We start from the raw sequence: 134,659 nt of genomic DNA on the forward strand, positions 1-134,659 counted from the left end.
ACAAAATTTATGTGAATTAAATTAAACTTTAACATGAAATTCATGTGACATTTTCTCATGTGAAGTGAGTTTTGTATGAAAATCACATAAATTTCATGTTAAATTCATATGAAGCTTGATTCATCCAATCACATGAAATTTATGTGAACTATTTTTGCCTGTATTTGAGGGTTGGAACACAGGCTGTAGTAACCAAGACAGAAAAAAAAAACCAGGCATGTTTCATGTCTAATTATCCAGATGCTATAAGATTACATGTATATTTATTTTTACTTTCTTTTACTGTGGCTGCACTTATTTTCGCGGTTTGGTTTGTTTTTATTCACAAATTTCGTGATAGTTATTATTCGTTTAAGTAAAAAGATGCCAATATGCACTTAAAGCATTTAGCATTCTATAACTTTCAACATAACCAGAAATTAAGTACATGTTTGAGAACCATCAATGGCAAAAATAAGTACAATTACAGTACCATGTATTCAACTATTCAAGTATTATTTATGTTGCATGTTTTTATAATTAACCATATGAAGCAGTAATTATATTGTTTAGTTCATGAAATTATTTATATATTAATCTTTTTTATGTTTTAAATATATTTAAGAAAAGAGAATCAGGGCCTGGTTTCATAAAAAAATCTCATCATTTTCATCAAATTTTGGCCAATAATTGAATCGCTTAAAATTGATTATTTGAGTAAAAACTAAAGATTTGAGGAAAATCTGAGTTTTAGATTTTATTATGAAACCAATCCCCAGTTTACTGATTTACACAGATGACAGGGTGTTTTATATGATAGAACGTGATCAGATATTGATACACAGATGTGTAAAAATGTATCCTAAGCTTTATTTGGCTTATTTTTAAAAGCTTTAAAGTGTATAAGTAAACTGAAAGGAAATATTCGCAGGGCTTCATAGATCAACTGTCAACTTGTACAATTTTTCCTTCTTAGCATGACAATATATGTTTTGAAAGATTGTCTTGTGCAATATAGAAGAAAGCTGTAGGATAACTCTGTAGAGGCATAAGCTTTTAACGTTAAAGTTGTAATTGTTACTGATACAAATAAATTCATACAATCACCTAATACTTTATATTTAATATACCCTACGTAACAAAGTGTAATGTTTTACGCGTCGATCTGTTAGTCCCCTTTTGTCATCGCAATTCTTCTCAAACTGTTAAACGGAATTTCACAAAACTGTGTATACAGTAAGGACACAAAATGAATTTAGTAGTAGTTAAGCCCCTTTGTACTTAGTATGTATGAAGTACTTGTCGTTAACAGTGGTGAAAAAACTCAAACTATACAGTCAAAAGGCTATAAACGCATTCTGGAAAGAACCTTTCTTCGTTAACATTACAGAAAAAAAACAAGCTGCAGTATGATGTAAAATAAGTTGATTGATTGATTGTTGGGGTTTAACGCCCGAGCAGCAATATTTCAGCTATATTCAGGCGATGAACGTGAAAGGGATGATAAAATGAACATGAAATGATGATAAAATGAAAAAAAAGGATGGGACACAAGGATAATATGGTCGACAAATTTTGATTGCCACTAGAAAAAGGGGGGATGGGTAGGGTCGGACAATTTAGCCTCCTGTGGCGGAGCGCAAAGATTCTAGCATTAAGTTTTCGAGCGAACAGGTAGATGCTTTATTTTCAGTTTCAAGCAGGTTCGCATTCAGTTGTCTGTATATCAGACTCAAAAGGGGATATGACTTACTATCTAGACTGGAAGCATATTTTTTTTTTACACTGCATTGACTACAAAAAGAATCGGCACCATGTCGGTTACGGAAAATAAATAGAACCTTCGAATTCACTCTTTGCGTTCCAATTTATGAAATGGAATGTCTAATTCATGACTGTACCATCCAAAGGGGCGATTGCCTCATTTAAAATTTGTGACCAAATATTTTTGGGAAGAAACCTTAAGCGCCAATTTCATATTTTTAGAGGTATCATTTGCTAAATCGTTATTTACGCCATATGCGCTAGTGTACCAGACACTTATTTCAGTTAATATATACTAAACAGGGACGGATCTAGGATTTCAGTTCGCAAAATGTGGTAATAGTCTTAAATGCCGACCGAAGCGGTGCAAAAGCAAGTTTTAGGGGCGTACATATGTACGCTTGCCCTTAAATTTTTGGATAAGAATTTGTGAAAAATCCAGATTTCATGATAAGTACGCCTCCCCTAATTTCATTTTTTTCATTTTTAATTTTAAAGATTTCACATGTTTCAATGTATTGTGTTTACATTTTTTGGGTGTTGCTATATATTGCCTACCAATCTAATTGAAACTAGATCTAGTAATTTGTCCACTACATTCAATGCGGGAACGTAGTGGACAAATTACAGGTCTAGTTTAAATTAGATTGATTGCCTACTTAATTTAGATAATACAACTGGACCGTTTTGCTTGTATTTGTATTTGTTTGTTTGTAATAAGGTGTCAGATTTTAATGAACGCAATAAATTCCTTGCAGAAAAGCTTTAGCCCCAGGGGTAATCACAAACTTCTAAATGCATTGACTAAGTTTTTTCGTCGTTATAAAACTTTGATAGAAAAAATATAATAGCACTTTCAGGTTCTTAGTCAAAAACTGTATTGCCTACCATTTTTTTTACGGAAATACAGTCTTTTAAGCAGATCCTTTCAAACGAAATCCGATGGGTTTATCTAACTGTCCTTAATAGATTTATTGGTTAAGGATACGACTTTCAAATTATTGTCTATTTTCACATATTATATAGATATTCAACCCCTGATTGTTTCCCTACGTAAAAATTAAGTCATTTTTGAGTATTGCATTTCATCAAATCTTGCCCATTTAGTACCTGACGTTATTACTCCAAATATGTAGTGACTGGTTATATTTCTAATGCTGGTAGTTTTGATGGTATTGTCATTATTTAATATGTTCTGAAAGATTAATCAAGAGAACCAAGGTTATAGCAATAATCAAAAGAATGTAATCCAGGGACAAATACCAGACATGGAAAACAGACATACGCAACAAAGAACATAAAGTAACTAAAATTATACATAAAAAATGACGAAAGCAAATGAGCTAGCTTTCGATAACTGGGAGCGTTCTTTAAGTGGATATCTCATTTGTCTATGTGGTTAACGTTGAGGTAGTCAATGAATTTTATGGTGTGTCTGTTGTTTCAATTCATTTTTACCTTACATTATAAGGGTTGGTTAAGGCCTTATAAAACTAATTTAATCCCACCACAGATTTCATGTGCCGTCCAGAGTCAGAAGATGTAGGTCATTAATGTTGTCTTTGTACGTGTCGTTATACTACTTTTTAGTTTGATTTTGAAGAGTTACCTTGCATTTTATCACTTTGTTGTCGGGAGTCAAACAGAGCTTCTCAAATGTATGTTTACACTTATTGAAGACCCTTTGTTCGTCTCTGAAAGTATCTTGGTTATAGTCTGGTGCATTTGTTACGTTTCACCATATCCGTTCTTTCATCTTTTGTAAAATATACAAAAGTATCATTTTTCGTTTGAAATTCGAACAGGACATTAAATTGGCGGGTATGGTCAGAACTCCGGTTCCGTGCATGCCCGGAAGAAGGAAGAGGGAACTCGTATCAATCCATTGTCTTCCATTTTGTTTCAAAGCTCACCATATTTCATTTGATCTTATTTCAATTCATTAGTTTTATTTAATTGTTCCAATCGATTACTTAATTTATGTCACAAAATTGTCACAAATATATATCTCCCATGTTTTAACGAACTTAAGGTTTTGATTGTAGCCCTTAATTACCTTTAGGAATCAAGGGGGAAAGGGGGTCACATGTAAGCACTTTTATTCAATTTAATTGTGTATAAATTGCTTACTTCTTATGTCTAACTACAAACAAGGATTTTTTTAGTAGTCTACCATAAAATTTAAAGTTTTTTACTATTTTCATTCTGGTCACAAATTAAGAGCTGTAAAAAAAATAGAATGCTTGTCAATAATATGCAATGTGGCTGGTAAGAAAAGAAATGAAAACTTGAGATGGAGAAATAAAACAGTTGACATTGTTTTGGAAGTAATGACACGTATCATGATGAAAACTGACAGCTTAACAGACAAGGAATTTTTTAGGCGGAAGAAACAACACTTCTATCTCGTAAAAGAAAAGAGCGGGAATGAGCTATAAAAACAAAAACAAAAATTAAATATTTAAGTTCTCATGCTTGAATAAAACAAAGGGTTGGAGAAGGGAGGAGAAGCGTGTCCACTGTCCTTACAAATGCTTTGCGTTATCAATCGGAACACCTTAGACTTTTAGTCACATTATACAGCTAAAGAAAAACGTTATTTTTTAGTGTTGCGGAAATGGCCGAGTAGTTCCGATTGATTGCTTTATGAGCATACATAAACATAAACAAACTAGAGTTATCTCGCTTTTATCTTGCTTAAATTTTGTTTTATATGTGTTGGTGGTAACTTCTTCGGCTTTTTCGGGCGCGCTAAGTTGTTGTTTGAATTGCCACGACGTTTCATTTGAAAGAGTAACCAATATTCTAGAGAAAATCAAAATAATGTAATCGAGGGACAAAGACCAGACGGGTATACAGAAATGCATAACAAAGAACATACGATAACCAAAAGAACACGTACAAAGCAACAAAAACAGATGAACAACTCGGACTCCACCAAAAAGTTGGAGCATGGACCAGGTGCACCGATAGGGTAAGCGTCCTCTGCTTTTCTAGAACCACCCACCGAGTTGGGCTTGAAAAGTTGAAGTCCAGGGTAGGCGAACGAAGGAAGGAAAACTATGACAATTTGAATAAGTTGGTTCTGGTGGTGCAGATGGATACACCGTAATGACCCATTTAACTTCTGTAGTGATGACTTCAATCTTGTAGCAACATAATTCTGCACCAGAGGCCTAATTGTAAGAAGTCTAGCGCGGTAAAAAAAAGTCTGCGTAGTTATAGCAAGCTTAGGCATAACGTATGAAAAAGAGTCCAGTGAATGATTTTAGGTTCTTACACGAGTTATATTGAAGATCTGAGATTTCTTCCAGGAGGTGAAGTCGGTCTTTTGACGAGTGGAGCTCAGCGGAACGAGTGCAAAGACGAAGAATTTCCCATCCGAGTGAAAGAAACCCCAGATCTTCAATAGTTGACGATCATAAGAACTTGAATTTCTTTCGTTTTACGGCCAGAAGCGGTGGATCAAGGTCAATGAGTAATTTACATTAAATATGCGTCGTATTACTGGCCGCCGATTAACCATGTGCGATTAACAGGAATCACCCCAAAATTCCGTTATACAATAATTAATTCTTTAGTACAGCTCTGCCTAAAAACCAGGCGAAGGCTTATAATGGGTGATTCATGCATTCCTTAATCCCAGATAATTTGTATTGCAAATCCTCCGTTCGCACCATAGAAACCATATTAGGAAATATACATGTTAGTACAATTAAGAGTAGTCCACTTGAGATATTAAAACTTAAAATTTAGTTATGTCCTACTTCAGAAAAAGTACGGGAAAATTACCCACAAGAATTTTTACACTATAACCAGGCAAATATATTACAAGATATATACAAGATCCCAAATATTTTTTTGATTGGATATCCTTCAGTAGGCCAATAAAAATTATTCGAAAATAAAAGTACAAATTAAGTTGCCCGCTGGAAATATTAATACTTAGATTTTGTTTATGTTCTTCTACAGAAAAAGTACATACGGAAAAATTTCCCGCCAAAATGTTTACACTATAAGCAGTCAAAAATATTTCACGATAAGTAGCAGATCCAAGGACACAAACACATGGAGATTTGTTTTAGGGCCTAACAAATGTATTTATACAGCTTGAGTGATTATTTTAACTAATTAAGATATGGTGAATTACTCCTGCCTGGATTTTAGGCAGAACCATTCTTAAGTTTTTTTTATGTTTGTTTGTTTGTTTTTGTTTTTGTTTTTGTTCGTTTTGATTTGTTTTGTTTTGTTTTGATTTTTTTGTGGATAATTTGAATATTTTAACATACATGGTCGTTCAAAGATGTAAAGCTGGATTAATTTATTCAATTGACCATCTGAACTTTACTGGACCTAAGCGTGTTGTGATTGGCTATTTACCCATGACAAACACTGTCGCGTGCATCTATCTATCATAAAAAACAGCGATAATGTTTGTTGTTTTTATATCACAGACAGCGCATGACAGACAGATGCACGTGACCGTGTCTGTCATGGGTAAAATCGCATTTTTACAGAAAAAAATGTAAATTTTACAGAAACAAGTGTAAATCTTACAGAAAAAAAGTATAAAATTTATAGGAAAAAAGTACAAAATTTACAGATAAAAGTATAAATTTTACAGAGAAAGTGTAAAATTTACAGAAAATATAATTTTCACAGAAAAAAGTGTAAATTTATTAGAAAAAAAAAGTATATAAATTTACAGAAAACAGTATAAAATTCAACAGAAAATGGTGTGGAAAATTAAAAAAAAATAAGGTAAAATGTTTATATGGCTATAATACGCTGCCGTATTAATCAGATTACTACTAATTATCATGAATGATATAATATTGTTTGATCTATCTTATCATGAGCAGACCCCTGAAGAGAAAGATAACATTACGAATCAACAAGAATCACTCCCAATAACTCCATATGACAGCCTTGAAAATGACTAGCTGGACACAATATTACAATTCATATTTTAGTTGTATTTTCGGCCTGCAAATAAAATGGGTTTTCTTCACGATTTTAGCCAGAAACGGCAAAAACGCAATTTGTGGCCTTCAAAGGCCAATTACTCTTATTCTCGTATAACGATCAATGTACGTAGAGCTAAGCTGAAAAAGGTAAGCTAGTTTTAGACATAATCTACGAACTTAGGAACTATATTCCAATGTTGACGGTGACCATAAATCGACTTCGACTATTGACAGTTTCATAAAAAAAATGTATAATTTTATATAAAAGCTAACAGACGAAGTCTTTCGCATAAGGTAACTGGGATCTTTTGCTTACTTGAGCTGATAAAATCACATAACAAAAACGAGACATTACTTATATTTATGTTTTATTCGACAAAATATGGCACTAAATACAAAGGTACCAACCTCAATGATTAAATCGATAATGAATGTATAGCATTTCAGCAATGTTTCTACAGAAGATTGCTGTAAATTATACTGAATAAAATATGATATATCATCATAATAAATGGTTACATATAGCTGACTTATTTCAGTGAATAGATAGCAAGACGTTGGCATGGTTACTGTGAACCTGATGTTACTCTTCTTGTCTCTGCAAGAAGGAAAATTCCTGCAAGAAGCTCAAAACCCAGGGCTATTACAGATAAAACGAATCCATACTCCAGGGAATAGTTATTAGTGGGCGTGTCTTTATAATACTTGTCCCACTGTGTCCCAAATACTATACATCCTATTAGATAAAGTATACCTGCAATAAATAGATAAAAGAATAATCATGGGAACCAAGGTTATAGCGGGAATCAAAAGAATGTAATCCAGGGACTAAGACCAGACGTGGAAAACAGGCATACACAACAAAGAACATAAAGTAACTAAAATCATACATACAAAGTAACAAAAGCAAATGAGCAACTCGGACTCCACTAAAAACTGGGAGCATGAACCAATAGTTTCCCTTTACCATCGATATGTAAGTGTAGGTCAAGATATGAGACATTCCTGACATTTCATCTATACATATAGACCCTATAGTCAATCACCTTGCGTTTTATATACTTCCACAAAGTAGGGCTAGGGTAGAACAAAATCATTTTCTTCGTGGAATGCTCATCGACAGTCCCGCAAAAAAAATGAGGAAAACATTCTGCTAATTGTTAAAATTTTACATGTAAAGCTATTCTCACCACAAACATTGTGATAAAACAATACAGATATTTTAGTAGGTTGGCTGAGATTGCCCTCGTGTAGCCCCTCTTTTCAACCAAAATATGATTTTCGGGTATCCTTATATCTCCAATTTACGAATAAGTTTGTCAACAAAAAATAAATTGAATCATTTTTGTATTATTTTTTGGTCAATTTTTATACTTCGTCGTGGCAAAAATCTAGCTTTTTATTCTTCTAACTTCTACTTTCTTCAAAACGAAGTAAATTAATATAAATAGGTATCATCAGACAGGAGCGTAGCTGTCTATACGCAAATACGCAGTTGCGTACTTTCGGAAAAAGTAACAAAAATAAAAACAAACATTTTAAAGATAAAATAAAGGTTATTTCTTTAAAAATCGTAGTTCAAACAAGCTTTTGTATGATGCAGTACATTTATTTAGTATCTTAACTTTCAAATGAGCCCATGTGGTAAATATTTGATTTTTTCATGGCTTTTTGTGTCCGTGGTTTACAAATATCTGCGTGTACTGAAAAAGAATCCGAGAATATTCTTGGTGACAAATTAATTTGGTAATTTCAGGTATAAAGGTACATCGAAATCATCGTGAAATTGATGAGTAGGGGTACACGGTGGACCCTCCCAGCCCATAAACTATTTCCTTCGTAAATGAAAATCAAGTGAAATAAAATAATAAAAGTAAACATTTCCGTTTCTTAAGTTGTTCTGAATAAGAAAAAAAAGTCCAAAGGTATCACTAAATCAAGTTTCTTTCAATCTCCTGTACAGAGAGTACAGCTTTTACACCACTGCCATAAGACTTAGTATTAAACCCCACCTCTTTATTCAAATAAGTTTAGTACATCGGAACCCATTTTGTAAGTAGCATTTTTTAACATTCTGTATAGCAGAGCACATAATCTATCGAAGTGATGGGTAGTAAACCAGGAAGCGGTTATAGGTCTGCGGAGGAGATTGAGTTTACTAGAACATACCAGTAATTATACAAATGATTCCTGCGCCAAGTCCTAATTCGCCGTTAATTTTGAAGTAATTCACGAACATAAACAGAGTTACCAACAAAAACGATACAACCGTGCCAAAGAATCCGAACACAACCAATGCCTGTACAGCTGCATACCAATCTACAAAATTAACGATATCTTCTATCATAGATAATTAATTTTGTGAGGACAACTTGTAATTGTTTTTTTTTTTTTTGCATGGTCATTCTGGCGTGATAAAGATTTTTTTCAAGGCTTGCATGAAAGCATAAAGACAAAACAAAGAAATGCTAAAAGTAGTCTTTTAATGCTCTCTTTGTTATGTTATGTTTTTGCTTTTTGTTTTTGTTTTATTTTCTGCTATGCAATGTAGCAAATTGGAAAAAAACATACATTGAAAGTATGAAAACACATTTTATAACGGCTGAATAGCTGAACTTACTTTTCAAATAGACATATTCTGATATGACATGCGTAGGCACAGATAACCACACTGTGTTTACCTGTGAAAGAGACTTACCCGTTGCCGTACCATCCACAGAGGAGCAAGGTTGTACCAGGTTAGTACCATCACAGATCCTCCACAACCCGTAGTGGGTCGTCCCTCCAGCTGTTTCGTCACTCGCCCACCCAGTTGTTGTGAATGAAATAGCTGACAAAACAGAAGCTAGGAACAAAAATATGAAAGAAAGTTTCATCCACTTTGAAGCAGATTTAAAATCGGAATGTACAGACATGTTTTAGCAAGACACAATAGCTGTATTCCACTTCGTTCGATCTTAAATCTAAAATTTGTATTGAGTACATTTTTATAGTTGTACCATAAAATCCCATTTAGCAAACATTTAGTGGGATGCAATGATAAAGTCAAATAGCATGATCGCTTAAGTATAGATTTTAGTGTTTATTTGTATATGTAAAGGTAGATCTAAGTAAACAAATATGCATTTATTGACCCTTAAATAACAACAAATATCTGGGTCTTAACGGCTAGATTTTATCAGCAGGCACTGATCGAAATTTGACTTTTAATAGTTCAAACTTTGAAATTTTATGATTTTTAAAGTTAAAAGTTTGACCGTTAGAAAACTTGAATGTCCTCACATTTTGCTCATTAAAATCGTTAATCCAAAGACCCAAGTATACAAAAAATCGGAGTTTGATAAGTCAAATTTACCAAACTTTAAAAAAAATGTGAATTCTAGACTAAGTAAAATCACATCCAGAATGGTCAACTATTTTTTCTGAAAAACTGTACCACACGAACTGTCAAAGTTGCCACGTTCGATTCGCGTATGGTTTGTTTCTAAGGAGGTAGACCTAGGGTAAGGAACACAACTCTTACAAATCATTGGAACGTTTGTATTCAGCATTTTACATCAATCTCATGTAAGCATCAAAGTAACTTGGACTGATTTCATGCTGTTTCATGTGAAAGCTTGAAAGACTTTAGTGAAATTGAATGTGATACAAATATACATGTATAACTGATTTCATGTCCCTTACCCTAGGCCGTCTTCCTTCTTAAGCGATCACTTACTACGTGTTTTTCTTAATTTTCTCTAAATGATTTAGCATCACCATAATAAGCATTTACTTATTTTATTAGTTCATATTTGTATGATCGTGTCAAATGAATTAAAAAGTTGTCTGTTTTTTTGACCGAGTTACACTCGTGCTAATAGATTGGTGAATGTCTGTCAGGTGGACGTGCTGTGAAAATATTTTCACAACATTTGTCTAAGCAAATATAAATCACAACCACTAGATATTTGGTACGCAACTTCAGTATGGGGTCCAATATCGTGGGATTTGATTTTAAGTCTGTCACACTTATACCTCCTGCTTACGGCAACCGGGCATTTTCTGTCTAGGACCCATTTTACATGATTACGATTGGGTTTTTCCTTACGACCTTAGTACGACCAGCGAAATTATTTTCAATGAAGATTCATTTTTTTATATCTAGAAATTTATGACTCAATAATATATTTGTATGCCTTTTATACGTTTTGTTTACTTTGAACTATGTGAAAGTTCGGGGTTATAAGAGATACCCGAAATATTACAGTCAATAAATTTAGCATCTTGAATATTTGATTTCATTAAATTTGACGCATAACAGTCACAATCAACTCAATTTGATTTGTATTTACGTGTCGCAGAGTTGCATTATTGCTGCTAGATTATTACCGGATAATACTCAGTTGCAATATGGCGGGACATGCTTACCCTTCCGGAGCATCTAGTGCACTCTTTTTTTTTGGGGGGGGGTTCTTAGCTCTTTTGACGTCTTGTTTTCCTTATCTTCAGTTTTTTGTGTAATCTTTTTTATTCGTTACCTTGTATATTATGTTTCAGTAGATCGTCTCTGTGTCATGTGTTCACGTTTAAGACATGTTTTTTTAATTTTTAATCTGAATCTTCCAACAGCTGACGCTCCGGTATTTTTTTTTACCGAAATCGAAGTTGGTGCTTATAGAAAAATGACAAAATCAAAAGTTTAGAAAATGAACATAAAGAATAGAACTATAAAAAAAACAACAAATGACCAAGGGGCGATCATTTCATTTTGAGAAGGGGCTTTGCAGATTTCTAATTGGCTATTGTGACTGCGCTCACTCCACCCTTTCTTAACCATTAAAATTTCACTTAATATACTCTACTCTAACTATTACTTGTAACTACTCATCCATTTCCGCTATTGTTACACTAAAAATAACCAGAAAGGCCGCGTCCGTTTCCTCTTTCCTTTTGATTTTGTTGTTTTTTCTTCCGTGCTTCCGCCTGCAACGTCTCTTGAAAGTAACGTGGACTAATTTCATTCTGTTTTAAATGAAAGCTTGATAGGCTTGGGTGAAATTGTTACAAACATATCACTCATTTCAAGATTTATGTCCCTTACACTAGGTCTACCACCTTAAGTTAAACAACCCAAAGTAAACATATGGCGGTCTTAAACTTCGGAGGCATTCAAATAAGTAAGGAATCAAGCTCTAGCACCAGGAAGTTAAAAGTTAATGAATCAGTTAAATAACTGTGGTGTTACTTAATAGGAGGGATTGTATCTTGCAAGCTTGGCCGTTCCAATATCTTTAAAAAAAATTACCACATAGCAAGATCTGATCTACAATCTTTCAAATTGACGTGATGTTAGAGTGTTTTTAACAGTTGTTGATAATGACATTAAAATATAAAGGATTTGCCAGGTATTACAATTCTACAAGCAAAATTCGAATGACCTAGTATCTTCAACAGTTCTCTTTTAGTGCAAGATTTATTCAACGAGTCATAGTTTTCCTTTCCTCTTTGTCTACCTCGGACTTGACTTTTTATGAGCAACTCGGCGGGTGTTTCTAGAAAAGTAGAGGACGCTTACCCTACCGGTGCACCTGGTCCATGCTCCCAGTTTTTAGTGGAGTCCGTGTTGCTCATTTGCTTTTGTTACTTTGTATGTATGATTTTAGTTAATTTATGTTCTTTGTTGTGTATGTCTGTTTTCCATGTCTGGTCTTTGCCCCTGGATTACATTCTTTTGATTACTGCTATAACCTTGGATCCTTTGATTACTCTTTGATTACCGCTATAACCTTGATTAATCTTTGATTACCGCTATAGCCTTGGTTCCCTTGATTACTCTTGCTACTTGTAAAAGATTCAATTACTTGTTGAATTCTTACAACTTTGTCTAATGGGAGACGCGATTCCATCTTAACAGTATCTAAATAAATACCTAAGAACTCTAAAACATGACAGGGACTCTCAGTTTTCTTCGCCGAAAGAGGAATGCCAAGACATTTAAATACATTCAAAAAGACATTCGCTTCTTTAGCGTTTGCATGTTCTGGTAATCAAACTAAACATCGTCTAACAAATGTAATACATGTTCTATACCCAAATTATTTGTTGCTATCCAACATGCAATGGTAGATAAAGTATCAAAAATTTTAGGGCTTGATCTACAACTAAAAACTAGTTTTGTGAAAAAATGAAATTTGTTATCCCATTCAATGCCTTGGAAACGACCACAATTTGTGAGCAACAGGTATAATTTTGAAGACATCCGTGATGTCTGTTTTAATTAACCAAGCATGTTTTTCTAGTCTTTTAACAATTTTAAATGTATCATCTACCGACACATATTGCAAGGAAAATTCCTCTTTATCAATAAGATCATGGAGACTTATGTTTTCAAAATTCTCACGAGGTGCTCATAAATCGGCAATTAATCTTTTTTTCTTACTATACTTACTCTCGGCGATTCCAATAGGATAAATTCTATAATTTTGAAATTGAAAAACATCAAAAGGGCAAATCAGAAAACCTTTCTTCAATTCCTTTTGCACTAGGAAAGTGGTAGTTTCCTTTTGCAATACTGCTGATCTTAGATTTTTACAGATAAAAGGTTTGTAACGTAAATGTTTTTTTTACTTGTGTCAAAGCCATGGCGGAAACCACTTAACAAATAATATTTCATACGGACATCATCTAAATATTTCAACTCCAATGCCAATCTGTATACATTAACAGGGGTCTTGATGACATTTGTAAATGGGGTACCTTGTAAGTGCTCATTTATCTTTTCTGACTCAATGGCTCCATCTTTTATGGGGCCGCTGCATCGTTTTTTTGTCAAAAGACACGTCAATTTTGTATGATTTCCTTTGCAAACTATACATGCATGAATGTAGCTGCTGTAGGGACAGATCGATTTAGAGCCTGGTACGCTGTTTCCAAACTGAAGGCAGAAGAGAATTCCGAGGCATTTTGATTAGCGGCTGCTACTATAGAAGTTGTACCAACGTGCTTTTGTTGGCGTTGTTTTTCTTGAAGGAGAGAAGTAACCGTCCTTGTTATATTCACAACATTTGTCTGTAATGTTTAAACTGTCGACGAAAGAATTGACACCAAATTTATAAGTGTTCGGTCTGAACCCGAAATATTTATAGTAGGTGTCAGTAGACTGTGTATCCTCATGGTGATGCGATGTCGTGTCACTTGTCACATTTCTAGTTTTTGTACGTGTATTCTCATAATCCATGAGAAGATTCACTAAAGTCATGCGTCGTGCATTTAAAGGATAGTCAATATTTTTTTTGATGCACTCGTTTTTTAGTTGAACCAAAGTCCATTTCTCGAACTGTTTAGTATAATGTTCTGGTTCTTCTGTTCGACGACAGGTAGAGCCCATTGTGTTGAGTTATTTTCTCACATTAATAAGAATACAAGGTAATAGCGTACCTTACGAAGAAAATACATCCCAAAATATTATTATAATAATAAACTCTGAATTATAATCCTTAAGAAAAGCAAATTTCGTAGCATGTAGAAAACAGCTTGCCATCTGAAACAATTCCAAAACTGTCTTGAATATATTTGACCCACTAAATTTCTTTCTGACTAATCGATACGGGAAACAGAAAACTGCAAGCCTCAGCAGATTGGTGCTAATTTCGAAATTCCCAAACTCTTGGTTTTCCCAGTGAGAAGGGGTTTTATAGAACAAATGTATAACCTCAATTTTATACTCAAATACGAAGGATCTAAGAAGCATGATCATATCACACATGTACTAATAACAATTCAATGGTTACCAATACAATATGGCTGTCAGTACAAAATTTTACTTTATGTATTCAAAGCATTCCATGGAACAGCACCAGCATACCTGGAAGAACTGATTTCTATCTATAGACCCTCTAGATCTTTACGTTCAGATAATGATAACCTTCTGCAAGTCATAAAAGTTCGAACACAAACTTACGGTGAGAGGCGATTCGATAAATCAGCAGCAACCGTCTGGAACAATCTACCTACTGAACTACGCAATGTAAAATCGCAGGATGTTTTTAAGAAGGCCCTTAAAACTCACCGGTTTAAACTCGCTCTTTAGACATTTCCTTTTTTTTATACATATATATTTCACTTGTCGCCCTTTACTAATCTAAATATTTTTATCTATCATATCTAAGTGTTTATTTCATTATTTATATTGTATACATTTTGTACATTAATTGTTGTGTAAGCATTTAATTTATGCCTTTATTTTGTCTTACTTTTTATTGACTAATTCATTTATTATTCAAAATTTCTGGATCTGCTCCTGGACACCACTATGAATATCAAAGAGTATGGCCAAAAATTTTACAACAATTGTTCGCCAATTCATAGGTTAGTATTATAAGTAGAAATGTATTGACGAAGTAAATGGAAAAGACTGATGCAACAGAAGGAAAAGGAAATCGTTTGCCACGGAAAGACACAATTGAACGCAAATTAAGTGCTTCTGGAAAGTTTATATAAAATCTTTCTCTTCCTTGTTTTATCTCATTCTTCAGAAGAAGCCGATGTAGCGATACGGAAAGATATAATCGTACTCATTTTACGTGTTTCTAAAACAGTTTATATAATTTTTTTTCTCTTCGTCGTTTTGTTTTATTCTTCAAATAAACAGGTATGTTACTGTCTTTTCAGTTTTTTCATTGAGTTAATTCTTTAATTATGTATGTTCTTAAGGCACCTTTTACAATGCAAATGTTATAGATTAGTAAATAAGTATACTAATAAGACATAAAATTAAAAAAGTAAATAAAAAACTAATAATATAGACAAAAACAGTGCACTGACTGAGGCTTAGAACTGCGCAAATCCGAGCCAAACTTTCCACGAAATTAACTAACGAATGGGGAGTTTCGAATCCGGACCGCGTGAGTCCGTTACTGTTTAAGAAACTCATTTTTCATAATGATTCGTTCATTTATTGAAATAAAATTTTTAATCTGACAACTTCAACCTTTTCTATAATTACTAAATTTTAATACTAGTAAAACTCATATATTATATTACGAGACGAATTCTGTAGTCGTGGGATTGCCCTCGAGGACGTTTATCATTTCTTTTTTCGATATCCTGTATGGATTTTAGGCAAAATCTTGTAAACAAGTTGGTCTGATTTCCCGATGCTTTAAAAGTAAATACGTTTTTGTTTGTTTGTTTGTTGGGGTTTAACGTCCGAGTAGCAATATTTCAGCTATATTCAGACAATGAACATGAAATGGATGATAAAATGAACATGAAATGATAAAAAAAAAGGATGGGTCACAAGGACAACAGGGTCGACAAATTTTGATTGCCACTAGAAAAAGGGGGGATGGGTAAGGTCGGGCAAATTAGCCTCCTGTGGCGGAGCGCAAAGGTTCCTACTCTTATCGAATACCACAGCAGGGTTCTTTAACGTGCGAGGAACGTGGCATCTTTCCCAACACGGTGCACCACTATGGTTTGCGGTCAGGTTTTCCGTATTATAGCCTGACGACCCCAGCATGTAACATGCCAGGGGTACCCCATTCCACCACCTGGGGCACACATCCCAGTTGCTCTGTGAGCAGAGCGCCTAACCCCCGGCTAGGTTTCTGAGCACTATTTAGTCGCCTTTTACGACAAGCTTAGCGCTGCTGCAGGCCTATTCTTTTAAACACCCGGACCTGTTAAAATGAACATGAAATGAAAAAAAAGGACCTGCACGGGGAAAAAAAGTAAATACGAAACTTTAAACAAACGTAAATGACATATCATTGTTTTTTGATACGTTAGAAAGTCAAAGGGTATAAATTGTTGATAGTTGAACGATTTGATAGTCTCTGTTATCGTCGTCACCAAGACAAAATGAGCAGTCTTGAACGCCCATTTTTTACCCCTTTTAAATATGTCTGGCTGCGACTATTATCATTTGTAATGTAGCAGCTTTACCCACCTTCATCTACCCCGTACTTGACTTTTTATGACTCGGCGGGTGTTTCTAGAAAAGCAGAGGACACTTACTCTACCGGTGTACCTGGTCCGTGCTCCCATTTATAGTGGAGTCCGAGTTACTTATTTACTTTTGCTACTTTTTATGTATTATTTTAGTTATTTTAAAATCTTGGTTCCCTTGATTACTCTTTCATCAGTGTAAATTGTATGATACACGTTAGTGCCAGGTTTTATTGGCATCTATACTTTTCCTGCATATTCAAAAGTAATCAATGGAACCAAGGTTCTAGTGGTAATCACAAATATGTAATCCAGGGGTAAAGACGAGGCACGGAAAACAGACATACACAACAAAGAACATAAAATACTCCAGAATCTCTATCAAGAACTATATATTTTGTATTTAGGTGTACCATCTATTTTGGAAAACGATGTATAATGCTTTTTAAGTCGGGGTTTTAAGTGAGGGAATAGAAGTATACAGTGTTGAATAATCATAGTTTTTAATGCTATTGTATTCTGATAATAGTCTTGAACTGATGGTCTCCAGAAGATCTTTCGAATTTTTCAGGATTCACATTGAATTATCGAGTATTGCTTAGGCACACACCATTTTATTCTCGAGGGGGCTGGGATTTTATGTCGAGTTGTAAATGAGAAAAAAATGCTCAAATTTGAAATTTTATTTTTGTTCAAAAGAACCCCAGCTCCCCCTCCCCCCACACACACTTTTCAGTAAAATAAAATGGTCGGCGCATCACATAACTATATTTGTGAACGCATGCTCCTATCATGAATATATATGTGGAAAATCTTTGTATAGGTAACTGTTTTCCAATCCATTTTATCTTAATACAAATAAAATGGATTCAAACTTCAAACTTAGCTAATATAGAAAAGTATATTGACATATTGTTATCGGTATCATCTTATGTTTGATTTCAGAGCTGAAATAATGACGTTAAAGGATGATTTCGTTTCTTCAAACAAAATAGTCAAGGTGGCTTTCGTGATATATCTCTTAGCAGCATTCTTCTCCAGTATTTCCGTTACTGAAGGAAGTTGGGGTAAACGCCAGGATGAGAAAAGTCCATATGGCTCAACGTATTATCGATTGTGGTCAGTCTGTAGAGATGATGCTGATGAAGATTTGATAAAGGCTTGCTTCTTTAGCCTTATTGGCACCGCAACCGGTGAGAATATCAATGATTATAAACAACGGTTGAAATTCTTCTTACCCTGAAACTCCTATTTTGACTTGCGTCAACAACGGCGAAGACAGATCTAAAGGACGCTCGACTCAGTCCGTTCGTCAGCCACGCTTATTGGAGCATATTTTCTGTTATTTCTTTAAGACACTGAATTGTTTAAATCCCCACATGCAGAGTGAATGAGGAATCTCAGTACGAGTCTATAGACCTAGGCGACTTAATATTGGTATATTGTATAGGGAGAAATCATTTGATTTTTATAGGGGGGTAGAATCAAATTTGAAATAAAAGGCAGGACGATGGTGCATGGTTAAAATGTATCGACCAAGATTGGTTGTAACAAGGTTGTAACATGCGTTACAATGACTGTCCAATCAGTTGTTTGTCGATTTCTTGTAGACTTTGTTTTTGCTTTTATTTGCCTTCAATGTGTTAAAGTTGCAGTTAGAAGGTTTCGCTGCGTACATATCGGCAACCGACCGGTGAACGATTTGAGATTCTGTACTTTATTTCAGCTTGATAGATCCCATTGAGTAAAAGAGTTTCGCTTTTAAGCTGTTACTGTTGTTGTTTTGTTTTTGTTTTGTTTTGGTTTTTTTTTTTCGTATTTGTTTTCTTTTTTGTTTTGTTTTTTGTAAATGGTCATTGCATAAAAGTCGCCAAGCATTAACAGGACCGATTTTAGACTTTAGTCTAGCTGGTTGTACCTTGTGAAAGCCGTTGGCCTCGAAAGCGCATCAATCATTTTTCTGTTTATCATAATGTTTCAACGATAATTTAGACACTGCATCATTGGGGTAGCTTTCAACTTTGTTTTGACCTTTTTTGTATATGTCTGTATTTTGGGTGAGTGGGTCTAACGCTGCTGGGGCTTTAGCGCACCAGCGCGGCGTGCATTCCTACTGTTTCTTTTTTCGGGAAAAATTAGTTGAATTGAAATAAAATCACCGAAGCGTAGACGTGTGCGCCCCCGCATCGGTCAATCAGCGCGCCCTCCACTTCATCAATTCCTGTATCCACCCTGAGTTTACAAGAATTTAGATGATTGAGAGGAACAATATTAAAGAGTAATAAAGGGAACCAATGTTATAGCGGTAATCAAAAGAATGTAATCCAAGGACAAAGACCAGACATGGAAAACAGACATACACAACAAAGAACATAAGTAACTAAAATCATACATACAAAGTAACAAAAACAAATGAGCAACCAGGACTCCACTAAAACATGAAAGAATCTTGTTAATAACACAATAAAAGAGTAAGAATGTTGAAAACACTCCTCTATAAATCGAGTCAAGAGTTTGTTTTGAATATATACACAATGAAATACATCAGGATTGTCTCCCTTTCACCACACAAATTTATTATTTGGATTAAGCCAATCACTGACATTTTAGAGACTGAACCCTTTCTATGCCAAATCCGGAAAGTTTTGTAAACCCAAGGATATAGACTTTCATTCTAATTGCTGATAGCAAATCAGCCCTTATATTAATATAGCACCAAGCTAAGTGATTCGCTTGAGTACTAGCTATTCGCACAATGCAGAGGCTGATAAGTACAAACTTTTTTTTCTAGACTACATTTTAACGTAAGGAACATCTTAAAAATATGCGTCCTTGTCACAGCCGGTAGGACTGTGGGGACACTTATAATTGTTTTAATGAATATATTATTATTTTCAGCATGGATGGCAGCAACTCAAGCCTTGGTTGTTTTGGGTTTTTTCGGAACTTCAATATCATTTGGCATTGTAGTTATGTACATCTGGACCAAAATATGTCGCGAGAACAAAGAGGCCGCCTTCATTGCTGGGGTGATCAGCATAGTTACAGGTATCAATAGACCTTTTCGTGTTACGGTAAACGACGAGCATGCGTGACATATTATTATCCTTCCGGTCGCGTAGTAAGACGAGTTCTTCTCGGAAAGGTCTATTTTTTGTTGATGCAAAGTTAAATTTGCATGGTTTTTCTATCAATATTATTAAAGATATTGCTCTGTGCTTCCATGCATGCATTACTTGCACCTTTACTCATACCCATGACCGGAAGATTTGAGTCCAGTGATATATCCCTGCTACCAAAAGATTATTTTTTCTTTGTTTTGTAGGAATATTGTACCTGATTGGATGTATAGTTTTTGGTGTCAATTGGTTTGATAAGTACCCTAGCGATGAGTACATGCACAGCCGGTTAGACTATGGATTTGGCCTGTCTATAGTTGCATCAATATTTGAAATGATAGGAGGGATAATTATGTTTGTTAGTACGAGAGCAACAGCACCATAGTCTCAAATGGATTCGAGCAACTAAATGAAGTAACTAAACGAAACAAAGTTTAACTCTTTAAGGTTAGAGTTATTTTTGTGGACATTCCAGACATTTGAATATAAATATTTTCCTTGAAATTTCATGATGCCAGGATTTTGCAAACACAATCTAAGCATGACTAAATATTTTGACCCGCAGATCATATAATACACATTTCTTGAGAAAGCTTTTTTTTCATTTTTATGTTTGTATTTTGTTTTTTTGTGTGTATGCTGAATTTTGAAATTTTAATCCACTTCTTATTTGCATTATTTATCCTTGTTACAATTTCGTTTTAAATTGTCACTGATATTATAAGGTATAAGGAGTATTTTGACCTCAGTTGATTAAAAATCAATCTAATTAAGATTAGACCGTTATTTCCATTCAGTCACTGCATGTAGGTTCTATTTAACAACATTCCCATTATATTTTCTATTCAGATGATCTTTTCAGATTCCTCAAGTTTTTCCCTTTGAATAAAGCTTTCAAAATCACGAAAGATGAATTCTGATTGGCTGATTAGGAAGGCCATCTGACCAGAAAGTAGAATGGTGTGTTGTTAGATCCAACATGCAGTGACCGAATGACACAATTGTTATGTCTAACTGTTATTAGATCTATTTAAAATTTACATTGTACTTAATCTTTGCTATTTTGTTAGTAGTTTGTAAAAAGTTCTTTACAGTTTTGTCATATGGTAGATATTTTAGCCATGTTTCGTAAAATATACAACTGCCCGATATACTATTTCGAATAACTCTGAGACTTGAATAAAACTGACTAATAGTAAACACAAGCAAACTAATCGCATGATTTTCATGTGAACCTCAGATTACTTTTACCCAAGTTGAGCAAATAAACCTAGTTATGTGAATCGAGCCTTCTTTTACAACTTAATTTCACACGAATATCACAATTTCATGTTGCGTAAAGTTTGCGTATAATTGCATACGAATCTCGATTTATATTAAGTACCAATCTTCATAAAAATTATACAGGAGGTAACCGATTTCACTTTTGTTTCTTGTTCAGAAAAGTTACTTATCTTTTTTCATTTGGTTGTTGCGGTTTTGAGAAGAAAAAAGATTTTACATGAAATAGGCACTCTGCAAGAGTTATCGTTCTTGATTTGGTTTGATTTGGTTCATCGTATAGAGAGAGATAAATTATAATTTGCTAAAAAAAAAGCCAGAAATACTTAATATCGTTATGTACAAATAAAGCATATTTAGACCCAAAAAAATCCTTGTTTGTTGGGTGGGTTTTTCTACAGCACGAATCACTTGACCACTGGCAGTGTCTGAATTTCATGTAGACTGGCGAACAATATTTGCGTAGTAATACGAAACAAAAATAGATTTATTAAAAACTTTAACCAGAAACATGAAAGAGTAATCAAGGGAACCAAGGTTATAGCGGTAATCAAAAGAATGTAATCCAGGAACAAAGACCAGACATGGAAAACAGACATTCACAACAAAGAACATAAAGTAACTAAAATCATTAATACAAAGTAACAAAAGTAAATGAGCAACTCGGACTCCACTAAAAACTGGGAGCATGGACAAGGTGCATCGGTATGGTAAGCGTCCTCTGCTTTTCTAGAAACACCCACCGAGTTGCTCATAAAAAGTCAAGTCCGGGCTAGTCAAACGAGGAAAGGAAAACTATGACCCGTTGAATACATCAGTTTTCATGGTGCTGATGGATACACCATAACGATCCACGAGTTCATGATGACGACCATAAAACTTCTGTAGTGATGACTTCAATCTTGTAGCAACATAACCCTGTTCCAGAAGCCTATTTGTTAGGGTTCTAGCGCGATACAAAAAGTCTGCGTAGTTTCGGCAAGCTCTGGCATAACGTATGAGTTGTGATATGAACACTCCATACGCAGGAGCCGAAGGGATGTTGCCACAGATGAAAGGAAAGTTAACAATTCTGAATGAAAAGTCATCACGTTTGTCGTAAAGTTTGGTCAATAGTTTTCCTTTACCATCGATTTCTAAGTGTAGGTCAAGATATGAGGCTGACTTCACAGTGTCTGTAGTATCCTTTATCTCAAGTTCTTTTGGGTAGATGCGATGTATCAAATCCCCGAAATTAGGATTGTTTAAAGATAATACGTCATCTATATAGCGGAAACTGAGATTGAAGGATCTAGCCAAACGATATTCTTTCTTTCTGATCAGATCAGCTATAAAGTCAGCCTCATAAGAGTGAAGGAATAGGTCAGCAAGTAAAGGAGCACAATTTGTTCCCATTGGAATGCCGACCGTTTGTTGAAAAACACGTCCACCACACTGGACAAATATGTTGTCGATTAAAAATTCCAGCATTTTGTAAACATCTTCCTTTGTATATTTGGAAGATGATTTGGAATTATTTCTTACAAAGTATGAGGAATCTCTACCAAGAACTATATATTTGTATCTAGGTGTACCATTTTTTTGGAAAAACAACGATGTATAATGTTTTTAAGTCGAAATTTTAACTGAGTATGGAGAATAGAAGTATACAGTGTTGAAAAATCATAGGTTTTAATGCTATTATATTCAGATAATAGTCTTGAACTGATTGTCTCCAAAAGATCTTTCGAATTTTTCAGGATCCACATTGAATTAATACCACTACGGGAGTAACAAATGTTGTGGTAGGACTGTGGACCCTCTTTGACAGTTGTGAGTATAGAAGTTAAAAGTTTTGAAAGAGGTTTGGTGGTACATTTTGCAGATCCAGCTATGAAACTTGTTTGTATGGATTCTTGTGAAGTTTAGGAATCCAGTACATAGACGGTAAATCACAATCATCGTCCTTGGTAGAGAGACCAAAAGACGATAGCACAGATTTATGGTTTTCCACGATCTCTTCTTTGGAGAGAGTGGTAGCAGTGTAGGTCCTATCACTGCTATAATTTTCTACGACAATCAACAAACGAAGAAAACTGTTGCACGCTGATAGACACAAAAGAACTAAAACAAACGAAAAAACACTGTCCTCTGAATAGCGTTTAGTTATGATGATCCATGAGGGATCACTTACTCTAAAATTCGTTTTTTTTTCTCCTTACTATGCGTTGCTAGTAATACGTGTAATGCCCAGTAAACAACTGCTTGAACAGGGCCCATGACTTGTTTATACATTGTAACGATTCGATAACGATACCAGTAAAAACAAACGTTAGTTACAAAATATTTAGTCTAGGTGTAACAAAATAACAGTTTGCATGTAGACCTAAACAAAAATAAAATTTGAAACAAATCACTAGACTGACGTTGCGTACGTTGTTGGTGTCATATTTGACTGAACTGGAGCTGGTTACGAAAACGTAAATGTTGCCATAAGAATGTGGGGTAATCAAAGGCAATATAGATATTAAAATGTTCGAAAATAGTTTTGTTTTAGGATTACAATCATAAATCTTTGAAAGATGCCATTAATGGTGGAGAGAAACCACTATTCGGTCACAAGAACGGCCATTTTCATATGTGGACGGGTAACATTAAGAAATAATTGCTTCCCATTTCACCAATATATCTAAGTTGTTTCTTGGCATATTTTGATAAAACAACTTTTCTGGAAAGAGCAGTTTCTGCTGCAGATGACGTCATATTTTTCATGATGTAATGATAAGATCAAAGCGTACTACAATATCACAAATGTCCCCACTTTGATGTGGACATAGCAAAAATGGAAAGAAACAGATTTGAAGAAAAAAACGTCAGACAATTTTTTAAAAAGTTATGCGAACAGCGTTTTTGAATCGGGACTTATATTAACTAAATAACATTAGGGGTATGTAATAAATGGTCAATTTTATTACATGCCCCCAATGAAATTTTATACAATATATTCGATCAGTCTGTTTATTAAAAGCCTTTTTGTCCGCATTTCAATTATGTCACAAATCTATCTTTTCGACGTTGATCATTGGCTACTCTTGCTAACGGTTGTAAAAATATAACAACTATTAGTATTTTTACCTAAGTATATTCACACCTTAAGGACTGTATAAATATTCAAAATATCACGTTTAATTTAAAAATTGAATTATTTGTCTAATAGTAGATAAATACGCATGTATCCTGTGACGTCACGTTGTCTTTTTCCCGACATTTTGTACCCGTTACGCGCTACCCTGTCTTTAGTTAGAGTTTTTTACGTTAGCTTTGAGTGAACCAATAACTATTAAATTTTGAATTTTACATGTATATATGGAACTGATAGTATATTCTAGAAATAATGGTACTTGGTTGAACATGTATCTAAGCGCAGATTTTACCTGTGTCTAACAAAAATGTCACATCTAAAATTTGCATATTTCATTTATTCACGCGTACACCATGCGAAATTCAAACGAATTGTTCAAAAAGGCAAATGGTGTTGAGGCGATTACTTCATATACTTAAAAATGTATCGATCCTCCTCTTTCATTTTATCGTTTCATTTTTTCTTTGGCTTGACAAATGAATTATACATAATATACTAAAACCGTGTCTAACAAAAATGTCACAAGGCGCATTTTACTTTTCCGAGCAACATTCTGTTTTGCGACGTTAAAACTCTTTTAAGTACCAATTTTAAAAACAATAAAAAATATTGAAAAGTTATCCACGTATCCACGGTATTAGATTAAATTAACAAGACTGTGGATGTAATAAAAAAAATACGATTTGAGCTAATCTGATGAAGAGTAATCATGAAAACCAAGATTCTACCGGAAATCAAAAAAATGTAATCCAGGGACAAAGACTAGACATGGAAAACAGACACACACAACAAAAACATAAAATAATCAAAATAATACATACAAAGTAACAAAAGTAAATGAGAAACTCGGATTCCACTAAAAACTAGGTGCAAGTACCAGGTACACCGGCAGGATCATAAAATGATGAAAGAAATATTGAAAAGAAAATAGGAAAAAGAACGTCTCCTCCCCTCTGTACGCACTCCTGCTGCTGGTTCATATGGCATGATCTCCTGGTTAAATCGGGATCAGCGTGCCTGCATCAAATTAAGTATTTTGAAATGTGTAGACTTGTGCTCGATCATTCGTTAATGAAATATTGTAAAATCAACGTATTTCATTATCGTCCTAATTATCTTTTACAATTATTTTAGCTATAAGCTATTATGAGCTGTACAAATATTGCTAAAATATGTTTATGAAAAAAAAAATTGAAATCGGACCAAAAACAATAAATTTTTTTCGGGTGTGGTCCCTTTGAACCCTTATAACAAAAAAACCGTAAAAGATATCTGAAAACTGATGCAGGCAGGGATCCAAGAATCCAATGAGGAATCCGATGAAATAAAAAATTCGGACTAAAACTTTTTAAAAAGTTAAATCTTTTGGGCGTTCCCCAACTTTGATCTTTGAACTTGAAAACGGTCTAAAACACATCAATTTTGCTGTACAAGTGTTTACCCGAATTAAATAAGGTACACAATAAAATAAGAATAATTAAAATCGACAAAAAACCATTCTACATGGGTTCTAATAAAACACATATTTTTACACTTTTCGGCATCTTTTTCTAAAACGGTAGAGGCCAGAAAGTCTAGATTTAGTAGGAATCTTCCGTTAGTAATTAGTAAAATCATATCAAAATTTCAGAACACTTCGTAAACCACAAATGAAATAATCGCACAGTAGCGAAGTGTCACCAGACGACTGCGCCATAACATTATACGACCGCAAATGTGTTGCAGTCGTGTAATAAAAAACGGGATATTTCGCTTTTAGATTTTCTTACAGAGGGATTTTTGCCAAGGTTTTGTTTTCTCGAAATATTTAATGTTCAGCAACAGAACTTATAAAATTTCGAAACAAGTACATGTATTCTGAAATATCAACATAACTCTACATGAGAGATATGAAATCAAATAGGGAAGAATTAATTAAAATTCACTTTATACGCTGCCATATTTTGATTTCCGGTGGGGCTTCTGAATTTTTCCTTCTACGATCTTAGAACGACCGGCGAAGTTGTTATCAATGAATATTCAAATTTTTATATCAAGAAATTTGTGATTCAATAATATATTTATATGCCTTTTATATGCTTTGTTTACTTTGACCTATATAAAAGCTAGGAGTTATAAGAGATACCCAAAATATCTCAGTCAATAATTTTAGCATCTTGAATATTTGATTTCATAAGATTTGTATTCACAAAATATTTTTTTTAAATTATTCCATGACCTCACACAAGATCAAATGTTCCGCGTCCCATTACGTAAGCTAGTACTAGTACAAAGAGAATGATACAGCCCATAAAAGCATCATTGTTTTATGGTGATTTTTTCTAACCTTAATCTAATTTTGTCAATTTCGATTATGTGTCCTTTATTTCCAAGTTCTCTCCTATACTTGGTTAAAAATGAATGATTACGCCACGTGTCGCATAGTTGCATTATTGCTGCTAGATTATTGCCTGATGATACTCACATCCAATATGGTGGATGCCGCTGGACATGCTTACCCTTCCAAAGCATCTGGTGCAATCTTGTTTTTTATGGGATTTCAAACAGTTACTATTACTTTAGTTTTTTGCGTGACGTCTTGTTTCACGTACTTCAGATTTTTTTTTCATGTGTAATCTTTTTCATGCTGTTCGCTACATTGTGTATGTAGATCGTCTCTGTTTCATGTTTTCCCGTTTATGACATGTTTTTGAATTTTGACGTATCTGGATCTTCCAACTGCTGACGCTTCGTTTTTTTTTTGTTTTTTTTTTTGTTTTTTGTTTTTTGTTTTTTGTTTTTTTTTTTTGGTGCTTACAGAACAATGACAAAAGTCCACAAAATGAACATAAGAAACAAAACTATGATAACAACAACAAAAAACCCAAAGGCGATCATTTTCTTTTGAGGGGGGTGGCTTTGCAAGGTTTGGTTGCAGCAAGAATGAAGTCATCACTACATAAGTTTGTGTTCGTAATCATGAACTCGTGGATCGTTACGGTATATCCATCTGCACCACGAAAACTGATTTGTTCCTATGAAATTTAAATTGCTTTCATGGTTCTAAAACTTATGAAGTTTTTCCTGTTTTAAATTGACTTAGACACACATAGATCAACTATAATTTAATTGTTGCTTTATAAATATTTTCATATAAATTCCACATGGATGAGATTTTTCTCGGATTCACAGATTTCAGCTTTTACTCATCCATAGAACACAATGTGCTTTATGTTCTTAGTTGTGTTTGTCCGTTTTCCCAGTCTGGTCTTTGTCCCTGGATTACATTCTTTTGATTTCCGCTATAACCTTGGTTCCCTTGATTAATCTTTTAAGTGATCGTTGAATGAGTTAAACAACCTAAAGTAAACATATGGTGGTCTTAAACTTCGTGGGCCTTCAAATAAGTTAAAACGTCAATGAATCAGTAAAAATACTGTGGTGCTATTTAATAGGAGGGATTGTATCTGTACATTGGTGCAATAATGTTATTGTATCCCCTATTATTATGTAGGTGTATTTTCTACTAAAAAAATACAAGACAAAATTCTCAATCTGGACATAGTTTCCTTAATTGCTAAAAAGAATAAAGGCGAAAAATAGTTTACCTCATTATACGACACTTATCAAAATTTACATCTTAAAATTAAAACGCCTTTATTTCTTCAAAATATAGCTTTTCGATTGTTCATTATAATGGAATTACCCTTTTGTGAATCCCGCCCGGGCTGCTTTCAGACGAAACAAAAATAAATGTCACAGGAGCTAGATAGAACATTTCCCACTTCCTAATGCAAATATTTTAAATACATTATTCGGATTCAAAGGTGTTTGTCTAAATCTATTTATTTAAAATATTGAAAGAATAAGAAAAAACCAAGAGAGAAAGCAAATTAATCGAGGGAAGAACTTGAAAAAGAGAAGAAGAAGAATTAGATATACTTAGTAAACTGCGGTATATATGGTATAAATGTTGACAATGGAGGAAGAGTGCCGTTGTTTGATAATGTTGACAATGGAGGAAGAGTGCCGTTGTTTGATAATTGTTTTGTACATGTTTAAGTTTATATGTCGGAACCCTCACCAATCTTTGTTGGACATTTCGCTAAACCTGGCAAACAATGAGCAAATAATATACTGGAACCCCCTTAATTTTCGTTTTTTTCTGGATCTGCTCCTATGCACCACTACAAATATCAAAGGGCATGACCAGCGTTTGTTTCCAAACATTATTCGCCGATTAGTTAGTATTATAAGTAGAAATGTATTGACGAAGTAAATGGGAAAGACTGCTACAACAAAAGGAAAAGGAAATCGTTTGCCACGGAAAGACACAATTGAACGCAAATTAAGTGTTTCTGGAAAGTTTATTTAAACCCTTTCTCTTCTTTGTTTTATGAAGCAGGTGTAGCGAGAAGGAAAGACATAATCGAAATCATCTTAAGTGTTACTGAAAAAGTTATCATTTTTTTTTCTCCATGTGGTTTTGTTTTATTCATCAAAAGAAACAGGTATGTTACTGTCTTTTCAGTTTTTTTATTGAGTTTAATTTTTTATTTATGTATGTTTTTAATGGACCTTTTTATAATTTAATTTCTATAGAATTAAGAAAGTAAATAAAAAAATGATCATATATAGACAAAAAAATGCGCTAACGACAAGAAAATAATATACGAATATCAACGGAAAATGTGAGCTATGCTGTGACAAACTTTAAAAAGTTGTACAACAAAAGGAAAAATCCGACTCCGGACCGCATGGGCCCGTCGCTGCATTTTTCATAAATGATGATTCGAACATTTATTTTATTTAAATCTTGAATCTGACAATTACAACCTATTTTACAACTACTAAATTTCAAAACTAGTGAAACATATTTAACACGAGACCAATACTGTAGTTGTGGGATTGGCGCCAAGGACGTTTATTATTTCTTTTTTCGACATCGTGTAGAGGTATAATCAAAACCTTTTAAACAAGTTGGTCTGATTTCCTGATGCTTTAAAAGTAAATACGAAACTTTAAACAAACGTAACTGACATCCCATTGTCTCTTGTTTTTGAATACGTTAGGAAGTCATAGAGATAATAGTATAAACTGTTGATATTTAAGCGATTTGATAGTCTTTATCATTATCGTCACCCAGTGGCGTTGGACCCCCTTTTTGTAAATTTTGTTAATTGTATCTAACATTTGGACAAAAGTGAGCAGATTACAGTCTTGAACACCAATTTTTTACCACTTTTGAATATATCTGGTTCTGCAGCTATTGTCATTTTAATGCAGCAGCTTTACCTACCTTGACCGGACTTGACTTTTTAAGAGCAACTCGAGGGGTGTTTCTAGAAAAGCAGAGGATGCTTACCCTATCGGTGTACCTGGTCCATGTTCCCACTTTTAAGTGGAGCAAGAGTTGCTCATTTACTTTTTTTACTTTGTATGCGTTATTTTAGTTATTTTTATGTTCTTTGTCGTGTTGGTCTGTTTTCCAAATTTGGTCTTTGTCCCTGGATTACATTCTTTTGATTTCCACTAAAATCTTGGTTCCCTTGATTACTCTTTCATGACTGTGAACTGTACGATACACGTCAGTGCCAGATCTTATTGGCATCTATACTTTTCCTGCATGTTAAATTGAGTGTTGCTAAGACACAGACCATTTTCTTCTCGAGGGGGCCTGGGATTTTTTGTTGAGTTATAAATGAGAAAAAAAATCCTCAAATTTGAAGTAATTTTATTTTTGTTCAAAATAATCCCAGCCCCCCTTTTGTTTTAGTAAAACACTGTTCGGTGCCTTAAATAACTATATTTGTTTCATACATGCTTCTATCATGGATATATATGTGGAAAACTTTTGTATAGGTAACTGTTTTCAATCCATTTTGTCTTAATACAAAGAAAATAGATTCAAAGTTAGCCATTATAGAAAAGTACATCGGCATATTTTTTATCTTTATCATCTTATATTTCATTTCAGAATTAAAATAATGACGTTAAAGGATGATTTCGTTTCTTCAAACAAACTAGTCAAGGTGGCTTTTGTGATATATCTCTTAGCAGCATTCTTCTCGAGTATTTCCGTTACAGCAGGAAGTTGGGGTAAACGCCAGGATTGGAAAAGTTTATATGGCTCAACGTTTTATCGATTGTGGTCAATCTGTAGCGATGATGCTGATGACGATTTGATAAAGGCTTGCTCATCTAGCCTTATTGGCACCGCAACTGGTGAGAATATCAATGGCGAAAACAGTTAAAAAGGATGTGATTTTTATGTGGTAGTAGGGGGGTAGATAAAAAGGCAGGACGATGGTGTATGTTTAAATTATTTCTGCAAAGATTGTAACAAGGTTGTAACATGGGTAACAATGACTGTCTAATCAGTTATTCATCGATTTCTTGTTTTTCTTTGCCGTGAATGTGTTGGAGTTGCAACTATATGGTGTCGCTGCATACAGCTCGACAACCGATCAGTGAATGACTTGAGATTTGGTACTTTATTTCAGCTTGATAGATCGCATTGAGTAAAAGATTCTCGCTTATATACTGTTGCTTTTGTTGTTTTTGTTTTGTTTTGTTTTTGTTTTTTGTTTTTTTTTGTTTGTGTGTAGTTGTTTATTTTTTAATTTATTTGTTTTGTTTTGTTTTGTTTTGTTTTTTTTTTTGTATTTGTTTACTTTTTTTGTAATTCGTCCTCGCATAAAAGTCGCCAAGCTTTAACGAGACCGATTTTGGATTTCAGTCTAGCTGGTTGTACCTTGTGTATGCCCTTCGCCTCGATAGCGCATCGATCATTTTTCTGTTTATGTTTCACCTAGAACATATTCAGCAAGTTGTAGATGATTTTCAAAACAAACACTCGGCTGGAGGGTTTTGACGCTGTTGGATTTTCGCGCACCAGCGTGCATTCCTTGCGTATTTTTTCGGGAAAAAAATTGATTGAATTGAAATAAAATCACTGAAGCGTAAACGTGTGCGCCCACTCTTGGGTCAGATGGCGCGGCCTCCCGTTTTTCGATTCCTGTATCTTCCCGAGTTTACTAAAAGTTAGATAATTGAGAGGAACAATATTAAAGAATATTGTTAATGACACAGTAAAAGGGTGATAATGTTTAAAACACTCCTCTATAAAACAAGTCAAGAGTTTGTTTTGAGTGTATACACAATGAAACATACCAGGATGGCCTCCCTTTTATAACACAAATTGATTTCGTATAAGACAATCACTGACTTTTTAGAGTCTGAGCCCCTTCTATGACAAATCCAGAAAGATTTGTAAACCCAATGACATAGACTTTCGTTCTATTTGCTGATAACAAATCAGTCCTCGTACTAGAATACTGGCACCAAGCTATATGATTTGTTTGAGTACTATTCCCGTAATACGGAAGCTGTTAAATATATTTTATTTTAATCCTTTACTGCATTTTAACGTACGAAAGAGCTTTAAAATATGCGTCCTGGTAAGACTGTGTGGACATATATAATTGTTTACAATGAAACATACCAGGATGGCCTCTCTTTTATAACACAAATTGATTTCGTATAAGACAATCACTGACTTTTTAGAGTCGGAGCCCCTTCTATGACAAATCCAGAAAGATTTGTAAACCCAATGACATAGACTTTCGTTCTATTTGCTGATAGCAAATCAGTCCTCGTACTAGAATACTGGCACCAAGCTATATGATTTGTTTGAATACTATTCCGATAATACGGAAGGTGTTAAATATATTTTATTTTATCCTTTACTGCATTTTAACGTACGAAAGAGCTTTGAAATATGCGTCCTGGTTAGACTGTGTGGACATATATAATTGTTTTAATGAATGTATTTTTATTATTATTTCAGCATGGATGGCAGCAACACAAGCCTTGGTTGTTTTGGGTTTTTCCGGGACTTTCATATCATTTGGCATTGTTGTTATGTACATCTGGACCAGAAAATGTCGCGAGAACAAAGAGGCCTCTCTCATTGCTGGGGTGATCAGCATAGTTACAGGTATCAATGGACCCTTTCCTGTTAAGGTGTCATACCACTAATTCTGGTCTTCACTACTTTATATGTTAAATATAGCTTTTTATAAGCCTCAATATTTTTTTACATCAATACAGATGGTGCTGAAGGGGTATCATTATGATGGTCACCCTCTACATTAACTCTCATAAAAATACCAAGATACCATTAAGAAAGTACAGTAGTGAAAGTAGACAGGTGCAGAAATCACTACTTTCGTTTTGAAATTTAGCCATATCAAGAGGCCTAGAGTTTTTGTTCAGAATTGTTTTACCCTACACTGAATAAATAAAATGAAGTTTTTAAGATATTGCTGATTTATTTAGCTTTCAGATGACATACTTGTAAGTTTGTATACATCTACTAAACAAGAAGAATGATAGGATGCAATATTGGGACTACTTCTTGTCATTACGAACTACTTTCTTGTATGTGCAGGCGACTGGTTTCCGAAATAGTGGTATTACACCTTAACTGTAGGGTAATCGACGAGCATGCGTGACATATTATTATCCTTCCGGTCGCGAGGTTAGACGAGTTCCTCTCGGAAGTGTATGTTAAGCATGCTAAAGACGGAAAGGTCTTTTTTTGTTAATATATAGTTAAATTTGCATGATTGTTCGATCATTTTTTTAAATATTGCTAGCAAAAGCATTATTTTATTCTTTGTTTTTGTAGGAATATTGTACTTGATTGGCTGTATAGTTTTTGGTGCCAATTGGTTTGATAAGTACCCTAGCAATGAGTACATTTACAGCCGGTTAGACTATGGATTTGGCCAGTCTATAGTTGCATCAATATTTGAAATGATAGGAGGGATAATTATGCTTGTTAGTACAAGAGCAACAACACCAGAGTCTCAAAAGTCGATTGCCACATTTTCCAAAACAGAAAATAGTCAACAACAAAACGAAAATGTAGTTGTGGATGTGGAATTGAATTAACAACCCCAACAACAATTAAACAAACATTGAAACCATAAGCATAAGAAGATTTGAAGGTACATCCATCGAATTTTTTGATATTAGAATACTTTTTTTTGGATTCGAGCTCTGAAGTAACTAAACAAAACAAAGTTTTATTGTAACTCTTTAAGTTTAGAATATTTTTTTTTTGACATTCCCGCATTTGAATATAAACATTTTCCTTGAAATTTCATGATGCTGTGATTTAGCAAACCTAGTCTAGACATGACTAAATATTTTGGTCGACATATTGTAGATATATTAAGCCATGTATTGTGACTAATACGATATACTATTTCGAATAACTCTCAGACTTGAATAAAACTGGCTAGTAGTAAACACAAGCAAACTAATTCACATGATTTTCATGTGAACATCAGATTACTTCTACCCGAGTCGAGCAAATAAACCTAGTTATGTGAATCGAGCCTTCTTTTACAAGTTAATTTCACACGAATATTACAATTCCATGTTGCATAAAGTTTGAGTATAATTGCATACGAAACTTGATTCATATTAAATTGCAATCTTCATAAAAAATCAGACTGGAAGTAATTCATGCATATCAAAAACCCATCGATTTCACTTTCATTTCTTGTTCAGAAAAAGTTGCTGATCACATAATCAGCCTTCGTTTTTCATTGGTTGTTGCGGTTTTGACAATAAAATTGTATTGAATGTGCATGAAAATGGCTTTCAGCAAGAGTTATCGTAGAGTTGATTTGGTTTGATTTAGTTAATTTTAGTGGGAGATAAATTATGATTTTCTAAAAAGTGCAGATCTGAAAACAGAAATACTTAATATCATTATGTACAAATATAGCATAAATAGACCGAAAAAATCATTGTTTGTTCGGTGGGTTTTCAAAAACATAAATCACTTTACCACTGGCAGTGTATGAATTTCACGTGGACTGGTACTTAATTTCATGTGAACGATATTTGCGTAGTAATACCAAACAAAAATAGATTAATTAAAAACATAAACCAGAGACATAAAAACAAACGAAGAAAAAGGTTGCACGCTGATAGACACAAAAGAACTAAAACAATCAAAAAACACTGTCCTCTGAATATCGTTTAGTCATGATGATCCTTAAGGAATCACTTACTCTAAAATTCGTTTTTTTTTCTCCTAACAACTATGCGCTGCTAGTTATACGTGTTATGCCCAGAAAACTACTGCTTAAACAAGGCTCCTGACTTTGTATCCATCGTAATGATTCGATAACATTAAAGATAAAAAAATCGAGTTACGAAACATTTAGTCTAGGTGTAACAAAATAAAAATTGAATGTAGACCTAAACAAAAATAATAAAAGTTGAAACAAATCACTGTGTAATTGTCAGGCAATTAGCTTAAGCAGGTAGACCTAGGTTAAGGGACACAACTCTTACAAATCGCTGGTACGCTTATGTAAACTATTTTACATAAATCGTATACAGGCACTTATGTAAACATTCTGTTTCAAATAAATGCTTGACAGGCTTTGACGAAATTTAATAAGATACAATAATATCACTGATTTCAAGAGTTATGTTCCTTACTCTAGGTCTACCTCCTAAAACAATGATACTGATACACCTTTCTTATTCAATCGAGTCTGATCACGTGAAATCACTGAAAGGTTTCCAAAAAGGTAACATGAATCTTGTTTGTATTGTCCATCCTTTTATAAAGAGCTACTTCTCTGTTGCATGATGGACAGGTGTGTACCGCATCCTTACAGCCATCAATACACCATGGAGTGCAGCAAACAAAAGGAGCTCTGAAATTGAAATTTGAGTTAACTATGGAGCTGAATATGAACTATATAAGTAGTACAGGTACTTTCTAAAGGCAATTAATGTAAGAAATAAATGCTAAGTATTGACTGCAGTGACGGATTCAGGGGGATCCGGGGGTCGGGATACCATCCCACCACATGTTGTTGGAAAATTTTGTTAATTTCGTAAAAAAAAATTAGAGCAAAGTCGAGCAAATAATAGCCTTGGAACCCCCACCTGGTATCAGAATTTAATCTGCCCATAAAATGTTACATGTTCAAAACGGATGCATCCCCAAATAATGTAAGATTACAGACCGCAAGTTAGGTATAATTGTATGCTTAAAATAGTATGTTAGTGCTCAACTGATCCGAATGCACCTTTTAAACCTTGTTCTTTCAAAAGGCTTAATTAATTTAAATACCTGAATGCGACATTGAATGTACAATTACAAAAATCAATATAACATGTCTAGAAGTGCCGATGCGATGGACGCTCCTAAAGGCATGAACAATCACAAAAAAACTCTCTGGACAATCTGTTGATTGAATCGATACTGTTCTTACCCAGATATGCCAATAATGAAGGCCCACATAAAAACTGCCCCGCCTATTTTGTAGCTAACACGTGTCTGAATGTGTTGCCCTTATTGTGGACACTGTGTAGAAAAGGGGTTGAAATGTTCATTAGTTATTATAACTGGCACAAAGTTAGGATGCCCTGGCCCTGGTTGGTTCTGTGGCTGGACCATGAGGTACAGGTTCTCCTGGTCTGGGTTTACAACCACCAGGTTGTTGAACGATGGCACCCTGTTGAAGACCTGTAAAAGGAATTATTAGAAATAAGACAGTAACGAATCCAGGAGGGTGCAGGGGGTGGGCACCCCCTTTTTATTTTAAAATTTGTCATTTGCATGTGTAAAATGGAAAAGAAAATGACATATAATGTCCTAGAACCCCCCCCTTTTTCTGAGGAACATTGGTTGGCACTCCTCTTTTTCAAAGTGTCTGGATCCGGCCCTGTGAGAGCTTACTACCATTGAACTACGCGACAGTTTCCATCATGGAACAGGGCGGGTTTGAGGTTGCCATACCTATTACTTTCTTATACGTCACTGACTCTTGACCACTGTGTTTTTTTATCTAAACAGGAGAGGAACTCAGGTTATGAAATAAGGGGGGAATGAGATTTACTTACAAGAACAACCCAGTGGCGGATCCAGGGGGTGCAGGGGTCGTCAAGTCCGACATGTGTAAAATTGACAAGAAATGGCAAAAAAAGCCCCCCTTTATCTGGGGAACATCGGCTGGCATCCATCTTTTTCAGTGTCTCGATCCGGCCCTGACCATTTACCTGCTGACAGAGTAAAATCATACTTGAAGAGCATAAAAGAAACTAAATGTTCAGCTTTAAATTTTCGTTCTATACATCCCTGTCTTATCATTGAATGAGAGTTTTCTGAAAAAAACGAATTGCTTCTGTGTGTTCCAATCCAACCAATGCCTTGTAGGTGTGCTTCCTTAGACTGAAAATAATAGACTTGTTTCCTATTACCAGTACGAAAAAATAGGACAGGTAGATATGGAAATTATTCAATTTAAAAAATATATATGGAGTTAATGGGGATACAATCTGGATTACTTATCATTATCATTTTTAATTTTATTATTTGGTTTTGTCATCTTGCAGGTCTGTAAAAAAAATACTGATGTCAGTGACAACGGCTTCTAAATATAGATAATGAAATATCATTTACTTGTGACAAAGTTCATTGTATATATCCTCTATTTATAATTCAATCTATTACACCATAGGTTTAAAACTACTGCTCTATTTACCAGGATCAATGCATAACAGACATTTTTTTCTGATTTAAATGGAAATTGCATCCAACGTAAATATCAACATTGTGAGTGAAACTGAGCACAGTATGGTAATCGAGAATAGAGTTTTTATTTTTTACATTGTTTGTTGTCAATGAAGCCACGCCAGTGAAATTGACCTAGGCATCACATGAAATATTGGTTCGTTGTAAAGCAGATATCAAATTTTACATTAGTAAATGAAAAGGAGTGAAACGTGAAATGGAAAGGAATATAAATAACCATAACATTCCTAGTTTATCAAAACCAGCATCCAAGAGAAATTTCGCATCTTTGTTTTCATTTAGAAATCCGTATTATAAGTTCGCACTATTTGATGACTTGTTTCATCGGACTGTTTGATAATGTGGTGACAGTCGAACGCCAGCTATCCCATATTGCGTATTAATTACTCACGTGACCATAAGAGATTCGGGAAACAGTTTTACTAATTTTAAAAGGTGGTTACTTCACAAAGCATCCCCTAATGTAGACATCACTCCTTCTTCACAGTTGCGAAAAAGGTTTGACTAAGTTTTAAGTCATGTTTTTCTCTGCATCTATGGGCCCAATTAATTAGCACCTTCGCGTCACCCTTCAGATGAGCATCATGTCAAATTTTGATATATTCTTTAATTTGCCTGATTATTTCAAGATGTAGATGTCTAATATTAAAGACAAAGGTTCTTAATGCAGAAACGTAACATTATTTCTGTGAAAATGCGGAAATATGATGGAGCATATATGAACATAACAGATTATGTTTTATGATAAATCTTCTGGGAAAAAATGTGCAATTTCTGTTTTGTTTTTTATCTAATACATTTTGAAGAACGTCAACTTAAAATCATATGCTATAATTAGTAGTACATGTATCATTTCAGTCATTTCATATTTTAAATCAGAATTGTAGACTTCTTTGTACCAAGTTAGCTTATGATAAATAGAAGATAGGAAATTATAATTAGCTCTTTGTCCTGATGCTTTGCCCTTTTTTGCTGTTTTACAATATGATTAAAGTCCTGTTACTTACTTAATAAGATTAAAAAAACAAATCGAAAGTATAGATATTGCATGCCATACATATGTACCAACAAATACTAACAACATGCTGCAAAAAAGCAAAGCTCTTTATTTACACAATGTTACTTGTAAACAGTATTAAAATCATTAGTTTCTATAATTGTATTTTTAGTATTATTTGTCATAATACACAATACATAACAAATAACAACGCCCGTTGAAAACTGGGTAACATATTGGTTCTTGTCAAAGTTTAGATAGTCAAGATTTAATTCATCAAAAGTCTTCAGTTTATCTTAATTTGGAATATTTCACACCATTACATTTAATTAGAACGGAACTTTCTCATTCTCTGATTTGGCCATCGAACAATTAAATGGAGGTACTGAAAGACACAAGTTGTTTGAATACCATTTTGAGTATCTCAGGACTACTCCTTGTCGATATTCTGTTAATAACAATATTTAGTACTTTAGATGTGAAAGAAACCAGCCTTTTGGTAATTGGATAGAACTAGAGTATGCCCTACTACATTTTTGGACTGCTGTGTTGATGCTCTGGCATGATTGTAAGCATGTATATTAGACCCCAAAACATGACCAATTTTGCATGCTTTGATAGGATTCAACAGTGGTTAACGTACAAAAGCCTACAATGCACTTATATGATTTAGGGAGAACCGTTATTTAAAAGCAATATCTCAGCTTTATTCAGACGATGAACATGAAATGGACGATAAATGAACATGAAATGATGAAATGAAAAATGGGATGGGACACAAGGATAATAGGGTCGACAAATTTTGAATACCACTAGAAAAAGGGAGGTATGGGTAAAGTCGGGCAATTTAGTCTCTTGTGGCGGAGCCCTATGGTACCTACTCCGAGAAAATACCACAGCAGGGTTCTTTAACGTGCGAGGAACGTGGCATCTTTCCCAACATGGTGCACCACTGTGGTTTGCGGTCAGGTTTTCCGTATTATGGCCTGACAACCCCAGCATGTAACACGCCAGGGGTACCCCATTCCACCACCTGGGGCACACAACCCAGTTGCTGTGTTGGCAGAAAGTCCTAGCCCCCGGCCATGGTTCTGAACACTATTTAGTCGCCTTTTACGACAAGCTTAGCGCTGCTACAGGCCTATTCTTTTGACACCCGGACCTGCACGAGGCAGGAGACAGGACAGGTTATAAGAAAAACTAAAAGGCAGAATATTTTATTACCCTAATATTTTTTGTTTATTATGTTTTTTAATGTCGGTTCTCTGCACCGAAGAAAAAAAACAGGAAATACATTTTCTCAAAATAAAAAGCAAATATAGAAATTTCGACCCTAACCCCCTAAAAATTAAATGTGGTTGCTACCTAGGGTGAGTAAATACCTCTCTACCTCATTACCGAGACACTTTAAGTCCTAAAGGCTAGAAACCACTAATTCCACTTCCCATAGGCTTCTATGCTAATTTCACAATATTCAATGGCTTCCCTGGACTTTACCTTAACTCTAACCTGCCGAGGACTATATATCAGCATGATTCTACATATGTCAGCTCACAATCCTCAGAATGGCTTGTGGGGTTAGCAGACTTGCAGTGCAGTACTGGTCACCGGAAGTGAAGTGTCTATAAATAGCATGGGAAATCCCAGTGTTTTCACAAGATAGGGGTATATTTAGAAATCATTATGGAGATTAGGCTTCACATCACAAGAAGCAAAATGCACCTATAAAATGTACAGAAATGTTTTTCCTTTCAGAAACTGTTTAAATTTTTTAAATGAGATGAGAACTTTTTTCACAGCACTATGAGAAACAGGGGTAATTTCTGCGTAGGACTATTTTTGCTTGAATTGGTGGTCTGTAACCTAAAGAGCACTGTTCAAACCTGTTCAAGTACGACGCATATAATATGCTATTCTAATGAACGATTAGATTGCAAGACTTCTTCATAACAATGACGAAGTAAAACAGTCCACTAAAATCAAAAGAGTAAACTATAGCTAGTTCATTATCTAAACACGATCGCCTCATATTATTGACACTGCTTTCCTGTTTGTTCAGTATCCAAATATTTGTTTGCAGCAATAATAAAACATGATAGAAAATTCCAATAACTACAAACATGTAACAGTCTTATCGATGTGATCAGAAATAGCAAACTAAATACAAAGAGTCTTCGATTTTAATAATCTCCTCAAACCTAAACCAGTAATCATTGTTGACTATGTGTCACTCCTCTTAGACATGCGCGAAAATGATATATTTTTTTCAGCACTGAGCAGCAGCCGGAAGTATTTGAAAATCTACATTATTAAGCAATGAGAGAAATATTGAATCACTTTTTTTTTCTGTCCACAAGTTTGGAATGAAGGAATATGTTTTTTCTTCAAAATAATCCTTGCGCCACACCCGTCCCACAGTATAAAAATGGTCGATGCTTGAATGCTTTCAACAGAAGAAATTTCGGATCAAAAATAAATTAAGAATGAGAAGTATATTAGCCTGAAATTGAAAGATGGGAAATTAAAAACAAGAAAGGAAAGTATCACAAGGTACACTTTTGAAAAATTATCTTCATTTATTTGCAAAATTATATTTATATGGGTCAAGTAATTACAAAATGCATAACACAATATACAACAAACGGACGATATTAGTAACACTATACATCTAGAAGTAGCGGAAAAACTCTTGGCCGACATGGGCATTACTTACGCATTTCTATAGTTTACTTTATAAAGTCGCTGATTTCATGCAAAAGTTCAATGTTTGGGTTAAGAAGTGTTCTGTCTTAGAAAATAGTTGCTATATTTTATTTGCTTTTAATAGAATTATTAAGTGCACAGTTTTTTTTTTCTTGGGACATTCTTATAACAACCAGTTACTTATCTGCTGAATTTTGTTAAATGCATAAAATTAAAACTTAATTTCCATTAAAAGACAGTCTTTTATTTCAAATTCTGCTTTTAATTTGCTGTAAAGTAATAGTTTAGCACTATCAGTGAGCGATTGAGACAGGGCACACATGCATGACAAATACTTTTGCCGCAGGAAATCATTAAGCCTTTGCATGATGAAACAACATGACTTATACTAAACCTTCTTTATTTGAAAAAAAAAATGTATAGATTTAAAGTGAATAGAACCTTTCGTGTTAAGTTAATGATCGTGCTCAATATACACTTCTGTGAGGTAGGGTTGGGTAGAACAAAAGAGTTTTCCTCGCAGAAGTGTATATGTATCATGCTGCACATATGCCCATCGACTATCACACATTTAGCACAAACGGGTCATATGAAGATTATGATTGTATGTTATACTTCGAAACACTGACGTTGTGAGAATGCACTCAATTGTACCATGAGAATTCTCTTCGTATTAATAAACTAATCCACTCTTCAAATGTAGACTGCAAAAATTAGTAATGGCCAACATAGCCTCGTCTTGTTCTTGGTGTTGTGTGCAAGCGTTTGTAGGAGGCAACTTCTTTGGAGCAGGACGGACACGTGTGAGTCGCATCTTTACATGAGTCCATGAAAAATGGAATGACACAGCATCCGGCGACAAGTCTGAAGAAAAAGATTTCCGATAAAACTCTAGTTTTTTTGTTGTTATTTTTTAAATAGAGACGGATAGTCAGTAATAAGGGTCAGAACATTATGAATGGCTCAAAATTGTTTTGTCGGAAACCGCGGGATAGGGGTTACTTCTTTAAAAAAAAATGCGTATGGATGCGCCGGTCATGGTAATCAAAACGGAATCTGTTTATGACCTTGTAAATTATAAAATGTTATACTTCTATACTGCTATATAATGATGTACGGTTATGCTTTCATCAGTGATTATTTAGTTAATTTAACGATATCAAAACAGAGAATAATATGTATCAGACTCTATGCATGAGTGATTTGTAATTACATTCCACAATGATAAATTTATGAAAACGTAAATAAAGTATTTGTTTAAACTTTTAACGCAGGCGTAGAGTGATAATTCTAAGAAGTCTCAAATATATGTAGAATTTTAATTAAAAAAAATTATTCAATTCCAATTTTGCGCAAGTTCACCTCAGTTCAAAGTATTGCTGATACTTTATTAAGACCACAAGACCTACAGAAATCTCAGTTTATGAAATTGCAATGTTACTGTAAATATGTAAGACATTCAATGCATTACTTACCCAGACCAGCCGAGGACACAACACCAAAGCCATGCTGCACCACCAATCGTGTATGATGTCTGAGTTTTCACCTGTGCTCTACAGTGTGGACACATGGTATCATAAGGAAGGAAATGTTGAGGAGTTATTATCACTGGTGGTGGGATAATAGGCTGTCCTGGTACCGCTTGCATCTGCCCCATCCCCATTCCAAATTGCTGCTGCTGGGGATGCATCATTCCCATTGGTGCAGGTTGGGTGACATAGACACCCCCTTGTTCCGGTGCGCCTGGTTGAGAAGCAGAAACTGAAATGATGTCGATCAATGCTCTAAATAGACATACTATGAAAAATTTAAGAAAAAAGAAAGACACCAATCATTTTTATACTGGACTTGGGATTATTTGAAAACAAAATATCCAAAAATTAGCATTTTTTTCAATATTACTCCCATTTCTTAACAATGTAGATTTTCCCCAAAAAATATAGCTTTGGCTGATGCTAAATAATAAAATATTTCTAAGTCAACATTTAAATTCCAAGCCCACCGTCCCCCACCACTCCCCCCCCCCAAACACACGAGAAGGAAATGGTCTGTGTCCAAAACTCAATCGAGTTTTCTTCTCGAATTTAACAGTTCAGTTACTGATACAGACTTACCATAATTTGTTGTAGTTGAATACTCCATTTTTTTCTTTTGTGTAAGTATATTTCAAGAATCAAAATAGATCGATTGTTTCCATTGGAAGTAGAATCCCCGTGAGTGTACATCGAACATGTCAATAATAAAGACGATCATGTTTTAATTTTTAATTTCAAATTGATTTATTCCATAGTCAAACCAATTGAACATTTAAAATTGCGTTATACCAACTGTTACTTTTTGGTTTAAAAAAATATCCTTTTACATTAAATCAATGCACTCTCTCTTTAGTAGTTTTGCAGGACAATGAAAAAACAATTTTAGAAATCGGCCTAAATGCAAGTAACATATCTTCAATTGGCATGTTGACTTCGCGCCATTCGGGTTTCAGGGAGGAAAGTTCGATTATAGTTTTTGTTAAAAAAATAGTTTTGCTAGCATTTGTAGTTTTTTTTTGGTAGTATTCATAATTTATGTGAATTAAATAATTTGATCCGCATGAAAATCCCAATTGCTCAGTCCCTCCCCACCCAGGCCCAGAAAATCATATTACAACCATCTTCATTATCAATTGGGATGATGATGAAGATTTACGCGAGTAATTTTCATAAGAAAATAGGCACCATTTTGCCTTCATAATGGGACGAGAATCGGACTGGAAGGCAAGATATTCATGGTCAGGTGTTAAAAAAAAATAACTAAATCAACAAGACTGACAACACCTCGACAAACTTGAACGTCAGAATTCAGAATTATATTATGGAATCATTAAAAAGAACAACAAAAAGACAAGACAACAAACTACAACTTCTTGGTAAAGATAACTGCTGTGAAAGTGTCTGTAGGATCACAATTCTCTCTATATACATTTCCAATTTTTTAAGAACATGATGAAACTCCTTAGAATTAACCAGAAATTCATATCAAAAATCGGTAAAACTATAACAAGAGGCTCCCAGGGGCCTGAATCGCTCACCTTGTTAAATTTTTGCCTTTAAATGGAATAAATTTTAACAAAGAGTTGTCGAACAACTTTGACTCAGGAAGACTTTGGTAGTACTTATCATAAGGATCAGTTCAGCATGTGAAAGTTTCTTTCTATGTATCATAGTTTTCGAGATATTGGCTGAAAACTAAAATGAAAACAAAACCAAACAAAAACAAAAACAAACATCATTTTTCACCTTTCAAGGTCAATAAATTTTACAAGGAGTCGTCTGTCAACTTTCATCCCTCCAAGACTTTTGCAGGTCTTATAATAAGGATCATATCAGCAATTGAAAGACTTTGGCTAAACCTAACGGTTTTGGAGATATGTTATACGAAAAACTACTGTCTGACCCCTATGTTCTATTTTGTTAACGGCGGCCATGTTTTTCGACAATCAAAAATCTCCACATCAGTTCTATGGAGGATATTCTAAGTTTGGTATGAAATCGAAAATTGAAACTCGTGACAGATAGATCGCAACATGCTGAACACTAACTACATCAGAATTTGGCTAAACCTATCAATTTGGGGATATACGCGAAAAACAACTGTCTGGTCTCTATGTGCTATTTTTACTAACGGTGGCCATATTTTTCTACGGATCAAAAATCCCCGCGATAGTTCCATGCAAAATACACCAAGAAACATTTATACCAAGTTTGGTTCTAATTGGTCAAGTAGTGTCAGAGGAGAAGATTTTTGAAAGAAATAACATCAAAAATAGCAAAAAAAAACGTCAAAAAGGGCAATAACTCTAACATGGGTTTACAGATTAAAATGAAAATTGGACCTCAGGTAGATCTTTGCATGCTGAACACTTTCATAATTTAGCTAAATCTAACGGTTTTGGAGATGTATGCAAAAACTACTGTCTGACCCCTATGTTCTATTTTTAATAACTGAGGCCATGTTTTCCTACAGATCAAAAATCGTCACATTATCGTTATGCAGGATACCCCAAGAAACATTCATATCGAGTTTGGTTCCAATTGGTCAAGTAGTGTCAGAGAAGAAGAGTTATGAAAAAAAAATGTGAACGACGACGACCGACGCAAAGTTTAAAACGATCGGAACTACTCTGCCGTTGCCGTTACAATAAAAAGAAGGTTTCTTTTGTGTAACAGGAAAGTCTGAGGAGTTCAGATTGGATTTAAAGTGTCGGGCTAACTTGAAAATTGACCGACCATTTCAAAATAAGTCGGTTCATTAAAGTTACTATAAGTAAAAGCAAGTGAATAAAGTTTTTTTTTAAGTTTGTCCCTGTTTCTGGCTTTGTTATTGTTGAAAATTTCAGTTATTTTTACAAAATTATCAATTTGCCAATTTTTGATTTGTTTCGTTGGAAAAAATGTTCTCTTCCGGCATGTCTGTAAAACCTGACCTTGATATACGTTCTATATTTCAAAATGAGTAATTTTAAATATCAAATCGTCATATTCTAATAATTGTACACGTACGCCTTGTATCGATTTTCATTATGTGCAATAAGTAGTTCATTCAAACTAGACTAACAATGGCTTTTCAATCCATTGTTTACAGATCTTTAAAAATGTGTATCTAGAATTTAAACTCTGATATATGATATATTGTGTAGTACGAAAGCCCATTGAGCTCATTTACGTAAAAATTTTTTTCTTCAGTCTACGAAAATGAGCTGAATGAGCTTTCGTAGTATTTTTCTTCATTCGTTGTCATCCCACTAATTGTGGAGCCAACAAAGTTCGGATTTCAATAGTTTGGTGCACCACTGAACACATACCAGGACTCTTTTTATATTGATTGAAAGTATAATTTATACCGAATCTGAGCTTGATATACAAGACTTGTATTTTGGAATTACTCCAGTTTTTGAAAGAACCGATAATACATTTTGATCGCGTTTTATGGAAGAACTTTAACAGCAAATTTTAAATATTTAAGTAAATTAAAGATGAGTTGATTTTTCTATAGAATATATGTGTGACAACGTTTAGCTTCTCAGTCTTGGATATTTTAAGTATTAGTCTTTGTAAGAATCGTGCAATCCTGTAATATGTGATACACCCAAAAAAGGCTGTACACATTTTTATTTTCGTTATTTACTTTGTAGAACGATATGATAAATTGTATAATCATTTATTCCAATCTGGCTCTTAATATATAATTCATATTGGAAATTCAATGGTTTCAACTGTATTTTAGTGTCATTTACAGAGTTATCCCCTTTAATTTTGAATTCTGCAGTGCATATATATATATATATATATATATATATATATATATATATATATATATATATATATATATATATATATATATATTTTTTATCTCTTATGAACAAAAGTTCCATGAAAAGCCACATGTACTTTTCTGTTTAGAATAACATTTTAAACAAAATATCAAAAATAAAAATAAGTAGGCTTTCCAACCATGAATCACACTTCGCATGATTCTTTACTGGAGTGCTACTTAAGAACCGTACTATTAACATCTTTGATAGCTTCGAGACTGACTAAGTCATTATAAAGTACATAGATGATTCTTACTCTACTCAAAAACTGGTTTTAGGACAAATCTTAGAATATTATGGAGAATACAAACCCTGTATAATCATTCACCTTGATTATGTATTCAGTTTGGTTGATTTCAGACAAATGCATCCATATGGTTTTGTACGAAAACACGGTTTTAGAGCATTTTCTCAAATAAATTGGAATCTGAAAATATTTTAATCAATAATCATTACAGAGTTTTATGGTCGTCATCATGAACTCGTGGATCGTTACGGTGTATTCATCTGCACAATAAAAACTGATTGTTCAACAAATCATAGTTTTCCTTTCCTCTTTCGTCTACCCAGGACTTGACTTTCTAGAAAAAGCAGAGGACGCTTACCTTACCAGTGCACCTGGTCCATGCTCCCAGTTTTTAGTGGAGTCCGAGTTGCTCATTTACTTTTGTTACTTTGTATGTATTATCTTGGTTATTTTGTATTCTTTGTAGTGTGTGTCTGTTTTCCATATCTGGTCTTTGTCTCTGGATTATATTCTTTTGATTTCCGCTAGAAACTTGATTCCCAGTTTTCTTATAATTTACTTTTTAATTACACATATTAAAACGAAAAAAAAATGAAACTATTAATGATTCGAGCGCTGATCTTTTTTGTTTTTTGTTTTTGTTTTTTTTTTGTTTTTGTTTTGCGCTCCATAAATAAGCTCTTAAAACTCACGTTGAAATGAGAGTCAAAATAATATTTAAAATTCAATGCAATTTCCGTCCAGTAAATTTGACCATTGAAGCAAAATATAAAAAAAATGTCCTACCACTTTTAGCTCACCTGGCCATAGGTGAGGTATTGTCATCACTTGGCGTCCCTCGTCGTCGTCTTTAACAATTTTTCAAAACTCTTTTTCTCTGAAACTGAGCGACCAATCAAATCCAAATTTGGTTCCTTAGGGTATTCTGCATAGAACTTGGATACGTCGAAAAAAAAACATGGCCGCCGTTGCTAAGTAGAAAATAGGGGTCAGACAGAAGTCTTTTGGATATATCTCCAAAACCGTTATGTTTAGGCAAATTCTGAATTTCTGACATGAGTAAAAGTGTTCAGCATGTTGAAATCTATCTCTGGTTAAATTATCGTTTTAATTTGTTAAGCCACATTGGAGTTATTGCCCTTTTTCGAATTTTTTTTTTAGTTTTAATGTTATTTCTTTAAAAACTTTTCTCCTCTGAAACTACTGCCAAATATGATATGATGTTCCGAAAAACATGGCTGCCGTGTTACTCAAAATACAACATAAGGGTTATACAGAAGTTTATATCTAAAAAAAAATCTGTAAAAAAGTCAACTCCCAATTTTATGGTCTAAGGGGAACTTGGTAGATATCCTTTAGATATCAATGTAAAATGAGTGATTAATTATTGGGGAAAGCTTGTACAGCGGCCAGAAAAAAACACTTCAATCAATATATAGACTTGCATTACAAAAGTACGATATTAATATAGAATGGATAAAACGTGTTAGATCTATTCTAAATGGTTGCGTAATGTCATTTGTATGGAATAGCTAAACGTTTACAAATCTAACTTGGTTGTATAACAATGTAAAACAGTTGATCAGTTTAAACAAGTTGGTATTCAGATATAAACTCGTCACCAAAATCCTTAAATTACCGTCTCTTTAAGGATAGATTGGAATTTGAGAATTACATTAATATTCTTGATGACAAAAACACCGTTACGATGTGCAGACCATCATTTGCCCATAGAAAAGGGAAGATGGAAGAACATTCCACGAGAGCAAAGAAAATGTACTCTCTGTAATTCAGGTGATATCGGCAACGAGTTTCACTTTTTATTTGTTTGTAAAATTTTGAAAAAAACGATAGAAAAAAAGTTTTTAAAAGAAAAGTATATCTGCAGACCTAACTGTTTAAAATTCAAACGAATTGATGAACACAAAAAATATTTAAGTGCTTGTTCAATTATGCAAATTGATGCAAATTATCAATAAAAAGAATCGATCTCCAGGATAAATGATAAATGCTTGTAAAAACCCTGTCTTACTTTAGTACATTATATTTGTGTTATTTACTGTATTTATACTATACCATTGTTTATATTTGATTAATGAGAAAAAAGATATATATATCGAAAACCGTTAGGTTAAGCCGAATTCTATCACTGTCGATATGGTCCTCATTAAGACCTACAAAAATCTGCTTTGGATACAAATTGTCAGATGACTCTTTGTTAGAGTTATGGCTCTTGAAAGATGAAAAATTGAGTTTGTTTTTACGGTTTTCAGCCAGTATCTTGAAAACTATGATAGATAGAAAGAAACTTTCATTTGCTGAAATGATCCTTATGATAAGGCATACAAAAGTCTTATAATGAGTCAAAATAATCGGACAACTCCTTGTTAGAGTTATTGCCCTTGAAAGGCATAAAAATTAAGCAGGTGAGCGATTCAAGCTCCTGGGAGCCTCTTGTTTTTTTTTTGTTTATTTTTTTTTACAATCGACATTGTTGATATTTTCGAAAAGCTCTTCTAGCGATTGATGCACCAATGATTCAGGTAGGTATATTGAAAGTCACTCGCCTATCAATGATTCAGGTAGGTATATTGAAAGTCACTCGCCTATCAGCTTTAAATCAAATCAAATCAAATAAGCTTTATTTTATAATGTATTGGCAAGTTAAGTACATAAAGAAAAAGATTGATTTTACATTAGTCTCCGTCAATTTTACCTCAGTGTTGAACTTCGTAAATTTTACGTTAGTGTCTGTTAATTTTTTACCCCTTTCACCGCCCATGGAATACGCCATGTTTTTGTATTCCTTTATGACGTCGTCGCCGCTGTTAGCAATGTAGAAAGAATTCTGGGAAAATCAGTATGGTAGGAACATGACCATGTCACTAAGTTTTGTGGAAGATGATTTAGAGGTCTAATATGATGAAAAGTGTAGCAATATCACTGTTTCTTCTAGCACAGGTAGCTGTGGTCAACTCGAATGCTTTCAGGTTCGTTTAACAAACTTAAAGCAGCTATAGGGGACTTCTAAACAGTTGTTATATCCAACGACTTCCTTCGTTAAAATATGGTTTGCATAGGCAACAACATATTTTTTTTGCAAGAGAAAAGAAGTTTTTTTCTTGTTTCAAATCAATTCCAAATAACATTTTTTTTTTAGCACAGAAATTAACAGTGCAATATCCTCAAACCGAAATGGAAACAGGATTAATTTTCAGGTGAGTCAGTATCTGTAAATAAAGGACAGTAACTGTCACTCAACCAGTTAAGTGAGTAACTGAAACTAAAGAAGTAAGGTCAGTAACTGTTGCTAAATATCAAGTGAAGTCAGTAACTATAACTGTTCGTTTGCATTTTTTTCAAAATTTTTCAATTTTTCAATGCATTCACTAATGGATTTTACAACTTTGAACATAATAGATTTCATTGATTAATTTTGTGGAGTTATTAGATTTTGTAACATTAAGAATGGGGGGCAATCATTTGATTTTGACGGGCTTGGAAAAATTTGGAAATAAATAGTTTGATTTATACCTTTTTGAAATAGATATTTTGATATTGAAGACGAAGGAAAATATTTCACAAAATCTGATCCGAACTTTTATTATCTTATGCTTTTACATTATATAGAAATAAACATTTTAATTCGGTGTATGGTGAATATTTTGAGTGGAAGAAATCCTCCATGCACCTCCCCACTTTTTGTGTCAAATGGTCGTTCCCTTACTGACATTGCCTTCACTCAGTATTGCGTTTTAACTCAGTTTTTTTTCTGCTTTTAGCTAAATTTCCGTGATATCCTCTTGGTCTTCCTGTTTTTTACTGTCGCCTGTATACATCACAAGAGTCAAACATTGAACACAGCATACCGGAAATGTAAGTTCATTATCAATGAATTTATTTGTTTGCCATTATCCATCGATCGACCAATCAATCAACCCATTAATCGATCGATTAATCAGTCAATCAACAAATACATCGACTAAACATTCGATTAGGTTTAGTTCTTTAATCAAGTTATTCGTTCAATATCTTACTTGTACAAACTAAACAGTTACTGAGAAACTATTCAATACATTGATATTGCAGCTTAATAACATAGAATAAACGAAACTTGTGTTTAAAATCCATAAATGAATAACTTCATTCTGATCTAAAAAAAAAATAGATCTCTTGGAACATATGGCATTGAGAATTCAAAATGGATTTTTTTAGGAAATTGACAATAATAGACAATAGACAATAGACAATACCTTATTTAAACCTCAGACACAAAGGTGTACAAGAGGACATGATATAAACACAAACATCACATTATAGCATACAAAGCAACACATACCGTATAAGTCCATACAAGATATAAATACATTTACACATACATGTATATTTAAGTCAAAATACAGGGAGAATACAACAAAGTATACATATAATAAGTACGATATGTAGGAGTACTAAACCACATAATTTTAAAGCATTTACATAAACAGTATACACTGGATGAGATAATTTATGAAGTATGAATAAGAATTTTTAAATAACTTGCAAGATTTCTGTAAAGTTTAACATGGCAAAACATTAACAGCTTTTTTTAATTTGTGATCCCTTGGATTTACAGTGTAGTATTGAGGAATATATTTTTTTACGGAATTTCTTTAAATCTGGATTATTACAAACAAAAAGATAATGAAACTCATCCCCAAGCCCGTTTTCACAAAGATGACAAATTCGCTCTTCTTTTGGAGTATTTGTCCACCTCCCCGTTTCAATGGGAATCTTTAAATTAGAGCATCTCAGTTTTGCTATATATAACCTATCGCCCTGTTTCAACTTTAGTAAATATTTTTCTAAACCAAACTCGGTTTTGTATTCTGAATAGAACAGACCTCTAGATGAATTGCTCATTTGGGCAAACCACTGTTGGATAAATTGATCATGTAATTGTTGTGTAATTAATTTTTTCAGAGCCAATCTCTGCATTGGAATCTGAAAATTGATGCTGTCTTTTTCGAAGTCTTTAAAGATGGTGTCCATGGAGGAACGAGGCAGCGGGTGACATATATGCCAAATTTTGTTTGAAAAAAAAAACAGATCACAACTTCAAGTTCCTCATATAAATGAATGCTGGTCTGTTATTTTATTTTACTACAATGGTTAGAATGAAATATATTAGACAGAAATCGCAAAAAAACCTTTCAAATAAAGGTAAATAACTCTTTCATCTGTTCATAATTTACTTGATTATTAGAGAACTCTGAACATAAAATTATATTCTATTAAAGGTCTATCTAGGTCTAATGGAAATAAAGATCAAATGCATACGGGAACAAACGGAAATCGGAAAAGTGATCACATATATTGAAGGTACGTACAAATTCATGCTGATTATAATCTTTATGAAACAAAACCATATCAACGATAAGCACAATACATTATACTTTCTGTAGTAAAATAAAACAAACACGTTGCATGAACATATTGACGAAAACTTTAGAAATGCATTTAATTTGCGAGGGCTGAAGAAAATAAAAAAACTCCAAACGCGGAATGGGTTCGAGATGAGTTGGAGTATTTCTGACCGTTATAGTCCGTGGGCTTGGAGAGTCCACCGTGCACCCCCACTCATCAACTTCATGATTATTTTTAGGTACCTTTATACTTCACAGGGGCGGATCTAGACACACTGAAAACGAGGTGGTTCCAGCCGGGGTTCCCCAGAAAAAGGGGTGCTAGGACATTATTTGCCATTTTTTGTCAATTTTACACATAAAATGACAATTTTTTTAATAAAAAAGAAGGGTGCCAACCCCTGCACCCCCTTTCTGGATCCATCACTGCCTCCCATTTAAGAATCAATTTATCCAAAGAATATTCTCGGATTCTTTTCCAGTATAAGTCTATCTTTGTATCCCTCTTGGTCCTTTTCTGCCTCCTTTAAGTCCTCCTCAGACATCAAACTATGATGAACTATATAGATATAAGTATGATCATGTAGCCCAATGTTTCAGCTTTCAAATGATATCACAAAAGCTGCGGTAAAACATATGGTAATACAGTAAAATATGTACCCCTACCCCACCGGAAAATCGCTTAGACATATTTTCCCATGTTAAAACCCTTAGAGTACTTATGCTTCTGTAAAATAAACATACTCCCAAGTCAGTGTTTTGACTCTACCCTCGCTCCAAACCCTAACTTGTAGCGAAAGTCGACTCGAAACCCTAACTTGGGAGAATGCAAATTAAAATAAATGTCTTGTTTCAGGTATTTTCGGCTAAGTACTCTCACAATAAATGCTTCTGAGGTTCTTTTGATGAATTGTGGCAAAATTTGTCAAAAATTGGAAAAAAATGGGATTTTCGATTTTTCAATAACAAGTCCTATGAATTCGATTCTAGAAGTTATTGCACAATGAAAACGTCCCAACTTAGGACCATTCAATAGATTGTTAAATTTTCTACACAATGATACAGTACACCTTTATATAGTGTCTTAGCTTTCAAATGAGCACAAGTTATGATCAACTCCATCTGGGTAAAAAAAAATTGCCTCAATAAACCACGAAAAACTACTTTACCATGTCATTGAACCCAAATACTATTTTTTTTAGCTTTTAAACGATGTAAAATAAAAGTTGGGGAATTATGTTTTAGATATCTATGTATCCAAAATATCGGCTCATTCCGGGTGCTTAATTCTCAGTTTAAAAGTGACAATAATGAATAATGACACTATCATAAAAAGAGGATCTTTTTATTATAAAAAATGAAACCAGATGCACATTTGACATGGAAAAATATGTCAATATAAGCGATTTTTCGGTGGGGTGGGGGTACATATATTGCATATAACTTAATAACTGTAAGTGTTGTTGTAACTTTTGTGGTACCATTAGAAAGCTGAGACATTGGGCTGTCCAATTATACCTATATTTGACGTATATAAATAAGTAAATATACAGAAAGTTGAAAAATAAAAAAAATTCTCTGATTTTTGCCTCGAAAGGTATAAAAAAAAATGCCAAAAAATACTAGAAAGTATTAGTTTATTATTTTGGCGACAAATTGATTTGTAAATTGGAGGTATTAGGGTACCTGAAATCATATTGGCGTTGGGGAGTGGGGGTGCACGGGGTGTTATGAGTGCACGTACTACATCCAAATTGTAGTATTTTTCTTTATATATTATATATTGCAATATACATTCAGGTTGCCGAAGCAGGAACACAAACACCGATATATCCCTAAGGAAAATCAAAACAGGAACTGAGTCCCTGATAAAGGATGTCAAGCTGAAACTAGCTGAGTTAGAGCAAATGCAGAACAATTTTGAAAGTCTGAAAATTTCATTTACCCGAGATCGTCAAAGATATCCTACTTCTGATGTCCTTGTAATGAAACGACTGAAATTGGCCAAAGTCAATGCAGAAATGGCAAAACTGAGAAATTACATCGGTAAGGCAATTTTTAATACCTCAACTGTGCATGAGGTACATAGTGATCATGGTGTCCGTCCACGTTTTCGTTTCAGTTTTCTCTGGAACTACTTATCACAGCCACTTGATGCTTCGAGACTTTTTACATGGTTACTGGGTTAGGTAGCGTGGATATCCTTTCGTCAGCTTTACTCACAGTGTGTAGTTTTTTTTTAGGAAAACAAATGTTATTTATATCTATCAGCTTTAACACAGCAATATTGTATGAAATATTAATTCTTTTTTACCAAAAAAAAAATCATAACTTATCATTGAAATTATGTTTAATTATTGTTTTCAGATGTAGAACTGAACAATGTCCGAGGAGAAATTGATAGAGCCAGGGACATGCGCATCTAAGCCACAAAGTTAAGGTAAATAGTCAATGGAACTCCTTAATAAAGTCGGACTTTATTGTCTGCACATGAAAAGCAAATCTATGTTGAATACGGTGGTTTGATTCCCTGTGGTTTTAAGGACGGATGTGTACATTTTCAAAAAGGTAAAATGGGAATCTATGGAAAACCGTTAATTTATTTTTTCTCTTCAAACGCCCGGTTCGAAGATCCAAGTTCCACCATTATTTTTAAGAATATTTTACCTCAGGGGCGGGTCCTTGAGGTTTTCAGGTTGAGGATCAAGATGAATTTCATACAATCTTCCCAGTTAAAGGGAGGGGCTACGCCGAGTCCGTCCCTGTATGAATCCGCGTAAAGCAGCGCGTGTGGTCTAGAATAAGTACTGCATTATTTAGACTCATACTTATGCTCTAACACTGTATTTTTCTGATGTTTTCTATGATTTTAAAAACTACCTTTTTTTTCTTTTTAGACTGATGAGGAGTGAGGAGGTTCTGTATGGAGAAAGACGAAAATTATATGAAACACAGCGATGCAACTGAAATCATACACTGCGTGCATTTTTCTTTTTTTTGGTGCGAACTTTTGGTGAACAAATTGATTCAGCATTTATGATTTTGTTTTGTTATTCAAAATTTTTTCTGTTTTGGAAGCAAAATGCTATACAATTCTTATTAGATTGATATTAAACTGTCTCAGCCTTCTACTGGACACGGAAATTTACTAACTCTAAGTCTGTAAACCGACATAGACAAGACGTAACAGTATCAGAAAAAAAAAGAAACATTCAAAACACTTAAAAGGACAAACACACTAAAGCATACAATACAAATACAAACAAAATCATTCAAAGAGATCAGGAGATCAACAAAAATGGATTACATTATGAAATGTTATCGCAAAATATCTAGCCGTCCAAGAAGAAGATGAAACAACCAAACCACTATAAGGGTTTTCTAATCGAAGTATGTTAAGTAACAGTCATTTTATGCTGTGCAGAATGGATACTATACCCCTCCCCTATTTTCTTCACACACCCTAAAGTTATTTTGACTTTGATAATGGTCTTTGTTGGATATGCTCACCGTTTTAATTAGAGCCCCGCTACTTTGTGACGGACACTGTATAGTAATCAGTCTGTCCGTCCGTAACAAATCGTGTCCAGTCTTTAACTTTGTTGTCTTTTGGTGTAGATCTTTGCTACTAGGCAAGAGGTTAGATCAGCTCAAAACAATGTATCGCGTACCAAGGTTGATGAACTTTGACCTCAAATTAATGATATTTGCATACTAAGTAACTGTTTTGTGTCTCCCCTGTAATGGTTTTGTTTGTTTGTTGGGGTTTAACGTCCGAGCAGCAATATTTCAGCTATATTCAGACGATGAACATAAAATTGATGATAAAATGAACATGAAATGATGATGAAATGAAAAAGGGATGGGACACAAGGACAATGGGGTCGGCAAATTTTGATTGCCACTGGAAAATCAGACAATGGTTGGCACAACATATTTCTCAGTTTTGGTCTTTTTGCTTCAAATATATTCAAAACATCTAGAAAACAACCAAAACATTGTTGAGATTTATCCAGAAACATCTGTGACGTAGGTATTTTTGTTTTATCTGTTTTATTCCTCAGCTAGCAATTGACGACACTCAGTTTTTCCAAAGCACTTGAATCCTTGGAGCAGAAAATGAACATGCCAAAAATCATCAAAGATGATAAATTTCAGGAGTGGGTCAAGAAACCCTTCAAAGGAGGGTTCAGATAAAGGGGGTCCAGGTAATCGTTTGCTCATTTTAACCTTAAATTTTGCGCTAATTTATAAATTTTATCCAATTCAATGCAAAAAGTGGTTGTAAACCTTGGAAACTGCCACTGTTGACTTGAAATTTACTACAAAAGTGTATAAATATTATTTACATGTGCGAGTAATTAGCCTCTATGCTGTCAGTATGTCAGTATACTTCAAAGTAAAAATGGACGTTTTTAGTATTATTTATTCAAGTTAATTTTGTGAAAAACCTTTACAATCGTCGTACCTTTAATTTTGAAAGCAATGGTATGCAGCTGTCATGGGAGTTCAAAGTGAAACTTTTTTTATCATGTAAAGTAACGATTACGTTAGAATATACGTTTTTCCAAGCATTGCACCTCCAAAATATTGGATAAAAATTGAAAATTATTTATTCATTTTGCCCTACATCACTTGTCATATATGTGACAAAAATCTCCAAAAAAGAAAAAATGTATTGAAATCAAGTGTTTTTCACCAATTAGACAGAATTTACATGTTGTTTTTTTTTTTTTTTTATCTCCATCTTGCACTTATATTTACATGTTATACCTGGACGAAACAAAGCCTTAAGCACATCTTTTACTACATTTTATGCAATACTCATAGTGTTATAACTAAGTTCTTTTTCATTGCCGAAACACTTACTATTTCGTGTATTACCAATATGTGTGATTGATAATGGCATAAAAGTATTGTGAAATGCACCGTTGGACATTGATAAATACTATTTAAAGGGGTACGATAAAAATAAATATTTACTTCGCGACTACTAAAATGGACTATTCAAATTCATCAAATTTCGGTAAGTTTTAATTCAACCGAAACTTATTTTGTGTAATAACTTCCAGAGACTTAAATGTGTATTATATGTTTCTGTTACTTTTTAGACAATTGTTAATTACACCGACTGTGTATATTTAATTTAGATGAAGCCCCTGATTTATGTAAATACAGAATAACGGAGCTTTATTAATCCACAACATTTAAATTATGTAGATATGTACAAACTGTGATACACACATACACATACATACTTTTACGTATATACAATGAAACTTGACGATTCTTGTTCACTCGAAGAAACGTCACAACACTCAGCCACCTCCCTATTTGGTAATAATTTCTGCCAACCGATCATAGCTAACTTTATGTTCTGTTTATTTCCCTTAGCTGTAAATGTTTTTTTTTTTTTTTTTTTTTTTTTGCAAAATAAAGAAGTTGGTTCGGTAAGGGCAAAATTAGTTCCCAAAAACATAGTCTACATGAAGAAAATTTTATGTTGTTTCTCCAGCTCTTTAATGTGTTTTATAGTTTTTATAGTTGACTTGATTGTTTTGTGGAAATCATTTGAACATATACAGTCAATATATGCCCTGCAAACGTAGCTGAAATTGGAAACATCAGTTAAAAAGGCGGGAAAACACTAAAATTTGTGCAGTTTTGTACTCTCTTAACAATGGCCACATGCGTGTTGACTCTCGTGCTTCATATATTTTGTGTATAATTGTCAGTTACAACCCGCGTAAAAATATCTTGAGTCAACAGATGTGTGGCCACTTTCGTTCCACACAAAAACCATCCTAAAAATTGCAGAAATGTTAGAAGTTAAATTTTTTGTAAAATTACATAAATGCATACTGTTATTTCTGAAATAACGTCATAAATCTTGTCAAAGACATCCTATATTTAGTGTTTACCACCATTTTACTATACTACTACCTAGAAATCAGCTTTATTTAAATTTTCAAAAATGCCCAAATTAGGAGGCGAAAAGGGGTCCTAACCCTACTTTCTCCTTTATTCTTTATATGCATGTATAACTATTGCTTCAAGGTCAACATCCGTTACATACGGGCGACTTTGCACTAAATCTTCCATTAGAAGACAAAAAAGGAAAACAGTCCTTCATTACATACAGTGAATGTTGTTTATAATAATACTTGCATGATTCGGTCGGATTTACTTTGACGTCACACGAGCTATGATTATCTGGCCATGGATAATGTGTACTGTCTGGAAGTATATTAACTTTAGTACATGTTATCTGTTTAATTAAAACTTTTTATTGTATGAATGTGAAATACGTTTTAAAGGCAATCGTGAGATTTTGACCTATTTTCTTCCAATTACATGTGAGAGATAAATAATTTTCAAAGAGATTGAATGTATATATTGACAGTCATGTTTATTGTTCCTTCTTTTCTTTGTACAATACATTTAGATTAAATGAATTTGAAGGATTTTTTTTCCATTTAGAAATGAAAGAACGATGTTGCAAATTTAAGGTATATTTCCGCAAACTGTACGTATATACTATTATTTTCCCTAGTTTCTGCCTATCCTCCAACAAGACAACCCCCACAGGCGGGGTATGCTGGTCAACAGACACAGTATGGTATGGGAACAGGTCAGATAGTCCATCAGCCTGCCCCTATATTGTCACAACACCACTTCCAACCCCATCAAACCACGTGTCCTCACTGTAGAGCTCAGATTATAACAGATACGAAGTTAGAGATTGGGGGTGCTGCTTATCTTTGGTGCTGCATCTGTGGAATATCAGGGTAAATAATTGTTATTTAGTGCTATGCAATGTACTGAAAACGTTACTTAAAACAAGTTTGTTGGTATGGACCAGTGTAGTATTTTCCAAGTTCATTTAAAAAGCCTAACATCATCTTTCCAGATACCCTGTACTGCATCAATATCCTTAATTCCTGTTTTATTACAACGCCCACCCCTCCCAAAAAATCTCAATAGCTTGTCATTCTCTTCTGTTTCAATTGATTGTATATATAATAGACCATTTCGTGTTAGTTTAGGGGGTAGCCTATGAGAAACACTTCAGGAGGAAAATCATTTAGTTTACCCTTCCCTCTGACTAGCAACAGTTACACATACTTACCGATTATCCAGTAGTTAACACGAAGGTGTCTATTGCTAGCCCTAGCCCCTCTGGAAAAATTATTCATAAGTAGGGGGAAGTATCTAAAATTCATATATGTTAATAATGTTCTCGGTAAATTTCATTTTAGTTTGTTTTTGTTGTTCTTCTTTTATGCTATTTTTGGATGTTTTTTTTTTTCTTTTTTTTTTCCTTTTTTTTTTGTTCTTTGTACTTTGTTATTGGTTTTGTTTTGTTTTTGTTTTTGTTTTTGTTTTTGTTTTTGTTTTTGTTTCTGTTTGACTGTTTGATCTTTCTGCATGTTAAGTAGCATGTAAATAATATTCAGAACACGAAATATTCTTAAAATAAAAGTTCTGTCTTATTTATGAATAACAATAAAATGATCAGTATAAATAGTTGTGGCAGCAATGTATTTTCTGCTAATAAAGGATTCGTGTTTTTCTGATTTATAATAAAGTAAAATTGTGTAGTGTAATGTAATCGAAGAAAGGTATTAGGGTGGATCCAGTAAAATTCAGTTGAGGGGGTGTCTTTAGGCTATAATTTGCTAATTTTTGCTGAAATTTTGCATGAAATTAATTGTTTGTTTGTTTGTTGGGGTTTAACGTCCGAGCAGCAATATTTCAGCTATATTCAGACAATGAACATGAAATGGATGATAAAATGAACATGAAATGAAAATAAAAAGGATGGGTCACAAGGATAATAGGGTCGACAAAATTTGATTGCCACTGGAAAAAGGGGGATGGGTAAGGTCGGGCAATGTAGCCTCCTGTGGCGGAGCGCAAAGGTTCCTACTCCTATCGAATACCACAGCAGGGTTCTTTAACGTGCGAGGAACGTGGCATCTTTCCCAACACGGTGCACCATTATGGTTTGCGGTCAGGTTTTCCGTATTATAGCCTGACCACCCCAGCATGTAACACTCCAGGGGTACCCCATTCCATCGCCTGGGGCACGCATCCCAGTTGCTCTGTGGGCAGAGCGCCTAGCCCCCGGCTAGGTTTCTGAGCACTATTTAGTCGCCTTTTACGACAAGCTTAGCGCTGCTGCAGGCCTATTCTTTTAACACCCGGACCTGCACGGGGCTGTATGAAATTAATAGTCTTTCATTAAAACCAGGGTTTGTTCACCGGAATTTCCGCTGAATCCACCACTGGGCGCGAAATAATTTGGGTTTCATAAGTTATTGCCTTTTTTTACAGGCTGTTGGCTGGTTGTTGTTTACTTCCGTTTTGTATGGACTCGTGTAAAGATGCTAAACACTACTGTCCACAGTGTCACAAAGAGGTGGCTTACTATAAACGTTTACAGGCTAACAGAGTCCATCACTACTAGGGATGTAGTACCAGTACATATATTATTTCGATGGATTCATGTTGTGTATTTTCATGTGGAAGCCGTTTAAGTCAGTAGGAATAAATTAGGTTTTTTTTAGTTATCAGAACGAGATGAATGAATGATAACCGATTAATACACTCCGAATCGGAGTTCAAAATGATAATTCCGTCCAGGTGAACTAATAAGTATTAAAGCATTGTTATTTTTGTTTTGTTTTTATTTATTTATTTTATTGTTTTGTTTATTTATTTTTTTTTTGCACTTTTTATCGCAGTTGACACAAAACATCTTCTTACTTCTACATTTTTCAGGACGAAGTGAATTAACTTACAAGATATCAAAATGTTGTCCGTTGTGTCAGCTTTCTAATAATTTCTATCACTTCTGCGGTTTTCCATTTGAATGAAAAAAGGGTACCAAATTGATCATCGCTTATATAGATAAATAATTAACAATTGTTTTTCAATAATCCCGTGAATTTGACAGTGTCAGTTTTCTGCCAATAAGCATTTTGTTTCATACTGAGACCTGTTTTATAGGTAGGGCTGATGTTTGTGATTTTCTTGAAAAAATCTGATAAGACAATAAGTGTTACTTTGTTTCCTGGTGTAGAAAATTGAAATATCTATCGAATGATACAAGTCTTAGACATTTTTGACGTGCAATAACTTAAAGATCCAAATTGATGGGACTTTTTATGGAAACGCTTTCAGCAATTCCAAATGAAAAATCGCATCAAGTCTTCATATCAGTTGTGAAGCTACTAAATAGAAAATACCAAATATGTCACTTTTTAGAGAAGCATAAGTACTCTGGAAGTAAATACGTCAGGAAAAAAAGCTATTATCGATTTTGTAGGTGCATATCTTGTATTTACTTTAAAAACCGTACCAGTAAGTACACCTTTTTGATACCTTAGAAGGCTGAGACATTGGTCTAACCAATATAAATAATATTTAGTTTCTTCGTTTGTGATATCTTACTAATAGGATGACTTAGATACTTGAATAAATGAATCACAAAAATCTCGACTTATTGACCCATTTGGGTACAACTATTAGCTAGTACTGAAAAGGTATCCAAGGATATTCTTTTGCGACAAATTTGGAGTATAAAGGTAGCTGAAAATCATCATGAAGTTGATAAGTGGGGGTTTGCACCTTGAACCTTCCCAGCCAATGGACTACATTGTATACATTTTTCTTTTCTTCTTGTTACTCTTCCGACTTAAGAAATGGCTTTAAGTTAAATTGTAACGGGTGAATGTCATATCCTGCATATAGGAAATGGCATTACGGTGTTGATAAACAAATAGGTAACGGTATTACGGTGTTGATTAACATGTAGGTAACGATATTACGGTGTTGATATACAAGTAGGAAACGGCAGTACGGTGTAGATAAACAGGTAGGTAACGACGTTACGGTGAAGATAATCAAGTAAGTAACGACATTACGGTGTTGGTAAACACGTAGGTAAGACAATACGGTGTTGTTTAACACGTAGGTAATGTCATTGTTGGATCTCGGCCTTCCCTTTGTATTTGGTTCTAATGCTGCCGATCAGGTTATTCCATTACGAAATTTGCAATATTTTAATATTATTGGAATTGATTTTTATTTTGGAGTTTTTATGTTTGATCTGCATTTTTGTTCTCTTATACGATCCATTTTTAGCTCACCTGGCCGTAGCCCATGTGAACTATTGCCATCACTTGGCGTCCGTCGTCGTCGTTAACAATTTTTCAAAACATTTCCTCTGACACTATTTGACCAAACACTTGGTATGAATGTTCCTTGGGGGGTATCCTGCATAGAATTGATGTGGGGATTTTTGGTCCGTTGAAATACATGGCAGCCGTTACTAAAAATAGAAAATAGAGACAGACAGTAGTTTCGCATACATCTCCAAAACCGTTAGGTTTAGCCAAATTCTTTCACTTGCTTAAATGATCCTCATTTTATAAAGCCTACAAAAGACTCCGGGGATCAAAGTTGTCAGACGAATCCTTGTATGAGTTATTGCCCTTGAAAGATGAAAAATGAGTTGTTTTTTTTGACAGTTTACAGCCAATATCTTGAAAAAAATATAAAAGATAGAAAGAAACTTTCAATTGCTGAAATGATCCTTATAATAAGTCCTACCAAAATCTATATGAGTAAATATTGTCGGACAACTCCTTCTTAAATGTATTGCCCTTGAAAGACAAAATGTAACAAGACGAGCGATTCACGCTCCTGGGAGCCTCTTGTTTGTTATTCGAACTCTTTTGTTTTGCAATACCCGCATATTGCTGGTTTTCTCTTCTCCGAGAATGATTTTGTTTATATTCTGTGGTTTATTTTGCTTGCCCTTCTTAGCATTTTGAACGTTTCTTTGTTTTCTAGACACTGTTTCGGTCGACAGATATAAAGTTTGTACTTTAATTAGCTAAACATAAACTTCCGTGTACAGCAGATTGTTTTGCTCAGAGACAGTTTTAAAACATCAAATTATATCACTGAAATTCCTAAGCATAAAGGATCATTGAATAACAACAAAACTCTCTAAATGCGAAATTAATTTATTCCCAAATGACACACTAAAATTTAAGTCGTGTGATTTTTGAAGATGCATCGACTTGCTTCTTTCTCCATATAAGCGCGTAAGAACTTTCTCACCTCTCAGCAATCTGAAAATAAAGAAAATTGCAATTCTTAAAATTATATAGAAAAATACAGCATTGAATTTCAGATATGAGTCAAATTGATACGTTTTACATATACATGTAATACTTTAAAAGAAAAGGTGGTTCGAGATAGGTCATTATTTCAGGGTAGGGGTTAGGGGTTATGAACCAACGATTATCAGTAAATTTTAGAAATGTTTACATCTGCCTTTGAAAATTATCGCGAATTAAAGACTATTCGTCATATATGGGTTTGCTTTATAGACAATATAATGTTACTTGAATAATGCCATCATGTTCAATTGGCTATTTACCTTATGGTATATATGCGTAAACACTGTCAAAACATTTTCTGGCTCTATCAATTTCTCCTCGGATATTGTTTAGCTCTACATCTGAAAACAGTAAATAAATACAATTATAATGATATGTTGTCATTTGTTGTAAGTTAGTACCAAAATGTATTTTATTTAAAAAAATGAATAATTAAAAAAATACATGTAATAATTATTTTTCAATTGTTCGATAGTTTCAGTCTAGCTCTTTAAACATATATTCTTTTTATATATAAACTGTGAACAATTCTTCACTCCCTTTATTTTGATGCATACAACAACAGAATAGTTTTTTTCTTTATTGACCTGAAAGAAAATGATTTTAATTCCACTTATTATTTAGATAAACAGTACATAAGTTAAACGACACAATATTACTTTTACAAAAGACTAAGAGCACCCCCCCCCGAATTAAAGTTATGGGTCCCTTGCTCAACTAAGCACATCATGGGATTTCCAAAGAACCATGGTCAGGCCGAGAGCTTCTGAGAATTCTTTATTTTAGATCGGAAATTTGAACAGTTGTATATGTATTATAGTAAAACATTTAACCACAACATTTTTGATACAAAAATAATAAGTTACAAAAAAAATCACGAATGATCACCGAAACCTCATTTTTTAACAATTTTCTCGTGAGAGCGTTGCTCGTACCCGGGTGCTTGTAAATCTTTATTAAAAAAGGCACATCATACCGAATTTTGGTATCAAAATGATACCGTTGCGACCGTCGTTGCAAGAAAGTAAAACCGTCAAATCCGGCCTTGAATTAAAATCCCGTTATTTTGCAAATATGAAATAGTGTTTGAATAATTTGAGAACTCCCCAAACTAAATAATGGCAAAAGGAGTACCTGATATGCATTTGAGGTTCCCGAAAGACCGTTTTGAGATGAAAGAGCAAAAAAAATGACAGAAAATTCGGTTTGTTTACATTTGCTTTACGTAAATGATTGAGAAAAGGATACATGCCCGTACCTTTGTAGACAATTATACATAAAAGGTTGATCATTTTAGCTCTGAATTAAATGCTCGTATTGCTAAATAGATTGCTAAACTACCATTCATATCAGAGTGATTTACTAATGCTACCCACTTTTTTTCTCAGAAAATGACCGTGAATTGACCAAAACCGGCTTTAGAAAAAAAAACATGAATCCGGAGTTGAAACCATTTAACCTGAGTTAGGGGTCAGAAACGGTGTAGTCAGAGTTTATCAGAGTTGTTACCCTTGATGTATGTTGTAGTTAAACATGGAAGGAGACAACTTCCGCTAAGCTGGCACTATTAATAAAGAATGTTTATGATAATTTGATTTGAGATACGATTTGAGTAAAACGGTTTCTTTTGCTTTTTCAGAATATTTAAACGGGATTTTCATTCTTTTCTTAGTTTTGAAAAAAAAACTAAGCAAATCTCACTAAAGGAAACTCATGCTCCCAAGCGCAGTAAACATACCAAAAGTGTCAAAATATCACGTGGCTGTGATGAACAGGTTCCAGAGAAAACTGTAACGAAACATTTGTGGACGGAGATCATGATCACTAATATACGTGTACCGTGGGTACAGTGGGGGTATAAAAATTGCTTTACCAATGTAATTTCTCAGTTCTGCCATTTCTGCATTGACTTTGGCCAATTCCAGTTGTTTCATTACCAGGGCTTCTGAAGTAGGATAACTTTGACGATCTCGGGTAAATGAAATTTTCAGACTTTCAAAATTGTTCTGCATTTGCTCTAACTCAGCTAGTTTCAGCTTGACATCCTTTATCAGGGACTCAGTTCCTGTTTTGATTTTCCTTAGGGATATATCGGTGTTTGTGTTCCTGCTTCGGCAACCTGAATGTATATTGCAAAGTACTTTTGAGCGACATTATTTTACAAGAGGATTTATAATTAATATCATTTTTCGTTTGAAAAGAATTATCTAAGTAAAGTTTGCTCTGTAGACATTCTGTTGGTCAGCATTACCCCAACCTATCTTAAATCTAGTCCTCGTTTTGAATTTATTGATTCTCTTCAGCCTTAACAGAATAAATGCATTTTTTAACTCTTCGTCAAATGATATTTCCAACTTGATGCTTATTTCGCTACTGTAATTTTCAACCATTTCTATAATGTTTTGTACTTACCGTTGATAAGGTTTTATTTCATAGTCAGTACGACTTTGCACATACCTTCCATATATGGGATCACTTTTCCAATTTCCATTTGTTCCCGTACACATTTGATCTTTATTTCCATTAGACCTATAGTGATTAGTAAAAAGAAAGATACCGGGTGCATTAATAAATACATGTATGTAGTCAAGATTCGCAACAATTGAATACCTGTCCCTGCCTTCATGTACATGTTTACATTTAATGTTATGGGAGTGTATTATTAAGAGACAGTCCGCGCATAAACGAGGTAGATCCTATGATATTGGTGGCACAGAGTAATTTTTTTCCAATGCAATGTTCTGGTGAGAGAACCGGTTTTTTTCTGTATCAAAACATTCTAGAACTTTCTTGGTAATTTGTTTCATTGGAAACATTGCAGTTAATTTCAAAACAACAGTTATATTTAGAAAACAAGATTTTGTGATCTCTAACGAGTTTTATCCTAGTCCCCATCCATACAAAACCAAATGGTTGCCTGTTATCAATGTACGGAATATTTTCTCAGATAAAGTAACTGACTTATTGATCGGTCGATTGATCCATTTTTTGACTGATTGATTAACTTGACTAACTAATTGATTGAATGATCGATTGACCAATCGATGGATAATTGATAGTAAAAAAAATCATTGATATGAACTTACGTTTCCGGTATGCTGTGTTCAGTGTTTGATTCTTATGAAGTATGTAGGCGACAGTGAAGCACAAGAAGACCAAGATGATATCAAGAATATTTAGCTGAAAAAAAACCGAACAAATTAAACTGCCTTAAAATTCAAGACTGACTGAAGGAAATGTCCAGTAACTTTCATGTGAAATAATTGCATAACTCCACAAAAATAATCATTTTGATCTATAATTTTCCACAAAAAAATGTATTAATGTACACGAACATTAGCTTACTTTATCAATTACAGTCATTGACTTAAATTTATCAGTTACAGTTACTGACTTAACTTATTCAGTTACAGTTACTGTGGCTTAATTTATTCTGTTACAGTTACTGACTTTTCACTTTTCAGTTACAGTCACTGACATAACTTATTGAATTACAGTAACTTATTTATTTACGTTGACTTATTTGATTGAAGTTTCTGACTAGTGATTGAGTATCCCTTACTGACTTAACTTACATGTATTTAGTTACCGTTACTGGCAACTTATTCAATTAAAGTTCCTGACTTTACTCTTTGAGTTACAGTTAATGACTGAGGTTATTTAGTCATAGTTACTGACATAACCTAACATAATTACAGTAACTTCTTTAACTTATTTAGTTGAAGTTTCCGACTTTACTGATTAAGTATCCCTTATTGACTTAACTTATAAGTACTTAGTTACAGTTACTGACAACTTATTCAATTAAAGTTACTTGACTCTTTCAGTTACAATTAATGACTGAGGTTATTTAACTACAATTACTGGCTTAACCTATTAAGTTACAGTTACTGACTTAACTTATTTAGTCACTGTTACTGACTGAACTAATTTGATTACAGTTACTTAGTTAACTCATCTTGTTGAAGTTACTGAATTAACTTATTTAGTTACAGTTACTGACATCACTTATTCAGTTACAGTTGCTGTCTAAATTTATTATGTTACAGTTACTGACTGATGTAATTTGATTACAGTTACTTAGTTAACTTATTTAGTTGAAGTCTTTTACTTAACTGATTGAGTAACAATTACTGACATAACTTATTCAAATTACATGTATTTAGTTACAGTTTCTGACTTAACTTACTGGGCGTCGGTTACTGACTTAACTTATCTTAACAGTTACTGACTGAAGTTATTTACTTACTATGGATGACTTAATTTATTGAGTTACAGTTACTGATTTAACGCACTTAGTTACAATTACTTACTTAACTTACATGTATTTAGTTACAGTTACTGACTTAACTTACTAAGATTCGGTTACTGACTTCACTTATTTTGTAAAAGTTCCTGACATAACATGACTTGAGTTACAGTCACTGATTTAACTTATAGAGTTACAGTTACTGATTTAACTTATTGAGTTACAGTTGCTGACAGTTTATAAACTATTGTTACTGGCTTACCTCAAAATTAAATCCGCTTCCATTTCGGTTTGAGGATATTGTACTCTTTACTTCTATGCTAAAAAACGAAAAGGCAACTTTAATCAAAGTTTACGTTTTACGTCACCTCCTATACACACTATTGCCTCAAAACCTAAAAAAAAATTGATTACGCATATTATTTTCACCCTATAAACTTAACTATACCGGAGCATATTGAAGTTTTGTTTGGAAAATAAGTCACCTTGGCATGGTCTTGAAATCACAAAATTTAGATGCAGCATGTCATTTTCCCCTAAAAAATAAATTTCATCCGAAATTTAGCATTTTAAAATTTTGGCAAAATTTGTTGCCATGGTAACGGCAACTTTTGAATCATCTTGAAATATTAAAATTTAAACTCAGCATGTCATTTTCACCCTAGATACCATATTTCATCCAAATCGGAGCATTTTGAAAAATGACAACATACCGTTCCGATTTTCAGAATAATCTTGTTTGGCATATCAAGATGTACTACTGTACCAAATTGCAAGTTTCTATACACCTAGGTTTCTGAGATATTCCAATGTCCTACATTTTGAGCTGTTTTCTTTATTTGACAGTCATTTAAAAAAAATCGTAGTTTTGAAAATCTTAGGTACAACTCCAGATGGTATCGGATATGTGTGCAAAGTTTCATAAGAGTCGGCCATACGATGACGGATAGTAATAATAATAATAATAATAATAATAAACGGGGTAAAAACAATAAGTCACCGACACTTCATGGTCGATGACTAACTAATTTTTTATCATTTCATTTGAATTTAATTGACACAAGAGAATGAAAACTTTCTTTCACGTTGTAAAAAATTTAGTTGCGTGTATTGCCTAGCCATTTGCTTTTTAAAGAATGAAAAAAATATTTAGATATAATAGCCTCTGATATGGAAGCTTACTGCAGCTGACCATTCTTTAGTTTGTTATGCATACCTGAAATCATTCGAGCTGACCACAGCAACCTGTACTAGAAGCAACAATAATATCGCTACACTTTTCATCATGTTAGACCACAAATTCATCTTCCGCAAATCGTTGCGACATGCTGTTCGTGTTGCCACCCATACTGATTTCCCAGAATTCTTTCTAGATTGCTAATCACGACGACGGCGACGTCATAAAGGAACAAAAAACATGGCGCATTCTATATGCATATAGGCAGCGAAAGGGGTTTTCATCAATGCAAACAAAAAATGAAATTAACAGAATCTGCTTATAAAATTAAAAGATTCGTAAACACAAAATTATTAGACACCGAAGTAAAATTTAAATTTATCGAAATTAAAGACATCCGTATAAAACTAACATATATCGATAAAAAACGGACGCCGAGATAAAATTAAAAGACTCCAATGTTAGATTAACAGTAAGTGGAAGGAGCGTGTGGTTTATTTATCACGGATGGGGGTAATCATATTGCAAACACAAAAATCACAAATAGATTTCTTAACAAGTGTCGTTTGGGGTGTGGCCACAATGTTAATTGCATAAACTCTATTTTAAAGTTGTATATAGTTTCTATATAGAATATGTCTTTCAACAGTCTCTCATAAATGTTTTTAGATTGGTATATACAATGCTAATGTTTTATTTGTTCTATGTAGATTTTAAATATGCATTGTATGTGATGATACTATAATAAAAAAAAATATGAATCTGAATCTGTATCTACATGATGATTTACACATGAAGTCTTGCAGACATTGCAAAATTTCAAAGAAGTGCGGAAAAAAAAGTCGTGCACTGACCACAAATGAATCTTAATCGCAATCCTTTGTCAGATTCGTAAATATTGAATAATTGTTTGACACATTTGCTTGGAAAGCTAATATGGTTTGACAATAGTTATGTATAAATCTTTATTCTCTAAAACTACATAAGTTACAGAGAAACACACATTGAAAAAATAAACAAACACGGAAAAGAATATAACACACAGATGTTCACATGTTTCTATAAAAAAACATTAATAGTTACAAAACAGAATAACATATTGACTACTTTAAAAATAGTCGCTGGACATATAACAATTAGTCTCAAGTGCTTTTTAAATATTTCAATTTACGTTATGGATCTTCAAACTAAATCCGTTATTTTGATACTCTGCACGTGATATTTTGAATGTATTCAAATATTATGAATTTTATATGTGAAGCGTTTTCAAGGTTTTTCGTACGAAATATGCTTCTTTCTTTCTTTTTTTTTTTTGCAAGCCAACCCTGTACCTAACCTGGAAGCCCGGGTAATATTTTCGTTCCACAAGTTTCTTTCAAATTGGGTCGCTTATGATATTGACCTGGGAACCAGATTAACCCTGTACCGGAAGATTATGCACTTTCCTGCTGATAACCATGAGCAACAATGACCCCCGCTTTTCTGACAGGTAAAACAAGAACGAATTTACTGAATTCTATTAATCTAAAGATCTATCAAAAATGTTGAGTAAAAATGATTAGCATGAAATTCACTGCGCGAAAAACAAATAAGAGGAATCCACCTCTTTGGAAGCATGCTTAAATAAAATCCAATCATTTAAGATTGATTGATTGATTGTTTGGGTTTAGCGCCCGAGCAGCCAGACTTTGAACCGGTTACATAAACATGGTGAGACAATCTAAAAAGTTAAAACACTGCAGGCTAAACGATAAACTAAAAAAAAACTCCTAGTTCAAAACATCCCGTAAGATCCGTTATGATAGTTTGTTTTCATTGAAAGGTTTCAACATATGAGATTTTTATCTTGGCTGTAGCATCCAGTCTCTTATACAGAGCCACTTCTCTGTTGCACGAAGGGCAAGCGTGTGCAGCATCTTTACAATCATCAATAAAGCACGGAATGCAGCAGACAAAAGGAGCTCTGAAAATGAAATAATTATAATAGATAGTCTTATAAAATAATATACAAAACCATTTTCACATTTTCAATTCTGTTTAAAGTGTAACACATGAAAAACGGAGAGCAGTCTCACAAAATAAACAACCCTCAATCGAATCTATTTGAATCTGAACGCGTAAAACCACTAATTTCGAGAACCAAATGCCTGCATTTACAGGATAATAGTTCGGAATAACGCGAAACAGTCCCAACACTGCATCCTAATTCTGCTAAGAGTAATCAAGGGAACACTTAGCAGAGATAATTAAATATATTCAACTAGCAATAGCATAAACACTTCATTTTCTTTTTTTTTTTTTCGTGTATCGTAAGTTGTAAACAAAATAATAGGGTCCCTGATACGGCTAAATTTTGATTTCTGCACTGTTTATTTTCACTTTTGTTACCGTAATTTCTTAAATAAAGCTCTAAGACCAATCTCCTGCGCTAAAGGTATATTCGCTGTATCGAGCTAACAGGGTAAAACGTAGACTGGTTCCCGATCGCAATATTCAGTATGTTACACCTCGTGAGAGAGTATTGCTAGTAGCTAATACCTGGAACGTAGTCCCGGGAACCAGGATAGGTAAAACGTATTGAAACAGGAAGCGGTTATAAATCTGCGGAGGATATTGACCTAAGATACACTAACATTTTTATGAGAGTTGAAGTAAAAGATACCCATCATAATTGAACGCCTCTATCACCATCTTTGCAAGTTTAGAAGTACAAATAGTTGAACATAACACAGAAAGAAATAGGGACATGAAATAATGGTATGAAAACCGGAAAATGTCGACCCTTGAATTGGATCATGCGGCCCCTTCCAAAGCCCTTGCTTTAGACACATTTGGATTTTGCTGCACAATCTTTCAATAAACTCCATCGAAGGGCGCTTTTAAGTGAAGAGACTGGCGGGCGAATAGACAGTGCGATTCATATAAACCATAAACTTATTTATACAGGATTGAGGATATATGCAGAAATTCATTCATGGTAGCATAAAACATGATTTAAAACAGAAACGCATACGCTCTATTTTAGCTACGGACTTGAACTTACTATCATAAGCAATAACAGCAATAAGCAAACATTGATTTAAAACCTGCCTAAAACGGCCGCATGTTTTCGATACAATAACTTAAACATTGTTTTTTCATATATTATTGCTTAAGCTCGTCACTGTTAGCGTACACAATTATCTTACCCAGATATGCCAATAACGAAGGCCCAGAGATACACTGCTCCGCCTATTTTGTAGCTAACACGTGTCTGTATCCGCTGTCCACAATGAGGGCATTGACTAGAAAATGATTGAAAGTGCTGCCCATTTATTATGATGGGCACAAAATTAGGATGCCCTGGCCGTGGTTGGTTCTGTGGCTGGACTATGACATACTGTGAGTCAGGTTCTCCAGGTTTGGGTTTACAACCAACTCCAGGTTGTTGAACGATGGCGTCCTGGGTCTGACCTGCTGAATCATTAAGAAAACATCATATATGTATTGAAACATGAAAGCTTCTATGAGCGAGAATCAAGATTCTAACTAGCACCTTTTTTTCTACAAAGATGTTGTCGTCGATATTTTCTACGTACGACAGAATAATTATATGGTTTTTTTTTATAATAAGAAACAGGTACTTATACTCGTTGAATTTCTCACTCTTGAAATATAACCCGATCTTTAATTTTCACTCGTGTAAGACCATATTTTCTTCCGTTTTCGCACTATTTTTTATGTCTGTCATCATGGGTAAAATACCCTACTGCAACGCACTAAGTAAAAGAAGTCTAGTAAAGTTCACGGGGTAAATGACAAAAATCAAACTTTTTGTACACAGGTCCACATCTTTGTTTGACAATTTATGTTAATATATTCAAATTAAAAAAAAAGAATTTTTTTCCACTCGTGTGAGGAATTCTTCGGCTGCACTCACCAAAAGACGGAATTTCTCACACTCGTGTAAGAAATCCCAGATCTTCAGTAGATACTCGTTTAAGAACTTATTTTAAAGTTTCTCCCACTCCTAATGATTGTTTCATGTGATCATGCGGCTGTGGATAGGTGATATACAGTCGTACAAATTTCTCGAGAGTTTTCCCGACATTTCATTTGAATTTTCCTTCAGCAGAGTCTTCACTGAATATACATTCTCCGCTCTCGAAAGTTAAATCAAGTTTTAAATGTGGCTACTTACTTATTTATTATTCATTAATTAAGTATATTTATTTTACAAGTAATGGTTCTTGGCATGACCATATTCAATATATTGTTCAGAAAGCTTTTATGAGAGTAATTTTTTTTGCGAAAGGTGCGTTTTGTCCTTGACAGATACATGTATGTCTTGGAAAAATGTACTTTTCTTGCACCAGACCTATCCCTGAATGTGGTGACGTCAATTGGCAAAACTACACCCAATATCTAGAAGCCATGCGCATCATCACGGGAGGGACAAAATTAACGTTATTATAGAAAAAAAACTTTATCAGTATACGAGTTGGATGACACTTTCGTCCAGAAGGAACAAACAGACTTACTTTGTTGTATAAGATTATGAACAAAGAATCCCCAAGTTATTTAAGTGACCTTGTTCCTAGTCCAGTTGGTGATCAACACAGTCATTTCACGCGTCATCTTCATAACATTGTTAATTTTCATACACGCACAAACTTATACTCTGAATACTTTCTGCCTTCGACTATCCGACTGTGGAAGAGTTTGCCATTATAAACACGAATGTCTGGTTCATTAAGCATATTTAAAAGAAAACTAGAGACACATAAAAATTTATGTCCTAAATATTATTATACAGGGACAAGGCAAGGACAGATTCTACATGCAAGGCTTCGTACGAACAGCAGATCCCTTAACGAGCATTTGTTCCTGTGAAATCTTGTAGACTCTCCTAACTGTTCATGTGGTCATGTTGAATCAACCAATCATTTTCTTTTTCAGTGTCTTAAGTATGACCAGCTTCGTACTTTAACTTAAAATACACTTAATTGTCCTATCGATATAAATTCGTTATTTTATGGGTCAGTTATTCCAACATTTGATGAAACTATTTATGTATTTAAACATGTTCAAATGGTATAAGTCTATTGTTTTAATAATAAGATTTCTCTTTTAGATGTAACAAAAATTTATAAAGGAAAAGCCATAAAATTAATTTTTCTAAGCCTGAAACAGTTTGTAATATGAGATATTTTAAGTGTCAGTCCCTCGTAAGAACGAGGCGGTAGGTGAATCATGGTATGAAAAAAAAACATCAATTTGATAGAGTAATTTGACTATTTGCACCATCATAATCAAGAAAAAATGCAACATCGTGTTGGTGTATTGAGTTATGATTTCACTGAAATGCACTGAAAATGAAAATTTCGAGGGCAGATAACTCTGTTAAAAACCTAATTTTGCAAAGATTCAACTGAAAAAATTCTCAGCAAAGCCAGTGTTTCAGAGATCAAATAATGGCATTTTTAAGTAGAGAAAGTATCCTTCAGTTGTATTACATTGTCAGATCAGTGGGGTTTTGACATGCATGTTTCTGATTTTTCCCATTTGGCCTGATTCTTACAAATACTTACACTTAAAAAATTACTAAGTATCAGCACTATGAAAAAAGTATTGAAAGATCTATACTTTCTAGAAAAATGATTTGCGGCCAAAAACAAACAAAACACGAAGTTCAATGATGAGTGGAACAAATTTGATTTCATAACACGTATGATTTAATTGCCAATGATAGAAACATTGTCTTTTTATTGTTTTTTTTTTAATATATAGTATATATCATGGAATATACATATCTAATCAAACATAAACCATTATTCAAATTGTATTGCTGATATGACACACCATCAGACAAATCTATACTGGATTTTATTCAGTTTCCTTTTGGGAGGGGATTAGTACATCAATATCCTTTTCATACCATACAAATCAAAAACCTATTTTGTAAATCAGCACTTTTGTCTTAAGAGCTTAATTTGCTATTGACAAAACATCTATTTGTCAAATATTGTCCTGTGAAATATTATCAATTATATATTGATTGAAAGACATATATTAAGATTTATACATGGTTGTATTATTAACTTGGTTCTGTCTACTTATGTCAAGAAAAAAGCATCAATCGGTTTGTACCTTCATTTTCAGGTGCTGAAAAACAGGATAATGGCAGCTTGCGTATACTTGTATATGTACGATTGAGCGCCATACCAGTCTCGGAAAATATTCGATAGTTTCGATAATTAAATACAAATCGAATCACAGCTTTTCCAAGATAGGGTTGGCCATAATAGTCTACAGTATGGCCAGATGTTTACGAAAATTACGTAATCAATATTACCCATAATTCTCGGGTCATAAAAATTGCGAAACGGAACGAAAATAATCCATAAAAGAAAGAATCGAAACGAAGAAATTCGATAAAATGAATCAAATCGTAAAAAAAACAAAATTAAACGATACAAATCGAAACGGAATGAAGCGAAATTAAATTGTATAAAAGAAATCTTTTAAGATGTTTTGCAAATAATAAGAACCATAATGTTTACCAGTGATGGACAATTCGACTCAAAGGCATTTCGGACAATGACAATCAATAATTCCTCACGAATGCCGGACATTAATAAATTTAAGCTTAGTGCTTGTTTCTGAATCCTGCTTGTCAAATTTTGTTTGATCTATTTTGTACATATGTTTGATATTTATAAAGAAAAAAATATGTTTAAACGAATTAAGTATAATGCACTCACTAAAGCTTGCAAGCGGAAAAATGATTTAAACCACTTTTAAGTTTGAAGGAGAAAGTGCATTTTTACTCCGTGTATTTGTTGGCTCATAATGCTACCACTTCGACAAAATGAAACTACACATAACCAATCAACCATGGTAGACATGACAAAGAACTTCAAGATTTTTCAAAATTTTCAACTTTGTCAAAAATAGACAGAGAGGTTTAAAATATTAACTTACTTGTCACAAAATTCATGACGATAATCCTTTACAACAGTACACATATCTACGTACTGTGATACATTTATGGTTAAGATGAAAAATACCGAATGGTTTATAAACTATAACGTTTTCTTCTGCTTCTCTTGCTTAATCCAATCAATAAAACAAATCGGGGTTGTTTTCTGTAACAATTTTTAACGACTCCTGAAACACATTTTCCGTTTTTAACGGAACGGTAAATAAGTTACTGTGCACAACATATAATCGAGTTTATCATGTTTACTGTGGATGAGATTTATATTTTGTTTGGGCTAGAAGTCATGGTAAAAAAATCAAAGGCAAAATATTGGTACTTCATTCAATCAGCTTAAAATGGAAAATTAAAAGTATTAAGTAATTATTCCTCCAAGTAAAATAAGCGAGAAAATTTTAATTATGATTCTGAAGGTTTTGATCCGTACAAGAGCTGGTGTACTGATATTTTGCTGCTAGGGCTAAGACTATGTGTCCTAAGTAGACGAGGTCGGTTTTGATCTTCGATATCTATGCCATTCTATAAGAATACTTTAATTCGTTAACTTAAAGGCCCTATATTGCCCTAAACTATCTAACATTTATAAACCAGACAATGATCAGTACTGTGACCGACTGAGCCCTTGCACTCCCGATACCTTATGATTCATAATCCATGCCTTTTGATGTACGTGTACTGCATGGCTACAGTTAATTCCTTCGTTGAATTCAGGATTTGACACGATTTTCACTGGTAATCAAGATCAAGATAAAAATGATAATTCCATAATCGAGTGCAACTTGAACACTTCTTTGAACTTAATTATTGAGTAAATGTTGGCTTGTTATGTTCCATACTTTTATATTGTAGTTAGACCTCTTTGTATGGCAAGCCAAAGTGGACAAAAATGAGCATTTTCTAATATTAAAAATGATTTTTTTAATATTACAAATTAATTTTCTAATATTACAAATGTAATATTACAAAATTTGTGATATTTCATAATATTACTAAATGAGGAATTTGTAATATTAGAAAATGAATTTTTTTATATTACAAAATGAATTTATAATATTAAGAAATATTTTCTGATATTAAAAATTATTATGTAATATTAAAAATTAATTTTCTAATATTACAAAATATTGATTTTTGCCCACTTTGACTTGCCATATCTTTGAATTGAGCTATATCGTGTGTCATTGTGCATTGTGTTGTTTCCATTTGCTAGAGGTAAGGGTTGGATTACGTCAAAAAGTTCAACACCTCTGGTATTCAGATTTGTGTTTATTAATCCTAAGCTTGGTGGATTTCTTCATGAATCAGAACCATTAAATAGCTATTATGAAGAAGAGAAATGCGTAAACAACACTTCAAATAAGTAATACTCATTATCATTATCAGGCAGGAAGAAATTCGTGCATGTCAAAAGTCCACAAAATTCTTTTTTTTCTAATTCTTCAATTCATTATGTCTAACATAATACCATCAGACATACATATTCATTTGGTAGTAATAGAATTTAAAGTGCTCCTTTAAAATTTTAATAGCTATTTTTTTTTAGTTACCATAGGCGTAAACAAATGATTATTAAGGATACGTAACTGTTTATACCCCCATCTAAGAATCAGGCGTTATAAATATACATTGACGACAAAGGACTGTCATTAACTTGAAGTCGAGGTTTCTGTGTTTGATCACTTAAGATATGTTTTTTTTTTCAATTTAAAGAATGATTTGAATAATTCCAGGTCAATTTGGTCACGCTCTTTGCTCATCGATTGGGCTATTCATTTTTTTAGAGAAAAAGGTTATTTCTGCCTCAGAATGTTCAATACCAGATACCTACTCGATTGAAATGAACTCTTGGAAATTAAAGGTACTTCTGTAGGTTGAGATTAGGGGATACAAACAACTGTACAGCTGGACTTTTGACAATGTGCTTCCTATGAAATATAGTTTTTTCAAGGATAGGTATGACGAAAAAGTCAATTCTTACTCATAATTCCCGACGAATGCCGGACATTTCGGCCCGAAGTTTTATCGGACAAGATTCGATCAGATGGTGGTGAACAATGTATTTCTTCTTGAGCGTTTCAGGTTTCAACTGTCTCATATAATACTCCTGAAGGTAGTTAAAAGGTATAGAAGTCCAAAAATTGCAAAGTGGAAATATCTTACGCAATATCGGCCCCCAAAAAATCTGCAAGATGGTGGAAAAGTTAGGTAGGTTTAACCAAGATTCGAACGGACTAATTAAATTGGAGTATAAACTTATATTTTTTTCGGGAGCACTTCAGGTTTAACCTGTCTTATGTTATAGTGGTGTTGACACACGACTGTTGTAAAAGTAAGCATCACACATGAGACACTCGAAGCAAAGAACAAAGACACATTTTCTAATTTTGACATTTGTGTTAATGGGCTGTAACAGTAAACCACATAGTATCAGTCACATTGATCGATAAGAGCATCCATTTTTAACAACATTCGTTTGTTTAAATGACATTGCATTTTCTATTTTGCCACCATTGTTCCCAAAATTATAATGTTTCATCAAGATGAACAATAGCGGATCCAAAGAATCACCTATGGGTGGCAGGGGGCACAAAAACTTTTTTCATGCATTCACAAAAAATATGCTGCTCCCCTCGGAGCCGCCTGTAATGGGAATGAAAGGTATTTCAGCGAAATTATCATACCAGCGTGCTATGAATTATTGACTAATCATAATTTGCTGTTATTATTGTTTTCGTCGTAAGTGATCAGATAATAAAATAGATCGATTGTTACTTAGTGCAATCCCAGTGAGCACACATGGAAAAAAAATGAAGAAGTGTATTATATTTAATTTTATATTGATGTATGTTATAGTCAGAGAGTAATCAAGGGAACCAATGTTATAGCAGTAATCAAAAGAATGTAATCATCCAGGGGCAAGGACCAAACATGGAAAACAGACATACACAATAAAGAACATAAAGTAACTAAAATCATATATACAAAGTAACAAAAGCAAATGAACAACTCAGACTCCAATGAAAACTGGGAGTATGGACCAGGTGCACCGGTATGGTAAGCGTCCTCTGCTTTTCTGGGAACACCCCCTGAGTTGTTCAAAGGATTGAACACAGTAGTTAAAACGAAGTGTTTTGCAAGACGATGGAAAAAGAAAAAAACAACACATTTTTATGAAAGTTTTTTTTCATATAAAATAAAACTTTTCCATGCAAACAAATTATGAAACAGCCTGCAGTTCTAGGCAGCACTTTGAAATAGCTACGAGCTGAGTGGCGTAAACGACCCAAGTTCGTATTCAACGATCACGAGGCACTTCAATGCCTTTCCTCACTGCGTGACAAATATGTCATCGTCCCTTCGGACAAAGCTTCAAACAACATTGTATTTGTTTGTAAAGCCCATTACCTCAATTGCCTGATCAAAAAATTTGGCATTGATAGAGACACCCCGGGTAATGCCACGTACAAACGTACTACTTTTGACAAAGATGAAAGCCTTAACTAATCCTTTCGTCTTCTCTCAACATCGAAACAAAATGTGAGGACTCGCCTGACTTGTATTGGATTCCCATCTTCACAAGAATCCATACATAGAAAGGTACATAGCTGGATCATCTTTCTCCGTGAAAATATGTCAATTCACCATACAAGATATTGTCTGCAGTAAACTAGTTACATTACCGTCTACTCTCATAATGGCATTAATCATATGTGGATAGTTTAAAATTCTAAAGATTTACTTGAAAACCTGAAATCCCGCAGTTTTTCGAAATTTGCTATCATTAAACTTTTGACTTCTTACTTTAACACTACATTGCCGCATGGTAAATTGAAATTTCGTTTAAAAGGACTTATTCGTAAATCTTGTACTGATTCAAGTAATAATGTTGTTCTAGATTACAAATCCACAGTGTTCTAAAACATCTCAGACGGGTAAATAGTGTTACCCAGAAAAACAGGTTTGCAGCATGCTTGATTTCTTCATTGATAACATATTTGTCACATTTGTGGGAAGCTATTTTTCAGCAACAAGTTGGCATTCCAATGGGCACTAATTGTGGTCCTCTCCTGACCGACTTGATTTTGTATTCATACCTCGTAAAGAATAGATGCTAAAGCCTTTAATTTTACATACAAATATGTTGACAATGTATTGTCCATTAACAACCATTCTTTTGGTAAATGATGAGTATGCCGTCAATATATCCACCAGAGCTTGAGATAAAGGAGACTACAGAAACAGCTTGTACTGCATCTTTTTGGACTAACATCTCGAATTCGACAACAGTGGTCATCTCACTACTAAGATTTATGATAGAAGAGGCAACTTTATATTTCAAATTGTAAATTTTCCTTATCTGTGCAGCAATATAATTACCTACATCTCCTGCATATATTGTTTAAATTTCACAATCGATTCGATACGCTAAAGCAAGTACTAACTAATCTGATTTCTTTGAACGCCATAAGTATCTGCGTAACAGAGTCCTAAATGCATCTCAAAAGGTATCTTACCAAATTCTTTTTTTTCTTCAGATATCAGTCCTTGGATGAAACATACTCAGTTTCATCTGAAACAATGAGTAATGATAGCTATTTGTAGTTAGTTATTCTTTGTAATGATATGACCACTAATTTACCGATTATAATACTATAGCATGCAAATGCCATTTGCGTCGCAATGGTAGAGGGAGGTCTGGCACTGTAAAACCTACATTTAACCCACCATATCGTTTAAAGGATCATTGTGGTACCAGCTACTCTGGTGATGTAATATATATTTTCTCAGATTTATTTTGGACTAGACTTGATTATGAATCGCATTAGTGTTTCATAATTTTGTTGTTACCCTTATTTAGTTCAGAAACATATCAATGTGATCTTAAGATTATGAACTCAGAAATATGAGTATGAAATTTCAAGTTTAAAGTATGAAATGCGAACTCAGATGAACAAACCAAAAAAAAACAATATAACTTCTGGTGTTTAAAGTATGAAATGTGAACTAAGAGGTCTAACCTTTGAATTTTTAGATTAAAAATAATAAAGACCGTAGTGCCACCTGGCAAAACATACCCTATTATGGTATGGTGTATCCATCTGCGCCATGAAATCTGTTTTATTCAACGTGTCATAGTTTTCCTTTCCTCGTTTGTCTACCCAAGACTTGACTTTTTATGAGCAACTCGGCGGGTGTTTCTAGAAAAGCAGAGGACGCTTATCCTACCGGTGTACTTGGTCCATGCTCCCAGTTATTAGTGGATTCCGAGTTGCTCATTTGCTTTCGTTAATTTCTATGTATGATTTTAGTTACTTTATGTTCTTTATTGTGTATGTCTGTTTTCCATCTTTGGTCTTTGTTCCTGGATTACTTTGTTTTGATTTCCGCTAGAACCTTGGTTCCCTTGATTACTCTTAAGAGTGTGAACTCAGAAGTATCATGAGTATATCTCAAGTTTAAAGTATAGAATGCGAACTCAAAAGTACGAAAAAAAAGATAAATTCTGGTGTTTAAAGTATGAAATGTGAACTCAGAAGTCTAAACTTTGAATTTAAGATTAAAATCCTAACTAAAGGCTGAGAGGAGACCAAAGCGCCACCTGGCAAACCATACCCTCTTAAAGTTGTGATATCAAGTTCAAATTTCTAGTCAAAAATTTTGCGTTATAACCATTTAAAAGCAGGTAACAAAAAGTGAATTAACAAAATATTGTCGACAGCAGTGCAAGGTCATAACTTAATTACGTTATCACCTTTTAACCCAGGAAACAATATTTCCCAAATAATAGATTTACAAAATATTGAAACCTTGTCTTTACATTCACATATATCAGGTGGTAAGACTTCTATGAAATCTGAGAAAAAAAATCATAAAATTTGAAATCTGACCGGAAGTTTGAACTCTGGACTATAAAGACACCTCTTGTCTGAACTGTGAAACATTCGTAAAAGGGGAGGGGTGAAGTTGGTTTAAATTACCGAATACAAATTATTTGCATACAGATTCCAATTTGTTTGAGATAAAATGCGCTAAAATTGTGATGTTGTACAAATCTACATCGCTACATGTATCGAAAATCTAAAATCAACCAATTTTGAAACTGAACAGACGATCTAATTAAACGATTATACAGGAGTTGCATCTAAGAATTGTTCTAATATAAGACCAGTTTTGGAATGGAGTTATGATCATCTCAGGACATTTTTTTCTGGAAGCCATCACAACCATATCTTATATGTTAATACCTTCAAAAAATAACCCCAAACATTGTAATACAAAGGTATGTTCAGAAAAATCAATCAACTTGTCTTTTACTGGTCATAAATATTCAAAGTTCTTCCTAAAAAAATGCGATCAAAATGAAATATCTTTCAAAAATTGGACTGAGACCAAAATATGAATCCTCATTCGATCTTAATTGTATTTTTAACCAAATGTAAAAAGAGTCCTGGTGTGGGTTATTCGTGAAATACATATTATATAAACCTTCTATAGGTTTTGATGGCTTCATGATTAATCAAACAGAGTTTAAATTCTAGTTACACATTTTTTTCATGTCAACTTCTATATACAAGAAAATTATACTACGGTTCAACAAAACGCAATTGCTCTAGTTTAACTTAGCTAATTGTTACATATAAATGATAATCTATAAGATACGGTTGTAAAATATAACGACTTGAACATGGATTTAGTAATTAAATGAAACATTTCGAAATCTAAAACGTAGGTCAAGGTCATTTTTTAAAGCCATGTCTGAAAACAACTTTTTTTAAACGAAACAAATTAAAATTAATTTGATAATTTTGTAAAAATACGTTGGCAAACACCAATAATATATAGTGACTACTTGGGTAGATATTATTTTTTTTATTTACTCGTCAAAAAAAAAATCCAAGATTGGCAATTCGGTGAACGTGGTAGAGCCTTGGTATTTGGTTTACCTTTAAGGTCGTTATTGTGGTTATCTATCAGTCATTTCGAAAATTTCTAAATGACCACCATTTCAGAATTTACAGTTTGAGATTGCCAATTACCAAAAACAAATCAAAAGCCAAGGGAAAATCGTTGAACCATAAAAACTGACAATAGGGGTCCTCGTGGCAATCGGAACGGTTTGTGAATATCTGAATTTAACTATTTTCAAATGCCCCCTTTAGATAATTGTTTATTGTTTCGAATTCACAAATCCTTAAGTAACATGGATAGACGACACAAACGTTGATGTAATTGGAACCCTAATTTGTTAGAAAATTTTGTTAGACTCGTGCTGAAGTTGAGCAAACTGTTTTTTTTTTTGTGGACACCCTTTTCAAAATCTCTGGACCCACCCTGCATTACAAATACAGACGACATATAGAATATAACCATTTCCTAGAAGCCACAGGCCCTTGGGACCAGGATCTTTTTGAATTAAAAAAATATCATTTTGTTTCCATAGTTGAGTTATAATGTGCGGTTTATCTAGAGTTCTGAATAAACTAAATAACATCGCCGGTTTATATGGGTTTCCGGTTTATCTAGAGTTCTGAATGAACTAAATAACATCGCCGGTTTGTACGGGTTTCCGGTTTATCTAGAGTTCTGAATGAACTATATGAAACCGTCGGTTTATACCGGTTTCCGGTTTATCTACAGTTCTGAATTACTAAATTACACCTCCGGTTTATACGAGTTTCCGGTTTATCTGGAGTTCTGAATTAACTATATGACATCGCCAGTTTACTTGGTTTCCGGTTTATCTTGAATTCTGAATTGACTGTATAATGTCGCCGGTTTATACGGGTTTCCGGTTTATCTATAGTTCAGTTTTGATAGGTTTAAATGTAATAAAAAACAATACTTTACACCAAAATATGTGCCGAGTCATAGTCAGCTGTACGAACAAGATTTCACCATACAATTTCAGTCACAAAGTTTCTTGTCGCAAAATAAAATTAATATTTTAGGTTAGTTCTATGCCCAAATTTATTGTTCACCTCCTGGTGTGTTTTCATCATACTCAATTTTCAGTATGGTGTAGAATTTTAAATGTTAACACTCCCCATTAAATTACATGGGGTGTTGATATTAATCAGTTCTTACATGGTGACTTCAATTAAAATTAATGTTCTTCAATGTAATTCATTTGATAAGATACACAATTCAATATTTACTGACAAGACACGTGTAATATTACATGTATAATAATTTTTGAATTATTTGTTGCTAAATGCAAACATTCAAGTACCATTCTGTGTACAAATCGGACAATCATCCTTTTTCTCAATTTGGTCTTTTATGCCTCAAATACACTCAATACATCTAGAAAACAAATGAAAAGCTATTTAAATTTATCTTGAAGCATCTGTGACATAGATATTTTTACTGCTTATATAGGGAAAAAGTGCTAGAAAATTTCCCCGCCACTTTTCCATAGTGCATTTCAACTTAATTTGACCTATCAATATCTTAAAAGGCGAATTTTACAAACACATAGATGGTTGCCGGAGGCTACGAGGTATACATACTTGGATAATGCCATAAAATCTGTTTGTTTCCTTCATGTGCCACACCTTGTACCAATTTTGCCTAATTCTTAAAGAGGGAAGTACTTAAGCCTCTCGAGAGTGGTGTCATTATTTAAGTCCCTTCAGAAAGTGTGTTCCCCCGTACAGGCACATATTTTTCATAGTCCACCACGATATGTGCTTTCCAACAGACACGTGTTTATATTATTATTGATGGTTAGGCAGAAATCATTTGATTTTTTTGTGGAGGTTACCACCTGTTTTCAAACTTTTGAGAAAAAAATGTGTCTTTTGTAATGTGCAAATTAAATTAAATTCGTTTGTTTTACCCCTGGCAGTTTGCTTGGTCGTTTGGACTTATTCGTGCCTCCACTCCGAAAATCAACATAATCATCTCTCCGAAAATGACCGGTCGGGCGGTCTAGGGTTCGATCCTCGGTGGTGGAGGTATAATTTTGTTATTGAACTCATCCAGTAATTACGACAGGATGGCCTACCTGCGTTGTAGTAGGTAGTGATATCAAAATAGCTCGTTAAACGACTTGGCTATGGGATTAATTCTTTAGACGAACCGTTTTCTCGTTGTTTGTTGGTTCCATCCTCGGTGTATAATTTTGTAAGTGAAATCATGCTCTCCCATTACATTTTGTGCCAACGAAAAACCAACGGAGTTTGTATAGATATTTGAGCTAGTTGCTTAAGAGTTCTAATGCTATGAAGACTCTTCAGGTGCTGAAATGTGCCAGGACGATCAATGCTTTGTAGTAGGTAGTAAGATTTAAATAGCTAGTTAACTGACTTGGCTACTTTAGCCGAATCGCGGGTTCTCGTTGACTTTTGGGTTCGTTCCTTGGTGGCGGATGTATAATTTTGCTCTGCGTTACACAGGAGATTCGAAAAAAATTAAACAAATTAAACAACTGGGCGTATATGTCAACTATAAATGAGAGTAATACAACTTAATTAATTTACAAATACATCAATCTTTATTTCCGGAAACATCAATACACAGTATGGGGTAGGCATTGCCTAAATCAGCGAGCACCGTGAGCTTTACCATACATTTATCGCCACGGTCTGTGCGAGACTTGTAAAAATGATAAAAGACATTACAAAGAGGGGGGGTTGACCCGGATGAATTTTTTTGCTTCACAAGTGCAATATTTTTATTTATATTTAAGCAGCAAGCAAAATCGATATTTCTATTTGAAAACCTGTCTTGTTAATTAATTTTTTTTTTTTTCAATTAATGAATAACTTGAAAAAATTGTTCCCCAAAATTCCAACCCTCTTTCCCCTCGCTCTCAAAATGGTCAATAACTATAGCACTTCGCAATACTTTATACATTTTTTATCCCTTAAGGGCATCTCTAGCATCATCCATTTCAGTTTTGGCCTGTCAGATCAATCTGTATAGATACCGGAAATATTACAGTTGTCCACGGATGGTGGGAAAATGATTGCCTTTTCTATCTTAGAAAAGCTATGCTTCGATTTTGATAATATAATCTGAGTTATATTTTTTTTTCCGAGGCGGGTTAGGTGCTTGACAATAGCGTGTTTTCCGAAGTTTTTATTAACATAACATTCACTTCTTTAAATAAGTAAAACAAATTAGAAAAGACTTGAAAACTATCAGAAAAGTTGAATATTCTTTATTTGTTTGATTGAAGGAAATGATGAATTTTCTCCGTAAGGACATTCACTTTTTGTTAATTCCGGGACATGACTTTTTTTTTCGTTAGTATATTGGGGAACCTTAAGGAAATTTAGAAAGTACACGTAATAACGGTAGAGCTCATACCGATTCGCGGCGCTCGCCATAAATACAACTTTACATAGTATTGTTGAAAATGATACCATATGTATTTTAGATAAACGAATGTTCTCAGTCAAAGAGAAATATTTCCCGACACTGTTCATTTTTCTTATTTAACTTACAGACTGTAACTGAATCTGCAGTAGAACAATTACATTAGATTACTTTACATATCATTAAAATACGCTAATCTCATTGGATAATCAGCTTTACACATGATGTTTCATGACTCTATGATATGAAACACATATAGGCCACGCCCACATTTAAGTGGGCTACTTATATTGATCACTTTGTAATGCCTGTCTTTTGTACATCTAAAGTAAAATAGACAAAGTACGAGAAACAAATGAAATGTCATTACATGTTTAACAATTCAATACTTCTTCGAATATGAATGGACCTATATTTGGTACACTCCAAAATAAAATGGTACTCATCTTCTATGGAGTTAAATTCAAATTTTATCAATTATTTTTTTTTGTATAATATAACCTATTAATAAAATAACTTTTAAAAGGACAGCAATAGCCCTCTTTGTCTTTGCAGGGACGCATTTAGGTGTGGACGTGATATGCATGAGCTCTCCTGATAATGGGCAAAGTATGGGTTAAAACATACGTTAAAACAGATGCTCAAATCAATTTAGTAATACATCTAGTTAGTAAACCACAAATTTAGTCGCGCTTATAGTCAAGAGTTAAGTCTCCAAACATTTTTACACGCTTTTCTTGGCAATTGCTGCACCCTCAGAAAGCGCCCTTTGGCGCAAATGATAGACTGGCGTAAATAAGTTGTGGCGCAAACGGATATCTCCCCTTGATCCGTCCCGTTCTCTGTTTGTACAGCACTTTAATTATTGGTCTATTTAAAAGTGGGAGAAACAAATTTTACTATGGACAAATGGACATTTGTGCGTGATCTTGTGATATAATGCACAGGTCTACCAAACAATTTTCTCACTCATCAAAATATCATAGACCCCTTCAAGAAGGAAACGGTCGACCTGTGCCTTATATAAAGTTCAAAATATATACTGTATAAAATATCAAGTAATTGCAAAGCAATGAACAAAGATATCGAAGTCGATATGTTTTCAATATATAAGTAAGTTATACACAGAGATAACGGCAAAATTTACTAAGGTGACTCGAAGTTTGGCAAGTGGGTCATCCTCATTTTGCTTGTAGTGTCCAAGCGTTTATAGAGAGCCACTTCTCTGTTGCATGATGGACAGGTGTGTACCGCATCCCTACAGCCATCAATACAGCATGGAATACAGCAAACAAAAGGAGCTCTGAAATTGAGACATACGCATGCAATCACAAATCATTGGGAGCTCCTTATATATTGGGCTCAATGGAATATACACGAAGTTCTCACTTTCAGGATTTAGTTCGGTATTTTGTTTTAAACATATTTTATTCAATAAGATGAACTGGGTTGGATTTTGTTCGGTATCTTAAACTAAGGAAGCCATAATTAGTATTCACCAAAATAAAACAGAGAGAGTAAAATATACCAGTTATCAAAAGAAACAATACAACATTTTGATTAATAACAAATTTTTACTATTTTGTAGAAAACAATGCGAAATTGATAAAATAAATTTTTTAACGTTCTATGTAATAATGTCAAAGACCATTTTTGGACCAATACGGACGGATCAAAATAATGATCCGGAATTTCAGTTTGCGGAACTCAATAGGAAAATTTTGCATATTTCAGCTGACCCGAAATTATGTTTTTATGGCGATCATTTGATTGTATTTCCGCGTTTAATGTGCAGTTGCACATGCGTAATTTAAGACGTAACCTGGTTTCGCGACGTTATGACATCTTGCGGCATCTGATTCCTTATTTTGTGCGTTTGCATCAAACGTGTTACCATCCTTAATATTGTTATTCTTACCACATGAAAAAGATTTGCGAAGTCAACGCGTATCATTAAGTTTCGAACTATTCCTACTATCGTCATGCTAATTTTGGCATGCAATATTTAAAACATTTTTCGGTTTAACGACTTTGAACTCGTTTTTTTTTCTTCATTTTTTAGCAAAGGGACTGGTTTACTGTCCGACTGGGGCAATGGTCAGTAGTAGACTTCAAATTCAAATATTTTATTTATTGGACTACGATAAGTACTTTGATACTTTTCTGGCCTTCAGTACGAACGAAGTCCGAAGTCGGTAGTATAATGACTTCATGGTAAGTTTGTTTAGGATTGTTTCATCAGTAATTAGTGGGAGATAGCAAAGGGCATTCCAAATATTTGTAAAATTATCGGAAGAACAGTTTCGGATTCGGCGTATATTGCAAGGTTTTATCAAGATCCTTCCAATCGGAATTAGCTATTTTGAAAATGTCAAGAGTATTTCCGAAAAAATAAAATGGACGTTTTTTTTAAGTTTTACCTAGCTGGTATTTTACTATTTCTGACGCTTCAATGGACCGCGATGTAATGTTTTGCTTGGACTAAAGTTTTTCAAGTGTCATTATAATGATATCTGTTCATTTAAAAGCGAGAGATCTTCTTCATTTTTTTTTATATATTTATATCTTCTTTTTTTTTTCATCTGTTCGCTACATTGTTTATGGGTAAATCGTCTCAAATTCAAGGACCGGGCAGTATTAATAGGGGCTTGGGACCAGTGCATTGCATAGTCTCATTAAAAAAAACTTTGTCCTATCTTCTTAAATTACAAACAAAAATGTTGTCTTATGTGAGTTGTGCAAAAAAGAGTGTCCTATCTAAATTAAATATAAGGAATAGACATTTAAAATACAGATATATTTCAGTATTAAATAAGTTAGGTTTAGAATTAAAACTTAAGAAATTTCTTCTTTGGCATTTTTTTCATTGAGATATTGCTAATAAAAAAAGGTTGCTGACATATTAGTGTTGAATACAATAACAAAATGTAGTCCTATCAGAAAGTAAAGTGAAAAGTTTGTGTCCTATTTTGCATCGGTCCCAACCCCGACATAAATATTGATCGATCACTCAGGCTTTTGATGTATATGGATAGTCCCATGATTATTGATGCATCGGTATACTAGTATTTTGTCGATACATATTTTCAACCAATAAAAGTTCTTACCCTGATACGGCAATAACGAACCCCCACAGATACACTGCTCCACCTATTTTGTAGCTGACTCTTGTTTGGATTCTTTGTCCACACTGTGGACATTGTGTTTGAAAAGGCTCAAAATGTTGTGGAGTTATTATAACTGGCACAAAATTAGGATACCCTGGCCTTGGTTGGTTCTGATGCATGACTATGAGGTACTGTGAGTCAGGTTCTCCTGGTTTCGGTTTGCAACCACCAGGTTGTTGAACGATGGCGTCCATCATCTGTCCTGTTGGTTAAAAAATGCTGCATTACTTTATGTGAATTGAGACCATTCAAATATGACTTGTGCACCAGTACGAAATTGTTTTACAAAATTTGTGTATTACGGATATAAATTCCGAAATTGACTTTTTTTCAATGGCTGAGGTTGCACTCAATATATATGCCACTGCAGATAATTTTATATTAATTCAGAATCGCTTTTGGCTGGACGATACCCGCTAAATATGAATAAGTGATGTTAGGGGTTTGAGGGAGCTAAGGTAGACTCCCTGACTTGGGAGGAGAATGTTATAAATGAAATATGCATTGAATTTTCTGGCAAATTAGATAGCGTGTTAATTAGGGTTAAATTTTGATGTTGAAGAGTAAGTGCAATCTACAAAGTAATGGGATAAAACTATTTGATCGACATACTCAGCAACAAGAAACAGATAGGCAGGATAACCCGATTTGCCTAAGAAAACAGTCAGGATCTATTTTATCCTCAATTTGTTTGCTGATGAGAGGTTCCTTCTTGAAACACGTGTACAGCATACCGGAAATATCATTATTTAAAGACGTATGTGGTGGTTTTGTTTCAGTAATTTTTAATTTGCTTTAGGTGACCTCGATAAACATGGCAAGGTTGTGTGGCAAAGCAAGTCCGTAGACTTCAACGTGAACCAACAAAGCAAAGGTAGAGGTGGTAAAATGATGATGGATCTGTACAAATTCAACGTAAAGACCAGTCATATATATATATATATTCATAAAAAATCTCCAGAAAACGGTTTTGGCTAGTGAGTTCAAAGCTTACAGTAAATACTTGAGTCATTTATGAAAAATGGAATGTTATATTGAATATTTTTATTACACAATGCAACAATTACAAATTGCTCACGCAAAATTCATAAAAAAATAATCAGTTTCAATATATGTATGTAAACGCGAGGCAGATTATATTAAAGAGTATTTATGCAACAAGTTACTTAAATAAGTGTATACAATCAAATTAAGAAGAAATCCGAAACATATCCTACCTCATTACAATGCTCCCAGGAACGGATCATGAGATTTTGGAAAGGTGGTTCAAGGCTATTATTTGTTATTTTTACAAAATTTTCAAAGAAATAGAGTTTAAGCCCCCGTCTAATCCCGGAATCCGCCACTGGATCCTAATTACATGATGAGTAAACCATTATAAACTCACAATAAACAATATCAATAATTCTGACAGGAAAAAAAAACATGTTTGACGAAAAACACAGATCATAGTTAAACTATACAAACTTAACTAACATTTCTAAAATGCAAAACAAGAAAAAATATATGTAGATTGAGTAATCTTCTAAAGTTATAGAAAAAGTTTACACTGTTAAACACACGTGTGTCAAAAAGTCAAGGTCATTGTCTACGTCATTGTCTCGTGATCTAGGTACTGTTAAAGTAAGCCACTTTAGCATTAGGAGTACATTCCAGTCGTTTGTATGTTAATATCTCCCTGCTACAGGTAGGGCAGCTGTGGGTAGCATCCTTACAGGAATCCATGAAATACGGGATACAACAAGCACATGGTGCGCTGGAAAAAAAATCAAAATAATAAATTAACAGCCATTTCTAACACAGCATGTTAATTCTAAATAGTCTTCAGTGTGACACTTTGAGACAATTTGAACAACAAATTTTCCTATCTGTAGGTAAAGTACTTTTAAAAATAAAAATCTTGCAAAATGTGTATAAGGAGTGGCACATGAAGAAAAAATACACAGTGATTTTATTGCATTATCCAAGTGTTTCTACCTCATAACCTCTAAAATTACTGTCAAAGTGTTTGTAAAATTTGCCTTTTTAAGATATTGATAGGTCAAATTTAGTTGAAATGCAGCATGAAAAAATGGCGGGAATATTTTCCCGAAGTTGTTTCTTATATAAGCAGTCAAAAATATCTATGTCACCTATGCTTCAGGAGAAATTTAAATAGCTTAATAGTAGTTTTCTAGATGTATTTGAATGTTGAGGCAAAAAAGACCAAGAATTATGATGTGCCACCCCTTGCCTGATTCTTACACAGAAAGGTACTTAATAATATAGTAATTATTTTCATGTAAGGAACAACCATTTGCTATTTATAGGGGGGGTTACGGTGAAATTTGAAATAAAAAAAGCAGGATTGAAATTTTCTAGAAATAAAGAGGCAGGCCAGGTCATTAAAAAATAAAAAGGCAGGATCTATTCTAGACCTCATTTTTTGTTTATATTCTAAAAAAAAAGGCAGGACATATTTTTTCACAAAATGAAAAAAAAATCAAGATGGAAAATGTCCCCCTAGCCCCCATACCCACCCACAGAATTCAAAAGGTTAAAATCAGTCCGCGAGAAGATACCGGCCATACAATAAAAAAAACTTTTATTAACACCAAAAAGATTAATACTTGTACTAACTAAATTGTGTGCATTTTAAAATAAGTTTGCTTAGACCAGATATAACGTACCCTGAAATGCCGATTATAAAACAGCAGAGCCATGTTTGACCACCAATTTTGTAATCCACTTTTGTTTTGATCTTAGATCTACAGTGAGGACACGAAGTGTCGTATGGATTAAAATGTTCAGTTGTTATAATAGCCGGTATCGTTTTTACTCCGGTTAGTGCCATGAAATTGGGAATTTGTCCCTGCACCGCATTCTGCGTACCCATGCCATATTGAGTTTGTGGCTGTTGTGTGACAAAACCTTGATTCTGGCCAGCTGGAGGTAACACAGACACTACAAATGAAACACCAATAACTCTATCTACTGTGAAAGTACTTTAATTCGCGGATACCAATTTTCGTGGATAAAGGAAGAAACACAAGTTCGTGGATTCTTCAATTCGCGGTTTTGAGGTTTTCACTATACACGTCAATGAAAATCATCTTTCCGTTGGGAACCAAATTTCGTGGGTTGGTCTACCCACGAAAACCACGAAATTTGGTACCCTACGAACAACAGTACTTTCACAGTACTTTGTACATCATTATAATTTGTCGTAATAAAATTGATCTGGGGATGGTGAAATATAAACGAAGCTGGTCAAACCACGTGACTTAATGTCTTCTATTTTTAACATGTTATATAGAATGGTTAGGGGCAGTTTACTTCTTATAAAATGATCAAAAATTAGAAACATTACTAATCATTCCATTTCCGATTAAGAATTTATTTGTAAATTGTTAATGATTTACAGTACCAAACCAAGTTAGGCACCGACCATTTTTATTTTGAGGGGAGCCTGGGATATTTTTGAAAAAAAAAATATTAATTTCACTTTGAAGAAAAACGAAAAAAAAATTTTTTTCTGTGGCAAAAAAAAAGATAAATGAAGTTCCACAATGGTGAAAAAAAATAATGTTGTATTCTGTTCTTCATAAAAAAAAGTTTAAGTAGAGAAAAAAAAAGAAAAGGAGAGGAGAGGAATCTCATGTACATATAGTGAATGTAACATAAACTGCCATTCAACATGTTAAGTTATGTATGTTGAAGTATGTAACAAATGTCTTTAATATTAACATTTTACGGTTTATAGTCGCAAAATTCATGATGTTATAATGAGCAACTAAATGGATATCAATATCCAGAGACTTTTGTATTATATTAATCCAGTATGTTAAACAAACTACATGTATTAGAAAGATGCAAAAAAATACACGAACTAACATTAAACATTACAACCAATTTAGATTTTATCTCTAATTGAGAAAAGATAAGAATACCATGCCGTCCGATTATTTCCCATTGTGGAAACTTCGTAGACTTCTTGTCTGATATTTGCTACCTATAGTTAAAACCAAGGAACTTATGTACGAGACAGCTCGGAACTTTTACAGTTTCTAAATGACAACAAATTTCCTATGTATTTACATGTATGACATAACAAGCATGTATACAAGCTTGTTCAGTAATGAATTGATTAAGGCGACTGAAAAAAGAAGACTTTACTATAATTTCAAGCAATGAGAACTTACTTCTTACATTATAATTTGTTCTATTAGAATTAGTTCTTAATAGGATGTGCAATGAGGACAGTTCCTAGCCCTGACATATGCGACATACAAGCGGAACAATTTATTAACTTTATGGTTGAAAAGTTCCCAAACAAGTACAATATAATAAGTTCCCAGATGATGATGACACTCCTACCAACGTAGCAGAGGATGAAGACAAAGAAGAGTTTTACAACCAGCTCCAAGCTACCCTAGATTGAACAACACTTGGGACATCTTGATTGTAATGGGTGACATGAATGCCAAAGTTTGAAAAGATAACACAGCGAGATTTCATCACGGGGAAGGAATGAATTGGTAACATCAACGAAAATGCAGATTTTTGCTCCCAGAACGATCTGGTCATATGAGGTACGACATTTCCGCTCCCTGAGAAGGATATAGCATCTGATCATCATCTTGTGGTGGCAGAATTTAAGGTCAAGATAGCCAGGGCAACTGGACAAGATCAGATTAGAAGGCGAAAGTATAACTGAAGGAAGAGGCGTATTAGAAAAACAATGGGAAAGAGTAAAATTCACATATAACATCACATGCCAAGAAGAACTTGGATTCTCAAAAGAAGAATACAAGCTATGGTTATCTGACGATACAATCGAGACAACTGCGAAGCGTAGGTCTGTTAAGATACAACTTGACCAGGTCAAGACAAGATTGCAGAAAGAATGGTTTACAAGCGAACATATAAGCATTAGGAAAGAATTAAAGAGAAAGGATCAGACAGGATAAAAGAACCTACATCAACGAGCTCGCTTCAAAAGAAAAGAATAAAAGGGGCAGATATGACACAAAACTGCGTACGACATCACACGCCAACTGGCAGGTAGAAAGACCAACATATCCAAACCAGTGAAAGACAAAGATAGCAATGTGATAACAAACCTATATTGACCACTTTTAAATGGAGAAGATATATCAGATGCTCCTGATTTACCTCTCGGAGAAGACCTTGATGTTGATACTGGCCCAATCACGAAGGATGAAATTATAAAACCCCTACGAATAAGGACTGAAAAAGCCCCAGGCCGGACTAAATTTACACCTGAGGTCTTGAAGATCAACCCAACCTACAACATCCCGACTGATTGATTGACTGATTGATTGTTGGGGTTAAACGTCCGAGCAGTAATATTTCAGCTTTATCCAGGCGATGAACACGAAACAGATGATAGAATGAACATGAAATGATTACGAAATGGAAAAAGGGATGGGATACAAGGATAATAAGGCCGTCAAATTTTGATTGCCAATTGAAATTGGTAGAGGTGGGTAGGGTCGGGCAATTTAGCCTTTTGTGGCGGAGCCCAATGGTTCCTACTCCGGCAATATACCACAGAAGGGTAATTTAACGTGCAAGGAACGTGGCATCTTTCCCAATATGTTGCTCCACTCCACTATGGTTTGCAGTCAGGTTTTCCGTATTCTGACCTAACAACCCTAGAATGTCAGGGCTACCCCATACCACCACTTGGGACACACAACCCAGTTGCTCAGTGGGCAAATTGCCCTAGCCCCCTTCCCCCCAAGGAGTGGAGTTTAGGTTACACCATTAAGCTTCAAAAGAGGGGCGACCTGAACAACTGCCAAGAACTGGAGAGGAATTCAGCTACTCTCCAGATTCCGATGAGCTCCATCATGAATTGACCAATTTGCCAAGCTACGGGTCATCATCGAGGAGTAAATAGAATGGCAATCACCCCACTACATATACACTGTGAAATCCCTGTCAAGTGGTAAAAGATTATCCCAGGACTCTACTACAAAAACACCAAATGCCTGGTCATCCACAATTCAACACTCTCACCATCTTCAATGAACATAAGAGAAATACACCAAGGTTGTCTCCTGTCACCCCTTATTTTCTATAAAAGTGTGCAAGAATCTTAATTAGATATAATATACAATCATGAATTTAGTCATAGATAATTCTTGCATTGAAAGGATAGAAAAATTGCTTGGAGTAAAACAATATTAAATCATTCTGTCAAATTTGTGCTATTTGGTTGCTTTCTGGTCATATTTTTTGCAGGGAAATGGTGTCAACATCAGAAACAACTTTATATTTACCATATGTTAAAGTATAGAGTTGTGGGCATAGTTTTCCGGATGTAAATATGTCCGAAAAAACAACAAAATTTACAATTGTCTGTATAGACATGTTCAAAATCCATAGCCACATCAATTTCAGAGAACAAACATTATTTTGGTCACCAAGAACTGAAAGATTTGTATATTATAGTGCCTAAATACAAGAAACTGAAGTGAAAAAAAATTGTGATTTTGAAATTCCAGTCCCATTTAAAAAAAAATCATTTTTTAGGAGCGGGATGGAATGTAAATCTATTAATTAATTTTATTTGGCCTTAACAAGAATAAAATATCTGATTATCTGAGTCTTTACTTTCATATGCCCTCCCTTGATTTTTATATAATATTTTCCATGCATTGTTTATCGTAAAATTGACAGGCAAAAAAAAATCTGCCATATTTCTGAAAAAATATAATTCAATTGCTATGGAAAAAAATTAAATAATTTTAAGAAGAGCAGAAAAAAATATTTATCAACATTGAAAATCCCAGCCCCCACCCCACCCACCTCTCAGTATAAAAATGGTCGGTGCCCTACACAAAATTAACTGGTCTTGCTAAAGAATATAAAATAACCAGAAGACCGTTATTGAATTCAGAACATTCCTCAATACGGCCGTCCGCCGCCGATACAATATTATATACAATCATGTATAAATATGACACAACATTGTTTTATGAACCAGGGGCGATTTCAGGCGGGGGCGTGGTCGGCGTGCGCCCCCTCCTAAAATTTGCAAATCATGGGTTGTCAGGGGTAGATTTAGGTGGTTTTAGGTTGAAACTTTAATTTCTCGCTAATTTTACCACAAAAGATTTCTACGTTGCATGCACTCAAGAAGAATATTTCAAAAAGTTAACATCAAAAAATTTTAACTATGCACCCCCCTAAATCTAAAATCCTGGATCCGCCCCTGTGAACAATTCAAGATTGAAGTCATCACTACAGAAGTTTTATGGTCGTCATCACGAACTCGTGGATCGCTATGGTGTATCCATCTGCACCAAGAAAACTGATTTATTCAACGGGTCATATTTGTCCTTTCCTCGTTTGTCTACCCCGGACTTAACTTTTTCATGAGCAACTCGGCGGGTTTTTCTAGAAAAGCAAAGGTCGCTTACCCTACCGGTGCACCTGGTCCATGCTCCCAGTTTTAAGTGGAGCCCGAGTTGTTCATTTGCTTTTGTTACTTTGTATGTATGATTTTAGTTACTTTATGTTCTTTGTTGTGTATGTCTGTTTTCCATGTCTGGTCTTTGTTCCTGGATTACATTCTTTTGATTACCACTATAACCTTGGTTTCGTTGATTACTCTCTCATGTCCCATTACATCATTAAACTTCAGTTGACAATATTGATCCAAATAAACAATATCCCAGACCTGCCTTTTTAAGGGACGACTTATCTTGTAGTTAGTAAACATTATGTTGCACCATTGTAATGGTCTACAAAATCGACTAAAATGACTTCCAGCAATACTGTCAGATACTGCAACAGAATTCTCGCCCTCACAATGCATAAATGTTATTAGGTCATTCAAGCGTTTCGTCGAGTTTCGCGGATTCTGTCGAGTGAAACAAAAGAATGACTAGCATTTGTCTAGTGTTAAAATCAATTTTGCGGGTACTAAACAGCGCAAGCATACCACGTATGACCTAAGAATACAAAAAATCTCTGATGTATAAACAAAATTACCACGCAAGTTCCGATATCTGCACACGTGTTTCATGTATACATAGCCTCTCACCAGGAGCATAAGAACTAAATACACAGATAGATGATATATCTTTATCGTAGATCTTAAATCCAAAAGAAAAATCAGAATTAATGGTCTTATAGGTTAAAACTTTGGGTATAATATTTAGATTCAAATGCGTTAATTGCATGACTGACTTGAAAAATACACAATTTCACAGTGTGCTGACTTTCCCAAAACTCTTTCCACGACTACTTTCAATTATCGATATTTCGAGCAGTTTATATATTTATTCAAAGTAGTCATTTTCAATAAAATGACTTTACAACATATACTTTATATCACCTTTCGCCAACAAAATAGCATGAATATGCGATTATTAAAAGCGGGATTTGTATTTCTCATTAAAGAGACATTAAGAATCTTTCACCGCTGACAATGGAAGACAGACACACAAGGGTAAGATTTTGAGTTCGCTAACGAGGCTCTGCATTTTTGACGGTGTTAGTTCCTTTTTCTCACTACTTAAATTGCCTTTGTTGTTAGTACGCCAATTCAGAACGCATTGCTTGCGTAAATTTCCTTTCAATATGCAAGACGGCCTAAATAAATAAGATAAGATAGTTGCTAACTGCAAACACTTTAATGAAATGATCTAATTCAAAACCATAGCAGTTTATACATACTTAAGATGTCTTCCAAATTCATATCAAACTGTTTAGAAATACGAAAGAATAGAATAAAGTATCTTAAAATACAGGTCTCAATATAATGTAATTGATATTATTATACGTATATCTGCATGTGCATGGGCCTAAATCAGTTACTGTTATTGTGTCGTATTTTGTAAAATTCAAAGGAATTTCTACAAGCAGGGCGTCCTAAATTGGCATTCTAGTGAGAAAAAGTATCGCCACCACAAAAAAAAAGACTAGGAAGTCTCAGAAACCCTTAGTTGGGTAAGATTTCGATGTTCTTTAACTTGGCAAAGTCTCTTACCCTTGGAATGTCTGCGATTACCTATCTTGTACTCTAAGAGGTGTTAGATTCTACTTAATACCTGCAATGAAACAAAAATTATTTTGTAATTGACTTGCACACCACCTAAAAGGAAAAGAGCACAAACAGGTCAGTCTGAATCTGCATTTAAGTAGCATTATACTATTAGATATCACTGCAAACTGCATACGTTTAATTTGACATTTGGGTCAAAGTTCAAGGTCAAATGTCAGCAACTATGGTAGAAGACACATCAACATGATCTACCCTTACGAGACAAAGGAGTTACAGCAAGGACAATGAAACTGTCGAACAAAAAATCATTTATTTGACTTTTAGGTCAAAGTTCAAATTGAAAGGTCACCAATTATGCCAATATAAGTTACAACTCGGACACAAAACTGTCATGCACAAAACATTAATTTGATCTTGAGGTCAAATACCCACTCACGGTTAAGGATGGACAGACAGACTTATCGCTATAGTAGTACATGGACTGGGATAACCTCCGTGGCCGTGCATCCACCCCACTCATCAACCATAATATAATTCCAAAATAAAAACTGAAGCACTTTTGTAATTTTTGTCACTTTTTATACCTCATTAAAGTATAAATTAAAATTTGTTTGTTTTTTTTCATTTTTCTAACTATCTACAAAACTAACTGAACTGACATATTTAGACATCACCAGGCAGCCAAACATCTAAGCTTTCCAATGGTACCAAAAAGTTGCAGTAACACTTTAGATTCTGGATTAAAATGAAAAATATTAACCCCTACTCACCCGAAAAATCGCTTAAATTGACAAATGACAAAACCCCTAGAGTATTTATGCTTCAGTAAAAAATGGCTTATTTTGGTATTTTCTGTTTATTTCTATCACAATTGATACTTCTTGGGCACTTTTGATGATTTTGGCGATATTCAAAGTCACTTAAATCCGCCAAACAAATTACAAATGAGTACTTTTATTCTTCGCCACTTTCCAAAGTATATAATTGGAATGATCGGCATTTTGTATTGACACTAGTCAAATAACACTTCGGTACCTCTCCGATAATAATTCCGCCCAAATACAAGGACGTATAGCACTTTTTTTCCCGAGCATTTCTAAGAAAATGCACAAGCAAATATAATTATTCACTCCTATAGATAATAAATGAGATTTCATCCCTTCCAATTGTCAGTCGAACAGCGCGATAGAATAAACTTGGAATACATACAAAACAGCTTCCCCGATTCGCACACCACCACACAGTGATCAATATGATATCTCCTCAGATGATACTTGTACATACAATTATTTCCTTGTTTAGATGGACACCGAAGGAGGATTTTTTTAATATCGGGTGTCGGTATTTGGTTCAGTAAAACAAAGATGCTGCCCACTCACAACAGATAGTCTAAGTAGTATATGCAGCGAGACTGACAAATTAACTTATAGACATGATTTGACAAAAAGTACAAAAACTAACATTCATAATTCCATTGAACAAATAAAACAAAATGAATTTCTATATCAAATTTATATAACATTTATATATAAACTCAGATACTTTATGATACATCCCTTCTCCGACAGGGCATATAAGATCTGACTTTTTACATAGCTTTCAGAAGTTAATAAGACTTAAAAACCTACCGTAGTTTTGTGTACTTGTGTAATCCATCTCTATATCATAACAGTGAGATTCAACCTACAAAAATAATGCTACATTGGATGTCAGTCTTTATACATTCATCGGTGAAAAACTGTAACGCCAGACGATTTGTAATGAACTGTAATGGATATCTAGGCTATTGATTTTAAAACTACCCAGTAAGCTATTCACAGCAGGTATTGGTGTCCCCCGATTAAGGGCTTTTCATCGATATTTTGACTTCCTACTCAATCTGAATTTATTAGTCGAATACCTTTTTTAGTGAAAGAATAAAGTGAAAATTATTTCTTTAATAGATACTAGAAAAACTACAGACCGTTTTTCTACTCGGAGCGGGGGGAGAGGGCCGGGGCACTTTATGTTGAGTTGGGAATCTCAGGTACGAAAATAATTTTTTAAAGCAGCCGGACTTATTTGAAAATCTACGTTGTTAAGTAATTGGGGAAAAAATTAATAAAAGGATTTTTTTTCTGTCCGTAGATGATTAAAAAATGTTTCACTAAAATTTGGAATAATCTTTACAAAAAATCCCAGCCTTAGCCATCCATAATCCAAGGTGTTGCAATCGTGTACAAAAAGATTAAAGTGCACCCACACGTTTCTCAATACACGAACTGAACCCATTATCAATAGTCTTTTTTTATATTTACGGAATGCAAGTTATTCTAGCAAGTTTTTCAAAGGGACATAACCCACCAACACCCGATGACTGGTTGGCGATCTTATTGGGGAAAGGGAAAACAGTAAACATTTTTCTTGGAAACTTAAACTATTTTCACTTTGGAAATTAAATACCTTAATGGTCTGAAATAAGTATAAGTACCCTCTAATAAATTAAAATATTCTAATATGAAGTCTACTGCTTTCCATTGCTCCAATTTGACAGTAAACATGTGCGTCGGGTGACAAATTTGTAGAAAGTTGCTCCCTTTTACTTAAAATCTTAAAAAAAAACAAAGCCAAAGTCGTGAATGGGTTTGCCAATACACTCCCTCAGTTTATACCAATTTAAATTAATATCATGCCTGCATGCCTTTCTATTTCACCATCTGTGGAAAATGTGCATTCCCATTAATAAATCCTAAATGCAATTTTAACTGGCTTAAGTAAATATTATATAGTTGCTGAGAAATGAGTCAAACTTAACCTGAACAAAGGAACCCTTGTTGTCTTGCAATTTTTTAACAGTCACCACATGTGCCGATTATTCAGAAATAAAAACAAAACAAAGAAGGAAAAACAAAAAACAAAAAACAAACACAAAAAAAGGGGAAACCGGAACACAGTTGATATCGTAGTGTTGTTGTTTTTTTTTTTGTCCAAAACACAATTAAAAAAAAACGAATGTGTTGCCCGTTTTCTTTTGTTTCTGAGTACCTGAAGTGGTCATGAACAACAAACAATATTTCAAATGTGCTTAAATTCACAGGTAGAGATCATCTTCATAAACTGAGGAAAAGGAAAAGTTGAAACAGTTGCCCAGCATGCTAAAAACTTATTTTTTCTTAACAGGGACATCCAGTGTGGGATTCTATGTCTATCATAAAATACAGACAAAATCCACGGATGAGGATCATTTATATTTCTTTTTGTTGCGACGGCATGAGAGTGAAAACAAAGCACTACCAGATATCTGTGAACAGATATAATTATAGAACTCAACTTCTACTTCTTTGAGGGATTAAACAGGTTATCATGTTAATTTTCGATCCATCTGATTTTGGATTGTTTGAAAAAAAAAGGAAAACATTTTTAGTCACTATAATGATTCGTGGTTTTGGTGAGGCATTGTGTGCTTTTTTGCTTTTTTTGCTGTTTTTTTTCTGATTTAAATTCGTGTGATTCATGTCCAGGACCTAATCCTGTTTTTTTGGTATTCGGCGCTGGATGTTTTAAGATGAAAGATTAAAAAAAATAAGAAGAAATAACTCCGTTGAACCGGTGCCACTTTGTATCTGTATGATCGAACTCAAGTCAAGCGGCTTAATGAAGCCGTTTGGGGGGTGAACTAAAAAAATTATCTATTATTACATGTAGAGTTATCATTTAGTAAAGGGAAAACGGTAGTATTTATTTTCCCATAGTCGACAATACTAATCTTTTCCAGTTTTTTCAGTAATTTCTAATTAAAACTAGGTCTCAAAAACCATTCTTAAGTCGCTAATATTGTTAGCGACTACTTGCACTCGTTTTTTAGTACTTTATATTCGCATATGATTTGCATAATTATATATTTATAATCCACGTAATGCTGCAGATCTGTCATGTTTACCGCCATAGTGTCATAGTTCTAGCTTCATACGAGATAAAAATGTACCTCTTAAATATCATATACGTGTGTTCTACGTGTGTTTCTTGCTTGTATAAGAACGGGAAGTCTACATGAAATGATCGGTTAGCATTGAACATTACCCAGTTTCCGATTCAGGCACAGTGGTTCGTTACAAGACTCTAAAGGTCATATATTAGCACGGCCCCAATATCTATGAATATTCATTGCCAGTTGCTTCATCTGGATCCTAATCTGGTTCCCTGGCAAAATCATAAGCGACCCATAGACCGCTACAAAGTACCTCTTTTAAATAATATCATACACATGTCTATGTTTTTTTTTTTTTTTTTTTCTTGTACGAGAACAGGAAGTTTACATTAAAAGATAAAATGATCGATTAGCATTGAATTTATGTAATGTAACCCAATTTCCGATTCAAACACAGGGGCTCGTTACAATTGACGATATATAGGTCATATATACACATCAGGACCCCGAAATCTGCGTATAGCCATTGCCAGTTGTTTAATCTGGTACGGGTTCTAATTGAAAACACTTGGGTCACGGTTACGAAAGAGTACGCTGTCATATCAAGGGAACCAAGATTTTAGCGGAAGTCATCCGATTTTTGAGAAAATCGCATGCGTGCCATTTTGGATGTTGAAGTAAGCTCAAATCAGTGACAGAGAATATTTGACGATTAGCGACTTTGAAGACTACAGTCTTTCATTTGCTCAATCTAGAAAGATGTATATTAGTAAAAACTTTTATCAAAGTCCAACTAATATTAATTTCAAATATGCCATGGACCTAAATGATAAACTGTTGAAACCATGACAATTTATCAGAATTATAAAGAAAAATGTTGAGCCTCCTGGCTGGATCCTTTGTTTAATTATGTTATGTATATAGTGAAAATATGTTTGCATGTAATCTCCGTACCTGTAGATGATGGTGATGAAAATAAAGATATATATATCAAGAACGATGCGTATATTTTGTCCCATGTATAATATGGATTAAAAGAGGTAATAAAGAAGTCGGTATTTAAGGCTAATGTGATTTGATTATCTTCATATACCAAATTTTGGTAAAGTATGGACGATTCGTGTCAATTGTTTACGCAAGTGCCTATTGCTTTTACAAGGATAATTCATACTTTAATGGTCAATAGGGATATTCTGTTGTAACCTTAATTTATAATCATGCGCAAAAATTAATGCCCCCCCCACCCCAACTAATGCCTATACACATATATGATCAACAGATTATCCCACGAATTTATCAGTCGATAGTAGAGTCTCTTACTGTCTGCCCTATCTATATCTGACAGAAGGTAAATAAACTATTGAAATATAAATTATAATAAAAAAACGTTTTTTTTAAATTAAAACTTACATACAAATTCCCAGTGAGATCCACGCTATGAAAGAGTATAAAAACAGGGTGGGTGCACTCGATTGCAAGAGAAGTGAAACATTCAATGTATATAAATGTACCAGTAAACTTAAGCCAACTGCCAATGTTCAATGCATGCACCGAATTTTGTTATTTTTAGTTTTTGCCATATGGTCCTTCAACGATATTAGTTTGGCATTTAGGGTACCTCTACGCATGACTTTGTTGCCGTATGGTCCTTCAACGATAAAGATATCAATGGTAACGCTGATATGCATATATTCATATATTTGCCAATTGGCAAATATAACCCATCTCTCAAATGTTTTTTTAGATAACCATGACATAAATGTTTAGAAATTAAACCTCTAGAAGGTTTATATCTTACACAAGTTTCTCTGATAGTAAGTTGTTAAAAACTCTAGAGTTCGAAGATTTAAAACGTACATTTTCAGACGAATTGCTTGGAGAAATTAATACTCACAACAATGTTGTTTTATCATTTACAAAAAATACACCTAACATAATTGTGATACGTTTAACTCATCAGACTAAAACAAGACCAGATCGTGGACAAAATATTGCTTCATTGGAGAGAAAAAAAGAGGACTCTGAAAGGGGGCATCCATCCTTAACAACTTAACGGCACAACGTATGTTATTTGCCTTTATATAACGATTAATTTGTTATATCAAATTAATAATTATTTATAGCAAATTATTAATTTGTTTTATTAAATTAATAATTATTTATAGCAAATTATTAATTTGTTTTATTAAATTAGTCACTTGTTATGTAAAATTAGTAATCCATTATATCATAGTAGTAATCTGTTATATAAAAAACTAATTTGTTATATCAAATATCAAATATCAAATTAGTAATTTGATATAACAAATTAAAAAAAAAGAAATACCATGTCCCCAATATGTTTCCGTACATACCCACTGTGAATTTACTGCTTCTGATTTTATGGCAATTAGCCAAATTGAATACTCACCATGTATTGTTAAAACTTTTTAAACCTCCATAACTCAAAGATGTACTTTTTTCTTTTAAAATTACAGGGAATTTCCTATTTACGGAAGCATATTGGGGACATGGTATTTTTATTTTTCTAATTTGTTATATCAAATTACTTATTTGTTAAATCAAATTAATTATTTGTTGTATCAAATTACTTAAGTGTTATATCAAATTATTAATTTGTTATATCAAATTATTAATTTGTTATATCAAATTGTTAATTTGTTATATCAAATTGTTAATTTGTTATATCAAATTATTGACTTGTTATATCAAATTAATAATTTGTTATATCAAATAATTAAGTATAGATTAAAAGCTGGTTGTTATTCAACTCCATTTTCGGGAAGTTCACAGCCATGGGTAGACGCTATTTAATTGAGTACTATTTTAGAATGCATCTCACATTTACTCAAATAGAAGAGATACTTTTGAAAAAGCATGATATCAAAGTGTCAAAAAGACATATTGAACGAATAACTGCATTATTAAAATTGTATAGAAGAAAATACAAGTCAAATTTCCTTCGAATGTCAGACTTCATTTCTAAAGAAATGCAAGAATTCGGAAAATATCATGGGTACAGATGGATGCATACTAAATGTGTGGGCAGTGGGTTATTTGTAGACTAAGAGACAGTGTGTTTGATAATAAAATGTTTAGACCCCCAAAGGCGTAGAATGTAGAAGTTGTCGAAAATTGAAACCTAGAAATAAGTATAATCAAGGTCCAAACTACCCAATGCACATGAATGGTTATGATAAACTCAAACCATACGGAATTTGTATTCATGGTTGAATTGACGGCTTTTCAATAACTTTGCTTTGGCCAGAAGCTTATTCAACAAAAAACGACCCCTTTGTAATTGCTCGATATTTTGGTGATACAGTTTGCGAACTAGGCGGTTGTCCTCTGGAAAATAGAGAAGATTTTGGAACAGAAAACGGAATCGTTCAACAAATGCAAATATTTATCACAGGTCCTTGGGAATAGGATTTTTTTTTTTATCTCAAAAATATCATTAAATCATTTTGTATCCAGATTTGAGTTATTATGTGTGTTCTCTGACATGTCCACTTGCTATTAATGCTGTTTATGCTATGCCCAGTTTTCATCAAAAAACAGATGCGAGATGCATTCTAAAATAGTACTCAATTTTATAGCGTTTATCCATGGCTGTAAACTTCCAGAAAAAAAAATGGAGTTGAATAACAACCAGCTTTTAATTTATAGTTAATAATTTGATATAACAAATAAGTAATTTGATATAACAAATTAATAATTTGATATAGCAAATAAATTCGATATAACAAATTAAAAAAAAAAAATACCATGTCCCCAAAACGCTTCCGTACCTATTTGACTGCAAGAACAGCGTTATTTCAAATCACCAGTAATAATTTTATGACCCTAAATCCCTTGTTTCACTTGTCAACCATATCAAGAGATGTCAGTAGATACTAATTTGTATGCACTTTTACATGCAGACCATAAATTGTGCAACCATATACAAACAAAAGAGTTAACAATGATTTACTCATTTTTTTTTCTTTAGAAACGGCCATAGTAAAAAAATCGGAAATAATCATGGACATGCGCCAATTAATGGACAATGCAAAACATACTCTGAAATATTCATGTCTGGAATCGATTGTTTGAATTGAGCATATACAGTGCTTCGTACAACATTCTAAGCTGATACTGCAAAGAACATAACAACCATCAAAATATTAAAACAAAAACTCATATTGTTACTACTTTCTAGCACAATCATCAGTGCAATTGTCCGATTAGAAAAGTGCACATATCCTCTGCAGGTTTTACTGGAGGACTACGAATGACTCATTATAGTACATCTAAAGGCAAACATAAAGTAACTAGCAATTTTTTTTAAATATATTTTTGAATGTCAAAACTCCCATTTGTCGTAAAACGTATGTCGTTTTTCATTATTACATGAGGACTTCAGTTAGATCACATCTATTTTTTCCTAATAACTGCCAAAAGATGACATTGAACAAACATACTGTAAAATAAAAAAATATAGGTAGCCCAACTTAATTTCAACATAATTGAGCCTAAATATATGCGCGATTTTTACATTTCATATAGATTCTGTAGGGACTTTTCACACTTTCGCTTACTTCTAAAAAAAAACTGGTAGATAAAATTTCTCAAAAAGTTGAATAAAGAAGTTTAACACTTATTTCATATTTCAAAAAGAAAATTGGGGATCACCGATATTTTTTTCCTGTAATATTTAAAAATAACCCCCGTTATATTCCCCGCCAATTATCGCCCCTTGGATTATAAAATTAATATTTGTCATTTTACAGTATAAAGGTTTATGCCAAAAAAACTTTTTGAATAATTAAGTACCTTTCTGTGTAAGAATCAGGCAACGAGTGGCACATTATTTTCCTCAATTTGGTCTTTTTTGCCTCAAACATATTCATATACATCAAGAAACCAACTGAAAAACTATTTAAAGTTACCCTGAAGCATTGGTGACAAAGATAATTTTGACTGCTTATATAAGGAAAAAGTTTTTTTTCCATAGTGCATTCTAACTAAATTTAACCTATAAATATCTTAAAAAAGCCAACTTTACAAACACTTTGACAGTAATTTTTTGAGGTTATGAGGTATAAATACTTGGATAATGCAATAGAATCTCTGTGTATTTTAAACTTATACACATTTTATCTGATTCTTAGACGGAGAAGTACTTTCCAAACACTATTTATTTATTTAAAATACGTACTGTTGTATGATTTTGCAAGATGATAGAAACGAATGTTCCGTATAATAGGTTTGATCTACTTTAAGGACAAGAAATTGATAGTAAATGGCACAACAAAATATTTCGACGTCGTAGGTCTCTTATATTCTTATGCGCATGCACAATTTAGGTCACAAAGCCGACGAAACGTCATAAGACGTTACCAACGTCGACGCAAACTTCCGCCCAGCGCATTTGCGATGGAATCTTTGCTGTGTGAAGATTGCCTGCAATAGCTCCATGTAGTAGTTTGTGATATTTCGTTATAAGCTCGCAACCTGTGGCGAAAATTGTAACGATGGGTAAGTAAATTACTAGTAGCTCTACCCTAGAGAAATTTAAAGCTTAAATATAAGATACAAATGTAGTTGAAGTGTTCTGTACCGTGATCGAAAAATTAGTTGTGTCACAGAAGTGGATTCAGGGGAGGGATGTGGGTTAGGGGTGTTAATTTTGTGCCAAATATTTGGGCCAAAGCGAGCAAATTATAACCTGGACCCCGTATATAAGTTTCTGAAATCGCCCGGTGTCACCATCGTGGGATTTTTTATGTGTATTATCACCAATAATTCCATAACTATCAATATAAATAGGGAATGCTATCATTGTATTATATAGCTTTAAAAGGGGTGTCAATGATCGAGTACAAGCACTGTACTCGGAATATAATTTATTAATGTTTTCTCATTTCAGATATTCACAAAGAATGTCGGATATCCCAGTATATGTTTCACATCCAAAAGATCATCGGACCCTTGTCCCCGGATCGTAAGTCTTATTTCATATGGGCATTTGTTATGAGAAACGTTAAAGCTGCTTATAAACGAGTTCTTTTAAACGATGACGCGGAGTGCAGTTTTGCATGAGAACAAAATCTCCTACAATGTCCAAATCACACACGTTTGAATAGTTTCTATGGTTTGAATTGAAATTTTATTATTACTATTTTTACACTTTACATTATTTCTTAATTTTGCAGAGCTTGATGGGTTCAAAGATATTTCGGACTTACAGGAAACAAAAATCTCTGCTGCAGATGCTCATAGATTGGCAGTGGAAGTCAGATCTAAGGTATTAGTTGTTACAATAGGCAGAAAATAATGTATTGAGACATTCTTATTCCATATTTTCCTATATGATCCCAGTAGCTAAAGATATAGAAAGAAGCAAATCATTTCTGAAATGTTTATATATGTAGTTCAGACGATATAAGAAGAAAACAATTTCTGCAGACATAAAAAGTAGGAGATTTGCAAGCTTATTGTCTCATATTACTTGACGAAGTGTTTTTAAATACGTTTCAGAACTGGAATAACAACAGAGCAAAGCAATTTCAAAATGTATCATATAACACCTGGTTGTCACCATGGAAACACGAGGACAGTCACGAAACAGAGGCAGAGAAATTACTAAAGGCTACGACCATTCTCAAAGAACTAATCCCTAAATACTTCTGCGAAAACCACACCGATCCTGTTCAACACGGAAAGAAGGAAACCGCTAGAAATGGAAATACAATTGACGTAACTAAACTCAAACAAGTGATGAAAAGAGCCGTTGAGAGGTTGTCAGGTAAGGTTGAATTTGAAGCTCGCATAGTAAACAAATAAGTTGTTTTAGTTAAAATACTTAGATGTCTATTAAAAGATCTCCAATTGATACAATGTTCTTTGTTTGTTTTATTCTTAAATTGTAATTATATTTCATTTAGAATCATCTATTGTGAATGTTGAAGAGTTTATGAGGCTGTGTCTTGAGGAACTTGATGATGAAAATGACCAGGTATGCAAAAGATACTCTTAAGGGGAAAACATTTTTCTTATATTTCATACGCATTTTATTTCATCAGAAACAAAGAAAATCAGGATTATCCACGGTAAAAGTACTAACCCAAAATTTCAAAAAAGAAAGTGATGAATGCTATTGTCATAAACCAATATGATTAAACTATATAGACGAACCATCCTTACTTAGACATAAATAAAAAAGTAAATAAATAAATAAATAAATAAATACTTTGGACCATAGAACAGGTGAATTACTAGGGTAAGCTTAACTACAACATTCTACAGCATTTTATTTTTAGAACGCCTTTTTATAAAGGAAACCCCCCACAAATGATAAAATGGAATAACTATCATTTCAAAAACTGACAATTTAATTAATTTGTAGGCTGAACACTTAGATCAAGCTTGGGATAGTCATAGAAATGTTACCAAAGAAAAGGAGAAATACGACGAGGAGTTTGAAGTTAGAATGACCTCTGTCATAGCGGCTACGATAAATGCATGTAGACGACGACTACGCAAAATCGAAAGTAACCAACGAAAAGTACAAGAAACAATTCTTACGGTGAAACCGAATGTAAATCATCTCAAACCTAAAGCAATGGGAGATACAGTCGTGAACTCAAAGATGCCTATAATAGTTAAAGAGGCAAAAACCTCCATAGAATTTCATGAAGACCAAATGAATAAACTAGAAGTTGTAAAAGAAACCAAGGAAACGCAAACTTCAGATAAAACCAGAATAGCAAATCACGAGAAACTTCAAAGAACATATAAAAAGAAAACAACCTCAGATTGGTCGTATCCGTCTAGATTTTCTTACTATCTACCAGAAAGTGCCGTACCAAAGAATTGGGCAAAGAAAACAAATTCTGAAGATGATTTGATAGACGATCATTACCACAGAGAAAGGTTGGTGGTTCCGAGGCTGGATCTCAGCTTCACAAAATATGAGGATAAAATTGACGTTTCTCATCACTCCACCTACAGCTCCTACTGGTCCAAAAGCCTGTCATCTGAAGGAAGCTTTAGAGAGTGGCTCAGAAAGAAAGGCGTCAATGACTTTGCAGAAGAGCAGGACAAGGAAAAACAAAAACCGAGAACAAGTAAGTACTACACTTTCTAACAAATACTTTGCTCTACATGTTTGCCAAGTTTCGTTGCAATCTTGTTAATTCTAAAAAGTAACCAAACGTTCTTTTTTTGTAATAAAAAGAGGTTTGATGTTTCTAATGTTTACATTTTCTACAATGATTGAAATCTAACGATAACATTCTTTTTACCGGTAATAAACAGATTTATATACACAGTAGTTATAATCGCAGGAATAATTTATCGTTTTAGATGACGAAAAGAAACCTAAGAGTTCCAACAACGCCAATAATAAAATATTTGGAGAACGAACACAAAAATCAACTGAAACATCAAGCACGGAAACGGACGAAACATTCAGTGTTGATGGAAGCCTAATTAGTCTTTTTAACCGACAAATGGATCGTACAGAAATCTGGGTCGAATCAACATTAAGTAAAACGGAAATTATGCGTAAATATGGAAGTGATGTTTTAGATAGTAGCGAAAATTCAGACCAATCAGCAGTTAGTTCTTACACGACGGACTGGACACCGGTCTCTCAAAGGATGACAAATGGGTCGGATTCATCAGATTGTCAGTATTGGGCTTTGGAATATGCAGAACAGAAAGCTAGTAGGCAACAGCAATCAAATGATGATAAGCTGTGGCCTGAAAAGCACCATTCAAAGCAAAACGAAGAGCTAGTTTTGAAAGACATTGAAGAAGAACAGTCATATTCTTGCCCCGTTAAAGAAGCCTTTTCGTGGAGCGATATATCGATTTTTTCAAGAAATGGGAACACAGTCCCCGCACATGTATCAAAGGCCATTATTCCAGACGGAAGATCCGATGAACCACATGTTGTAAAACAAACCTGTAGTGATATTTCTATATTTTATAGAGATGGCTTCGCTCCTACAAAGAATGAATCTGAAATTTCTACTCCTTGGGTAAAATTCCAAGATGGTAATTTTGGTGTTACAAAGTTTGGAAGTTGTATGCAAGCAGATGTTGTACCAAATAGCAACGATATTGAACTGCCTAATCAGAACAGAATAGCTTCAACTTTTCAAACGCAAAATACCCACATAGCTGTTAATGACGTATTTTCATCGAGCAGCAACTCTTCCTTAAAACCAAAGACTCCAACCAAACCACACAGAATCATTTACCAAGAGGAAGAGACCTATGAATCATGTTCAAGCCCTGATATTCCTACCTTGGTAACTATGTATGCCAATAGTACAACAGAACTCGATGTACAAAATGACAGTTATCATGCATACAAAGCAGATGATGGACAACATACAAGGTTTACTGACGATGTACAGAATTGTGCTGGTGAGGATCTGAAAAGTGACATCACATGGAAAGATGAAATACCACTGATGGCTTACAATCTGGAACAAAAGAGCCCTGTTATAAAAGGTAAACTAACTCATAAAAAGTAGAGAATGTAAAATATATAAAACGATCACGGAAAATGGCGGTTGAGTTATAAGCCGAAGTGGTGAAAAGAAACACTGCAAGAAAATGAGACGCCGTCTATAAATGGAAATATTGGATTAATTTGTACCGAGGTATGCTTAAAAGTGATAAGTATAAACTGCTTTTAAGCAGAAATTCGCTTAGCAAACAGATGCAAAGATAAATGAATGTATTTTTATGTATTGATGCAATAAACATGGCACAGAAAAGCTTAGAATAAGTTATAAGATAATAAAGTATCTGCACGTTTTCATTTTTTAATAGGAAAGCCAGATGCAGTCGACAAAATAAGCAACACTACTGTCCGGTCAGGTGATAGTCACGTGGCTCTACATTCCATTAAAGCTGAGGCTGGAGAGGAAGTAGACACTCTATCAGTACCAAGCAGCTATGGGTCCTGGAGCAGTAATGGTCGCGAGTATGACGAATTCAGAGAATTTTATAGAGACGAGGCATACAAGAATGGGGAATACATAGTACCAGAGGATTTACCAAAACAGTTTCTACCAGGACCAAATGAGCTTCGTCAAATCCAAGCTGGCATCGAAATAAAATGCGAAACTAAAGGCCGCAAAGAAACGATGGCTCCAGATTCACATCCTGGAAAGAGGAAACAACAAGATATGATGACCAAATCATTTTCTGTCGATTCTCTTAAAACACTATCACCAGCTACTCAAATACAAAAGGAAGAAACCAATCTATCCCAGAAAAGAATAGCCGACACACAGTATCTCGGTCAAATGTCTATAGGTTCGAATTCGGGAGTGAAACTTGTATTTGATAAAGTCGAAAAAAGAGAATTAAAAGTTGAACAGGATGGATTGAATGTCGAGACTAATACAAGACAAATTTCCTCCAAATCTTCTATGGAAGTCAAGACCAAAAAGAATATAAAAAGGGCAGAACAAAAGCATGTCGATCAAAGCATGAGCGTGGAGCCCTCTACAAGTGGAGTATCTTATAAATCTGATTCTGGCAATTTACATGTGGTGACAAATATCCAACGAAAACAGCCAAAGGAAGACGAACAAAATATGAAAGTCAAGTCTTTTATTGGTCAAGTATCCAAAAAATCTGAAACTAAGAAAGCCAGAATGTTCGATGAAATTGAAAGAAATGAACCAATGCTTGGAGCCCGAGTTACAAAACACAAATCTCTCACCAGCCAAATATCTACTAAATCTACATCTACTGAATCCAGGGTTTTCAATCGAGTCGAAGTCATGCATGACGGTTCAGATACAAAAATCGCATCTCTTGCCAGTCAAATATCTGATCAATCAGAAATTGACGAATCCCCAAAGATCAGTGATACTAGAAGTAATGAACGCGGGTATTCCGGAAACATGAAAATTGAATCCCTAACAAGTCAAATCTCAGTCAAATCTGACGAAACGAAGAGTTTTGAGAAAATTGTCACGCAAGCAAAAGTCCAGCATGACTTAAAGGTCGAATCTCTCACAGACCTAACTCTGAAGAACAATTTTGTCATGGAAACTGGGTCAGCAAGTAGAGGCTTAAGTCCCCTTTCTGAAAAAGCAGAAGCACTTCAGAATGAAGAAAAAACTCACTGTGACCTCAGTACAGGCCATGTAATCAATATCTCACCAACTAAAACAAATGATAATAAAGGTAATGAATTACCATGGGACAGTGAGGAAAATGTAGAACAAAATAAAGATATAAGAAGCACTGCTGGAAATGATACTGAATTAAACAAAGAAAGTGATGCTGATTCACCATGGGATAGCGATGAAGACGAAATCGTGGACCCAAAAGATGACATGAAAGATAATAATGTGGTAGATACAGAATCACCATGGGACAGCGATGGAAGTGATGATGAAAATAAAAATCAATCAAAAGTAGAAGACGTCTTTAAAGGTGATGGAAAGGATAGAGAAGAAAGTGATGTCGAATCTGCTTGGGATAGTGACGAAAATGATAACGATGGGCCACAATATGCAGGAAATGTTCATCAAAACGAAGAAAGCAACAATGAAGAAATTGATGCTGAATCTGCACGGAATAGCGACGAAAGTGGAAAAGAAAAACCAAGTAACGTAGAAAACGACCTTGGAAATACTAAAAATGATAAAACTAACGAAAATGAAGCTGAAATTAACAAAACAGAAGCCGATGACAAAATATTTAGAAACAAAACCTCCGTTCATACCGAAAGTACCAGAGAAAATGATAATATAGCAAAGCCAAATGCCGATGAGGTTAGATATGAACAGAATTCCGACAATTCTTCTTCCGGCTGGGATAGTGAAAGCGACGACGATTCCGATGATAGTAGAGGAGGGAATGATTACACTCAGAAGAACAAGCTAACACATGTACCCGTCGAAAAGTCAGTAAATGGTGCAGCAGCGAAACATGAAACAGGTACTTATAGATCATTCTGCATATAAAACAAGTTAAAGTAGTCTTGTTTTAATTCTACATAAGAAATATTTCAATTTGAAAATTATGGAAGTAAACGAATATGCTTACTGAAAAGATGCTTCTCGTTTAATCTCATTTACTTTTTACATTGCATTATCAAAGTATACCATTTTCTTTACCAGAAACAGTATCAAAAGAGAGTCGAAGCTTAATTGATGAAGACAATTCCATTCAGAGCAAGGGAGATAATCCAATATTTGATGGTGACTTGTCGGTTGGAACGCCGAGGTTTTTTCGCTTGCAAAGAGAAAAAGAACAGCTAAATAAAGCTCAAAATGAGAAGTCACAGAAAAACAACAAAAAACATGAAGCTGTTGTGAGTCCTGTAAAAAGTGACAGTGACATATCCAGTGAAACAACTGGTTCCTGGCAGATCAAAACTCCAGTCAAACGAGAAGCTGGTCCAGACACAAGAAAAAGCAAATCAAATGGTAATTCCTGTGTTCAATCACATTCAGAGTATATCTGTTATTGTTTAGAATGCTTCTTGATTCCCTGGAATTTGAACACAAACAAATAAAGATAGCATAAACAATTATGGTAGTTCAAATGTCGTAGGAAAATACTACTAGTTTGAATTATAAAACTATGAAAGGTTATTATACACACTTTTTGATAATTCTCTTTTTTAATTTTTTAATAAATATATTTCTAAACAAGTTAATCATCATTTGAAAATATGAACGTTAAACTGTTTTGCAGTTTTATTCAGCTAAACACGTCAGTTTTTACTGGATGTATTTCAACATTTTGTTTTTTGTCTGTAATCATTTAGGTCCAATAACATTGCTTTTATCTTTTTAGATGACACTAAAGCCGAAGACAAACATAACACAAAACCATGTGATTCAAGTCACGCAAAGGAAAAACAAAGAACAACACAAGTTTTATACAATGGCGCATTAGTGATTAAAGATGGTGGCAGTGGAGATGATACGTCAGATGACTGTTCTGTGATTGATATGCCTCCAGATGAATTGGAGAAATGGAAAGCAAGACATATTCCGCAATATGATTATGATGGAAATCATGAGCTTGAGGAAGCCATGTATTACAATGATATGATCGAAAATAACTTAACGTCTTCTGGTGGTGATCTAGCAATGGCTAAAGCTCAATTCTTAGCAGCAGTGGCAGATGCATGTTACGTTGAACCAATAGAATCACTGTCAGCCTACCCATATAGTAATCAACAAGAAAATAGGTTGCCTCAACCTAAGCCTTTCCAATCACTGCCAGAAATGACAAGGATAAAACCAAAGGATCAAATACAAATTCATGGTATGGGTGAAAATGTTGCTGTTCCACTTAAAAAAAGAAGCCTCGCGCCCATCCAGACACGAGGTCAGGATTTACAACAGCAGTTACGAGCACTTGATCCTTCGGAACTCATGCCATTACAAAAACCAGGCAAGTTGACGCCACTGCAACCACTGAACGATGTTCTTACACAGCCTCTGCAGCGTCAAGGTATACTTAAACCACTGGCTCCCATAAACCTAGCATCACCTCGCAAAAAGGTCAAAACGCAAAAGAAAAAAGCGACAAAATCCAAGAAAAAGGAAAAGAAAGTGAAACAAAAAGAAAAGATAAAACAAAAAGAGATTGTCACCGAGCCGAAAAATAGTTCAAGCACGGAAACATTTTCTGTGCCTTCATGTAATGAAGCAGAGCTAGCAGAAATGCTAAGGATGGATGGACGTACAGATTATCGTATGAAAGAGAGCCCAAACAAGATGTTTCGGACGGGTATGGACCACCCGTCTGACGTTAGAGGCGTAAATAGATATATGGCAGACGACTTCGTAAGAGATGATTACGATGCCTATCTGGAATCTAATTATAGATCTTCTACAAGAACTGTAGGAAGGATGGATGACGACTTTATAATGAATTCTTACGATTCGTCTGATTCTGATATTCCACGTAGAAATGTCAACTACAACAGCAAAAAGAATGATGACATCAGAGTTAATATGAACGAAGTCGTAGGTCATATTAGAAAGCGTCAATCGCCTCTTCCAAGTGACTTACTTTCTCCATTGATAAAAGATGACGGAGGTTCTTCTAATGGTGTCACCGAGAAATTGCACAAACTTAATGGGAACGATACTGAGGAAAAGAATGCAAGTCCAATAAAATCCAAATGGATTCCTGAGTATAGAACATGGGAATCTCTGAATTTAGTTCCCGGGCCAAAATGTCAGCTTTTTCAACCAATGCATGAATCGCATATTGAAGATCCTAAAGCATTTAAAAGTCAGAAATTTGATCTGAACCACGGATCCAAGTCATTCCACAAAAGCCATCTTTCAAAATGTGTAAAGGACACATGTTCGGGATCTTTAGGATCCCTACGTCTAGTACAGGCCAACGGGTGTCCTAAGATCGAATTGCAGCACAATTATTAGAGTGGCAAATTGTTGCAGAATGAGAGCCTTTAACTATAAACTAGTTATAAAATACAGACAAAATTTATGTATTGTCAATTTTTACTATTTTTTGTTTTTCGCGTGTTGTTTTTTTATATGTTTAATTTTTATAATGTTATCTTTTTATTCCTTTTTACGATAGAATTAAGTTTGTAACGATTGCAGTTTTCTACGGATTTGTTTTCATGGCACACATTTTATGCGAACTCACATTTTTCCTTGTCAGAGGAGGTTAAAACGGCTTAGCATGATTTTATATTTTAGACATTTAAATAGCAAGGACCTAACACGTTTTTAAATGCATGCCTTTAGTTCTTAAAAAGATACAAAAAGAATATGTTTTGAAAACGCGTCAATTCCTTGTGGCTTGAATATATAACTCACTATCTATTGAGGTACACATTTCTTATAAAAAATGAAGATATCTACTAAATTATGATATCTACAAACTGGAATCAATTTAAATACGGCGTGCCATACTTTATAGTACACTTTCACAGAAAAAAAAAAGTGTCAGTATCATGGTAGGTTGCTCCAATTGTTTCTCGAAATAAAAACGTTAGTTCGCACTCGAATGGAAAACCATGATTTACAATAAATAGCCTAAATCGGCAAAAATGAACCACAATGTCTTTCATGTTGAAAAAAAAAACGCCATTTGTATTTTCATAACTACATGTTATTGCATTACTGTATTGTATAAGAAAATTTAATAAAACGTTGATAATAAACACATATTTTACTTGACACTTTCTACTAACTACGTTAAGTGATACTAAACCATTTTTTTAAGTACAGAAATGACGAAAATCAGTTTCGAAGAGCAATCAGGAAACTAGACTGAGTATTCGGAGTACAAGCAAATCATAAATAAATTGTTTCTGTTTATAGTTATGGTTGTGAGGGCAATATAACCAAACGCGGACTGCCCAAGGGAAGTGATATGGAACATGAAAATTGATATTACCCGAGTTGTAGACGAGGCGCAAAATCAGTTTTCTAATCCATATCGCAACCCACTGGCAGGCCACATTCGGTGATGTTATGGAAACATATTTACGTTTCCGATAATCGAAAGATATTGCCGGATTTTTTTTGCAAAGATTCTGTCATGACATTCTTCAAAAGAGAATGGTTTCGGATAACTTAAGATTTATTTTTTTCCACATTATTTATTTACACATAGTACCTAAAATATAATGTTTGGATGTTCATTTTCTCCCATTATCTTTCGGATCAAAATATTTATTGTCATAAGGTCCGAGTCAAAATATTATTTTTATAATAGAGATTTTCGCGATGTAGGTGCAAACACTTTGAATTTCCTGTAAATATTTATTTGAGAAAGTAGTTTTCACGAGAAAGTGTAGCGTATACCTAGCGGTGGAACCAATTGAGATTGCTCAGAAAATTAGCATGAAAGTATTTATTCTTTCAAGCTCTCCCCGGTCATTCCCTGAACTTTTCCCAGAGCTATTTTGGATTTGTTTTCAGAATCATTTTAAAGAGTTAAACAAAGGGCTAATAACGTCCGTAACACCCTTTTCGTCGCAATTTCCTCAGCAAAGTATATAAATCACATCTGCAGTTCCAGACATTGACTGGTCTATCTTGTTTCAATTACTTAACACCGGCTTTAAGCATGTCGGTGGATGCTGTTCATAGTGTATATAATTAGCTTTATTAATACTCTAAACAAAAAAAATGCTATATTATGAGACTGGAAGCAGTGTATTGTGTATTAAAAAAAATTAACAAACAAATAAAGGGTACTGTTTTTTTAGATTAGTACTCGGTATGTAAAGATGCGATCATGTGATGCAATGGCGGCAAATGTTCGGTTATAGGTTGTGCCTAACAACACTTAGTAATGATCCAACTACTTACCATATTTCAATTCCATGTCAGACAAACGGACATCCCAGTTACGAATTACGTCATGTAAACGTCAGATTTTTTTTTATTGTGACGTAATCATATTTGTGTATGACAAATGTTTTTTTTTAAATACAAAAAGCCATATTTTTCAAAATTCACAAAATGATGGTTTAATTTCAAATATAAAAAATAAAAATAGGCATTTCCTATCAAAGCCAGCACCCTGAATTTCGCTATTCAAAAGGTCATTTTACCATCAGCAGCACCACCAGAATAATCCTTTTTAAAGTAGTTTCATAATTTGTACCTATCCAAAACGTTTGATAGTTCTACGCGGAAGACGGGAAAAGACGGAGTGATGTTCCGATTCCTATATTTCGAGTGTATAAACTCGGCAATCAATGATGTGAACGTTTATGTGAATATTTTGTTTACTCAATACAAACATGCAAAGCTGTTTCCAATGTTCACACTGAACCGGGTTTAGGACTTGTACTGGGTGTGGCAGAGGTGCATCTGAAATAACAAATACACACCTCTCTGCGAAGATAAATGGTCAGTTTGAGGAGAATTTTTTGCAATGGTTTTATCTCACGATCAGAACAGATTTTCATGAGATTTATATGGAAGACTTGTTTTAACAATATCCCATTCAAGTTCGATTTTGAGGGACGTAAATAAATACGTGATATTTTGTTACTTCGAAAAAAATTAACTTTAAGAAAATGGATTTTGTAATCAAATACCATTCTCCTATGCGGATGGGTTGTTTTAACCCTGCCAGAGTTATCTCTCTTTTCATATTGCAAATTAGTTTGCATATTTCAATTCACGCCCTTGTGAGTATCATGATAGGAGCGTAATACTCCCAAATTGTAATATTTGTTAGTGGGTAATTTTCACTTGGTACTTGGTATATTCTCTACTCAAATTGAGATTACCTCTGTGAGAATTCACACTCATTTGTTAAAAAAAATAAGGGCTTGATAATAAAACAACGAATGGAGTCTACTGAAATAATAAACTTTCAAAGAAAGAAGGTCGTTCTTGGTACATACATAATAAAAATTGAGGAAAACTCACGAAGACCGGCAAGCTTTTTTCATAATAATTCGACATATAAGATTTTTCATATAATATATCTGATATCTAATATAAATTCGCACATATGAAATATCTTTTATACTTTTTAAATATATTAAGATTCATAGTATACAAGATATCTCATATTTAATAAATAAGATATAAAATAAGATATCTTGTATAATGTATTAGATTTCTTATATAGTGTTTCGGATATCTAATTAAACATACGAGATTTTCTTTTTAAAGCGTACTAAGACATCTTGCATACTAGTTTGATGTAGCATACAAGATATCCTAATTATGTGCATTTATCAGGTATCTAATATATTATTTCTAATATATTATATTATAATCTTATATAGTATATACGATAGTTTGTATATAAGATATTTTATATGTTCATTAAGATGGTTCATATTTTAATTGATGTGTCTGATATATTATATGAAATATTTAAAATGTCGAATAAAGATGAAAACGGCTTTCCATGGAGACATTCATCAAATATGTACTCTTACAATATATCATAATAGTTACCATGAAAAAAAAATAATCAGTGGGAACCATTTGATTTTAAAGCTAGAGGGAAAAAAAGCAGCACACTGGGGAGAAACCTGAGCGTTTAACACACTTCCGGTACATTTCACACGCTCTCGATTGATATCTGGTTAGGCGCTTGCTTATTCGTCACTTTGTCATATTTACTAGAGGAACTTAAATAACTCCTAAAATTTTGTTCAAAATGCGATGATCCTATAGAAAGTAAATTTTGGTGATTGAACCCATAATCTGATGTAGACGTTGTTTATATGACACTACAGATTCTACAATGTTATCATGCTTTTATTCTCTTAAGGGACGTAATGTCAGGTTTGGAGTATCCACCAAAGGTGAGAAAAGCACAAAGAGAATGCCTAATATGGGAAATACGTAGTTAACTAAGGTTGCCGTTAACTAACGGGAACAGTTTTTCATCGTCTTTTGTTTTGTTTTTTGTTGGTTTTTGTTGTCTTTTTTTTTCACTTAGTATTTATGGAAATCAAAAGAGAATTTCGGTCTTTAGATTTTACATCGTCTATATTCTATGTTAACAAGATTAGAATCATGAACAAACTCTTCATTTATTTCAGTAATCCGAAGTCGCCCATCAAGTTTTTATTGTGATGGTCATATAGTAAGTAACCATGAAAAAGAGTAATCAAGGGAACCAAAATTCGAATAAAATCAAAAGATTATCCAATTCCAGACAAAACCTATACTGGGAAAATGGACACACACAACAAAGAATATGAAATAACGAAAATAATACGGACAACTGGAGTAAATGTGCAACCGTACTCCATTAAAATACGGTAGCATGGACCAGATGTATTGGTGGGGTTTTATTAACCGATATTAAGAGATTAAAAATTAATTGATTCGGGTGCTAGGATCATTTTTTACCCTGCTTTTTTATTTTGAGAAGAATTGCTTATATAAATAGGACTATCTGCCTTTTTTATTTATTTTTCTTATGGGCTGACCTGTCTGTTTATTTCTTGGAAATTTCGATCCCTCCTTTTGTATTTAAAATTTGATCCTAGTCCCCCCAATGGTAGTTCCCTTACCAAGATATTTGAATCCACCCGAAGTAGATCAAGTTATGTATGGTACCAAGGCTACATATTTATGATTTTTGTCTCGCCTTTGGTTAGGTTCTTTGTAACAGTGACTATGGAAGCAATGGTAGGTCATTGATTGATAACTATACACTTTTGTTTAAATTAAGAGAGAAATAGAAGTAAAGAAACATTGAACTCTTCCCAAGAACAATTAAAAGTGTCGATTCTGAAATCAATAGGAGGACGTGCATAGTTTGGGGATAATTCCAATTATATTTACTTTTTCTATCGTGTTCCAATCTCCCTTCAGATTGCAGTACATATAAATTGAATTTCTGTCAAAACCTCTTTTGTTGTTATATTTCTAAAGCGGGAAATGTAAACATGGTATCGATGTTCCCCCGCTTCTCCAAATTGTATACATTCATAAATATACGAAACTAACAAAGGCATGGATAGGGGCCCTTGAAATTAAACAGATTTACATAATATTCCCTTTTGTAGTTAGTTAATAATTGCTTTTTGCGCTAACAGTGGGACACCAGGACAGTGGGTATTGTTCAATTACATCTGTTTTGTGACAAATATATAGTATTTTTTGATAAAATAGATCCGCTTAATCAATATATAAATAAGATTATTTACTAATGAAGAGTTCAGACAAAGAAATCTAATTATTGGCGAGTTAAAACAATATTGCCATATGGATATACTCTCAAATTCATCTTCAAAATTTTCAAATTTATTTCCGTTTTATCATTATATGAATTCATCTGTAATTCCAAAATTTATATTGACAAAGAGAATAATAAAAGCACGATATTTTTCACTTAGATTTGTCAATATTAGACTAACCCATTTTTTTTTTATAGTTTTCTTTAGAATAATTCAACATTTCTTCTAATTTTCTTCTTCTTTTTTCATTTAATTTTACGATAAAATAATTTTATAAACACTTCCTTCTTAAGACTTGAATTGTATTAAAACTTCATGGTAAAAATATTCTTCTTGTAACAAAATTAGCATTAAATGCTTGATCAACATTACTGTTGTTTCAAAGATAAGTTAAGTCTAAAGTTACCAACTTTAATATATATACCGAATTATGAAATTTAACGGACGCGACGTTTAAATATATAAAACTACTATATGAAATAAAAATAATATTTTAATATTACAAACAATTAGGTTTAAAACTTTGTAATCATAATTCTAATTTTTGAAAAGGTGTTACGAGTGTTCCTGTCTGGAAAAAGAAATCAGAATCGAATCAATGACTGAATCTGATTTTATACTTCTCCATATCAAAATTGCTGTAAGCAACGCTTTCCTTGTATACATTGCATTATGGTCGAGAAAGTAAAATGAAAGATAACTTGAACATTTTTTTATTTATTTCGCTTTTATTTGTGTTTTTATCCAAATATATATCAAGCATTTTGCAAGAAATGTATTTACATCATTTTTTGTCTTATCGTGTGCTTAGAATTCCCATAATGAACGAAGGTGGATATACATTACACTTTATAGTTAGGAGGGACCGCGTCTTCCTTGTGCAAAAATGATATTGAAAATTAACTCCATTCACAATAATTATATATAAGGAAATGTGGCATAAGCGAAGTAATTTAAGTGGAAGATAGTTTTGTTTTGTTTTATTTGTATTTGTGTGTTTTTGTTTGTTGTTGTTGTTGTTGTTGTTTATATGTGTTTTTAGGTTTTTGGATACCGTCAATACTGACTCTAAGAAATATCCACAGGTCCGTTTTGCACAATATACTGCGTGGATTTTCACCAGTTGCGTTTGCGGTTTGAATACGATCCTTAGTAGTACTAAATCTGTTTCCAGTGCTTTTACAATAATATCTTTTTATCCACATCACAGCACAGACGTTAATAATACAGTTTGGTGCAAATACTTCAGCTGAGCTAGGTCGGCAAATAGGTAGCAAAAAAAAACCAAATTAAAACCAAAGCAAACGGGCAACGTCCAAAATTTTGAACTGTTTAATTCATAATTAATAATGGTGCATGTTTCTTTTAGCGTTTAGTAAATGCATTTTTCTTATGAAATAAATTAATCCTTTTAGTAGCTAAGGTGTTGGCACAAAATATAATACCTTACATTTAAAAAAAGTGTAACATCTTTAGATAAGAACGGGTACGGATGAGAATCGTTTGATAATTTCACTAAAACTTTCAGCAAATCTAAACTAGATTCAAACTAGTTACAGGTGTCGGGCAGTGACAAATCAACTACACACCACTATACACTAAGCGCGGATTTGTAGTGGAGGTATATAACACATACTACAATTAGCTCATATATTAAATCAAAATCATAAATATTTGTTTTCTACTAAAGAGTTTTATTTTGTTTAGAACTAGTCAGAATGCTGACACTTCTATTCATCTTCAAAAATGGCAAAATAAGTTGCATAATGTTAAAACGTTAAGACGATTTTTCACCATTAAAAGCTATGTATGACAATTATTTAATAAATCTTCTTTGAATGAGGCTATATTCAAATGAAATCATTTATTTTGAGTGTTTTTAACTCATACTCGTGTCTTTATAGTACTGTGTACAAGATTCCACTTCTAGCAGTTCTCGGCAACTTCAAACCCGACTTCAGCCAAACTTATACCGATAAGTAGTATTGAACGGAACTTTTGTTTGCCTATTGAGAAGGAGAATAAGTGAGAGTATTAACAACTAAAAGAGGAACAGTACGTGAATTTCACACCTTGTTAAAAAACCTAACGTATTACAATACATCAATGCTGGTTCCCTGTCGATATCTATTGTCAGCAGGTGCGCGGATCTGAATGCAAATTCCTTCGATGTATTGTGCAACTACCACATCCCGGTGCTTTATTGTAGTGTCTATGCCAAAGGAACTTGCTTAACTTTGTGATAATAGTTTATATTGTATAATATTTTACGACTGTTATTTACTTAAAGAGATACTAAGGATGTCGGATATTATTGAAATTCCGGGTTGGTTTTTTTTTTTCGCCTTGAAAATGTCCCCAGGTGCATTCTACCCTATCTTTTATGTCTGGAAATTCTTTCGCTTAATAGGGTTTTAGTGTGTGAAGAACATATGTTTTGTGGCCCTCGGATAGCTTTAGAGAGAATGTGTTACTTCATATGCAATACCGACTCAATATAAAATCGCGTCCATCTTGGATATTTTAGCATATTTGGGATACTTGTGGCACATCATGTGCCCCCTTTTTTTCTTTTTAGTTTTTTGTTTGTTTTTGTTGTTTTAGTTGATATTGTTTGTCACGGTGTGAAATTCACGAACTGTATGTTGTGTTTTACGTTTTCCGTTTTTTTTTTTCACTTCCTACCTTTACGTGTGTCGAAGGAGAATATTATAGTAATTTTAATACAAGTCAACGTTTTCATCTAGGATAGACAACTATAGAACAAACAGCATGTAGTGGTGTTTATTTTCTTTAAATCTGAAATCGTTTTGATTAGTCTTCTATTTATCTTTTTTTTTGTTTCATCCATGTTGATATATTTAAAAAAAAAAAACAAATGTACCTCAAGCAACGTAAATGATTTTCATACACGTACAGTACATTAACTTGCAAGCATTTCGCCACGTTATGGTAAAACTGAATTTTTACTTAAGCATTAAACTCGTTCTGTGATTAATAAATTTGTTCAAGTGAGTTCTGATTTCTTGCAGCAATCGCCATAAATATATAAAGTAACTTCATTTCTTGATTTTTTTTTCTAGTTTTTATCACTTTCTTAACTCTAGCTTTTCATTTAGTTGTATCAAAAATAATCTAATGTAAACATTGATCTATTTATCACAGTGATTAATTAACTACATTCGTGATTTTATAGATATAGCTACTTCACCAGCCCATCCTCTCTTGGACAAATCAAACATGCCTAAATAATTACCAGAACGGTAGGAGGAGTCGAGAGATCCCAAGCAATTAATATTCAATATTTACTCGCACAGGTTTTCTTCGTGGTTTCTTTATCGCGTTTACTTTCATCAAAGTACCAAAAAGGATTTATCTCAAAAGAGAAACCCACAGAACACCAGTGGTAGTATTTTAAGCGATTTAAATAGTCCTTGAGTACAAAGAAATAAGAAACATTATACATACAGAAGTGGGTAAAAACTCAACGATTGGGTACAGGGTTTCATTGTAATTGCAGGTGTATTTACTAGGGTGTCATCAAATAATTACTCTATTTACAGGTGACAAACTTACTTATAATTAAAGATATTTCGGATTGTCACTACTTCATTATTTCAGGTACGTTACCGAACACCTGTGAATAAACATCAGAGTCAGGTCATTAGTGAGATCTACAGAGCAAGGTTTCGGTAATATTTTATCTGTTTCAAGTACCATCCTCTTTTTGCCAGCCTTTGGTAACTTACTCCCAATTAGAGCATCATTTTATCCAACCCATCAATACTAAAACACACACATTACACTTTAACACCAACTTGTAAAACGGTTTCCATGCCCCGCTGCACAGCTTTAGACCAGTTGATCAAATTTGACTTAAAAAGTTGGTGAATCATTGAAGTCAGATATGATATTTTTGCATGATATAAAGAGAGTACTAAATTTGTTTAATGTAAATTGTTACCTTTATTAATCTTAAAAGATTTTTGGTTCTAATGACTTTATAGTACATTTTCGGGCACTTATCCTTCTTCAAATGACTATTTCTATTTTTTCTCAATTTTTGTTTGCAAATGAACAATAATGATAATAAATAGGGATGTACATAGTATCATCTGCAAACTGTTAGTATAAAACACTTTTGCAAAATAAAACTGAACGCTGAATAAAATTACTTCCGGTGTATAAGTTAGGGACCCACCATAGTTTCTAGGTTCGTAATGGAAAAAACACAGGATTGAAATTTTCAAGAAAAAAAAAGCCAGGACATGCTATACAAAACATTTGAAAAAGACAGTTTCTGTTATTGTCCTAATATTTTTTTGTTTAAATTCAAAAGGCAGGATATAAATTTTCTCAAAATAAAAAGACAGGTTAGAAAATTTGATTTTAACCGGATCCACCGCTCCCCCCCCCCATTAAAATCAAACTGTTTATCCTTTATTGAATATAAAGTATAAAAAAGTTCGTTCGATAAAATTACAAAAAGTATCATGAGTGTAATTTTACTTGCCATTTTATAAGGGAGTGGCCATTTGATTTTTTAGTAGGAGGACTAGAATCAAATAAATAAAAAGGCAGGACGATGATATATGTTTTAAAAAATCCTGTGCACACTGAAGTAAAAGATAAAAAGTTAGGTCATAATTGATATTGAAAAAAAAATCCAGGACACAAAACTTGATCCTAGTCCCATAAAAATCAGATGGTTGCAGCCTGAAAGTGATTTTTCCTGCTTTCGTTCTGTTATCTGTTATCTGTTGAATTGCTATTGTTTTTTTTTATAGATTTACACAAACCTTGTTTGTTCATTTCATTGCATGTATCTTATATGTTCGGAATAAAACAAATTTATGCTGAAATTTTAGATGAACTCTTGTAACTCCACAAGAAGCGTTGGGGAAAACATAAAATTACCGCTAGTTGTAACGTAAGCTGAATAACTTTAGAATTATAAAGTCGTCATTTCTTTCTTCACAGTATTAAAATGTCGTTTCATGCAGGTGAATTAAAACCATTGTTTAATTGATTTTCTTGCTAACAAGAAAGGCTCAATATAGAGAACTCCTGCTTTTGGGGCCAATTTTGCACGGTAACTGACGCCGCAAATTAGAAGACAATAAGTTTAAGTTTCTAGAGACTGAGACTAGTACTTCTATACTACATTTTATCGTGGTTGTTTATTTGTTGTTGTATTTTTGGAGCATATTTTTATTTATGTGATAATATTTATTTATTTATTTTGCACTTCCTTTAAAGTCAAGATAAAGATATCGATAGTTTCGGAAATCTTTTATCGTGTGTTAAAGTGCCGTTAGGAATCCCCCCTCGTTGTATTCTCCAGGTGTTTAGGCTTTAGACGATTTATATATACCTATGGTGCTATACAAACACACACAAACAAACAAACAATGGACAACAGACTGATGTTTCCGAATCACTATCAGCATTATTTTATTTTTTTCATATATGTGGATAAATAGTTATTGTAGTGTCATTGCCTCTGAGGGTCCATAATCGGTCAATAAACTTGTATTCGTGTGTATACATAATTATTTGGTATGTTTTGTTACGTGTGGTTTGGGGTTTTTTCGTTGGTTTAATATTTATTATAGTTTGTAAATTAACGGCTTATTTTTCAACTTTGTACATGTAGATATTGTGAAACATACTAATCGAACCAAAACTGTAGTGAATTTAAACAGTTTATTGAAGTAAATATTACCGATTTGTTAAAATGGATCTAAAAAAAAAAATAATTTACTAGTTTCATATTCATATTTGAAGGGTAAGAATTGTACGTGTATATCTAATTCTTACACAAGACCATCAGTTGAAAATATACTGTAAACAGTTCTATTGTGTTATTATTAATCTTCCAAAGAGCCGACCAAAAGTATATCACTATTGGAACCCGAATTCACAAAAATGTAGTCAGGAAAGATTTTATTTTTAAATTGATGGAGAAAAAAACTTTCAAACACATATACCGAAATGTTAAGAAAATATCTTGTTGGTCGAAATCATGTTCTTGAGAAGATTGATAACGAACTGTTTTTGATTATATTCATCTTACTGTTTGCCTTACAAATAACAAATAGTTATTACTCTAATATAATGACGTGCTTCGAAGCCCGTGGTAAAAATGTGATAAACACATGACCAACATTTCATGCAACAATTAAGCTGTGTCTATTCAAAAGTATGAAGAAAAAAGTCCTATTAAAATCGAAATAAACAACGGGAACTCCATTTTAATATTGTTTTACCACGGGTTGGCAATTTAAAAGGCCAGCCAGTCGTAAAACAATGATTAAATGAGTTTCCGTGATTTATTTCTTAAATATGCATCAAGTACTGATTAAAAATATTTTTTCTATAACGGTTATAATATTTCCTGTGTCTCACAAATTTCTCTGAAATCGAACCAAAAAATACGAACATAGTAGTTCCGAAAAAAAACCAACTTTGCAATGGTCTTTTTAGTGATGTTTTCTCGAGAGAAAAAGACGTATGAATAAATGCATCAGTGCATTGCTAAAACCATGATTGAACAGATTTTCCACCGCGATATAATTAGATGCTGACAAGAGATTCGAAAAGAAATAAAATTGATAAAAATAAATACTTAAATTGTTCAATAATATCCGATGCTAAAAATGATCTACAAAGAAAGTAAAGAACACACAAAATTTAATTTTATATTTTTATATTCACCGAAATTATTTGCGGCAATCTTTGGCGCCACATAATACAGGGTTATTTCACACTTCCGGAAAAAGTTTGAAATGTTGAAATATGTCCCATTCTCACCGATCCATCGGTCAATATTTACAGTCAGTATTTACAATGTTTGTTAGAATCCGTTATGATTTACGACCACAGAATAAATTTGTTTAAGAGTTGCCGGTTCGTTATATTGTTTTATTACACAGAATTTATTGCTAGTAAGCAATCGAATTTCCATATCTCGGTACTGTGCAGCCTGCAGAGTGCACGATTCAAACGAGTAAATATAAAATACTCCGATCATGTCCGCCTGTGAAACAAATTCTTTTTTTTTATTGTATCTTCACGTAATTTCACCATGTCCTCCCATTTAACATATATGGTGATGATGTCATATTATTTCCGTTAACGGCTGACGGGTAATGTAGTCCCTGATTTAGTGCACTGTGACTTAGGGAGTGAGAATTAGTGGCGCAATGTGTTGACATCGTACCAGAACTAAGACTATTTGGTTGAGACAGAATTTTTGAATTTGGAACCGGTTGCGAAACGTGCGAACCGGAAGTTCCAGTGTGTCCAGCACTCATTCTATTTTGGGAACTGTGTTGTACATGCGTAGTTTGTGAGTCTCCCGAGTTTGAACATGGCTTCCCATCCTTAACAAGAACAGGTACTGCTACACGTCTTGGTGAATGTTGGCTTTGTTGAGAACTTTGACTAGGTGATGAATGTTCAGACGGGGCCGAATCTTCCTGGGAACTTTCAGGAGATCCTGGTTCACTCTTTACTTTATCTTTTGATTGTCGTTTGAATTTGTACCGATGATTTTGGAACCAGATTTTTACTTGTGTCGGTGTCAGATTAATCATACTAGCTAAATGTTCTCTTTCTGGTGCTGATAAATATTTCTGCTGCTTAAAACGCCGTTCTAATTCATAAACCTGTGCTTGCGAAAATAGCACCCTTCTTTTCCGTCTCTGTGTAATCGGAAATTGCATCCCGGCTTTAGTATGGTCGTATCCTCCGAGGGCAGACATATTCATATGATTCATACCAGATGACATGGGTGACATGGCACATGAGCTTGGTCCTCCCATCAGTCTAGAAACTGAAAAAGTAAATTAAGATTATGTGATGACAGAATTTCTATCTTACAAAAACGTGTACATTTATACAATGCATGCCATTCTTGTTCTATTCATGTGATGACGAAAACGGTCATTCATAATTCATTTTTGTAATATTTTATTTTATGATTTCTCCGATGCATCATTTGAACATATGACTTTAAGACGATTTCCTGAGTAAAATAGGATGAGATCAAATGACTGACATTTTAACGATTTACTCGTAACCAAGAACCAAAAATACATGTATACGTTGAAAATTCTTGAACGTACTTTTAAATATTAATTCATATACTTTATATCTGTTGTATTATCAACGGTGTCCCTCATATCGCACAAAAGAATATCGTTTACTTCCTTTCTATAGGAAGAAATAGCATCATCCTAGCGGTCATGTGACAAACGTGAAATTTTAGTAGGAAAAAACCTTTCGAAACAAAAGCTAACAAGTATCGTTACAACACGTGTTTTGATATATGTATCACAAAACAGCAAGAATCCAGGATAGAAACTTCGAAGGAGGAAGAGAGATAACAAGTACCGAAGAAGTAGGTAGCAATGATAACCTCGGTTATCCGAGTCATTTATCAAACTATGACACACGGTAGAACAGTTCGAAGATTATGATCAGACCGTTTCAGTTTGTAACATGGCTTTAATTTTAGGGGCATGAAGTCACTGGCCGCTTGTGGTTGACCACAATTGCCTGTAACGAACCTGTACCAATACGTTTGTAGTCCTCATTCAAGTACACTACCGATATTGCACTTCGAAGCAAATTAAAATTCGTTAAAAGCACGTTTAATGATAAATAAATATCGAAATGAATGCCTTATTCTTCACTAATAAATAAAATATATCGTATATAAGTGCAACAATTTTTTAAAATCATGTTTTTCCCTTAAAAACCATGCAAATTATACGTTTATTGATACTTCATTTCTGACACCAGTCAATATCAACCAAAAATATAATAAAAGCACGTTCTTTTCCATAAAATTGAATAAAATATTTGCGATTCCGTATCAACGCTAACACCACTAAATCCCATTGTCACTGTATTAGAACCGATTAATTAAACGAGATGAACCGAAGGGAAAACTATTTAAATGTAGAAATTGACAATAAATTGAGCAACTGAATCTGTTAGCTACTAATTAGGGATAACCTTCCCCTAACGGTTTAAATACAGTTATATCTCTGTTATTATCCCTGTAATAGGTAGCAATTTTGTTCGTTAGTTCAACAATGAAACCTTCAATTATATCACAAAGGGCATCAATAAAACTCCGTGATAATTCCCTGCCGCACAGAACCGAGGCTAATCAAATGGAACATGCCATAGAAAAAGTGTCAGGAAATTTGTCACACGTATTTAATATTTATTGATAATAATGAAATCTTATATTTTACCCATTATCATTGTGGAAGGTTGGGGTGTGCTTTGTACCCAGTGAATTTAATGTTCTTAATATGGTATTATGCTTTTATTAAATATCATATTTCAATGAAAAATTCCGGTAAAAATATACTTTTTTTTAAAGTTCTGTCATCGTGTTTTTAAATTTCTACTATCAAATTTCATTTGCTTTCTGACAAATGTCATAACTATTGAATAAAAATAATTTTTAAAGTATTTTTAGATAAATATTTTTTTAATATGCTAATATTCCCAATTTTCTCATGTGGACTTCTATTCAAAACATTGCTCATATTTTGATACTACAATTACGGTATTATACACATGTTTAAAATGTTCAGTCCAAAATAACTGCTTATTTTTTTTAAATTATATTACAGAACAAAAATCTCGGGAGTAAAATTTCCAATAATAAAAGAAAGATATAGATGGAAAATGTTTTTATCCATTTTCCTGTTGCTCCGAGATATGCATTTAGCACGTCTAAAATTTCATAATTATAGGCGATTTTTTTAAAGCTCAATGAAAATGAAAAAATTTGGCTCTATGTACCGAATGCCAATTGTTTATTTATTTTTCTCCATTAGAAGTAAATATTAAAGTATAATTTGCCAAAAGAGCTTGAATGACATAAATTTCATTGTTCATAGTATTATAATTTACGACGGAGCATTGTAAACGGGAAGTAAAAAAAAACATTTGTATTCTTTTCCTATTTTTGCCTTGGCCCTTGCTATTTGTTATGCAGATTTTCCCTTTAGACTAATCCTTCTGACTGTTGCCTAGAGTTTTCCAGTTTTGTAATATTGTTATCACGCTTCATTGTTAACATACGTACATGCAGTACCCGATTTATATGTGACACAAAAATAAATTAGTATGTGTCTGTCTGTCTTTCTCTATTCATTATTCACGCTTTCCTATGTAGCCAATGTTAACATGTTTTAATTTTGATCTCGGAGTTTGAAATCTAATTCGATTTCTGATTTCTCGGGGATTCATATTTTGAAGTTAACAAGAAATGCACTATGTTTTACTTCGGAAAAATACATTGAAATTTATTCCAGTAAAGTTATAATTCTTCCATATATAAGTTGCTGAACATTTTTGTCACAGAATAATATTATTACTAAAATTATCACTATTTTTTCATCTTTTCTTTGATTGTTAACTCAATATGAACAGTTTGTGGGCAAAATTAAATATATTTATTGAATTTACGATTCTGTTTTTATCATTTCATCTGTTGTGTAATTTTTTATCATATGATTTATATATGTATTTTTCTATAAATGTAAATAAAAAGCCGCCCCGAGTTTTCATAGGAAGAGGAAACTTGGTTATATTCAACTATTGCAGCATAACGCTCCTATAACAACAAAAATTACAATGTAAAAAAAAATAAAAGATGTATGAACTATATTAAAAAAAACAAGTTACTCAGACAAGAACAGCATGTGCCGATTTAGTAAACAGCCTTTAAATTTAGGGAGTTTCTCTCTTCAGCACATAATTAAGCTTGTGGATAAAAAAGATAACCTATCCAAAATTGGCTGGTAATAATTTAAAAATAATACACAAATCCATCTTTTCCCATTTATAACTTCAATGAGTTGGCAAATAAAAACTTGAAAACATTTCTCAAACCCGATTAAGTATCTAATGAATTATCTCTAAAACAAAAACACTGGATAATTTTAGCCGAGTTTATCAAACAAGTACGAACTTAGACTAAGCCAAGTATGAAATCATAATTGATATATATTTCTAAATAGTTTATAGTTTGCCTTTAATAACGATTAACAGCACTTAAGAACTTCGAATATCATTTTAGGTAAAACGGATTACAACTGAAGATCTTTGAAGTTCAAATAAGACCCATCGTAGCGTAATAATGTAGACAACAACTCTTTCCAACTTTCGAATGCTATCCAAAATGATAAAAATATTTCGAGTCATCCTTGAGAATCTTAGTTCCACTTCACTTGTCCCAAAGAGTGCTTAAATGTCTTACAAGTACTCAATAGGACTTTCACTGAAGAATTGAGAAAAGCTCTCAATAAAAACTTACTTGCAATACGATCTGGGTTACTACTGTACCAGTTTGAAGAACTTCTAGGATCTCCATAATGTCCGAAGTCTGTACCATTGCAGTACTGGGAGGCGAACGATGGAGTATGATGAGAAAGCGGTGGTACATATCCAGTATGATACGGATTTGACACAGGTACACTCATGCTTGCCATCTGAGACGAATGATGCTGAGAGTGGTTCCTATATGGAGCCAAAGGTGGAATGGCGGCCTCAATCGTGGTTCTTCTGTATGTATCCTCTATAGGCGATAGTATATCTGTTACTGAAAACGGTGTAGTGTGTTTTGGACTTAGGGACATCACCGCTCGAATTCAGAGTGATTATTCTCCGTTAGCTTGATGTTTTTAGGTCCTTCAGATATACTTTGTTACGTGAAGGGCCAATCTGGACAGCCAGAAGCATCATCTACATAGAACACCCTTCAATCTTGACAAATTATGACTGAAAAAGTTTAAACGCATGCGTGTCTAATATTGTTTTATTGACAAATACTTTATAAATCCCTCCCCTTATGGAGAAAGGTGGTCGTTTAAGATATATCACGTGATCGATACCTGGAGAGAGAAGTTCCTGAATTTCCGATTAAATTTTGTATTTATGGCATTTCTGACTATGTTTATAGTTAATTGCCATAAATGGGCACTTTGGTAAAATTTACAACAATTCCTAAATTTTGAGTTCCTTGTTGGATATCTCTATAAAATATTGAGATGCAAAATTTATTACACGGAATTATAAGCTTAATCTTTCGGAATTAAGATAATCCTCAAGGCTCTTTGATTAACAAAGATTTGGAGGCGTGGCAGAATTTTTTGTCAAGTAGCATTTTGACACAGGTAAATCTACACCTATGATAGAATAAGAGAGAAAAGCATTTGTTAAGTGTTGAATAAGTACCAATCTCGTTTTATTTTCATTTAATAAAGTTAAAATATTCTTATTTAAATATAGTGTAACAATTCTTTTCTTGTCGCAAGTAACTTCATTTTGTATCCAATTTTGAAAATTGGAACCCATTGATATAGGAGCATTGTACATTGTGGTAAGATGTAGAAAAGAAAAAAAGTATATAATATATTTTTTTTTCTCATTAATTAAACTTTAAAATATTTCGGAAATATTTTCAGTTTCTTATTTGCACAAACCGATGGTAAGAAAGTACTCCGAATTTTGTTAATATTGACTATAATTTCAAGGACTTACTTCTCCAATTCATTTTCGCCTGTAAATCCGATTCTAAGCTTGCCAACACATGAATGTTTTTACAAGAAGGCTTGTTTTCAAATAAGATTTATATTTGTTAAAACACGTGTAAAAAGTTTTCTTTTTCTATAAAGATTTAACACAAATAGTAATGCCTTTATCACATTTAGGGAGTATATTTCAATAGGTACCGGAATGATCTGTCAAAATATACAAGGGATAATCATTCATCTATTGTCCAAAGTGAGAAAGTTTCTACAGAGCAATTAAAAGCCTTTAATGGTGTCAGAGGTTACATAATACAACTTTGATACACCCAACAATAGTGGTAATAATTGTTTATAATCACCTTTACCGTACTTAACGCTTTGACAAGAAAAAATCTTAAAATTCCAAAATCTGAACTTGGTGCTTAGAACGGACGTCATATATTTCAGCAAAAATGTGTGCCAATGACCTCTGTATTATTCATTTCCGGTTTTTACGATTGTTATTCCAGAATACAGATATGAATTTGTCTTTGTAACGTTTCCTCTTTCGTACACGAAACCAGCTAAAAGCATATGATGTGTATATAATTATCCAAAACATTTCTTTATGTATCTAAAATTTAAAAAAACTGAATCGTCTACCCTTTTCAACAGAAAAAAACATCCGAAATCTGCATTTTGACATAGCAAAGTTGAAGTTTTTATGAAAAAAAACCCGAAAAATTGGAATAATAAGGATTGTACGCCTGCGGTTGCTCATGTTTTTTATATTCTTACCGTAAGTCTCAGTGCCATGGACAAACGTAGCAATTTAGAATAATCAATTTATTTTTAAATATATTGGATTGTGCACATCTTACAAGATTTGACTTAATATTTAAAATAAAAAAAATATTTGTCTAATT

General features: G+C 33.7%; 11 protein-coding genes across 21 annotated transcripts; 5 read left to right on the top strand and 6 right to left on the bottom strand.

Annotated features, from left to right (window-relative positions):
- Positions 1 to 7,061: 7,061 nt before the first annotated feature.
- LOC148625637 (uncharacterized) lies at positions 7,062 to 10,923 on the bottom strand. The gene is made up of 3 exons (XM_088571202.1): positions 9,409 to 10,923; positions 8,880 to 9,029; positions 7,062 to 7,464 (listed from the first exon to the last, which is right to left on the bottom strand). The coding sequence occupies exons 1-3, from the start codon at positions 9,623 to 9,625 to the stop codon at positions 7,277 to 7,279; spliced, it is 555 nt and encodes a 184-aa protein (XP_088427328.1). The 5' UTR covers positions 9,626 to 10,923; the 3' UTR covers positions 7,062 to 7,276.
- A 4,308-nt stretch (positions 10,924 to 15,231) lies between these two features.
- Positions 15,232 to 21,393, top strand: LOC148625638 (uncharacterized). The gene is made up of 4 exons (XM_088569282.1): positions 15,232 to 15,342; positions 17,586 to 17,833; positions 19,539 to 19,688; positions 19,966 to 21,393. Exons 2-4 carry the CDS (start codon positions 17,596 to 17,598, stop codon positions 20,142 to 20,144), a joined length of 567 nt encoding a protein of 188 aa, XP_088425408.1. The 5' UTR covers positions 15,232 to 15,342; positions 17,586 to 17,595; the 3' UTR covers positions 20,145 to 21,393.
- A 7,092-nt stretch (positions 21,394 to 28,485) lies between these two features.
- On the top strand, positions 28,486 to 33,542 carry LOC148625639 (uncharacterized). The gene is made up of 4 exons (XM_088569283.1): positions 28,486 to 28,651; positions 30,118 to 30,365; positions 31,990 to 32,139; positions 32,833 to 33,542. The coding sequence occupies exons 2-4, from the start codon at positions 30,128 to 30,130 to the stop codon at positions 33,096 to 33,098; spliced, it is 654 nt and encodes a 217-aa protein (XP_088425409.1). The 5' UTR covers positions 28,486 to 28,651; positions 30,118 to 30,127; the 3' UTR covers positions 33,099 to 33,542.
- Positions 33,543 to 40,144: 6,602 nt separating this feature from the next.
- On the bottom strand, positions 40,145 to 42,754 carry LOC148625640 (lipopolysaccharide-induced tumor necrosis factor-alpha factor homolog). 2 transcript variants are annotated; one of them, XM_088569285.1, is made up of 3 exons: positions 42,589 to 42,754; positions 41,950 to 42,217; positions 40,145 to 41,338 (listed from the first exon to the last, which is right to left on the bottom strand). In XM_088569285.1, the coding sequence occupies exons 1-3, from the start codon at positions 42,614 to 42,616 to the stop codon at positions 41,188 to 41,190; spliced, it is 447 nt and encodes a 148-aa protein (XP_088425411.1). In that variant the 5' UTR covers positions 42,617 to 42,754; the 3' UTR covers positions 40,145 to 41,187. The 2 variants fall into 2 exon arrangements, with proteins under 2 accessions (XP_088425411.1, XP_088425410.1); XM_088569284.1 differs by having other exon boundaries at positions 40,150 to 41,338; positions 41,950 to 42,235; positions 42,589 to 42,750.
- Positions 42,755 to 48,926: 6,172 nt separating this feature from the next.
- Positions 48,927 to 54,519, top strand: LOC148625641 (uncharacterized). 3 transcript variants are annotated; one of them, XM_088569286.1, is made up of 7 exons: positions 48,927 to 49,067; positions 49,238 to 49,295; positions 49,860 to 49,953; positions 51,367 to 51,438; positions 53,283 to 53,528; positions 53,850 to 53,922; positions 54,380 to 54,519. In XM_088569286.1, the coding sequence occupies exons 1-6, from the start codon at positions 48,997 to 48,999 to the stop codon at positions 53,906 to 53,908; spliced, it is 600 nt and encodes a 199-aa protein (XP_088425412.1). In that variant the 5' UTR covers positions 48,927 to 48,996; the 3' UTR covers positions 53,909 to 53,922; positions 54,380 to 54,519. The 3 variants fall into 3 exon arrangements, with proteins under 3 accessions (XP_088425412.1, XP_088425414.1, XP_088425413.1); XM_088569287.1 differs by having other exon boundaries at positions 48,929 to 49,067; positions 49,243 to 49,295; XM_088569288.1 differs by lacking the exon at positions 51,367 to 51,438.
- A 1,839-nt stretch (positions 54,520 to 56,358) lies between these two features.
- Positions 56,359 to 60,162, top strand: LOC148625642 (LITAF domain-containing protein-like). Its single transcript, XM_088569291.1, has 3 exons — positions 56,359 to 56,508; positions 58,036 to 58,270; positions 59,820 to 60,162. Exons 1-3 carry the CDS (start codon positions 56,481 to 56,483, stop codon positions 59,950 to 59,952), a joined length of 396 nt encoding a protein of 131 aa, XP_088425417.1. The 5' UTR covers positions 56,359 to 56,480; the 3' UTR covers positions 59,953 to 60,162.
- Positions 60,163 to 62,502: 2,340 nt separating this feature from the next.
- On the bottom strand, positions 62,503 to 68,279 carry LOC148625643 (uncharacterized). Of its 2 annotated transcripts, XM_088569290.1 has the most exons (7): positions 68,143 to 68,279; positions 67,189 to 67,246; positions 65,764 to 65,857; positions 65,135 to 65,206; positions 64,551 to 64,796; positions 62,938 to 63,018; positions 62,503 to 62,626 (listed from the first exon to the last, which is right to left on the bottom strand). In XM_088569290.1, the coding sequence occupies exons 1-6, from the start codon at positions 68,229 to 68,231 to the stop codon at positions 62,939 to 62,941; spliced, it is 639 nt and encodes a 212-aa protein (XP_088425416.1). In that variant the 5' UTR covers positions 68,232 to 68,279; the 3' UTR covers positions 62,503 to 62,626; position 62,938. The 2 variants fall into 2 exon arrangements, with proteins under 2 accessions (XP_088425416.1, XP_088425415.1); XM_088569289.1 differs by lacking the exons at positions 62,503 to 62,626; positions 62,938 to 63,018 and having other exon boundaries at positions 63,690 to 64,796.
- Positions 68,280 to 69,054: 775 nt separating this feature from the next.
- Positions 69,055 to 75,305, bottom strand: LOC148625644 (cell death-inducing p53-target protein 1-like). 2 transcript variants are annotated; one of them, XM_088569294.1, is made up of 3 exons: positions 75,067 to 75,305; positions 71,292 to 71,556; positions 69,055 to 70,066 (listed from the first exon to the last, which is right to left on the bottom strand). In XM_088569294.1, the coding sequence occupies exons 1-3, from the start codon at positions 75,080 to 75,082 to the stop codon at positions 69,916 to 69,918; spliced, it is 432 nt and encodes a 143-aa protein (XP_088425420.1). In that variant the 5' UTR covers positions 75,083 to 75,305; the 3' UTR covers positions 69,055 to 69,915. The 2 variants fall into 2 exon arrangements, with proteins under 2 accessions (XP_088425420.1, XP_088425418.1); XM_088569292.1 differs by having other exon boundaries at positions 71,292 to 71,559.
- Positions 75,306 to 84,555: 9,250 nt separating this feature from the next.
- On the bottom strand, positions 84,556 to 117,888 carry LOC148625645 (LITAF domain-containing protein-like). Of its 6 annotated transcripts, XM_088569300.1 has the most exons (5): positions 117,839 to 117,856; positions 99,220 to 99,274; positions 97,577 to 97,637; positions 88,513 to 88,774; positions 84,556 to 86,708 (listed from the first exon to the last, which is right to left on the bottom strand). In XM_088569300.1, exons 4-5 carry the CDS (start codon positions 88,767 to 88,769, stop codon positions 86,552 to 86,554), a joined length of 414 nt encoding a protein of 137 aa, XP_088425426.1. In that variant the 5' UTR covers positions 88,770 to 88,774; positions 97,577 to 97,637; positions 99,220 to 99,274; positions 117,839 to 117,856; the 3' UTR covers positions 84,556 to 86,551. The 6 variants fall into 6 exon arrangements, 5 of the variants coding, with proteins under 5 accessions (XP_088425426.1, XP_088425423.1, XP_088425425.1 ...); XM_088569297.1 differs by lacking the exon at positions 97,577 to 97,637 and having other exon boundaries at positions 117,839 to 117,888; XM_088569299.1 differs by lacking the exon at positions 117,839 to 117,856 and having other exon boundaries at positions 99,220 to 99,381.
- On the top strand, positions 106,896 to 116,682 carry LOC148625646 (uncharacterized). The gene is made up of 10 exons (XM_088569295.1): positions 106,896 to 107,018; positions 107,410 to 107,484; positions 107,696 to 107,787; positions 108,021 to 108,288; positions 108,428 to 108,498; positions 108,889 to 109,609; positions 109,848 to 111,005; positions 111,330 to 113,459; positions 113,642 to 113,950; positions 114,324 to 116,682. Exons 1-10 carry the CDS (start codon positions 107,015 to 107,017, stop codon positions 115,928 to 115,930), a joined length of 6,435 nt encoding a protein of 2,144 aa, XP_088425421.1. The 5' UTR covers positions 106,896 to 107,014; the 3' UTR covers positions 115,931 to 116,682.
- Positions 117,889 to 126,883: 8,995 nt separating the features above from the next.
- LOC148625647 (homeobox protein Nkx-2.1-like) lies at positions 126,884 to 133,010 on the bottom strand. Its single transcript, XM_088569301.1, has 2 exons — positions 132,539 to 133,010; positions 126,884 to 129,028 (listed from the first exon to the last, which is right to left on the bottom strand). Exons 1-2 carry the CDS (start codon positions 132,858 to 132,860, stop codon positions 128,274 to 128,276), a joined length of 1,077 nt encoding a protein of 358 aa, XP_088425427.1. The 5' UTR covers positions 132,861 to 133,010; the 3' UTR covers positions 126,884 to 128,273.
- Between the last annotated feature and the right edge of the window lie 1,649 nt (positions 133,011 to 134,659).

This window comes from Perna viridis, chromosome 2 (genome assembly GCF_037379345.1).
Source record: "Perna viridis isolate PV_CMFRI_1.1 ecotype Kerala chromosome 2, ASM3737934v1, whole genome shotgun sequence".
In the NCBI taxonomy this organism is placed as follows: Eukaryota; Metazoa; Mollusca; class Bivalvia; order Mytilida; family Mytilidae; genus Perna; species Perna viridis.

What these genes read in the sequence shown, in the direction of transcription:
- LOC148625647 (XM_088569301.1), bottom strand. Translation starts at nt 132,860, where the DNA reads ATGTCCCTAAGTCCAAAACACACTACACCGTTTTCAGTAACAGATATA. An exon ending in TAACCCAGATCGTATTGCAA is followed by an intron (nt 129,029 to 132,538) that starts GTAAGTTTTTAT and finishes TTACTTTTTCAG; the next exon opens with TTTCTAGACTGATGGGAGGA.
- LOC148625640 (XM_088569284.1), bottom strand. Translation starts at nt 42,616, where the DNA reads ATGGAGTATTCAACTACAACAAATTATG. An exon ending in TTCAACTACAACAAATTATG is followed by an intron (nt 42,236 to 42,588) that starts GTAAGTCTGTAT and finishes ACATCATTTCAG; the next exon opens with TTTCTGCTTCTCAACCAGGC. An exon ending in TGTGTCCTCGGCTGGTCTGG is followed by an intron (nt 41,339 to 41,949) that starts GTAAGTAATGCA and finishes CTTTTTCTTCAG; the next exon opens with ACTTGTCGCCGGATGCTGTG.
- LOC148625642 (XM_088569291.1), top strand. Translation starts at nt 56,481, where the DNA reads ATGGACTATTCAAATTCATCAAATTTCG. An exon ending in TTCAAATTCATCAAATTTCG is followed by an intron (nt 56,509 to 58,035) that starts GTAAGTTTTAAT and finishes TATTTTCCCTAG; the next exon opens with TTTCTGCCTATCCTCCAACA. An exon ending in TGCATCTGTGGAATATCAGG is followed by an intron (nt 58,271 to 59,819) that starts GTAAATAATTGT and finishes CTTTTTTTACAG; the next exon opens with GCTGTTGGCTGGTTGTTGTT.
- LOC148625643 (XM_088569289.1), bottom strand. Translation starts at nt 68,231, where the DNA reads ATGAATTTGTGGTCTAACATGATGAAAAGTGTAGCGATATTATTGTTG. An exon ending in GAAGCGGATTTAATTTTGAG is followed by an intron (nt 65,858 to 67,188) that starts GTAAGCCAGTAA and finishes GTTTTTTTTCAG; the next exon opens with CTAAATATTCTTGATATCAT. An exon ending in AGTGATCCCATATATGGAAG is followed by an intron (nt 64,797 to 65,134) that starts GTATGTGCAAAG and finishes ATATACATTCAG; the next exon opens with GTTGCCGAAGCAGGAACACA.
- LOC148625639 (XM_088569283.1), top strand. Translation starts at nt 30,128, where the DNA reads ATGACGTTAAAGGATGATTTCGTTTCTTCAAACAAACTAGTCAAGGTG. An exon ending in CCTTATTGGCACCGCAACTG is followed by an intron (nt 30,366 to 31,989) that starts GTGAGAATATCA and finishes TTATTATTTCAG; the next exon opens with CATGGATGGCAGCAACACAA. An exon ending in GGTGATCAGCATAGTTACAG is followed by an intron (nt 32,140 to 32,832) that starts GTATCAATGGAC and finishes TTGTTTTTGTAG; the next exon opens with GAATATTGTACTTGATTGGC.
- LOC148625641 (XM_088569286.1), top strand. Translation starts at nt 48,997, where the DNA reads ATGATGAAAAGTGTAGCAATATCACTGTTTCTTCTAGCACAGGTAGCT. An exon ending in GTCAACTCGAATGCTTTCAG is followed by an intron (nt 49,068 to 49,237) that starts GTTCGTTTAACA and finishes TTTTTTTTTTAG; the next exon opens with CACAGAAATTAACAGTGCAA. An exon ending in AAAACTGAGAAATTACATCG is followed by an intron (nt 53,529 to 53,849) that starts GTAAGGCAATTT and finishes TATTGTTTTCAG; the next exon opens with ATGTAGAACTGAACAATGTC.
- LOC148625637 (XM_088571202.1), bottom strand. Translation starts at nt 9,625, where the DNA reads ATGTCTGTACATTCCGATTTTAAATCTGCTTCAAAGTGGATGAAACTT. An exon ending in TGTGGATGGTACGGCAACGG is followed by an intron (nt 9,030 to 9,408) that starts GTAAGTCTCTTT and finishes TTAATTTTGTAG; the next exon opens with ATTGGTATGCAGCTGTACAG. An exon ending in AATCATTTGTATAATTACTG is followed by an intron (nt 7,465 to 8,879) that starts GTATGTTCTAGT and finishes TATTTATTGCAG; the next exon opens with GTATACTTTATCTAATAGGA.
- LOC148625646 (XM_088569295.1), top strand. An exon ending in CAGTGGAAGTCAGATCTAAG is followed by an intron (nt 107,788 to 108,020) that starts GTATTAGTTGTT and finishes AATACGTTTCAG; the next exon opens with AACTGGAATAACAACAGAGC. An exon ending in TTGATGATGAAAATGACCAG is followed by an intron (nt 108,499 to 108,888) that starts GTATGCAAAAGA and finishes ATTAATTTGTAG; the next exon opens with GCTGAACACTTAGATCAAGC.
- LOC148625645 (XM_088569296.1), bottom strand. An exon ending in CACAAGTACACAAAACTACG is followed by an intron (nt 91,516 to 99,219) that starts GTAGGTTTTTAA and finishes TTTCATTTGTAG; the next exon opens with TGTCTGTGTTACCTCCAGCT. An exon ending in TTTATAATCGGCATTTCAGG is followed by an intron (nt 90,329 to 91,241) that starts GTACGTTATATC and finishes TTTTTTTTCCAG; the next exon opens with CGCACCATGTGCTTGTTGTA.
- LOC148625638 (XM_088569282.1), top strand. Translation starts at nt 17,596, where the DNA reads ATGACGTTAAAGGATGATTTCGTTTCTTCAAACAAAATAGTCAAGGTG. An exon ending in CCTTATTGGCACCGCAACCG is followed by an intron (nt 17,834 to 19,538) that starts GTGAGAATATCA and finishes TATTATTTTCAG; the next exon opens with CATGGATGGCAGCAACTCAA. An exon ending in GGTGATCAGCATAGTTACAG is followed by an intron (nt 19,689 to 19,965) that starts GTATCAATAGAC and finishes TTTGTTTTGTAG; the next exon opens with GAATATTGTACCTGATTGGA.
- LOC148625644 (XM_088569292.1), bottom strand. An exon ending in TTCGTTATTGGCATATCTGG is followed by an intron (nt 70,067 to 71,291) that starts GTAAGATAATTG and finishes TTTCATTTTCAG; the next exon opens with AGCTCCTTTTGTCTGCTGCA.